Genomic DNA, 129,893 nt, shown 5'->3' with positions numbered 1-129,893 from the left:
TTAGCGAATCCAATGTCTACTTTTCGGTAAAACCCTGAAAAAAACGTGCAAGCCGTGTGTTGGTGTGTGCGCGAGTCTGTGTGTAACGAATGGAATATTACGAGCTTTTCCCCTTTGGAGCTGGTGCTAGCTGCCAACATCGCTGACCATGCGTCTCCATTTCCCGCAAAAGTGATGTAAAACGGATGTGTGTGCTACCTCCGACTGGGAATCGAAATTTCCACATTCCTTTGTCAATAAACTAAACTTTTGAGAAAATTCTTCATCATGAAGAACCCCAGAAATTACTGAACCTTCCATTCAGGTCGTTTTCATCAAATTACTTTTAATTACTAACATAGCCAAATTCGTTTTGGGAAATGGGTTTTCTTTACTTCCCTCGTTCAAACAATGCCTACGTTGAATTTCACCATCAGTAGAAAAGAAAAACTGTGTGGGAAACGCCTGTGGAATATTCCAAAGCTGCCCAAAAACGGGTGTGTGTGTTTGCTAGTTTGGTGCTGAGATAAAAGGAAGAAGAAAAAAAAAACATACCAAGTGGGCTGTGGCCACAGTTTTCAGGCGAAACTCCCGAATCTCAGCCAACCGTTTCTAGGTGGAAAAACAAATGGTTCACGTAAAGTTAGCGGAAATTCACCTCACTGCGAACTGAGTGTGCCACGGTGTTTGTGACAATTGTTTTTCTACCGTGCATGTCTATGTGTGTGCGTGTGTGTGTGTGGAAGGGGAGAGGGTAATGGAGAAGGAACAAGCCTACCCGTCATGTGTCGATCGTTGACGGAGAAAAACGGCAAGAAAGTTGCTTAACAGTGTAAATTTCTTTCAAGGATTTGATCGTCAGAATTCGAAAATCGGACTTTACTCCCTCCAAGTCGAATGACAACGCGGTCTGGCTGTGTGTGTGTATGTATGTGTTTGTGTGTGTGAGAGTCTGTGTGTGTGTGCGATGTAAGAGTAGCAAAAGAGTTACATCAAGTGGCCTACATGCTAAGCAGCCCACTTTTACTATCCTGTGTGCATCTCTCTTTCTTTCTCTCACGTTCCTCCACCCCATGGCCCTCGCGAATGATCCATCAGTTTTCGCTCTTTTGTGTGACATTTATGCTCCTCGCAAAACAACATCATCATCGCCATCATCAGGATCGTTTTAGCAACACCAACCAACATTCCATCCCCTCCTCGTCGTGAGTACGCGCTTTGTTGGTTCGTTTTGTTTTTTTTTTTTTTTTTTATTGTTGAGAGGTTTTCCCACGCGGGAGTGAAAAGTGAAGACTCTTAAGGGTTTTTGGGAGAAGCCACCGGAGCCGCGGAGCTGGGAGAGTCCTGGAAGTTCGGAAAAAGTGCCTCCACGTTCGGGATAAGATGTGGAACCGCATGCTGAGGGGCACACCGAACCGGGAAACCGAACTTTCTGGGAGAGGACACGGAAAGAAATAGGCTCCGGGAGTCCCTTAAAGGCTGCTGAGTTGTAATTTCCCGGATGGAAAAAGTTCTCCACCATGGTCCATGGCCTCAATTAAAGTCTTTTCCGATAAGAGACGGACCATTAAAAGTCCAGGCAGTTTTAACACGTGCTGTACCAAAAATAATACTATCAACGGGAAGAGTCATGGATCTTTTTAACAAACGAAAAAGAGCATTAGAGAGAAGGTAGACAAAACGAGCTAATAATTCAGCTATTGCAGGTCACATTTCCTATTCATCAGCCTTTTGAAAACTAACCGTACCTTACACAGAACAAAATTTATAGAACCTAAAAGCTTTTCAGAACAGCTGTGATTTAAGAGTCGGAAATTGGAGCTAGAACAAAAACAACTCCAATGTATCTGAATTAAAGTGGATCCCTTTAATGTATCCCATATTTAAATTGGAATATAAATATCTTATCGACAACGTGCAAGATTCAGCACAAGGGATTCCCGTTTTTAGCCACTTTATGTGCCGAACGTGTGTCGTTCTTGCTGGCCAACGTTCAAAGCACACAACGAATCGATTAACTTCCCTTCCTACCGAGCAACAGATGCTTCGACTCGGCAAAAAGCCCACTCGGCCAAACGGCAGCACCCTGCTCAAGATCAAGAAAACCAGCGCGTCGTTAACTGGCAAAATCGAGCCAAGGGCCGGCCATACTCGGATGCCGCTCCGTCGAGCCTGTCCTCCAAAATTGTGCCCAAACCCAAAAATAAAGCTAATTGAGCGGCCTGCTTTGGCTCCGTTACGCAAGGCGCAGTGAAAAATCAATACCACATCATCAAAAGCAAACAACTATTTGATCTGAAGGGTACGATTGTGCGAATGAACATGAGGTCATTAGTTGGGAAACGTTTGAGGGGTGAAAACCTACGACGAGGGGAGAGGAATTGGTGTAATCGAGCTGGATCGGAATTCGTTGGACTTACCTTTTTTTTCGGAAGACGTCGCCTCCGAGGGCCATGAGCACTCTGCCGAACAATTATGAAGCCGTTCGGAAGGTAATCGATCGGAAGGCGGGTCGCTTAAAGACGCCCTGGGATAATCTTTCGCCACATTTTCGTCTCGACTTTGTTGAGTTTTTTTAGTTTAGTTTTTTTTATGTATAAGGTAAGAAGTCTTATAAGAACCGGTGCAAGTGCGAAACTTGCGAACAAAACCGCACATTAATTAACCAGTCTTATATTATTCGTAACGCTACACTTAGTGTGAAGGATTAAACAATTGTCAACATATATTCTAACCATGAATTCGATCCTCAATGTAAAAACGGAATAGCCTTACATAACAGCCTTAAAACAGTTTGTGGGAAATAATTCAGAATACCATACTTCGCATCACAACAATTACAGAAAAAGTAATTTCAAAGAAAGAATTACAATCCTAAGTTTTGCGCACAAATGAAAAATGAGAAAAGCAAATGGAATTTAAACAAAATATACTCATTAGTAAGAAAGAATATGTTCCCCAAAAATAGCTGTACCACTGGGTAGTCCCTGAAGGGTACCAGCAGTGTAATAAATAAGTTAGTTGCTGCCTTAAACCTCATCTCCCGAAGCACGTAATCGAAATTCGTCAGTGCGTCTCGAACATCCTACCGGGTACCCTTTCGGAGATGTTGGTTCTATTTCCGAATGCCATCAAAGACGTTAACGGTTAATTTGCCCACACAAGAAAAAGGGCTTACCACCCTCAAAGAGGGGCTGGGGAATAATATTCTGTTTCGGCTGAATGGCTAACATTTGGCAAATGACGTCGGTTTTGCTTTGTTCTTCTTTTTTCGGAGCCCTTTTTTCGGGTAGGAGGTATGAGTGTTGTTATGTTTGACGTAAATAAGGATCGATGAAGATTATTGCAATTTACCTCCACTTCGAGTGCGGTAATGGTTGTAGGTTTGCCCGACAACTAATTACAACCGACCACTACATTCTAAACCGGGCGTCCGAGCTGGAAATCCGGTGGAAAATTGAAATGTAAACACTAAAGACGTGTCAAAAGCTTGCCCAAGTCGCACAAAAAAAGGTCGAATAACGACGCCCCCGGACAGTGCGGGAATAATTGCTCGGAAGCGGTGGTCACCGGAAAAGCAGTGAGTCGCACGGACAACCAGTTCTGGCACAAACGGGCGGGACTTTTCCGAGTTTTCGAGACGAATGGCGACAGCATCCCCTTTACTTCGCACGCTGCCTACGCACGCTGCCAACTGTCAATAATAATGATGGGGATAGTACACGGGTGGATGGGAAAAGGGAGGACCAGGGTAAGCTGCGTGGGTGTGTGGGTGCGGAAAAAAACCCACACCCACACCATAGCGATCGCAAAGCAAGAGCGAGAGAGAGAGAGAGAGAGAGAGAGAAAGTGGAATCCAAGTTCGCTCACAACTTTTCCATTTGGAACCTTTTTTTACTGTTTTGTTTTCCAATTTACTTTCCTTCCGACGCTTTGTTTCGCGGTCTCTGTCCCCGCCATGCCAATGTGTGGTTCCTTGTGTCGTTGCCGGGAGCTTTTTTCCAGCGAAGGGAAAGCTGGTTGGTTTGTGTGCGAACGGAGTACGCCATCGGAAGGATGCGGAGGAGACACTTGCTTTGACAGCGTATGCCCCAGGAGTCGGTCGGCCTTTCGCCCTTCCCCGCTTCCATTTCATTCAACATGGTCTACATTCCTTTTTTCTGGACTTTTCCCCTTTACCAGTTGGGTTTGGGGAGGGGGAGGGATGTATTGTTGGAGGGGTGGGAATTGGAAAAACAGCCTAAAAGCAGTACCACCACGCTGCCGAACCGTTGCTCGTGAAAAGGTCACGTTCTCTTTGATCACAATTTTAGGGTCTTGTGTTTTATGTGCGTGTGTGTGTGTGTGTGTGTGTGTGTTGTAAAAGTTTGTTACAAAAATAGAAAGCACAAGGGATACTGTTGGGTTGCAGTGCTGTAAGCGAATTACTTGGATAAAATAGTATAAACCACTATTTTTGCCCATAACAAGAAAAACGAACGTTCATAAAAACGCAAGAGATATCGTTAAGTTAAAAGATGTTTAAAGTCGTGTTTGGGCTTAAAAATGAACAAAAAGGTTACGTTCAATTTAAATTACCCCTATTTAAAAGATAAAATAAAAGTTGACTTCAATAAAAGCTACATTTAGCATGTAAAACAACACAACTCAAATGTTCGAACTCGTCCCATAATCGTTATCAGGTAATGGTAAGGCAATAGTTTGGTTTTATCACTAAGCTAATAAGAAGCTTTAATAAAGTTGATCACAGTCTGTATGGCAACTGGGTAGAAAATCATGTTGTCAATAGTATGCAGCTTACTTTCGTTCTTCTTATTCTTCTTGGCGTAACGACCTCTTGGTCATGCCTGCCCGTTAAGGGCTCACGAGACTTGTTTCCGTGTTGTACGTGGATAGTCAGTCCTCTCGTATAGAGGAGGGTCCGGTCTCGGTTGGGATTCGAACCCACGCCGTCGAGGTGGTGAGCCTCGGCGCTCATGGGCCGATTTTCTAACCGGCGCTACCGCTCGGCTGTCGCGGACCCCTTACTTACTTTCGTTACGAATAGTTATTTTGTATTTATATAAACTTTATTTTTTTTTTTTCAAATATTAAATAGAGAACTAAACGATTTAGCTTAAATCGAACAGACTTCTGGTGCTCAAAGTTGTTGATAAATATTCAGAAACATCTCTTTAATTGATATGTCGATGCAATGTTAATCAGAAATGTGTTGGAACTATGTAACGTTGATACTAGCGGCTTTGAAGTTGTTCTTACTGACTTTTATCAAAATATAAATACACTACATTTCTATTAGATAAGTTTTGTAACAGAGCTAAAACAACTTTCTATCTTAAGTCAAATTTTTGTTGCTTTATCAATTAGTTCGAAATGCCACATTTATTACATTATGTGTGTATGTTAAATATGCGACGAAATAAAATGGTTCCCAAATCGGTATCCTCAGTCATTCCATTCCAACCTTGGCTTGTTGGTTGTAACGTTTGACGACGTCCTCAAATCAGCCTTTCATCAACCAGCAGCCATCATTTACGTCACCGACACAGTTTTACGCTCGTCCACTTGAAGATTGCGAGATGAATAACTGCCCGAGTGAGATATGGGTTGCAAATTGCTTCCTCGTCCTGCTCCTCCCGCTAGCCCCCCACTCCGGTGGCCTGATTTCGTCCGCGTTTCGGCCGCTGATGATTATCCTGAGGGCCGCCATTTAAAAAGGACTGCACGATGCTGGGTCCACTGGTCGTCGCCGGTTGTCGCAACGCTCCACTCCCCTAGCGTTTGAGGGAGGGCTGCAGGATGCTGGATTGCTCCAGACACTGTGGAGCCTCCGAAAAAACATACACGGACACGGAAATGCGGAAGCCTAAGGACACTGTGCCACGCTGCGGCTCGTTTCAGCAGAGTGTGTGTGTATCTGTTTGATGAAGCAGAACGACGCCAGGCGTGACCGTTTTTCTTCTCTACATTCCCCCACCCAACCGATTGGGCGGTTTAGATAGTTTTCCTAGCTTTCGTACGGGAAATTCTTCCCACTTGTAAACAATGTCATTCGGGTAATGCACCTTGCGCCATCTTTAAGCCCCCCGTTGGTGCGCGTTTCGGACGGAACATTGCTACCGGAAGGCCACCGCCATATTGGGGGGCCAACGGTTACCCAATATCTCATCCCTATCGGGCAAGCCAATCCGATCAATTCCAATTCACATTCTTCTTCCCAGCTCCCCGTAGCATGAAGCCAATTTCTGTACCAACGTTTTCGCTCGGAGATACAGCTTCGACCCGTTCGACGTACCGCTACCGACATAATTCAAGGATTTCGAGAATCCATCCAAAAGGTTAGTTGCTGGCTCGGGTCAGATAGGGCGAGATAGTCGAAAAGATTATTGTAAATTCAGATTGAAGCTTTCACAAACACACACACACACACACACATACACTAGGTGAAATGGAGTAACTTGGTACATTGTAAAATTCCACATGCTAACCACACTCGAAGCGAAAACGGAACCCGTTCTTTGTGGCCGAGTTTTATACGACATGAAAAATAATAAACAAGTTTGTAAAATTGTGTTCCATTCAATAGAAATAAATAACCAGATTGCTTTTTTTAAACATATTAGGATTTCCTCTTGAATTCAATAATTTCTCTATCAAACACACGGAGCATCGATACCAAAAAAGTTTGCCAGGACAGTTATATTTTCTTAACAAGAGCTTGAATTTGATTTTACCAATATATTTTAATAGAACATTTTCTGCTTATTTTGGTTGTAAATTTCAAAATGATAAAGATCGGTAAATTGGTTTCTACTTTTTTGGGGTTATGAATTTAGTTTTTTTTAATATGTCCTCCGGGCAGGCAGAAACCGAGTAGACAAATCTTGAATTTTATTGTAGTAGCTTACCAGCCTGTCTTTTATTTTTTAATTGTAAATGGTTAAAAACCCCTTTTTTATATAATGTCACCTCGGTTGATAAGTAATATAACTACAATAATGCACCAATACTTCTATTCCAACAAAGCTTGATATATTTATCATTATAAAATTAGAAACTCAAACCAACCGTTTTGTGCAGTTCATGAAAAAGACAAACTTTTCTTAAACAAATCAGAAAAACTTGATGGGTTAGTATTGTACCATTGAACGAAAATTGATATTCAAAATTAATTGTGCAATTGCAAAAGGGATAAAAAGCATGATTAACAAATAAATTTATCTTGATCGTAGCTTGAAGAATATAGGAAATAACATGATTAACTAGTATTATTTGTAAGATGAATCAATGTTACATTCTTTATCATATAACTAAAACCAGTTCGCGCCTTTATTCCAGTTTTCAATGGTTTTTTTGATAGAGGTGTGATTCAGGATTAGGCACCACGTTACTTGTTTTAACTAATTCAGCACATTTGGAGAAACAAACTAGTGTTTAAATGTATGTTAAACAATTTTATCAATTGCATCTAAACCCAATTCGCGAATATTAATAGTCGTTTCTGTTTGCCAACGTAACTATTTAATCTCTGCTCGTTTGCTCTAAAGTAACAGACAATGTTAACAAGCACCCTTAATCGGTCCCAAAATCCCCTGGTGCAGCACACGTTTTGCCACATGTGGTCGTTTGATAATGTTCCAACATTACACTCACAGCCGACAGCGAGACGAAGGCTACTTTCGCGCCGACGTTTTCCTGCCTTCTGTTTGGATAAACCGCTTATCATATTTTTGCATTCATTATCGCACGATGCACTCCCTCCGGTGCACTAGGTGATGGGCAGTGCACCACTTATCTCCGTGGTGTAGTAAGCCTTTTTTCACTCAGTAAAGTAGTTGCCGTACGCTCAAAACGACACGCGGTTCCCCTGTTCTTTGCTACGAGTGAATCCGGCATCGAGCGTGCAGTGCAAGGAAGGGAAATACGTCCAGTGCTTCACCATTGAACCTATTTGCATATGCATACCTTTTTTTCCTTCTAATATCATCCTTCAAAAGTCTGTATAAAAACTCTTCTGGAGTCGTCCTTGCTTGCAGCCGGGAAGGGAAACTAGCTAAACACGGCGTGAAAAGAGTGATAGCTTTCCGCAAAGCGTTGACATTCGTGAGACACCACCATGTACGCTGCACCGGAACCAACAGCGGTAAGTTTGTCGGTGCCGTGAACGCGGAAACTCAAATCGATAAGGCGAGGGAGGGCCTCGGATGCATCGCAGATTGCAGTGCCGGTAATTGCGGAGCAAATTGACAACCCTCGCCAGCCGCCCACACCACGAGCGAGTCTTGATTTTCAAGGACAAAATCGTGTGCCTTTCGAACATCCGTGGGTGGGTGGAAAAATACTTCCAGCTGTATAGCATAAATGAGGATTCGAGTTGTTCACTAAGTGCCTGGTTTACATAAATTTACAATGTTACAGTTATCGCAATGTGTCTGTTCAGCAAATATGTTTCATCAAACTTAGCGATCAAATAAGAATGGCTCGCTATCAAACTTGATGAACAATATAAGACCCTGCATAACACTATCAAAACAATGCCTCCCTTTGCAGAAGCATCCAATGCTCCTTACCGTTTCCAGCCTCCACTGTAGCACTAGTAGTGGTAGTACTCCAAGTAACGCTGGGCCACTCCGGATTCCTTTGTTTTGCCACTCCTCTGGATTCTCCTCTTGTATCGGATTTGATCGGACTGATCATGATTGGGCTATCAGAAAATGGGCTACCGCAAGTTTTTCCCCGCAGTGAAGTCCCAAACGCCGGCTCCTTGAACCGTTGACGAGAAGCCTCTTCGCAAATGACCTACTTTACATCGAACTAATCTTGACTCGTCCCGCTTTCCTTCATCTGAGATGGAGGAATTGCGGGAATTTCTTGATTCGTCGGTCCGAAAAGCGATAGGATGAAGGATAAATGAGAAGTGTACCTTCAGCGCCGGTTTACCAACAAAGCATTGACAGGTTTTTACTGGATGGGAAAAGATGTAACGGTATCTTTTGCAGTAATTTTAGAATGGAGATTGTTACATGAGGTTTTATTTTTTACTTCTCAACAATTTTGTACAACACCGACATCGTATAGTCAGTATAGCATCAATAATCGATTAAATTGGCGTTACGTAATCGGTTAGCGGTAGCAACATGTTCTAGATAAAGAGGGAATACTATGGGTAACTGTTTAAAATACCCCGCTATTCAATAATTAGGGGTAGGTGTACAAGAAAGCTCATTTTAATCCGTAGGTAATCCGTGAAACAATCATAAAGAGGTTTAAAATAATAAACCAAAGTAAAAGGAATCGACCACTTAAGCATGATTTTTCAAAGGGTTTTTCCCAAGCGTGAAAATTCTATTCAAGTTCATTTCTCTTTGTAGAATTTTACTGTGTTTTGCTTGATAGTTTAGCTCAATACTAGAACAACATTTCACGCATACGTGAATACAAAAGAACGATCGACATTTTTCTCAAACTTCACTTCACAAGGACAAAATATACCTCCTTTTTACAATAGTTTCTACTTATAAGAGTTTAAGCTCTAAAAAGCTGCAACATACCACAGCTTTTCAGAATGTTGTCTCATGCGTTTTGTTAACGACATTTGCGACGAGTAATCGCAAAATCGCTTCGGGGGAAGATTCTTCCCATGGTGAACGTTGCAGAAAATGCTAAGCATTCATCAAAACTGTTAGATGTAGCAGCGTCTTTGTGTGGTCGGTATGCTGGTATTTGATGGGCTAAAATAGCTTTAATGGGCTACGGTTTAATTAGACGCTTGCAAAACCGCACATTCCAAGTACACGGTTTTCGTCGGACCGGGAAAGGAAACGCGATCGATCCCGGCCGTGTCCTTAGTACACGCACAACAGCAGTGGTTAATGTTCTGTGAGTGCCTTTTTCCAGCGATGCCTTCCGATTTAGTGCTTTCATTAGGCACGCGAGCAGAGCCAGATTTTGCACGACGACAAATCGCTGGATTCCTCGGCTCACGCTCTGGTCCCATATCCTTCGTTAGCTGCTCGGCTAGTCCAGCAAAGATGGCAATGAACAATTTTAATATTATTATTATCGACCAAACGGACGCTGCTTGCTGAGGTCAACGCAGAGGTTACCCCCGCCAGGTACTTGAAAGGTGCCCCGAAGATGCCGGGGCCTTGAAGAACGTTAGCACAGTGGATTTTTACAAGATTTTCGGTCTGGTCGGTTCGGTCACGATGGAGAGCCAAGCTGCTTCAAAGCTGAAGAAAGCTTGATCGATTTCTTAGCCAACGAACTTTTCGGGTCAATTTCTGAGCTGTAAACTGGGACGACGTTGGGTTTCTTCTATTCATGCTTTAACTTCGATGAGCAGGGCTTTGAGTACGATGACGAAAACAACCAACTACGCATGAGATATTTTCTTAAAAGTTTGTTAGCAATTTAGTTTCTTTTATGCATAAACCTTAGGCATTTGCAACCAATGGCGAAATCCACCAGTTGATGTGCGATTTTTAGTTGGGTCTGCGCTAATAAACTGATCTTTAATTTTAGAACCGACTCTCGAATCGACGCGGCTTGTGTGATTGCCGGTTGTTGCTCTTTCGTGCCTTCCTCCGCTTGGACAAGACGAAACGTGAGCCATCACTTTCAATCAGCGAGCAGAAGACTATGAGACTGAAGTATCACGTACCTTCTGGTCAGCGCAATATGGTACACCGTGACGTCGGATATCAGTGAGTAGCATCGCGTAGCGGAAGGGTCGTAGAGCCTTGTGTCGCCTTGCGGCTTCCTTCAGCCCATCGAACACATGGCAATTTAATGGCACCTCTAATTTTAATAGCTTAGGCACCCTTTTATCAAAACACCACACCACACACTTCCATTCCCCACTTGTGTACACTGCGTTTCATATGGCTCACTTTCATTCTACAAACAGGTTGGTTTAACACAAGGTTAGAATATTTTCATCGATACTTTGATCAACAACCATCGGTCTGTAATGGATTCCCTCAAAAAGAGGACCCATGATATGAAACTGACTGGGCGTCTCCATTTTGCACAGAATCATAATTAAGCAACTTAAAACGCTTTTAAACCAAAACGGAAGTAGCTTAGGGCGCATATGCGATCACAAAGGGTTATTTTCTTGGAATTCCGTTAGAAATTCATTTTTGAAATAAGTTGATTACGCACACCATGTCACATGTGAATAAATATTACTCACATCCAGATAATTCAAACACAGATGATTAGCAGACAGCTATGGGGAACAAATAATTATTTGAGCGTTAAAAATCCGGGTTAAACAAGTCAATATATGCAAGTCAATATAACAAATCAATACATATGACTATGTTCGGGATTGATTATAAAAAGCAGTATAATTTCATGCAGAATTCATTTGAAGATTAATCAAGCAAGTTCACGCATTGTCCAATTGTTAAAAATAAGTAAACATTACAAATGTTTCCGCTTTCTTACCTAATCGGTTGGTTGTTAAAGCACCTGTAAACGATCTCTACACGTGGAAGTGTACCCCTGCAGGGCTCTGCTTCGAAATTGTCGAATGGGATCATAATATTTCATTTTATTCAAAATTGCAGCGGCATTAACATGTGTTCCAACATACCGTGAATAGGTTATAATTTCGTGATAAGTAAATTAAATATCCCCTCAGTTCAAGCGTAAAACAGGAAACACGTGCGACACTTTTTATCGCATACAACACTGTTTGTTCGAGCAGAGGTCATCGAAACGGTAAGCTTATGCCTATGACAGGTGGGAAATTATCTCGGAAATTGAAAAAGATGCTGAAATCTTACTTTGCACAAGATTGCGTGTCTTGAATAGACCATTCATTTAAGGGGTAAAGTGTCTTAATCGCTTTAAGAACTAAAAAGTTATTCACAATTTGCCATTTTCTAACCTAAGTTGTAAATCGTGGTTAACCGGTAAATATTACCGGTCCCTTGGTGCATATGAGTTGACTACCAACACAAACAACGGAGTACTGTGATTGGCTTGACGAACCGGGAACAACCGATTCACGAATCGGTTCAGCACGCCGTACGTACCGATAGGCGTTTGAATGGATATGTGTAACAATGTGAGTGTATTCGTGACGTTGATATTTTTCTAAGAAAAATGATAAATTGAAACATGTTTTCTTAAAGAATGTTATTTATCTCCAAAAAACCTTTCTTTCAAGGGGTCAAGTATGAAAATCGGTCGTAGGACCAACAAGTTATAAACGAATTGCCAATTTCAGCCCGGTCTCGTCAACCGGTTTCAATCGGTTATAGTGGCAAATGCTTACAACACATCAACCGAACGGTTCCGCCAGCAGTCTTCGATTGACTTCAGCACCGTGAAGGTGTGTCGTGCTTGAAAAGTTTACTCGCCGTGCCGTGCGCGGTCAACAGCTGTGTTTTGTGTGTAGTAATTTCGCGTTTTACGGTCCATCGTCTCCGAGGTACCGCTAAGGTGGACCGTTTTAGCGATTGTGTCGTTATTGACGCGGGCGTAGCTCGAAAAACAGGGTGACGTGTTTTGTGCATCTATCGCTGGTGAAAACCGTGTCATCGTTGTGCTATTCTTTGTGACAAAACCAGTATTGACACCGGATCAGCGAAAAGAAACTGCCGACCCGTTGGTGCTGTTTACGGTACGCGTGAGTTTAGGGGTCTAGGGTATAGCTGTGACGAGGACAAAATGTGTACATAGGTATAAAAGAACGTGGGTTTTGCAAGAACCGTTATCGCATTGCCGTGTCAAGGGTACCGAATAGATTTCCTATGGCGCCATCACGCCAGTGGGGCTTGCTTGATGGAATATGCAACGCGCTGGCGCACCTACATTAGTGCTGTAATGGATTCGTCATGATGTGCAGACGGCTTAATGTTCAACCGACCGTGCTGTGGGTCTTTGTTCATGATCCGTGTGTTCGTAGAATTGACGCAGCATACCCGTGCACTGAAGATGTCGAACACCCGAGGGGGTACAGAGGCAAAACGAACGTACACAACCGGCGGGAGGGACAGAAGTGCGGGACGCGTTCGATCAAACAGTTTGTCATGACGCAGAACCTCGCTGATGACATCGTCCATCGGCACGAAAAACAACCGGATGCAACTACAATCTCACCCACACTGATTCTTTTACCGATCGTGAAGGAAGTTCTGATTGCGTTGAATACAAATGCAATTGTTCAAACTAGACGCCTAGTGTTTATCGTTAGAAATCTGTTTACCATATTTCAACTCATGGCGCATTACTATTTGGACTACATTCATTTTTGTTTGCTTGAAAATGATCATATTTTTAATTATTTCTGCGGCTATAAATATCTTCTTTGAATTGATGTTAATATTTATAGGGACCAAAAGCCTGGACTTGCAAGGCCATCCGGTTATTAACGCTAAACAAACCTAGTTTACTGGTTCCTCTGTCTTTTTTTTTAACAATGCGAATATTTGCAAATTAGCAACCCATGAGGTGTCACTGGAACATGATTTGCGTCATCGGAACTCCGCTGCTGATCACATTCATATTGACGCACCAACATGCACATACACACACACACACGTCGCTTCCTTCCACTTGTAACTTATTAGCATGGTTTGCTGTAATCAAATATGTAGACCCCAAAAAGATCCTTTGGCTTAAAGCTCATCATCGTGCAAGAATTGTGAGTCTGCCGGGATGAGTGAGGGAGCAACACGTTGAGGAGGAGACTTCGCTGCAGAAAATGGAAACCTGTTTGGCTGGCTACAGCCCCAGCGTCCGCTTCACGGCTACATATCCCCATAACACCGCCTACGACGCCGTGCAAGTTTAGCAAATCCCACGCGGAGACTTTCAAGATTCATGCCGGTGCCGGGATTTCTACGAAGATTGCTCAAAATTCACCCTCCACAAACCATACATGACACGCAGCAGCATGTTCAACAGTCACACGTACGACGCATTCACGTTCACCTGAAGAAGGAAGCCACACCGGGGCAAGACCTGCTCTTCGTGGCATGGCGGGTTCGTGCGGACGGTGTAGAAGTGGCGGGCAATATTTCTCGCTCGATAAATATTTAATAAGACAACTTGGCCCACATCCGCGCGTTATTGTGGAAAGGAGGAAGGCAGCGGGGATGGACGAGAATCGCACGACTCGCGCATTTGCATCCAAACTCCTCCACCTTACCCCCAACTACCGGAATGCCACCGCGAACTGTTGCCACTGCGGGCTGCACCTAGGGATCGTCAAATACGCCCACGAGCTATCGGGACCAGTGGTGGTTTTGGTTCCTGTCTGCCGGCAAGCCACAAGGGCTCGGGGTTTAGGTTATTATCTATGGATGGGGCCCACGACTCCGCTTCTTGACTCTCGCTTCGTTCGGTAATGGTTCCGGATCGCTTCGGCTTGCTCTGCTTGCTTTACATTAGTATATATGCCTCCGGGATGGGAGGAACCACGTGTAATGGGCGTTCGCTTTAAGGCACAGTATTATCGAATCACGAAAATCACACCCCAATCCCCATATTTCCTGCTACTTGCGCCGAATGTCCCGCTGTATGACCGTTTTCTATTTGCTCTTTCATTTTTTTCTCATTTCATAAACTCGCCCTCTCATACGTGCCCCCCTCATCCGGTGGTGGTGGTATTCGAACACAACACAAAACAATCATTTGGGGACCATCCTTCCGCCGAACTTCGTTCTGACCTCCGCGGACCACACACGCGATGCGCAGAGCGATGAGACTAGTGTCCGATATCTACAATGAAAGCATTGAAACGTCACTAGGAGGAATCGCGAAGCATCTAACGCAAGTAAATATCATTCCCCATGTCCCTGTTGTTAACCTCTGGTACTGTTCATTCCCGCCCATCAGGGCCGTTGACTGGCGTGGCGTCATAAAGAGGGGCAAAGGGTAATGACCAAAAAGACGAGGCAGTCGAAGGCAGAGGGCTATGGTTGCTGTAGCCCTCCGCTGCCTATGAACAGTGCCCGGCAACGGCAAGCGTGACCCACGTTCCAAGCTTAAAGATATACCACCTGTATTCTACTGAGTAGGACTTCCTGCATTTCGCAGGTTTCTTCGTCCTCGTCCTTTGTTAATATTTTTGGCTTGTATTCTACTCTTTTGCTCACTCTTCCGTTTTCTTCTTCTTCTTCTTCTTCTTCTTCCACGGAATGCATTTGCTTCCCGTAGCCGCCACAACAGCAGCAGCACCGACGACTTCCGAACCATCCGCACTCACAGCAGCAGCAATTTGTCGCCTTAAGCACCCTGAAACGTTGGGGCGAACAGCCAGAAGACAGCCGCGACCACCAGTCACGTCCTCGGCCGACCGATTACAGCCAATTTGCGGCGAACTTTGAGGGAGGCCCGAAGCACCCGGTCAGCCCGTTCCCGTGCGATGCGCAGATCAACAATCGTTTCGTAATCTGGTGAGTAGTCGTAGGGTCGGAGGTCAGGACCGTACCGTATCGATTGCAACGGAACGAGAAGCATATACGGGGGAAGGAATAGGCAGGGATAGGTGCATTCGCTAGTTGCACCGGAATGGTGTCAGAGGTATAGGTTCGGTCGGTAATTCAGAAACGATTTTGACTACTCAACATCTAAACCTATGAGGAGGAGTAGGAGTGACTGAGAGACGGTGTCAATGTTACCGGTGCACGGTTGGTTTTGACAGTGGCCGTGAATTCAAAATAGACTAGGTTTTTTTCCAACAACAACAACTAAAAGACTAGTGGTTGTTCATGTTTTCGTGCTGAGCCCATATCGGGTAAATTGGAAGAACTATCCAACAAGATTGGCAGGTATCGATTTTTACCGCCCAAACCTTAGTATCTGTTGTAGTAGGCTATAACAAGTCAGCCCAATGAAATGTATGTCATAGTAGGCTAGTGCCATGTGCAAGAGGGTGCTTCCGTTTCACGCCGTTGGTCTATTTGGATACACAATAAAGAAACTCTGTACAAAAGCATCGCATCGTGTGTCCGGGGGCCAATTCTGCACTTGCTTCATCAATTGACTGGGGATAAACATTCCTAGAGACGACAAATATGGCAGAATCTATAATCATTGAGGGTAGCAACCACTTCTCTTTCCCATCTCTACCATACCAGCATCGGTACTCAACCATTAATTAATACGACATTCAATTTTCGTTCCGATTGCAGGGAGGGTGATATATCGCAGCTTAAAGTTGATGCGATTACCAACAGCACCGATGAAACGTTGACGGAAAAGAATCGTGTGTCGAAGAAAATTTTTGGTCGCGCCGGTGCCGCGCTTACCTCTGCTATTATTCACGACGTCAAAAGTAAGTATGGCTTCCCCCGGTGCCCTAGATAAAAGCCATTGGTTCAATTTAAATCCGCTTCCATTTCACGCCTGGCTCGAGTAATATAACCTTATTGCGTTTCATGTGTGACTCCCTACCGTTGTCTCCGCAGGATGTAAAACCGGTGAAGTTCGTGTTACGCCAGGGTTCTTCCTACCAGCAAAGTACATCATTCATACCGTTGGTCCGATTTACAGTGAAAAATATCGGACCGCGTCGGAAGCGACACTGCATGCTTGTTATCGGTAAGCTGTGTTTTCAAGAAATGTTGTGGCGACCGACGTTTTCCAAATGACTTGAATTTCTAACCGCAATCTTGGTTTCGCGTTTTAATTTCAGAAACGTATTGTACAAAGCAAGGGAGCTAGGATTAAGAACCGTTGCTCTATGTGATATTAGTTCGGTGCAGCGTAACTTCCCAGCCGACACCGCTGCTCATATAGCGCTGAGTAAGTATGGAAAAACGAGTGGCAAAGAAACTGTAAGACTCAACTACCTTTCCTTCTGTTTCGCCGTAGGGACAATTCGTCGTTTTTTGGAGCAATATCGTGCCGAGATTGTGATAGTTTGCCTTGAATCCAATGCACTCAGTATCTACGAGGTACTAGCGCCACTCTACTTTCCGCGCGATCAGCCCGAGGAGAGAAGTGCCCTGTGGCAGCTGCCGAAGGATATCGGAGGGCTGTATGGTGAACCGCAGCTAGCCGACCGCCAGATTAGAATCATTCACAACCCACAGCATTCCGTCATGATAGAAGGTGAGTATTTTAGGATAGGATCTTCTCCATCTTTGATCATCGAGTGTGTGTTTCTATTGCTGTGTGTTATTTACAATGTAAAAGTTTTCGAATGGATTCCATGGCGTGCAATGAATGAATAGTCACCAAGTTGCCACTACTTTAACTTAGCAACTAAAAATAGATCACCGTATAGCCAGAACTGAAGTGATGTGTCGCACACAACAAAACCAAGAAGATAGGGATGGAGGTCCCCCGTACGACTGCATCTACGTACGTTCAAGTAGTACACAAGTACAAAATACCAGCCCCGTAGTTGATCACTGGGTTGAGTAGAAAAACTGTCCCATTATTACCACCATTAGTTGAACATTCTTATCAGCTTCAATCGCACCAACACCGTTTGCCGTGAATGCTCATTTTCCTCACTGATAGCGCAAACAGGCGTTCGGCCGATAGACAGGACAGTGCACAGTGCCTCTACGCTACCGATACTTCGATATTGGATCGATGCAATACTTTGTTGTAGTCACAGCAGCGAGGAGGTTGAATCATTTACGTTCCGTTCAGCGCGCGTCCAGTGTATTTCTTGTGTGTGGTCAGTGCGGTGATAATCTGTGGAAACGATGAATCCGGAGGGCGAAGCGAAATCCAAACAAAGTAAATAACATGCACAAGTTGTCTTCCTTCTTATGGTTTAGTTCGTAAATTTGTTTCAATTTAATTTTTTTATTTTGCTGTGCAAAATTGTATGAGTTGATGGAATATTTTGTGAACAAGATCACGCTATTGCCATCATTAACATGGATGTGCTAATTCATGTCTGTTTTAGATCAACAAAGACTATGATTACCATCCGAATGATGTGCAAACAAACGTGCCTGAATGATCCGGTTCAGATAGCAGTGAACGGTCTTGTTGTCTGCCTGCCTGCCTGCCTAAGATTACCTTATTTGTTGAACCTTCTACGTGGGTGAATCAAGTTTCTCGTGGCTTCAGGTACATGCAATGTAGTTTCGATACGCCATTGGTATGGTCAAATGTGTCCCATTGTGCCTTACGACACATAATTATCATCGTAGTATGGAAGAAATAGGTCAGTCGAAGCATTGCTTTGAGTATCATTTGAATTTGTTTTATTATTTATGTGCTAAACAGAGTTAAATGTAATAATGCATTATTGAGTGCAAAATAATTACGTTCCATTTCCTACTGCTTCGGCATTCTATCCTTTACCGCAATGTGCTCTAAACAATGTTTTGGGCGGCAAACATTGAACTCAACGAATGGTGTAGGTAATCTCATTCATTACTTTAAAGTTCTAAACAATAGTTCAACCGCTGTTTTGGAATTTCTGTCTCAACTTTTTAAAGTTTTTAGTAATTTGTCTATTCTCATTAAATAACACTCGAGGTGTAAGAGTTTGTCATTAAAATGATGGGTTTAATTGATGAATATGGACCTCAGAATGGAAGACATCCGGGATGAAAACGAAACAAAATAACTTCGCGGAAGCCATTGTCCAAACCACCTGATAGAACGCCTTTTGTTATGCAATCGGCGCGACAAGCCATTCAAAAAAACTGAACGAGATTTGAGTCAATCCGTCAAATGAGAAAAAATTTCAACGAAATACAACTTATTTAACGTTTTACAATTCTATGTTTTCCGATGCTTTTTTAACTATTCTCAAAAAACGTATACAGATAACTTTGAATCGTGAAACGAATTTCTACCTCAGCTGCAAACTGCCAATCGTTTCCTACTGACAGTGACCGACCGGTTAGTTTCCTGATTGTCTCTTTTTTCATCCCCACACTTTAGATCTCATTCATTCGAGATCACTCTCTTGGATCGCGATGCTGCTCTCGGTTTCACACTTTTCGCGTGATGCTTTCAGTCATCTTCGCCGACATCCGCGGACCGTGCTCAGTTCAGTGTTTGCTCTCGCGCAGGGGCGTAAATCAGACGCATCAGAGCCTGTAGCTGGTCGGCCAACCCTGGCAGTAAGGAAGCCCCTTCCGGTGCTGGGCCGTGGTGACTGTGTATGATCGTACCGAGGTCGATTCCGTTGTTATCGTCGTAGCCTCGCCCTTGTTTCACGTTTATATAGTGCATGGGTCTACACTCCTTTGCCATCTGATGGTGGGAAAAGCAGCCTTATCTAGTTATACGACAGTGGCTTGAGAACAGTGGCAAACCAGCAGCTCCGCCGTGCTTTCACTGCAAGTTGAGAGAACGATCGTGTCGCAACATCAAGTGCCATCAAGATGATAAATAATTCATTTGAATTTTCTTGTAAATCCTTCTCCTCACTAAAGCACAACCATAAGCGTAATAAAAAATTATGTCCTTTTAATTTTAGCTGACGACGATTCCGACACCAGCCCACACGATTTGGAAATGGGATCCGACGTCGAGTACAGCAATATCAACCTGAGCCTAGCAGCTCAACTTTCCGGTGCCGCGCATTCATTCACGCAAATGCAGGTAAGAATTAATTGGTTCCATGATAAACTGCAGTCAGATGTTTAAAATTCTAAGTTTCGTTGCGCTGTCCCAAATTGCTGTAAAAATGAAATGTTTTTAATTTGATAAAAAAAAAATCTTATTCACAATAATCATTTAGTAATCTTGAGCAAATTTACATCTTCTTTGTTGCAAAGAGGGCATTTGAAAGTGCATCACGATGATTGTGTGACGTTAAAGTGCATAGGTATCGTGGCATATGTGTTTTTGCATTTTACTTGAGCTTGAGGTTCAAAAGATAAGAGGTTCTTGTTTGAAAGAAGGACAGTTAAACATTTGCTTTGCGAGTTCCTCCCGTAACGATGAAGACGTTGATCTTGCTGATGAAGCTGCGTAAAAACGGATTGTTTCATTATAGTGTACTAGAAGATGGTATTTTATTGTTGTCATATCATAATTTTTTAATTAAAAGTTCGTAACAGCTTTTTTCTTTTAAATCTAGTTTAAATTATTATTTAATGATCGTTTTGTGGTGGATATATTTATTGAATTGTGGCATTTATAGAAAATGTAAAACAGGATTTTAACCGCTATACAAAGATCTCAAACAACCAATAAGTGAATTCTAGATCAAAATTCGGCAAAGTTCTTCTTGTTCTTCTAGGGCTTACTAGACATTTTTGCTATGCGGCTTTCGTAGACCCCAATTTAAATTCTTTGAAGCAGGTCTGAAGGCTTTTTTACTAACGATTTACATGATCTTTTAAGTCTGCGCACTTCTGGTTTGCCCAAATGCTTGCATAAAACCAGTCAAAAATAACCAACGATAAATGTAAATTAATTATATGGCTTATTTAGACTTTTGTATAAGATAGAAAAAGCAATATTAATTCTGCTAATAAATTATGTAGTTCTAGAAAGTAACGTACATAATAGAAGCAAACGAAACGATACTTCGTTTCCCTTGTCAAATCCTTCCTTTGTAATACCGTTATTAACCAGGGGCAAATTGGATTTGCAGATATTTCAAAATTTTCATGTTTGAATTTAGCGTATTGTTCAACTTAGAGTAACGAACAAAACGTGGTGCAATTTACAGAACAAAAAGTAAACAAATCACCACTTTGTCACAAAACTTCTAGACCACACCAAAAAAACATGAAAGGTTCCGTTTTTGAGGAAGGATTTTTTCTGTCAATCGCAATTTGACAGTAAAATTCAATGCCAAAAAGGGTATAAGAGTGTTATTAGTGTGGTTATATTCGCACAATCTTACATGGGCTTCTTTGTTGATTCCAGGGCGACTTAGATCGACAGCGTCTTCTGGGTGATCGGCCCCGTATGGTCTACGAAAGTGTGCTAGATGACGGGCTGGAAGGATTAGAACACCAGGAAAGGTAAGTTGAAACTTAATTTCCCGTAGATCGCTCTTATGCCAAAAAGCTTTGTATACGCAGATGTATCTCCCACGCCGCTGTTTGATTGCTTTTGGTAGAAAGATGTTTAACATTTTCCAGCGTCTTGTTAAATGCCATCCAAAGTTTGCCGATCGTGGTATTTTCTGCTTCACTAGCAAAAACATTATATCGTACCACCCCCTTGTATTATCGTATGCTTGGTTGCTCGTATTGCAAAAAGTAAATCTAAATAGACTGTTATCTTGCTGGTACTCTAGCTGTGTTATCAAAAGAAGCAATCCAGTGCAAGTGATTAGCTTGCGTGCTACCATCACGACTTACCTATCCCTTAAAAGCTTTCCTCCGTATTCTCAAAGCTCTCGAAGCGTGGTAAAAGCTTTATTCTTTAGTTTTTCCATCCATATTGGCAATTTTTCTTTTGTGGAAAGCTTCACGTGCTGTGCTTCATCGTGTTGATCCTTGCGGAAGCTTCCATACTACATTTTTAATGAACCTCTTGTATTTTGATTATGCCACAAAATCTACGAGTTAATTGAGACGCGGTACTATCCACTCAGCAAGGTCATAGGGTGAATCTGTTCTTGCTCCATTAATAATAAATTGTAAGCATTGGAGCCATGTAACAGTTGAAAGTCGTACGGTGACATTTTTTCACGTGTAAAATCAGATAATTTTGGGCCAACAACCCCTTTTCATATTGAATTTCTCGCGCGAAGGATTGCTGTCTCAAGTAGTGATACGTTTGAAATCGTAACATAATTAACTTGCGAGAAAATAGTTTCTGTTGATGGTTTATGCTAATGAACTTCAATCGATGGTGACTATTTCAAACCTAATGAAGTTTTAATAAACCATACGCCTTAAAAAGTTTTCATAAAGGCAAGGCACCAACTCCTTTCGCAATGTGGTTTCTTGAAGTTTCGTGTTGTGTGAGAATCGAAAATAGAAGGTTTCTATCCACCGATGTCCTTGTTTACTAACTAGTGATTCTTACACTGGTTATGCTGTGTAAGTGCAGTCACAAACGAATCCTACCCTCGATCCTTGAGGAAAACCATTCGAAAGGATTTCCCTTTGTCTGGGTTAGTTGGACTTCAATTATGACTTGGATTTTTCCTTGCCCCCACTAGTTCATGCGTCACTGATTCCTAAAATACATCGACCAATGTTGATTTTTGTTGCACACGTCATCGAAGGTTCCATTAACACTTGTGCTATTCGGAAGTACTCCGTTATTTATAGAACCATTCAGGTGGCAGACTGTACGGTTGAATAAAGTTCCTACATGTAAGGTAGTCCTCGGTTTCTTTGTACGTGTGTAAGGCCAGCACGCTGACCAGAAAACACATTTGAAGACACAGGCTCTCGGCTGCCACCGGTTCTTTGTCCGTGAGGCTGACTAGGGACGCCTCATTGGCCACCAACGTACGCAGAACGGCTACGGCGTAGTTATTTGACCTTTTTTGTGACGGTTCATTTGAAATATTGCTCCACAGCGCAAGCAAGATAACAAATTTGCGTACCCGAAAAATGAGTGGTGTTTCATGAAGAGCGGTGATATTTCATCTCAACTGGCACCACCTCTTTATGTAAAGACAAATGGTGCAATGAAAAGAAAAGAAAAAAAAAGACACAAACAAACAATCATCTCTCCCACACTCCATTTTGCAAACAAACCCAACCTGCTACCATCCAGTCCAATCTCATTTTGATAAAATCACTGGCCCAAAGTCCCTGCAGCCCATGGTGTAATGTTCAATCCATGTTTAATCATAACACCACCGTATCATTTACACCCATCCGCAGTACCGGTGGGATATCATTCTGCAGTAGTTGCCTGATTGTCCCCGTCATAACCATAAAAGCTGCGTCACATTGCTCGCGTCGGATGTTAAAATACGCTGTTTTTTTAACTTAACGGTGACTTACTTTAAGAAAACATAGCGATAGCTGAAAGAGCTAAAACCAACGTCGTTTTATTATATACAAAGCACCTCACATTTGCAGCTTTGGTAACTTTTGTGTCTGTGCTACACCAGTTGAGTTGTTTTGTTCGATAATTTAGAGTAAAATTTAGTACTTTTCAAAGTCGAAAGCGTTTGTCTCTTCCACGTTCGTTTGCGGTAGCTTTTCTTATACTTTATAAAGATTCGTACTGGTACCCTAGAGAAACATATTTTTTTTAAAGGAACGCTCTGAAAATACTAACGCAAAATATGTTTGCTTCTATTCTATCCATTTCTCTCGACTCTGCCATACGTTCGAAACCATAAGTTCACCGTTACTGGTGGATTGCGAGTGAGTATTTGTCAACCAAAATTGTCCGCAACACAGTTTGATCAATTGAGTTGAGTGGTACAAGTTTACTTTAGAACAGTTGTTAAACATTGAATTTTCCGCTCTGACGAGTAGTTTGTCGACTTGTTAGCTCCATTCATAGCTCCATTCTTTCGATTACCTTCTTCGTAGTGATAGTCCTTTCGATTTGCGTATTTTGACATGTTTGGGAACTCGTATGTTTTTTACAGTAATAACAGCTGAATGCGCCGACTTGTGTGCGGTTTACTACACACGGTTTAGTTTATGTTTACGTTTTACATACAATTTATCCATCCATGGTTAACTCATCGGAGCATGTGCTGCTGCTTGCAACAATCAGGCGGAAAATAACACACGTTTCCTGCCCCCGTTTTCAAATGCTTTTATCTTCCTCTGAGTGCCTCACCACATAATTGAACGATTTTAAACCCCATTTTGCTTATGCTTTGTTTGTCGTGTCTTCTTCTCTCGATCTATTTGTTGTTTGTACTGTTTGTTTGTTTTTCTCTTTATACTAATTTAGCATTGAGTTGTTTCATTGAGGTTAATTTTTAACAAATCATGCCCCACCGAATACGCTTACATATAAACTTATTGGCTTACACAACATTTGCACATACTTTTTCGATCGCTTTTAATGACTTTTTATTTTAACGGCTACAGCAAAAATATGGCTTCTAAGCTAGAATGAAAAGACTACGATGAATGTTTTCCCCAACCGACTATAAGGAATCCGGCGGGGAGCCGTGATGGGGAGCGGGAAATTCATTAAATGTACAATTTTTCACCCGCTACGCAATCAATGGAACTATCTTGCTGACGTCATAGTTTCACATGACATCGTTTAATCGTGACCATGCTTCTTTGCGTCGCCCGGTGGATGAGGGAAGCGGTCTGACGATGGGGAATGAAGAGTGATTCAGGAAAGTGCGCCTAATCACTGGCCTGTACCGCACGCGCCTGGTTTTTCTTTCTGTTTGTTTTCCTGCTTTGACCATTGTGAGAAACCCTTTTCCTCCACGGCCGGTCACAGGTGAATGCACCTGAACGGAGCCCTGAGCAAGGCGAGAGGTGAATTTTCATTCAATTCCGTTCGAGACATCATACTCTCATGCTTCAATGATCTTTTCAGCTTGCGAGCTGAACGGTGGTCTCGTTATCCTCCGATGATATCATGTTTTGTGTGTGTGTATTTTCTTCATCTTGTTTCAGCTCCTTCTCTCCTTCAGGTGGCTTGACAAGATGATGCTCTCTCTCCCTGCTTACAGACCGGGATCGCTCATTTTATTTTCCTTCCGAGAAACCGCCAAGACAACACCGAACGTGAAAAAGAGAACCGCGTGTCTCGCGCGCGCGTGAAATCATCTGTTCGATGCGGGAGGAGGAGGTGGGAGAAGTAGTGACCACATGCTCGCGGCTCACACACTTACACGCGGTTCCGAGGTTGTCCGAGGCTCGGTTTGGCGCACCGTAGTCAGTCATCGAACGACACTCGGCGGGGTTCAACGGTTTTGGAAACCTTTTTTAACGAACGCGCTTTGGCTGTTTGTAGTCCGCGACTTTCAGTTTCATCATTATCATCATCCAACACCTCTCGGTCGGTGCGTTTGGTTCGGTTTTGTTGCCTTCCGTTGGTCAGAGTGCTTTAAACCACACTTGCACACACCACGAACCAGCCGAAAATAGCCAGATTAGTGCATCCGTGTTTTGCTGCATAGTTTGGGTTCGGTTTTGCGTGTGTTTTGCGACCGTAGCGTGGTGGTGTGTCGGTATCGTTGAAGGATTGCGTTATCATCCAGTCGCCGCAACCTGCTGGAACCGTGTCTGTGTCGCAAGGATACGAGTGAACTATTATATCACGGTGCGTGGAAAGTTCGCCCGTTCGATTTAGGCTGGCATCGCGTGCCTAGAACGATTACGTCGTACTTACGTCTTCCTTGCGGCGTACGGAACGCAAAAGGAGACCCCACCGTTTCCCCCGTGCTGATGTTGGGAAGAAAATTCTATTTTTAAACAAAACATTTTTCCTCCAAATCAGACTCTCTCCCTTCTCCTGTGGTGAGAAAAGCGTTGCCGAGAATCGATCAGCTTTCCCTTCCGGTGGCTCTCTTTCTCTCACAGACACTCTCTCTCTCTCTCTCTCTCACTTACCGTGTGAAGTTTTCCGCCAGAGAGCCTAACGGTTATTTTTCCGTACGACGCTTTTCCGGTGTTTGCATCGCGAACGGTGGCAGACACGGGCAACACGGCGGACCGTAACCGTAGGCCACACGGTTGCCCCATTCACGTTCGGTAATCGGTTTGGAAGAGAAGTGGATCGGTGAAATTAATTGGCATAGTTAGAAAGTGAAAAACAGTTTTCGCACAATCATCAGGCATCGGCAGAGCAGCGCCATTTCATTTGGGTTCGCTTCGGCCTCGAAATTAACGCCCCGAAGCAGCGACGCACAACCGCACATCGATCCGGATCTCCGCACTGTTTCGGTGTGCGTCTCGGTGGAGAAATTTGCCGTTGCCGTCTAACTCTTCTTCGGGTATTGATTTTAACGGAGTTGCCGGTCTTGCCCCAGTGTGCTAGTGGCTCGCGAAACGAATTTCTCAATCGCAAGGTGGAAATTGGTGTGAACGAAAGGGGCCCAAACAGACCGCCCTTGCCCCGTACAGAAGCATCGCTCGAATTACCAGTGTCAACTTCGCCTCGTTGTGTCGGCGGCAAATATAGTATCCTGCCGGTGGATGAGCGGTTAGGGTAGTGTCACGAGACAGCATAATCAACAGAGGGACCACTTTACACGGTTTTTTTTATTTCGTGTTTGCCATCACACTCATCGAAGCAGAACCGCCAGCAGCAGCCATGGCCCAAATGGTGACAATGGAATCGATCGATCTGAGCGATGCGACCATCAGCATACCGCCGGAAATCCAGGTGGACCAAATACACATCGAAACGCCGGAGGAGAGGTGAGGAATGGGCCGAAGGTGTGATGGCCGACAGAAATCAGATGGTGCTTGGTTCAATAATAAGCACAACCATCGTCCTATTCTTCGGCCATGGAAATGGAGAAAGCCGTCTGCCAAGAAGAGCGCAATACCCGGGTAGAAGAACTGACCGCGGATGTACTATGTACTCCAGTCTGGATATTTCCCGCACATGAGCGCTCTAAATATAGCCAAGGAGATACACCGATGCCGGTTTCACACATATCGGAAATGGTTCTGTTTTTAGCCCCACCAGGCCATGATGATTACAATGATGAGGAGGATGATGGTGATGGCATTGGTCCAAGTGTTTCGAACGACAATCGCTATGGGATTATTCCATTCCAATACAAGCCCCCCCCCCCCGAATGCATCCTTCCCGAGTGGATCAGATTCATTCAATCTCGGGCACACTTGGGCTTAAATGTTGAATGCCAGAATAATGAGAAATATTTTAATTTTAACGACATTTTATGAAAACCAACTTCGTTAGGCGAGCATATATAATGTTTTTTCGGTTTTATCTCAAGTGTTTCATTGATTAAACTTTGAAGATAAACCATTTGCTATGTTAAATATCTTCAAACTTGGTAAACAAGTATTGTATCTAGTACTAATCAAATTCAAGAGAGTACTTGAAAGTTGAGAATTTGCGTATATTTTTAAAATGATTGACGAATGTCGTAGCTCTTGTTGCTATAGACTAGCAATACTATACCCTCTAAAAGTCTACAGAAATTTTTGTCGCTTTTTTAAGTACATAGCTGCTGCCCTGTTCTTCAACACAGAAAGCTTTCGGTGGAAAAGAAAAATACCGCCAGTTGGTTCCTCAGCTTAACGGATGAGTCTGCGTCAGCGTCATAAAAATCAATATTTGCCCGTTCCGTTCGTTACAATTGTACTCGATTGTCTGTCCATCCCCCGCGCCCCCCCCCCCTCTCCCTACCTCCCCATCCCAAACGTCACTATTTTGTAGCCACCACCGGGCGCGGTGCAAGTAGGGGGGTGGCCAACACTTATTTACGCCTCGGCGCAATATTGCAGGAAGCAGCTATAAGTTAGTTCCTACATGCACGAGCTTTTAGCACGGCGAACGCGGACAAACATCCATTATGATATTGAATATCATCTGGCCACACAACGGTTGATGCCGCGAAGGGACGGTTTTGAAAAATACATGGGCCCTTTGCATGGGAAATCGACCAATCGGGTCGAAAAGGGAGCGAAACCACCCGGCCGCTCGCGGGACGCGGGTTGGAACCACTTTGGAAATGAAAACGGCGCGTTTACGTTGTCGTGAAAAGGAAAGTAATAAAAAACGGAACCATGGAATCGGACCGAACCGACCGCGCGGGGGTCCCGGTTGCAGTTGGAAAAAGAAAACGGGATGTTTGGGGTTTATTCAAAACGCGGGTGTAAAGTAATAAATAAACGCTCAAAGTCACCAAATGGCCATTGCATAGTCAGTGGAGAGGGAGGAATATCGGGCATTTTCTCGCACCGAGCCATTCGCTTACACGTGAAACTCGGACGCTGACGAAGCTACCATGAGGTAATTCGGTTAAAAGTTCCAATAGAGGTGGGAACAAAATTACATTAAATTTTCAAACCTCTCTCTCTTGCGCTGCATGAGTAAATTTTGTATGTACTTAACAACAAACAAACAAACAAACAAACAAACAAACAAACAAACGAACAGGTGCATCTTACATGTCTGTGTTTGGTTTGCAAAAGGAAGAGAAGATGCTTAAAAAATAATGCGATTCACAGTTTGCGAAAACAAAACGCACATCCCTGTGAGGGAAACGAGTGTTTCTAATTAGTTTACTTTTTGCTGCTGACGGTGTAAACAAGTGTACCATTTAAATGGTAATAAAAACCGATACATTTTACCCTTACGCTGTCGGGTAGGATGCGTATAAACAGATGCGCCTGCTCCGGACTGGACACTCTCGAGCAAGTTCAAACGCAACGCAACCACAGTGGCGTGGCAAACTAATGCTTTCCTAATTAGGCGACTAATGTTAAGTGCCTTGACGCGATGACAACAAATCAAGCGTGGTGCGGTGTCTTCTCAGCGCGCGAACCACCGCTTCCGTTCACCGTTCGCCTTTGCCATGTGGTGGGAGGGTTGCGCCGATAATGCTTATGTGAGCGCGTGGCCTCTGACCACGAGTCACGAGGTGTGGTTGAGTAAAAAACAAAAACAACTAACAGCCAGCTCACTGTTAATGCACGGCTGGCATATCCGACGGAACGAGGCAGATGTGGCTTGAGAGCAAATTTCTGGAACAGATTAACACTTCTCTCCGTTTTCCTATCATTTTAGTGAGCAAAAGCGACCATCATAAAACGTGCGAATTACCGGACGACAAAAGTCACCTTTCGAAATAATGTATTTTTCGTATGCTATTGCACAGTTTCATTGTTCAAAGCAGACAAACACAGCACACATAAGCAGTCGTCCAGCTGTTCGTGTTGTGTTGCGCACTGGCCACAGCAACAAGGATCGCGTCGTTTGTGTATGTTTGTAAAAGTCTGCCAAAAATGGGCACACACCAAATTGTGATCACGAGGCTGCGCGCTGGTGAGGCTCGTTAGATTGCCCATTAGGTGCTGTTCGCGCCAAGGTAGACGGTGCTAACCGTGCATCAGGAGATGGTGAGGGAAGGGAGAGGAGGGGTAGCGTCACTAGTGGCGTATCAACGCCACTTCGTTCCGCATGGAGGCCCACGGGACATAATACTGCAACGTGAGCAGAAACGTGATAGGCTTTGGCGAAATCTGCCGAATTAGAACGGGCGCTTGAGTCGCCCCACCGGACCGTGTCCCCATATGGTGGAAGAGGAGCGAAGGCTTTTACGTACGCTGCAAAGAGCAAAGTATTTTAAAGCTCCAAATCGAAAGCTATAGTTAAAAGCAACCGCGGGGGGTCCGCGACAGCCGAGCGGTAGCGCCGGTTAGAAAATCGGCCCATGAGCGCCGGGGCTCACCACCTCGACGGCGTGGGTTCGAATCCCAACCGAGACCGGACCTTCCCCTGTACGAGAGGACTGACTATCCACGTACAACAGGGAAACAAGTCTCGTAAGCCCTTAACGGACAGGCATGACCAACAAGGTCGTTACGCCAAGAAGAACAGTTAAAAGCAACGAACTTAACGCGGAACGTTCTAAATCCCGATTACTCAGTAGAATGTTGGTTAAGTATCATATAGATCGGGGCTATACAATATACACCGTTTTCGAGCCCAGGTAACCATCGTTCAACTGCTTCTGTATCACTGTTCAACAGTAAGTAAACATTTGATGTCCAACTGAAATACTGTTGCCGATCTGTGCATGATCCAAACGTAAATGAATAAAGTTCAATCGCAACGAAACATTTGATGCCTCCGATTTCAATGCACGTTTATATTGCCCGGATTCGTTTTTTGTCCTATTATCACTTTTTACAATCGTTGGAGTGGGAAATCTTATGGTAAATAATTAGCTGCGGAGTATAAAGAGCTTTTTTAATCGTTCAAGTGAGTTATTGACGAACATGGCAGACGAAAATAATGAAAAAATGCCATCCAGAAATCCACGAAAACTTACAACAACTGTAAAACGACTTCTTACGAAGATCAAGAATTTTTTACGCCGAATGCAGATTATCATAAAATTTTAATGTGCCTGAATTATAAATTATATTTATTTTTATTCTAATGGTCTTTGCAAATTAAATCAACAACACGAAGTTAAACCTTTATCATGTAAACGTATCAGCTTTATTACATCAAATGTTTCGTTGCATTTGTACTTTATTCATTTACGTTCGGATCATGCACAGATAGGCAACAGTATTTTACTTGGACGTCAAATGTTTACTTACGGTTGAACAGTGAAGCAGTTGAACGATGCTTACCTGGTCTCGAAAACGGTGTATCTAAAAATTGTTTTTATTCTATCACTAATTAAAACCGCAAGCGTACGCAATGTAATTAAAAAAAAACCCCAGGTGTTGATATATACTATGTTGTTGCTCTTTTGAGTATTTTGCTTATTATCCGAGACTACCACCGTACTGCGAGTAATCAAGAGTCCACTGTACCTGGTTTGAACACCCCTTTTCTATCCAAGGTGATTGTAACAATGTACGTGAACCATCTGCTGCAGATTTACGACTTATTTTAGCTTTAAATAACAGATAGTAATTATGTCGGAGACATACGGATATTGATCGATGGAACAACTTCGTAGGAGATTTATTCAACTCTCCTCGGACACTTTCGCCAGTCACGAGACGTTCCTTACCCGAACAACGCATGCACAAATCGATCGATGCTATCGTTCGACGTTGGCGAGCCGACCTTCCACGACCGACCAGCAGCAGCACCAGTCTCAAAGGCATCACAGCAACTCGGGTCGTGTGTAAATCAAAATGCGACGAGTGTATCGTTATTGGCCTTTCTCGCCCGAAGTGTTCCGTCACCCCGGAACCACCTCCCCGGTGGGGAGGTCGCGACTTCCGAGATGTGGAGCCCGCCATGTCCTTCGAGGGCTGGGACGAAGGACAACCGGTTGAAATTGGTTGCACAAAATCCTTCAAGGGAATGTAATGTGGCGTCCACTCTGGCGCTCGCAAAATAAAAGACACTTTTTTCAAAACGGGCTACCTGGAAATATGCAGCACTGGTGCAAGTGCAAGCGATCTGCAGTCATCGTAGAGAGTAGAGACCATCCTTATTGAATCTGCCCGCAGCATTAAGCAATACTTCATTAAACCAACCACGTTCCTCTCCCCTTCGGGAGGGGTGTATGCGGCCTAAGATGGCCTTCGCCTATCACCACCAGTTGCTGAACTCCTTATGAGTTCGCTTCTTCGCTTCAACGAAACCGTTTTTCATGGTCATTTAAGGAATGCATATGACAAGGGAGAGGGAGGAGGTGTGTCTTCAGTAAACCTTTCTGACCATGAGACCGTTTTTTCGTTTGTTTTCCTTTAATATTTTATAAGGCAGCATTTGTAGCTATATATAAATCGAGCAACAACTCCTCATCCGTGTTTAGCGTCTCCAAGTGGTTGTTTTTTTCCATTTTGGCAATATTTTTCTAGCATGCCTTTTCTAACTTTATTTGCTTTCCTTCGCTTCGAAAATAGGCACCGTTAACAAACCAGATGCCCACCTGTAATGCATAGTAGAGCGCGATTTCAGCAATGGGAACGCAAATTGCTCATTTTAGTAACTCCGTGTCTGTGTTTTTCTTATTTATTTTTGTTATTATATTCGTTAACCATTCTTTACTGAACTGACCACCATAGTTCTCCGCCTTCTAGCTACAACACTAGAAAGTAGTGGACGCATGCGAATTTTCAAAAAAAAAAAACAATCGAAGAAAACGAATGGAGAGTAGCTCCAGCATCGAACAGAAATGTTCCGCCCCACCCAACCCCACTCACCCACCCTCCGGCTCGTGATAAAACCCGGTCGCTGTAGTTCCGATGCACCAGCACTGAGACGATTTCTTCTCTCTTCTAGTACGACCACAGAAAACTATTGTCCGGAGATGATTGGCCACGTCCTAGCGACGCACGTCGGCAAACGGACCCGCATTCTGGACGGGTCCTTTACGTACGTGGAGCTGATGAAGCACTACCACTCGTCGCTGGATGAGAGCGAATGGCAGAAGGAAAATCTGTTAGTACCGAGTACTTCCCGATTGTTGCATTGCCTTAGCTTGAACATTCTGTTTGGTTCAGTTCCATTGGGGGCGTCTTAGCTCCAATGTGTTTTTGGTTTTTTTTTATTTTACATCATTATTGTGTTTTGAACACGATTTTATAGCTTCGTTTCGGAAATGTTTGATTTACTTAGTATGATTTGATTTTCTCTTAATTTATACCTTCATATACGGTGTTAATTTTTTTATTTAATTCTGAACTTCTTACCAAATAGGCTTCTCATAAAAGAAAATGTTTCCAACAAGCATAAAGAAAAAACATTAGTATTTCTCTATCCCAAAAGTGTTACAATGTTCATGTTATCAGTCCACAACATCCGTTATTTTTTCATGATCACGGGAATTCTTTTTATTTATCTGTTTTTTAACACCTCCATAATAATTGCCGCGGTAGCTTTAGCATGTTTACGTTTATTGATACGACGAAATGTCAAGCTGCCAAACTATCGGCCACACCGTGCTTAGTCATCGATACATTACGCATCACGTTTGGGGTAGGAAGAGAGGAACATGTTCTCTGATGGTAAATGATATTGTCGCACGTATTTAATTTGGATGATTCAGCTGGACTTTTAAAAGTTGAAGATTCTTTATCTTGGTGCTCAGTAATGATGCCAACGCGTAATGAAATCAAACACATTTATTGATCAAACATATTCATTCATTATACAAACAAGATTTTCTAAGCAAAACCAGCTAGCAGCAATTATCACAGATTTGCTGGAATGGAGAGAGCAAAGAAAAGATCGTTAAATGAAATGTTATGTTTTTTGCATTGATCGCAAATCTTTATCACCTTTATTTTGAATATTGTTTTTTTTTTTTATTATTTAGTCTCTTACTACTGTTAGATTATTATTATTTACGTAATTTGAAGCTTAATATCAATCAAATTTTAAATCAATGAAAACTATGTGCCACTGGTTGGCATAAATAGTTTATTTGTCGGTTCTTGTAAGATGTTTTCAATTGAATGTGCGTCATCATCGTTATTAGAAAATAATAAACTAGGTTAGACCAACAAGTAACACTTTTAAACATTTCATAGGGAAATCTCTATCTTTACCTTAGAAAACCATATTGCCTTTTGAGGGAACCTGTTTTTTATTTTTAAGCTTATGGCGTTTACTTTAAAAATATCATAAAACATGTTTTTGACTTTTTTTAAATACATATAATGCCTTCCTTTTGGGAAAAGAGGATAGCTGGATTTAGCGTGTTCAATTTTAGACCGTATGCATAAATGGAGAGATGGACGAAACCCAATCCTTTTCGTAGATTTGACTGGTACAAATTTCAGTCCTAAGTAAAGAAAAACAAGGAAAATCAGCAACAATGTTAATAAGTTTTGCTATATCGCATTTTGCATTCGACCCGGTGAATCTCCGGCCGTTCGTTCCGTTGTCCGAAACTCGGGTAATGATTTTAACCGTGCTCGTGTAGAAGGGCGCTGGGATCAAATAATCGAGTTAAACCAAACGAACCGGGCGAGAACTTCAGGGAAAAGGAGGGGGTTGTAAAAAGTACTAAACTAAATTTTCCCCCCATTTCCAACACTCAATCGGTGGGCAGAAATGAATCAGAGTCAACCTGTAAGGCTGGAGGGAACAAGGAACGTTTGGACCGGGCTTGGAGGGAAAAGGAAAACACATTCCCCAGCACATACTCACAACGCGCACACATCCGGGGGTCACTAGAAAACATGACGGGCGGCCGGATGTAGCCGGGACCCGGTAAATTATGGCCCACCGGAACGTCCGAAAGGTCGAATCGACTCTCCGCCGGATGTTCCACAATTTAGCGACCCTAGCAAGTTTCGCCATCGATCGGTTTTTCAAAGGATGGATCCTGCTCGAGCGGACGGTGCTTAAGTTCTGCTCCTCCTCCTCCTCCTCCTCCCCCCGCTACCATCCCGAGGCCATCCCGCTAGCCGGGAAAGCTCTGGCAAGAAGAGGCGGGGCGAACGAGGGCTAGCCTTTTTTCCGGTTCGTAACCTTCACCTTTGCGTATCAACAATGCACGGGAGCAGCGCCCGCCCGCGTCGTCACGTTCCTTCCTAATTATTTCACTACGTCGCCGCCACGCGCCAGTAAGTGGAGCGGCATTGGAATGTCGCCATCGTTCTCCAGCTTCTGCTATTTCGGTTCGACTCGGATTCCACATCCTTCGGTTTCACTCTATATCAACCTTTTTTTTGTTCTTGTTTTTTTTTTGTAAGTGATCTTGACAACTGCCCGGCGGGATGTGTAATCGTTTGAAAGGAAGCGAAGAATAAAACACGAACGTGGCGCCGCACACATACGCTCCAGGCGGGGCGACGCGAGAGAGTGCCTTATGAAGAATGAAAATTGCTGTGCCGCTACCCTTGGGAAGCACACAGCACTGTTTATGGAGAATTTTCATGCAATCGGCGACTGCTCAGGCGCTGCCGGCGTACAAATATGGTGATTAAATTGCACCACAACAAGGTTCCGGTTTTTTCTTTTCTTTTTTTTTGTGTCGGAGACATTTATTTTGCGGGCTTTCTTCTAGTGATTTTCCACCACCGTTCTCGTTCTCGTCGTCGGAATCATCATCGTCATCTCGGTGCGCTTTCAAGTAGGGCACAGCGCAGTTGATTAAATTAATCACAGACCAAACCCCGGTTTGGTTGGTTGGTTTTGCTTGGTCGACAACAAGAATAAATTTTTCTTCCCGAGAAATATTGTGGAACCCGATTGTGTCGGGTTGGCGCACTCGTCGCTAATTGGAATGATTCATCCCATGTTCTCCTCCTTCTCGGATTTGTTTTTGCCCTTATGATATCGTTTTGGATAATGCACCGACGCTTTAACGGTGTGGCGTAACACGACTTGTTGCCGGGGTTGTTGGTGATAATTTGATAGAACAATTGCTCTATTTACCTGTACTAATGCTTCAATAGTGTTTTTGCTCGTCCTTCTTGGCAAACTTAGTGTCGTGTATTTCGGCCGTCGTTTTTTCAGTTTTTTGGAAGGATATTTTATTTCTAGTACGAAAAAGGACAGTAATTCACTTTCAACATCGTGCACTTTTCCTTGTTACAACACTACAGCATATCGTTGAAAACAATATATCAAACTTCTGAATCGCGATATACTGATAAAATCCTTAAACAATTTTTAACATTCAAAACTACTTCTTATGTACATGAACTGGTTAGTTATTTCCTTTTAACTGGAAAAAGGAAAGTACTACGTTTTTTTAAATCAAAAATTTATTAAGTGCGTACGTCGATGAAGTTTGAGAATTTCTCTTTCTCACTCTGTTTGATGTAATAGGTGAATGGGCTTAAACAAAAAAGTTGTGAAAAAATATTAAAAAGGGAAGAACCTTCCCATGACAGTGTCATGGTGTATTCAGTCGCGGATTTTGATCTTAAATAAAAGAAACAAAATCCCTTGCTTACACTACACTACTCCTTTCTGTTAGGGTTCGGGCATGTGTCTTGTATTCTTTTTTAACCTAAGCTTAAACGTACCCCTGTTTTGTTTATTCATCCCATTCTCCCGACAGATATGAGCGGCTGCTTCGAAGGGCAAAGACGGAAGACCTGACGGAAGTGTCCGGCATCGGGTGCCTGTATCAGAGTGGCGTCGATAGGCTCGGCCGGCCGGTGGTGGTGTTCTGTGGCAAATGGTTCCCCGCACACAACATCGACCTGGAGAAGGTAGGGCGGGCTTGTTGATGGGCGTCGTCACGCAGGGAAATGGATTTTTCTTTTGCGTCCGACTTTGTGTGTGTGTGTGTGTGTGTTGTGCAATGACGTGAAAGAGGTCACCCATTAACAACGACTCACCTTTTTCACACTCTCTTTCTCTCCGTCAGGCCCTGCTTTACCTGATATACCTGCTGGATCCTATCGTCAAGGGCGACTATGTGATCGCCTATTTCCACACTCTCACCAGTTCGAACAACTACCCATCGCTACAGTGGCTGAAGGACGTTTACAGTATACTGCCCTACAAGTAAGTGAGCCTTCCAGCTGTGGTGAATTTCTACTCCACAATGAGTTGCCTTTTTCATCTCCCCCGCCCACGGGAGTGAGCCTTCCATCCAACGGGTTACGTAACGTATCGCCACCCCTTCGCAGGTACAAGAAGAACTTGAAAGCCTTCTACATCGTTCACCCCACGTTCTGGACCAAGATGATGACCTGGTGGTTCACAACGTTCATGGCGCCGGCAATCAAGACGAAGGTGCACTCGCTGCCCGGAGTGGAGCATCTGTATTCGGCGATTGCGAAGGACCAACTGGAAATTCCAGCCTACATCACCGAGTACGATATGGCGGTACGTCGTAGTGCGTCGAGTATATCTATTGCAGCGAATCCCTCTAACGTTTCCTTATTTTTTGTTTCTGCAGACGAACGGGATACATTACTTCCAACCCATCACCAACACGTCCTCACCGGCGTCCTAAGTATCGAGTGATGCATCCATCCTACCGACGAGCACTAAAACCCCCCGATTCTACTGTGGTTCCATTCTTCGCTGCAAACATCGCAAACACCCCTCCACTCCCCCGAACCAAAACACCGAGAGAGAGAGCTCTTTACGGTACCACCGCTTTTCCACCAGTGGCCACCAGATAGACTTTTCACCCGATCGAAACTCCTTAAACGATCGTCTCCAACGTCCAGATGAATTTGGCGTGTAGCAGAAAATGTACTCCTTCTGTCCTATTGCGTTACGGTTGGAAACCCTAAAAACAAAATAACTAGCGCTGTTACCAGCGGAACTGAATTGGAAATCTTTGCTTCCCCTTCTCCGTGGTTTGATGATGTGTGTGTCTCTGTGTGTGTGTGTGTTTTGTGTTTGAAGGAATTATAATGTAGTTATCGTTGAACAAATTCCTGAATGGTTGCGAATGCAACACTAGATTACACTGCGTTAAGTCTTGTTAAGTTACCGGAACCAAACTTCGTACACACAGAATGCACCGTCATGTTTAAATTATAATAATGATAAATAACGGTGGAAATGGTGAGGTGATGGTGGAATAATAAAAATCGCTGGTTTGCCGTTGGACAAGTTGTACACCAGTGGGAGGTAAATAGGTATTGGCAAGCCCCGAAGCATCGCACTGCTTTCTCCCATTCCTGAAATGCCCAAATGCATAGTATAGAGAAGCAAAAGTATCGATTAAAAAAGGGCGGCCCCGTAGCGATTGATTGCTAGCTCCCGAACCTCCCGGTTGAGAAGCCATTTTGCGAGTGAATATGGCCACAAAGAGTAGACAAGCGTAACTACAACCTTCAGTTTACGTTCGTAGGTGCCGTTGAATTGTTGTTATTGACGTCAAGCTGTGGCGTGAAGAGAAGGGCAGAGCAGCTTGTCGAGTGTTGATCGAATTTATTATCCTCATGTGTTTATCCTATCCATTTGTATCGGTAGCTTTCATTTTAATATGTTGAGGCGGAGAAGCGATTGAATACTAGCATTTTGAAGAAACAATCTGATTGGTTTACTCTCAAATTTTCTTACATTTTATTAGTAGTTGTTTTTTCTCTAACGGCCATCGGTTGTTGATGAACGTTTTTCGTTATCATACCCGCCAGTGTCTTTCGAAGAAAGTGTGCACACGCTCCTGCGAGAAGCTACTGTTTCGTTTTTTTTGCCACGTTTTTTCGTTCACCCTTTTAGTAGAGGCGTAGGGCAAGAACCACTAGTCCCACCTCCCCTCCCCCGTCCTTCATGTACACACATGCAGTGTTATACCGTTTTGCTTTGCTTACTTGCCAACGAGCGGTGCCAGCTACTAACTACTAATCTATTGTTACATAGATTTTGTCCTGGAGGCCATGTTATTTGGAACAAAAAGATTATTATATAATATTTGAGTAGAACTGTTAAAAATACGGGATTATCGTTCGCAAAAAAAGGGAAACGATTAGAGCTTTGGAATATAGATGATAAAAAGATAGATAAACAGAAAAAATGAAGAAGCGTGTGCTACACAGAAACATTAAAAGAAGCATTGCGCAAGAAATGGATGGAAAGTATTAAAAAACGAAAAGAAAAGAAAAAGATAAGTAATTTAGCAATAGATCAGTTGATACATATATATATATACATACATATATATAATCTTATGTATTGATTAGCATATATACAGATGTATGATTAACAAAAGTGAAAATATATAAAGTGCGCAAAACTTGCGAAAAGATTCAATAAATGAAGCTGTTATATCTGGATGACGAAACATGCGTTTGCAACTGGATGAGCAAACGCTTCGCAGAGAATCATAACCATGGTCGAGCTCCTCGAGCAGCGGCAAGGTCGAGGACAATTCTGTATCTAATCGTATGTGCAAGCGCAATTACATTTCGAAACAAGATGAACAAAGAAAGTGGTGAACACATATTGTTATACAGTGGAAGCAATATTAGACACATTCATTTTGTATAGCGCTGTGTTCTGTGAATTCGTCACACCGTAGATAAACTTTACTTATGCAAACGCACTTGTATAGGATATTGCCGTTTGTTTGACTGTTGAGTACTTCTTCAATCTGTAGCTGGAACGACCGTTCGAAGCGTTCGGTTGCGTACACGAAATAGTTTAAATAATTGTGATCCTCTAGCAGAGACGGTCTGCCATAAATGCCTTAACCAAATGAGTAGGACATTGATTTGCTTCTGTTTTTTTCGCCCCCCAAACATGCATTACATGGTTCTCACATGGGTCAACTGTAGAAAGGTAATATAAACAGATTTAAAACAAAACCAAAAAAAAACTGTAAGGCTTGAAAAGTTGCCTCTTGTTGAATGCAATACAACTTAAAAAACTGAATGGAAAAATCGCAAAAAAGCAATCTCCGTTTTTGAACATGGCACCATGCCCTTAATTAAGACTTGCGCACCATTCGATCATCATGAATGAAATTTCTTCGCAGCGTTGGCTTCGTCGTGTGTTCCTTTTATCATATATAGTCTCTCATAATGTATGTGCCAATGTTTCTTCTTCTTCTTCTTCTTGGTCATGATCTTCTAGGACGTTAGTAAAGGGAAGCCCGATTTGAACTGTGCATGGCAAAAAGTAATAATTTCAAAATCAACAAGCTCATACCTAGTCCCCGCTCGACGCCACCCCCTTTTCCATCATTATCAAGTGTGACACAGCGTCAGCACGATCATAACACCTTCTTCAGGGCTTGTAGAGAGAATAGTGTGTAAATGCTAGTCGGAAGAATAGTGACATAAAATGAAACGAAAAACTTTAAACAATTCAATCTGTTCTGATGGCAGAATGGCGAGATTTGGCTTACTATTAATTAGGTACAGGAAGGGTGTGGATCAAAACAAATGTTGCGAATAGTTACGAGCGAACAAAAAAAAAAAGAGAGAAAAAAGCAAAACCCTAAAGACAAATCAAACGCCAACATTATTACCAGTTAGAAAACCCGTTGGCGCTAGCAGGATGAAACATACTGAGCAAAGTGAACGAGAGAAAAGAAAAAAAAAAAGATACATTTCAACACAAATTTTAACCGCAAAGTTAAACCAAACAAACACCAATTAATTGTTTTGTAAGAAATGCAAATGCTCGAACGGGAACCGAACCGAATACAACAGAACAAGCACAGAAATTTACCGATTTCGTTTCGAACTTGTAATGCTTAATAATGTAAGCCAAGACATGAGCAGACCCGAGTCGTGGAACAAACATGTTGAACCAAAGCAGTTCTCCCTGTAGGGAGAGATGTAGATCGCAGCAACGTTTGTAAAGCAGAGCAAATGTAAGTGTAGCACACAGCCGTAGAAGCAGCCGCAGCATAGAATAGATAGTCCATGCGTTACAGGAGTTGTAAGGATTGGATTTGCCACAGAGTCTTAGAGGTTTGCCTCCCTCCAACTTGGCCACCGACGAACAAAAAAGTCTATATAAACACGTGGATGTGTAAGGTAACTTTGGAAGGACCCGCGAAGGCCCCCGTACAGGGGGCCAGTTGTACATAGGGCAAGTGTTGGTTTGCTGTTAAATGCGCGAACCACGGAAACACTAATCATGAGCGAAAAACTCCCACAACTGTTTGCAAACGTGTGCGCGGGGTTTGGTAGTGATTTTTGGTTTTTCTCCAGGGTCAGAAAGCTTTTCCTTCCGCTGCATGGCATGGCCGATTGCAAAACGATATTACAGAGAAGCATGAAAACGAAGCTCAAGTACGAAAAACGATAAACATTTAACATTAAAACCCTAGGGCAAGCAAGCAAGCAGAGCGCCGGATCGTTTAAATAGTTTAGCCGTTTGGGAAATGATTCAGATAAATTAAAATATTGGGTTGATCGGAATCGTTTGTGTCTCGTTTGAAGTACCGGAAGAAAATGTCCGAAAGTTTTTGCGCCCCTGCTGGGTAGCCAGATCTCGTTCGAGCTCGAATTCCTTAAACTGAATGAATGAGTCTGATTCTTTCCGCAAGGGATTCATGACTGAATTACAAGTCGTAACTGTAAAGGTAAGTGTAGTACATTGGTTGTATGAATCACGTTTTCGAGCACAGCGAAATTATTTATAACATACATTTTTATATCTCTAGCTATCGGAGATAATTTTGCAATAGGGGAACGAAACCGCTGATTAAATTTTCACCTTCTTTCAGATCGTGAAGAAGATGTACGAGTTCCGGGAGACGACCTACATTAACTTAAAGGTCGCATGTGACACCGTAGCACTAGTAAAATATGTAAGTAGTCATACTCTAAAGTAATTAATTTACACATTTCTTCTCACCAAAAAAGGTACAGTGATATTGAACGTCAAATATCGTCAAAAAAACGGTCCTAAACGTACTGTTTCACCCCAAGACACACGCTTATTGTACTAATAAAGACCGGCTGATAATTCCCCAATCCCTACCCTTCGAGGAGCACAACAGGAACAAGATATCGACCAAACGCATTCGCATCGTCACATCCTCTTCGCTGGTCGAGTAATGGCGATATGGCCGGGGACTACCGATCAAACGACGATTGCAGATTGTATTGCCCGTCCATCTGTTCGGTCTTTTTTCTAATACTTATTGCTATCTGATTTCAATTTATCTGATAACAAAATCAATTGACGAGATACCCTCTCGATATAGGCTATCGCACACCTAGTGTGTGGGGTGTCCATGAAGTTCCGCCTCGCTTTCGTCGGTTAGTCGCGAGTGAGCTGCTTCGCCGGATGGTCTTTGGCCCGGTAGTAACTGTGGAACGCCGGATAAAAGGCTCACCTTACGCCCACGAGCGACAGGAATACAGTGCAGGGAACGGTGGACGTGCCTGGTGTGGATTCGGTGGACAGTGCACGTGCAATGCGATCATGCAGTGAAATGATACAAAACAAATACAGTGTCCTCCAGTGGTGGCTCATCGTAGCCAGTACTGCGTGTTTAGTGTGTCCGGGGGCAAATGCTCAAGGTGAGAAACCATTTGTGGAACACAAAACATAGTTCTGTGCGGTAGTTCGGTGTGCGCTTGTTAGAAGTGACTCAAGAGTTGTAGTAAAGTGCCTCTGACACGGTCGAAATCGCGATTTCGACCGCACGATATCAAAGACTCCTCGAACTGGCCACCAGACACCGTCAGCTGGACAACAAAGGAGCGAAAGCGCCCCCCGGCCTGACGAACGTGCGAGATGTTATCGGAGCGGAAGATACAGTCATCGTCCATTTGTCGATTGGTTGTTAAAACAACCCATTAGGGCAGCGGACGCGGCGCAGTAGAAAGCGAATGCCGATTTTTTGATGGATTGAATTGCACAGCATCGACAGTCCGTCATCATCGGCATGCGCAAGAGGGCATCCAAAGCGCCAATGTCACATTCCCAAAAAAAAGGGGGAGCACCGTTTGAATCGCTCGCCCGTCAACTGTGTCAAACTCTATCTACCGGCGTTTATTATTTTCCTCCTCCGTTAGCGAATCTTGTTAAACTAATTGGAAAATTCTTTAATGTTGTTGTTTTTGGTGTGCGTTTTTAATCAGTTGTGCAATAGCCGTTTTGTCGATCTGTCTAGCACGTTTTGGAGAAGGAGAGGGGGGGGGAGACTAAGATGGACAGGAGTTCATTATCAGATTAACAGTAAACAAAAGATTGGGGTTTTTTGATTGCGTTATCTGGAGCAATATTGTTTTTGGAGATCTGGACCGCGCAATTGCGATAACTGTTAATGGCTTTCATGGAAATTCAATACTTTTTCTAATGCTTCCTTTTCTCCAACTCAACGCCAATTTGGGTATCGGTTACATTAGACAAATTAGTGTTTTTTACCATTTTGCAACCGCCTCGGAAAAGAAGAAATGTACATATGAAACAATGGCACCATATGATGCTAAAAGCTTTTCGTACCCCTTATCGCGAACAAAAACAGTTGCCATAAACCATGGTAAATGGACTGTACAAACGATATTTTGAGACAATATCTTCAACCATCACATGCTGACGCACGCCCCCGCATGAAACTGGTACAATATAAAGTTTACAGTTTAAAAGATACACCTCAAATTGTTGGTGATGTTTCATAAAAATTGATTGCAGACGTTTTAAATTTCCGTTTAAAGTTAATTTTTGTTCTAATTATCTTCTTTTTTAAATCTTCTGTCAATAAATAATGAACGAAACATGTGCACGCCTTATGATAGAAGTATTGGTTCAAATATTTCTCACGTGACAATATGAAAAACCACCAACAAAATCTGTTTTAAACTATGGTTTGGGAGTTTTTAAGGCATAGTTGATTTGTTCTAGAATTGCGCTATTCTTGAACAAGAATGTAAGATTTTGGAGATGCATGTAGAGACTTTGAGCCATTTAAATTGTTTCGCCTACTCTGAATATAATGAATTCTGAATCAACATCCCTGATCTTTCCTTTGTATATTTTTACAACAATGTTTACTTTGATTAACCGAGATATGTGAAACTCACATCCATCCTGCTTGACAACACACCAATTCAAATACAGACTGTAGTTCGCCAACGCTATCCTTCGCCGGTCAATTCGACATCGGACCGGAGATATCGACCACCGTCGGGGCCAACTACAAGCTTGCCGAGCATGACGTGACCAACGTGCGGTCCGTGAGCGTCCGCCCAACCGACACCGGCCTGCCGGTGTACATCGTGGCAAGGCTGGAGAACAACAAGCTGACGCTGACGACCAGCGACCAGTTCGCCAACTTCGAGAAGCTGGACGAAAAGCTGGTGTTTTTCAACGTGGTCGTCTTCAACTGCCAGTCCGGCACGGTGCGCGAAATGACCTACCGGCAGAATATCTTGGAGGAGAACAACTACGACCCACTGTTCAGCCGGGAGGTGTACGATATTAAAGTGCCGCTGCCGTTACCGAGAGACTTCAATCTAATCCAGTTTGTGGACGATGTAAAGCAGTCGAAATATCTTTCGTTGATAGTGAAATACATTTAAGAATATCTTGTTTTTTTCTCCTAGGGCAAAGGAATAGTAGCGAACGATTACGATATTACGAAGAACACGGTAACATTTTCCATCGATGAAAACGACTACTTTACCGTGAGTTCGTCCCGTGGATCTTCCCGCACGGAGTTCATTGGGAACCTTATAACGAAACAGACGTTAACCAAAATTCAGCCAATTTCCCTGCAAATCTATGCTGAGGTGAGTAGGAAAGGAATGGATCGACCATGTTTTCCAGTTTATTTATCGCAATATCACACACACACATACACACAGGATGAATGGAACCCACCAAGAAAATCCCAGGCGAGACTCACCATAAGCGGCGACCCAGTGATCGTATACATAACTCCCCCGGAGTTCGAACAAAGTCTGTACAAAATAAGCTACAAACTCGGGAACACATTCGAACCGATTCGCGTGAACCTAGTGGCGGGGTCGTACGACACCACGGTACAGTATCTGCTGTCCGGCGACGATAGCACATATTTCACCGTCACCCCGACGGCTGATCGTGGCAGCGCCACCCTAACCCTCCGATCTGGGACACAAGTCGATAAAACGAAAACGATTCTTAGTGTCACGGTTTCGGCGACACGCACCGGTACGGATAGTATCGGTCGGACGGCTCTGGTGGTGGATGTAGCAAGCGATCTGGCATTTGAACAGACGTTATACACAGGTAGCATCTCTACCGAGCGTGTCATTTCCCTCGATGCCGCCATCAGACTAATACCTTCCGCTGGCGTCGGTACTGTAACCGTCCAGTTGACCGGGGACGATGCAAAGTATTTTGCGGCAACGCTGACCAACAACCAGGTGTCCATCACCCGATCCGCACTGCTCACCGATGCGGTAGTGAAAGAGAAATATTTCTTCCTAGTCGGCATACAGGCGGAGAAAGCCTCCGTCGATGTTGGGGAGACACTTTTGGTGCTATCGGTTGCGAAAACGAACCTGCAGGTTCCACAGTTTGAGCAACCGGTGTACGAGGGTACCGTAACGGAAGCGGGAGTTGTGAGTGTGCCGACGGTAAAGATTTCCTCCGACAGCCTGGTTAGCGGCCTAACCTTCAGCTACACAGGTGACGTGGACCTATTCAGCATTACCGCGAGCCCCACTACCGGTACGATCAGTATCGTTCCAAATGGGATCACACCTGAAAAGCTGGCGGATAAAAGCTACCTACTGGTGACCGTTACCGGGAAGCTGGGAGACGTCGACGCAGCACACGCCGTAATCGTTATGAGGGTGGTTCGGGCAGCGATCGTGCTGCCAAAGTTCTCCAAACCCTATCTCGAGGGTCAGCTGTTGGAGAAAACGCTCGAACTGCGCGTACCGAACGTGGAGCTCGCGGTGACTTCATTTTCCACCAGCACCGAAATCAAGCTAACCGACGCACTAGGGTTTTTCGCCATCCAGGAGTTCTTTCCGCCCAATGTGTTCCAGGTGTTTCTGCGTGGAAATGTGACGAGCGAATCGTTGCGTGGAATTGATCGCATTCCGCTGACGGTGGAGGCTAAAAATCCCAACTCCGAAGCAGTCTACTGTGTCATCACCGTCGATGTTGTGCGGGTTACACCACCCGCCTTCGAACGGCTGATCTACGAAGGAGTGATCGACGATTCGAAACTACTTGTCGAGTCGATAACTGCGAAGCTCACGTCCGAAACGCTGGACGAAACGGTGCAGTACTCGTTGGACGGAACCGATGCTGCGTACTTCTTGCTCGATTCCACCACCACGGACGGTGTATCGGTAAAGCTGCGAGCTGCCTTAACGGACAGTGAGTTCGAGAGTCGTGATATGTTTCAGTTTAGCCTGAAGGCAACAAAACAACTCGCCGCCAGCGATGCGATCGTACCCGTTGTCGTCTACATTAAGCGACCACTGGTAAAAATTCCAAAGTTTGAAAAACCTCTCTACAAATCGCGGGTTAACAGCGAGCTGCAGCTGGTTCCATTCGAAACGATCGTGCTTGAGCCGGGTACGTACCTGAACACGGCAACCATTTCGATCCAAAATAGCAACTCGGACCTATTTGGGGTCACACTCCAGCAGCAGGGAGTAGTCACGATCCGACTGCTCAAGGAACTGGACCAAGCAACGGTAAATGGGCTCGATCGTTTCGAGTTTATACTGGAGTGTACTAATCCAGCCATGGCATCCGGGTTCGCCACCATCGTCATCGACATTGATCGCGCCGTAGATCCGGAGTTCACGCAGTTCTTCTACACCGGCGAGGTTCAACAGGGTGCCAAAGAGATCGTATTCGATCGCAATATAATGCTCAGGTCGGAAACGATCAGCACCGGCACTACGTATAACATACAAGGGGTGGACAGTGCACTGGTTCGCTATGTAGTATCATCGACCGATCAAACCCTTGGGTTCTTCCTTCGAGACGAAGTGACCGTCGAGCAGCTAAAGACCCGATCGGACCTTAGCTTCGCCGTGGTAGCCACCAACCCCAGGAGTAACAAGCCGGCCGTAACCTCATGCTCGGTTAAAATAAACCGCGAACCACAACCTTCCTTCACGCAATCATCGTTTCAGGGAAAAATTGTCGAAGGGCAAACACTGGTGAACTTTGGTGATGCACCGATCGCTTGGGAACCGGACACGGTAACAGCTGCGACGATCTTCACGATCGTATCCAGCTCACCGGCCGATTTTTTCGAGGTTGCAGTGACGGAAGACCTCAGAACGGCCACAGTCCGGTTGCGATCGGAAGTTCGATGGGATCAGGTTCGGTCACACCTGTACTTCAAACTCGTCCTACAGGCGGTCACACCCGGTGCACAAGCGGCTGAGTGTACGCTGTTGGTGGAGGTAGAAAACCAACCCACCATTACGCCGGCCTTTACGAAATCGATCTACCGCGGATCGCTTCAGCAGGGCACCAAGGAGGTGATCTTTTCGGCCGCGGAAACGATTACCGTCAAAGCGGACACTATGATGGAGACGTTTCAGTACGTGACCTCCTCCGAGGATGACGCAGCGCTGTTTGATGTGGCGCTGGTCGATGGAAACAAGCTGAAGGTATCGCTGAAAGAAGCCGTAGATGCGTCGAGCATCGAGGGGCGCGATCTTCTAAGCTTCAACATCAACATCAACAACCAGTACAGTGCCGTCGACACGGCGACGGTAGTGATCACCATAAAGCTGGATGATATCATCAGTCCGACCTTCGGTAAGCTGCTGTACTCGGGCGCTATCACCGAGGGCACCCAGGAGCTTCGGCTCGAAGAGACAATCCAGCTGAGTGTGGGTACATACACTGACAATACCGAAGTGGGTATCGGCGGCGCTGATGCTAAGTATTTCACCCTTACGCGCACGGGAGCCCGGATCGAGATGACGCTTGTCGGTTCCCTGGACTGGTCCGAATTGACTTCCACCGGACCCGGAGGATACCTTAGTGTGTACATCCAGGCAACCAATCCCGGTAGTGACACTGCAACCGCGTTTGTTCTGATCGACATCGAGCAAATCCAGCAGCCACAATTTGCACAGGCCGCGGTCCATGGCCACCTCGAGGGTGGATCGCTCGAGGTAATCTTCATCGATGGATCCGAGCTGAAGATTGTGTCCGGAAGTACAGAGCCAGGTTTGCAGTGGAATCTAGCAGGCGACGACTATTTACTGTTCGATGGATCGTTAAACGATGATCTGTTCAAGTTCAGATTGAAAGATACCGTCACAGCAGCACAATTAGGTTCAAGAACTTTGTTCCAGTTTAGTGTTACCCTGAAGAACCCCAACAGTGGCACCGTGGAAGCTAGTGTTATCGTAAACCGGAAGCTACCGACGCCCTTATTCACAAAGCCCGTTTACTATGGAGCGTTCGATGGAGATCTCCGCTTAAGCCTCGTCGATGTAGTAGAATTAACGGAGGGCAGCTTTACGTTCGGTACCTTAATCACTGCAGTTGAAACAAACGTGGACTTTTTAGCCGTCGAGCAAAGCGAACGACGTGTGGAGATGGCACTGACTCGCGCTCTAACGTTGGATGATTTCCGAGGGCTTCAGGTGGTGCATGTTGCACTAGAAGCCCGTATCAATGACGATGTAAAAGGCACCTGTTCGGTACTACTAACCGTTCCGGAGGGAAGTAAGTTCAAGTGGAATAGAATCAGAAACCTTTAGAGTGTCAATATTAGAGCCTGATTGTAATATTCTCCTACAGCACCGTGCGTTCCTCTGCCACCGATAGTGGATTGCACCAGTTGCTACAACTGTACAACAGGCGGTGTTGAGGACGATGTCCCCGTATTTCCATACGGAAACTTCCGGTACCAGCTTCGGCGAGATACCCGTGGCCCCATCGGGTCAGTGACGGCTACAGCAAAGGACCCATCGGCTATCGTAGAGCACCAATTGGAGATTACGGACGGTAGGTGTAACTTTCTGAGCTTGCCCGTAACTTTCTGAGGCCCTCACAAACTACACTTTTCTTGTGGGAAAGATGGCCTTTTAAATAGAATTACCTATTTTTAAATGTTAGGTATTGTGAGGCATTATGATCTCCTTAAGTGGAACACTTTTGTTTCCGGAAATCCATTCGAGAAAAATAATCAAAATCTTTACAGATCGGTCTTCTACTCTCTCTTCTACTGCCAAAAAATAATAAAACTTTTTGTCGCGTGAATGTTTAAAATTGTGGAGCAAAATGGCCAAAATAGTGGGGTCCTTCTTGTTTGGCGTATCGACCATCGTTGGTCATTTCTACCCTAAATGGGCTTACCAGACTTTTTCTCTTCGCGTACGTGGATAATCAGTCCTCTCGTACAAGGGGGGTTCCGGTCTCGGTTGGGTTTCGAACCTACGCCATCAAGAGAGCGCCTCTGAACTCGGAGGTATATTTTTTAACCGGTGCAACCACTAGGCTATCGTGAGCCTCTAGAAAATTATAGAGGAAAAATTGTATTTACTAAAATGTTCTAGCTATGTTTTCACTTTAAACTGACTCTTGAATACTCAGTTTTTATAATATGCATGTTTGAACAAGTTCTTTAAACTATTTACGGATTATTCATGGTAACCGTGGCACACATTGCTGTGGATAATCGGGGGTCTACTGTATTTCAGATGGTAAAGTAAATTCATCTACTACACGTTCAAGGCTTGGGTATTTAATAATTGTCCATACCTTTTTCAAATACATGCCTTATCTTTGTGTTGCTTGTTTTTCAGAATATCTCAAAACTTTTATTTCGATAACTCCCGAGGGAACACTGTCCTTGCTGCAGCCAATCGTACCAAACGTGTACAGCTTTCTCGTGCATGCGACGAACACCGTTGCTAGGAAACAGTCCTCAGCAAGCGTGCTCTTAAACGTTCTCAATGCGTACGAATGCACGGAGGGCGACAAACAGGTAACGGTGGATCAGTCCCTTTATGTGCAGCATCTCGACGAGGAGCGAGCACACACGACCATCTTCCCGACCCAGCTAGACACGGCCTGTACCTACGAGCTGCTGAGCGAGCATCCAACCGGCGTACTACAACCCTATTTCTACATCGACACCGAGACGAATTGGCTCGCTTCGCGAAGTTTCGATCGGGAGAATCGCGAACTATTTGGCGATATGATGGTGCCTCAATTCCGTCTCCAGTTGCAACTTCGGTGTGACACCGAGCGGCAACAAACGGCGACACGATCACTCGTTAAGCGGTCCCTCGTTGAGACGGAGTCGATCAACTATGCGCCAGACCTAACGGTCATCAGCATCATCGTGGACGATATTAACGATAACGATCCGGTGTTCGTGCAGCCACCGGATGCATCAGGTGGCACGATACATCTCGGCTACCCGGAGCCCTCGTTGGCCACCAGGTTGATGCTGGCACAGTTAACCCGAATACAGGCGACGGACGTTGACGAAGGGCTGAATGCCAAAATCCGGTACAGTTTGGTCGATTCGGCTGGACACTTTGTAGTCGATCCGGAGGAGGGCCTAGTTTACCCAACTAGCGACGCTTTGCGCGAAACAAACGAGGTGGAGATCGTGGCGATCGCGACAGATCGTGATGGTGCCAGCGATGGGCGTAGCACGAGACTTCCGATGGTCGTCCATCGGTTAGCGAGTGATCAAATTGCCATCGTCTCATACACGTTGATCGGAGGAACCACGTGGCAGGACTTGGTTGATCAAATCAACCGGCAGGATAACTTTAAGGTTCAACTATTGCACCAGGCGTACGTTCCTTCGAGTGAGCCTAGTCAAACCGAGAGGAGAAGTGCTCGACAAGCCCTGGAGTCCAGGAGGCCTTTGCGATTGGTGGTATACGCCTTTGACAATAACAACCAACCGATGGATACAGACTCTATTCGAAGGTATGGATCATCAAATCTTGAACATCTGCTATTGTTAACCTTTTTGAAATAACCACCTTTTCATTGTTTCCGATTGCAGCGGCATTCGGCGGGCAGTCCCAAGTATTGACGACACGGCAATAGTTTCTTTCGGTGAGGCCGTATGCTCCACGGATCCAAACTATTGTGCGGACGGTTTATCGGGTAGCAACGTCGGTCTGATTGCGTCCACCTCCGTACTAGGAGCGCTATTCGCAATCAGTCTGGCTATCGGCAGTGTGCTATACGTGCGCTACGTGCGTCCACTGTCGAAGAACGCAAACAGTGATCCATCCGACGTCGAACAGCTGGAAAATGATTTCGATCCCAGCCCCCCTTCGACGCCACCGGCGAAAAGGGAACAGGAACCAACCATCCTGGAGGAGGTTCAGGGACAAGATCGGAAAATATCGATCAACATTGCCGGTATAACCATGCAAGGTAACGAGCCTCGGCGCTACCAATAGGACTTCTTTTACGGGTCACTCATTACACGTTTTCCCATCCACCCATGCAGAATCCGTGGACGACCATGGCGAGCCACATCGGCTAGCGCGTACCTTGACCGACCGGCTAGAGGAAGAGGATGAGTACGGCGCATCGTCTAGTGACACTTTCGGATCAGCGATTCCTAGTTCGGAGCCGAAAAATGTGAAATTTAACGAGGTTGTCGAAAGGATAGAGGTTCAGGAACACCACAGCGACAACGAAGACAACGATGACGACGATGGTGGTGGCGATGATGCGATATATGAGGAACGATTATGAAAGGGGTTTCGGGAATGTTTCTTAAAACTTATGCAAAAATGTTTAAGTTGAAAAAGAAAACAAAAACCGGTCTTCTCAGTGAACGATAGATTTTAACAAATTGTCCTGTAACAAACTTTATTCATAAAATTATTTTTAATAAACTACTCTTGCTGGTTACTCTACTTATGGGTTCAACATGGGTAGAAAAAGACTGTAACATGACTCATTAAGAATTAACATCATAACTTGTGGAGATCGTGTACAAATCGTGCAGATAGTCATAAAGTGTCAGTACATTTGACCTCAGCCCATCAAGTAGCTGAACGCTACCTAGACTTTCGTTTCGGCATGCCCATCAAAGTAACCAAGCTCGTTGAAAAAATGCATTCATTTCAATCCCTCACATTATTTTTCCTCACAAAGCAATTTGAATAATCCCCAAAATTCAAAATCAAAATCGGATCGTAGGTAAGGTGGTAAAATAATTTGATTCCTAACGATGGATTTGAAATCATCTGAATACTCGGTTGAGGCTTGTGTTGTTGAAATGCCGGTAAATCCTACGCCAGATACAGCCGGGCAGAAATCTACGTTGGAATCTCAGGCAGAAAGCTTCACCAATTTCAACCAAACTCGACAAAACAGCGATTCGTTCATTTGTCGCATTTGCCAGGCCTCCACGGACGAGTTGAGGTGAGTATCGTTGGATACTACAGTTAGTTCAACACATTGAATTCATGCCATACTTTTCTCGCACCAAATCGACTAAAGCCTGATATCTCCCTGTCTGTGCAAGGGCTCGATGAAGTACGTACATTTGGGCTGCCTCGAACTGTGGTTAAATCGCTCGGGACTAACGCGGTGTGAACTCTGTCTTCACACGTTTCAAACGCATGAAACACTTCGGTTAGTATCTAATTCTTAGTACAGTTACGTTCACATCTACAGGCTTCGAAGTAAGGCTGGACTTAGCTTTCTCTGTAATCCTTTGTTTTATGTTCTTTCGTGTAGCTCTGGTCTTTTCAATCAGTACACATAAATTACATAATTATCCATAAGAACTATATTTACTATGACGATCACGTACACTTTAAAACACAGGTCCTTGCCTAAAACTTAACGGTAATTGACGATACATAAAACGGACGCCTCGCGCGGCTCGTCCGTGCCCGATGCTCTAGCGATCCCCAGCCGAAGGCAACTGGTCGACGGACGCTGCGCATTGACCCCGATGGATAGCAGGAACCCACATCAGCTGATAACGGCGAGTTATCAGTGAGTGGCCCAAAGCTTATCCATCGGGTCAGGTCCTATCACAACACTTTGTGCACGAAACATGAAGGATCATTGAAATCTGCAAGGTTTTTAGGTTCTGTGAGAAAATAAATTTACTCTACTACTTTTTTCGTTACGCAGATATGGATGCTGTGAGTCGTTGCTTGTGTGGTACCGAAACCAGGAGCACCGAAATTTGCTTATGGTAAATCAATGGAATGAAACATAATATGTTCCCAAACTATATATATATATGATTGTGTTCTTATCTTTGCCTTACAGTCCGATCTGGTGATTTATTCCATCTTATCGTTCGTCTGCTTGATGCTAACGCTGGTATGCTTGTTAGTACTTCGATTGCAAGAATCCGGGCATGAGCCATTTGGAGAGGAGCTTGCCAAAGCCGCTGTTATCTGTTTTCTTTCGTTGGTGGTAGGACGTCCTGTTAATCGACTGTTATTTTTTGGCCTTTTTACTATTTTTGGAACAAATTAATACTTCAACTGTTGTTTTTAGATAATCGCCTACTCGGCCAACGTCATTATTATTGCCAGAGATCATGTGCTACCCTGGTATCGGTATAGTAAAAATATTACTCCACGTGTCGCTACGCATCGATGAATGATTTTAATTTGTGCTCCTTTCTCCCAAAAGATGGTGGAAGTCGGCTAGAAATGTTCGGTTGTCGCGTTTTGAAATTGTTGACCATGGGATGGAGCTAGTATGAAAGGTTAAGTTTTTGGAGGTTCCCGAGTGAAGTCACTATTTATTTAGGGAAACCGCCGTTTTGTATGTCGCCACAAGTTCAAGTTTGATTGCTGTTTGAGGACCAAAATAAAATGAAGTTAGATCGAAGTAAAATCATTTTAGGTACTGGAGCTTAAACTTTTCACAATTTGCTCATCGTTCTCATACTTCTTTCCGAACCGGAGTTACCGGATTCATCCGGATTCGTCCGAACCGGATTCACCGGTGCACTGGATTTATCCAAACCGGATTCACCGGATTCATACAAGTGTAAATTTTAAAGTTGTTTAAATCTGATTCAGATTCATGAATCCGAATGAATCTCTGTCTTATAAGGGATTCATGAATCTTTCATCGAGAGATTGATGAATCCTGAAGACACAGCAACTGATGAAAAGTCACCAGCCAAAAATGGGTTGAGGGACCCGTTTTTTTGTTTTTTTTTGTCGCATTATCCACACCTATGAAAGAATCGGGGAGATTCGTGACAGATCCTTGAAAAATTCATGAAGATTCATTAACGTTTCGAAAGATTCATTAATCTTTGAAGATTTGAATCCGCAAAGATTCATGAATCCATCTGAATGAATCTTAGATGAAAGATTCACATGAATGAATCTCGCGAAAAGATTAATTAAGCACAACACTAGTAAATTTGTATCCTTGCAAAAATTATAGCATGACCGGGCCGCTACACGAACCGAAAACTCCAACCGAGAACTCAAAAACCGTATAAGTTTACGTCAAAATCTTCTCGGTTCGTGTAGCCGCGTTTTGTGGTACCAATTCTGTGAGCCACGCTACACGAGCCGCAAACTCAAAACTTTGCGGCGCAACGAGGTTTTTGTTTTTGATTTTTCAGTTAACTCAAAAATCTTCCTTCAAAGCAAACAAGATCTTATTTCAATTCACACAAAAAGTAAAAGATGGATAATCTGTTGAAGTGTGGCTAACTACCCTATCGCGGGTCATCGAGTTGAGTACCCAAAACTTGCAACAACGCAACAGGCGTATTGTGCGGAGGCAAGAAGATGGCAACCGTTTGCTGGACAATACTGTAGCAGAGCAAGCAAATGAAACTATAATTAACTTTCTTCGCATGAAGAAGGAAGATTTTGATGTTCTCAAGTTACATAAAAAGTGGTAGAATAAAATATTTTAATCTTTATCATTAAACTTTTTGAAACTTTTAGATTTTGGAATCAGTTGGTGGGCCGGACTTTGCGAACCCCTGATCTATAGTGAATTTATAATTGATATTCTAGCTATAAAATAACAAAATATTAACTAACCGTAACTACAAAAGAAACACGTAAATTTATCACCATATGTTCGTTTATTTTGTTTTTGAGATTTGTTATGTTTACATTTATTTCTTTTTCGTCTTCTTCTTCTGACGCATTTGAGTTTTCGGTTAGCTGCCAAAAACTTCTCGGGTGCAGTTTTCAGCTCACGGAGCTGAAAAGTTTTTGACGTAAACTTCTCGGTTGTTCCCCTCTTCTCGCCGAGAAGTTTTTGAGTTTTCGGGTCGTGTAGCGGGGCTCTGATACTGAATGGGTTGAAAAATGCTGTAGATTCGTTGAAACATGCCTGAAACCTTGTGCCAAATGTAGCTTGAACTCCACTTGATGTTATAAACGAGCAACGAACATTCTTCATAGGTTTGTCATTTTAAATGAAGTAAACAAAACATTTTGCCGGATTCAGTAGTGACTTGAAGTTGTAATTCAACATGGGTTTTCTGACCATTCTTAAGAAAATGAAACAGAAAGAAAAGGAAATGCGGATACTCTTGCTGTAAGGTCAAAGTGAAAAATTTATGAAAAACTATTTTAATCCCCCATTCTCTTACAGAGGACTCGATAATGCAGGCAAAACAACCATCCTGAAGCGATTCAACGGGGAGCCAATCGATCAGATATCTCCCACCCTCGGGTTTAATATCAAAACGCTGTACTATAACGATTACGTCCTCAATATGTGGGATGTAGGAGGCCAGAAATCACTACGATCCTACTGGCGTAACTACTTTGAGTGCACCGATGGGCTCATTTGGGTTGTCGATAGCACCGATCGGATGCGTATGGAATCATGCCGGGAGGAGCTCATGGTATTGCTGCAGGAAGAGCGACTAGCTGGTGCCACGCTTCTGGTAATGGCCAACAAGCAGGATCTACCGGGAGCGTTGACAGGAAATGAAATCAAGGACATTCTGGAGTTAGATAAGATCGAAACCCACCACTGGTCGATACAGAGCGTCAGTGCCGTAACCGGTGGTAAACTAGTGGAAGCCATCGACTGGCTGGTAGACGATATTTCCAAAAGAATTTTCACGCTAGACTAAAATGTAGCTAACCATATTTTAATCTCTATCTATAAGTTAACAATAACTTTATTGATATTCTGATTTCATAATACTACTCCGGCCTTGTTGCATTATTCCATATACGGTGCTTCGTTTTTGCGTTCTTTTTATCACTCGCGCTTAGCGGTGTCAGATGTGCCGAATCGACGATGTTCCTGCAAGAGACAATTGTTGTGCAAACAAATGTGCATTACACTCAAACTATCTTGAGACGTTGGGCTACGGCGATTCTTGTTGAACGAACGGAAAAGGTGAAAAAGCTTACTTGAAGTCTTCATAAGTTTTAGATGATAGCGCTGCTCGTAGCTTGGCATCGTTTCTCACGGTGTACAGGACATCCTCACGGATTTGTTCCAAACACCGTCTTTCGAGCTCCAATATATCATTACGGGTAATCATAGTCCACACACCACTAATGTTAGCCATGACAGAAAGTGTTAAACAGCAAAACTACATTATCGTTGCCAGTAGCAACCAACTGGGTTACTTTTGGCTATCATGGATATACATAATACTGCAGCCCATAACAATTTGTTCTTATACGACGTAAGTTGATTTATTCAAGATATATATTCACTCAATTACAATTATTTATACATCGACATGACGTGGAACATAGAAATTTAAAATAGTTGTTTTTTATTATATATGTTTGCTATATACAGATTAGATTTTTCAAATGTTAGTTCACTACTGAACTGTATTTGCCACACATCACTGCAGTGAGTTATTTGCGCAAAACACCCATACGAAATACTCTTCGACGTTTACCTCTGTCTTTCATGAAATGTTACACTTTTGCATGATCAGGTCTTAAGGTAGTGTACTTGCTACAGCTTAAATACTAACTCATTTACGATTTCAGCGTTTCTACGTTGGCATTTTCATGATCTTCAGAAGAAAACGTATTATGCGCCCCTACAACTTGTTCAACATCATTGGACGTGTACGTTTTCCCTTCCGTGGTTTGCTTTGTTGAGGTAACCATTTCAATGTCTTGCATTTCCTGTTCTGGCGCCGGTTTACCCAACTCTTCTACGGACAAAGTTGAAGTGCTTAATAGTCCCTCATTAGAGCACCCTGGTCGATCCGTATCTTTACAAACACGTTTATCCTTATTTGTGCCATCCTCTTCCTCATCCATCAAGCACCTACGGGATTCGGTTGAAGGTGTAGTATTCAACTTTCCCTCATAGGAGCAACCTTGTTGATCGATCTGATTGCAGAGTGCTTCATTCTTGTTTGTACAATCTTCTTGTTCCATCGAGCACCTAGAGGGTTCCGAGGGACTTAGAGTAGCTAACTTGCCTGCATCAGAACACGTAGTCTGTTGATACATGTCTTTAGAAAGAGTTGCTTGATGGGCTTCTTTTTCAGTGAAGAGATTAGAGGAGTCAGCGGAATTAGAAGTATTCAATTTTGGTTCATCGGAATCTACTGGCTTTTGTTCGGCTTTTTTATAAAGTGGTATTTTCGTATTCACCCCATCCTGTTTTTCCGACGACCTTTCAGAGGGTTCGATGACGGGTTCAACTGGTTCCATTACTACATCCTCTAAGCTGCATGCAGTATGTTCATCCACAACACCAGGTAGCGTTGAGTCGTGAACCTTTGAAGTTATACAATTTTCCGTTGAGTCTGGGAGCGTTGGTTCCATTGTGGTTACCTTGAGTGTTGGGTTGAGTCCTGTAGTAGAACCTACTTCAGCAGACACATCGCCACTCGTTTCCCCAGCCAAGGCTACCTGTTCTTGAACCGTTGTCACAGAGGCGATTCTCAGTTCAGTAAACACCCGCTGAGCAACGACGTTTTCCACCGTTGTGGACTTCGTACCGGATAAGGAAGATTCTAGCAGTGCAGTATCAGAGGCGGCCGAAGTGGCCTGAATTTCTTTATTCGGTTCGTTTTCTTCTGAAGCTTGCGTGGGAGTATACGCTGCCTTGTTGCCAGCAACTGGTCCATCGAAAGAATTTGAATCCGATGATTCCATTAAACGATCGTCTGGATCGATTGACGCAACCTGCGCTATAACTGGCAACGATAGCTTGTCCACATTTGGATCGGATTGTTCGCTGGGTAGTAATTCGGGTGCGTTCGCCATAGCTAAAGATTTCTGTTTCAGCAACGCAAATGGGTTTATCCTTTTACTCGACTTACGATTTGCTGAACCGGCTGAACCACTTGCGCTGCTGGAACCCACCGGCCGTTTATGGATGCCAGATCGAGCATGCTCTGCTTCGTTCACCACATTACCTGGTGTGGGCATTTGTTCATCACCGATACCATTGCTAGCTGCAGCGGGCCACATTGTCATGGCTCTCTCTTCATTGCGCTCACGTTTGATACGTATTCCGTCAAAAGCTATTTCTGGCTCATCATTGTCCTCGTCGGCATTTAGTTCATGCGAAGACCGATTCGGAATCGAGTGGTCAAGGTTGGAATGTACAGACAAGGAGTCGAGTGGCTCCTGCTTAACACAAACACCACCAAATGGTTCCTCCTGGGCTTGTGGTGCATCGTCCTTCTCGTGCTCCTGGTTGTGGTCGGGATACCCATCCGAATCAAGTCGTTCTTGTTTGATGATAACTTCTTCCGTCTCTTCGATAGGCGCAGGCCTCATGCGCATAGGGCGAATTTTGAAATGATTGGGTGCGTTTGCTTTTTTCGTAGGTTTCTTTTGCTGCTTCGATACGACTGTGCAACGCTCCGGCGGCTCGGTAGCATCTGGCGCTGGAGGTGTTTCGATAGGATCCGGTTCTTGTCCAACAACCGTTGCATTGAGTAAGCCTTTCTCTTTTTTTATCTTTATACGAAGTGCTTGATAGGAGGAGGAGCCATTCTGAGGGTTCTTTCGCACGCTCTGGCGAGGGGCGTCTACCGCTGCGTTCCGTACCGTGGCGCTATCCTCTTCGATATTTTCCTGTTTGATTGCAAGGCATGACATAGCCATTTCGTAGTCACCAGCATCTGCCTCCGATTCAGAATGATAAGCTATAGGCTCTTGTTTGACTTGCACTCTAGGCGACAAAGTTTCCGTGGCATCGCCGGTTGTTTCTTCCACCTGGGAATTACTGGGTACAGCCTCCCCTTGGTTGTCATTGGCGGAGCACGTTGTTTCGTCAATTTCTGGTCCACTATCATCCCTGTCCATATTTTCGTTAGTCTCGTTGTCATCGTATCCAGCAAAATCATCTTCTTCATTGGTGCCTTCTGCGTTGTCAACGTTACTTTCCACATCCTCATTGCCATCCATGTTCGTTGTTATGGTATTTGAGTCGTTTTGTTCGTTTACTTCCATTGGTGCGGCGAGTGCCTCCTGGGGGAGACTACTATTTTCACATACTTCGGGTTTGATATTTGCCATTGAAAGCATTACCATAGGCGGTTCAGCCCCCACAGTGGGGGTCGCGGATTTTTTCTCTGCCACAGAGGATGTTGCCAGATGCTTATTCTTTTTCTTTTTCCTCACATTCGAAATCGTAGCGATGGCCTCGTTCACCGACGTTAGCATTGAACTAATTTCGGCTAAATCTGAATTTTCATTCACCTCGGCTCCGGTGCGTAGAAGCGAGTTTATTCTATCGGCTTCCTGTTCAAAGGTTACTTTTGACCGTTTTCGACTCTCGCCTTCAGCATTCCCAGCATCCGGTGTCTGGCCAGATTGATTTCCATCGACGGAAGTATTTTCCAACTTCAACTCTGGAAGATCCAGTAATGGTGGAAACGGTAGCTCGGTGGATTCTTCTTTCATTTCCTCCAACATCCGGTTCTGCGCCACAGGACCCGGTGGACGGCCCCTTCTTCTCACTTCCTTACCCATCGCCGCTGTCGGAGAAACTAACGCACCTAGACCATCCGAAATAGGTGGTATTGGTTCTTCTTTAACCAGCAACGACGGATCCAGCGCAGGAAGACTTGCGATGCAGTAAGCCATGTAGTGACGGGTAAGCAGATTTTTTTTCAAGAAATATTTCCCACACTTGGGACAGTTGGAACGGGCTCGCAAGAAACAACCGTGCCATTCATAGAGATTCTGAGTTTTGAATACCTTGTTGCACAGCTTGCAGCGCAGGTCGGGAACAAGGGTGATTTTAGATTTTCTTCCCACCCGTGAACAAGCGTTCAGAAGTAAGTGCCTGCAAGGTGTAAATGAAGTAACATAATTTACTAGAACAATTTTAATACAGTGCTCCAAGATACTCACTTGTTTAAGGTGCCAGATTTCACAAACTTTCGCTTGCATCGGAAACAATAATATGGAGTCCGCGTCAGCTTGTGCCAAAGGTTATGGTCCTTGTACTCTGTAGCGGTATCGAATAATTCGCAGCACGTACCGCATCCATATTTCCGTATCAATGGAGTATGTTTCAGCACGAGATGTCGTTCCAAATCCGAACTAGTGTCGAACACATTGTTACAATACTGGCAAGCATGTTCTGTCTTGATCCGTTTTTCAGTGGACACACCAAGAAAGTCCTTCGTATCTACATCATCATTCTTACGGGCCCGCGTTTTTGCTCCTCTTTTCACATTTGTTTTGCTATCAGAAGACGTTACGGGTGGCTCAGATACGGTTGCCGGTACTTCTGTGGGTTCTGCTTTAATCTGCAACTAAAACAAAATGCCGTGAGCCGCATATGTATTCGAGCTGGCCCATGGTTATACTTACCAAAACACTAGTAGGCTCAACGATGGGTAAATTCAGAATGGTACGCGTTTGGATGTTGGTCGCGGCGCACATCGAGCGATATTCATAGAAATCGTTCACCTTATCGATACATAGTGTACAGATTTGCTGCGGCATTTGATCATTTTTGTAAACCTAAAAGCAGGGCAACATAAATTATACACTAGAGGAACCAGTACCAAACTGTAGTCGGATTTCGCATACCTTTAATCCTACACACTCTTCTATCTTTTTCACCAACGAAGTTTCATCGTCGTCTAAACAAATCACTTCATCTTCATCAATAATGGGTAGCTTGTCTGGATTGTCCACACCGCACAGTCGACAAATGTTCTGTATTTTTTGGTGGAGAATATTGATCGCAAACCGCTCCATTTTAGAAGACAACACAGATCCTTTGAGAATCGGAAATGAACTGCAAACGTGCCACTAAACACTGGTGATCATCTGAGTATTTTCATTGAAATTCACCTGCGAGTTAAAGGGAAATTGTATGTTTTTCAACCACTCGACGGTTCACCAAAGCTAGCTTTTCCAATCTAGTGTCGAGAATTCTTTTTAGCACCCAGTAGGTTCATGTCATTCCTCGTAGCGGAACGAGGCTTGCAATCTCTGGAAATGGTATGTGAATTTTCTTAACTTTTTCTGTGCACACTTGACCAGCCTCGTTTGTAATGCACCAACAATGCTTTCTAGTGATATAAATTCCTTTTCAAAAACCACGTTCGCGCTTCAAACGTAACACATCGTAAAGAATGATAATTATTGCATGTTGTCTTTTCTATGGCGTTTTTCACGATGGTAATGCAAGCAGACTACCAGCTTCACCATTTGGTCACGAAATACAGCACATTCGCTTTAAACTGGGTTCGGATCACAGTAGTTCCTCGTAATGACGTAAGTGGGAAAGCAAAATCCCAGCATACGTTGCAGGCATTGAACTCATTATACTGATTTTTTTGAGGGCTGGCATAAAAAAATGTATGGCAGTTTTGCGCTCTAACTGTATTGTTTTAACTCTAATGCATTTTGTCATTGTTGAGCCATACACAATCAATGATATTGCAGAGTTTGAACAGCAAGTTACACGATTGTAGCTGTCAATTTCAAAGGCCGTTTGACAGTAAGCGTCGAGTGAAAGCTGCGATCGTTTGAGACTCGACTTTGTTGTCTGGCAACACCGCACGGTGTCGAAAAATCGTATCGATTTCCAGCCGACCACATCATTTTGGAGTAATGTCAACACTTTCATTTGACAGCGGTCACATAATATTGGATGTAAACAACCGTCAAATGGATGGTAAACAAACTCCACAGGGCGCGTTATACCCTTATTAGACAAGGAATGTATCTGTCATATTTTTCCAGAAGTTATCTGCCAAACGCTATTGACAGATACATTCCTTCCTCAAAATCGGAATCAGGCATGACCGGTTCCGATTTTATTTCGACTGGCATTTATATGTCAAAGTGGCGATTTGTTTACTTTTTGCTTTGTTGTTTGCAACGGATTTTGTTCGTTACTCTAGGATGAACAATACGCTAAATTCAAACATGAAAATGATCAAATAACTGCAAAACCCATTTTGTGGAACTTTGCGTTATTACACGAGCGGTCATCATTTATATGTCAAACGCCCTGCCAGAGCCTACTTTGACAGTAAAAGGATGGAAAAATATGACAGATACATTCCTTGTCTAATAAGGGTATTACTGTACGTACGAATGTTCAAATCAGTTCCAGTTCGGCAGTGCATCAGAGCGGATGTTAGCAGTGCACAAGTTTCCTGAAAGGGTTAGCGGAAAAGTAAGGTTACGGCACGACCGCGTGGTCACCCCGAGCTGGAGCTCAGGTCAGAAAAATCCTAGCTGCCGCACATCTCGTTCTGTTTGAGTCAATCAAGCGGACCACGAGTTCTTGTGTCCTGACAACGGAAGGAATTATCCCTTCCGTGGCCGGCGGGTGGACATATGGCTATTATTAGCCGGTCCTAAAGGACGAGCCCCTTCATAGGAGTTCGGACAGAGTCGGTACGCCTCTGATTACGAGTAAGGGAACAAACGTTCGACTTAGCGTAGGAGGATATACCCCGACTCGCATAGCGAAAGAAGAAGAAGAAGAATGTTCAAATGCAGAACGAAAGAGAGGGCATAAACAGGCCAGTCACACGCGAAGGGACTGGTACAAACGCGCATGTCGTAAAGCGTTGTAAGCACCATGAATCGTACGGACGTCAAAGTGTTAATGGTCAATGAAAAACATCATTGCTAGATATGCTTAAGTTATTGTTATGAGATAACGATGCTATCTGTCATCTTTCTCGGCACATTTTGTCCCATGCAAAAAGTAAACAAGATCACAGTCCGCGTCGTTTTGTATCCGCGTTTCTCGCCGCGGTTAGTAATTTTTTTTACGATTTTTCATGTGTTGTTTTCTTTTTGCTTGGAGTTTTGACAGGTCGTGCCGAGAAAGTCGACGGTGCACGTTTTATCTCTTGGTTAACTCAAACATTATACGATATGCACATCACTATCAACATCTAAATAATGGAAGGAAAATGATCTTGGTTAGCAACAAACACTTTTCTTCGTTTAATCAATTTTGCTAATCTAACTAAATGTGTTACAACAGGAATTTTTTTTTTCAATAATCTTACTGTTGGAATCCATCACTAGTTTTGGAAGAGGACGCTTTCAAACAAGTACTTTTTTAGCATCTCAGGAGACAAAGCAGTAGAACATGATATTTCTCATGCACCCTAGAACTATTATTGTGAAATATTTGCCTGTCTTTTTGCTTATACTTGGTACAATGCGTTTACCAGCAAACGAGTGTAGGATGAACGAGTTAATGTTGTACCAGCAATGTTTGACGTCATTGACCTTTATTTATATCTCTGATGTACGATTTAATCATATGCATTCGAAGAATCGAGCCTTTGGTGGTGTAAATTTATGAACCATTCTCATGTATAGTCGTTGGTATTATTGGTTGGTAGGTCGAAATGCTTTAAAATAATATGTACTGTAGAGCAAAGTAGAGTGCAGAGAATAATTCTGAACAAGCTGGGCCGCCTCTTTTACTTATTTTTCTTTCCCGTTCCTTTTCTCCATGAACCAAGATCCGTATATTTCCTATCATTCCCCATCACTATTCCGTACGTAAACAAAAAAACTTATGTCATTTATGTGACGTTTAATTTTCGAAAAATTGTACTACTTCCGAAAATATCTATTTTTAAATATTTTAAGTAACTGTCGCATGTAATGAAAATGATATAAAAGAATATCGAGTCTCTGGAGTAATGATTCAGAGTAAACGATAAGTATCTAAAGAATAGTAATATTATGCATGCACTTACTATCTCCATTCAAACCGTTAAATAGGGTCATTTTGATTCAATTACAAGTGGAAGTTTGCATTTATTAGATCGCTATGAACCAACGCCTTTTCGGCTTGCTTATAGATTCTTATAGACTGGTAATATAACTACTATCTTGTTCATATTTTAATCAGCACTCTTCTTGGACAAATACTCTTCCCACTTTTTGTGATTCAGAGTATCAAAATCATCACAGTGTTCGGCAATGGCTCTTAGATATTTAGCCAGCTTTGGAAGCTCCTTATCCTTGTGCCGATTTACATGCGCCTCGGAGAACGGTTTAATGCGCAAGCCTGACTTCGGATTCATGAGAAAGTTTCGACGCAAATCGTCAAACATTATAGTGTTTTTCGACGAGTATTGGCTATACTTGCCCCAAATTACGCCCAATGGTTTCACCTCAATGACACCTCGCAGCGGACATAATACTGTTATCATGGCAGCATCGTCCAACATAAACACCAGCTTGTAGTCGCGGGATTCGTCGGTTACACCGAGTAGTTTCATTTTTTCCACTATCCATCTCATTGAGGTTGCAGACCATATTGCAATGTCGTAGTGCTCATAAGCGGCCGTTAAAAATTCGTGCAAATAAGGTCTCATCAGCTCAGCTCCTGTAACGTTCAGAAGTACAGGTAAGTTTATCATCGAGTTCTTCACACTTTAGTAGCTTACCATTTTCCGCAACGGAACGATGATCAAATATCGTGTAATCGATATCCAGCACGAGCAATCTTTTGCCTTCACGAGGTGGATTAAGCTCCTTGATGGTATAATCTTTAATTCGCTTATTTATCTTGGCCAGATAGACTTCCTTGTTTTCCAACGGCACATTATCTTCGTCTTCATTGTCCAGATCGTTCACGACACGGCCAATGTCCGTTGGTCTTGAAGAAGCCTCTATGATATCTGCCTCAAGGGATCCAACCTATTAAAATAAACATTTTACAAATTTCACAATGTTTTGCTCCATGTTGGCACTGAAAAACTTCCGGCGGGTCTTACCATCATTACTTTGAAGTTTGCTTTCAGCTCCAAAGCTCCAAGCCTGATATCGTCGGTGACCGGCTTTCCTGTAAGAATTGCCATTCATGCGAATATAATGTTACAGCCCATCATAACATTCACCACGAGTCAATTGCAGGTTTTTGGCATTGTGTTGCTTCCTACGTACCTTTGTGCTTCAGATTTAGCAGCTTTTGTCGCTCGGGGCGAACCTGTGTTTTTTTGCAAATCTCATGCTTGAGCACCGCAACCGTATCATGCTCGGTAAGATCTTCAATCGGATACTCTTTTCCACTCCATTTTATGATAAATGTGACTTCCTTCGTATCCATTTTTGAGCGTAGAACGTTCCAGTGAGGTGGTTGTTTCTTTTCTGTAGTTTCCTCGAACTTACTGACAGCAATGCAGCCGGTTTTGTGTGTGAATGTGTGTGTAGCTGACGGTCTTTCATGCTCGGCTTTAAAAACACGTCTTTCGAAAAGTCAAAATAAACAACAAAAAATGTTTTAAATTTAGGCCATAAACACAGTTTAGTTTATTTTTATGTACGTCCCGAAGCTATACTGTATGTTCACGCATTTTAACGAAAAAGTATGGAGCTGTTTTTGTCGAAGAATCCGCTCTTGGTACAAGTAAAGCCATTCCGTTTTGTAGGATTCTATAAACAGGTAAACTGAGATCTGATGCTTGAACTATTTACATGCGCATGTTTAGATAAAGTAGCTACCAATGTTCTTTATTTGCAGATTTTCAAGTTGGAACTCCACTTTCCACAATTTCCAAACACCGAGAACCATCGTACCAGGATATTTCGCGGAAGCTCCGAGATAAACGCTTGTTCAAATCTTTCATCGATCGTCGAAGTAGATGCTTTTGTCGTAGCACTTTTCGAATCATTGGATCAACTTTTATCCAAACATAACTCCATTGCTAACTCTCCCACGCAACAAGAATCAGTCTGTTTGTCGAACGTGGCATTGCAAATATTATCGATACAACAAGATTACGGTTTGAATGTTTCATTTGATAAGAACCTTACGCGAATAGAAATTACTGGGTTCGATGCTGCTAACACGCACTCTCTCGCCCTTCAACGCACAGTAGAGGAGCAGTTTAAAGTGATAAACTATACGCTTCCTGAACTGGCCGTTACGGAAATTTTTAAACGACAAACTACCATCCACCGCCATGTGCAAGTGTTTATGGATATGCTTGATCAACTGGAGGAATTTTACAACAACCTTAACACGATCGATGAGCTTTGCTACGTCGTACTCCCTATGCGCATCGATACAAAGACAACGTATAGGGTGTTCAAGTACAATCAGAAGGTATTTTTAAAAATATCCCTTCATCCTCTACAGCCAGAAGCTGTGGACTTAGTATTTATTGGTCCCACGAAGCAAGTTGCAGATCTTCGGGAAATATATAACGAAAAGCAAGACGAGTGGGACCCGGAGTGCAATGTCTATACAAACCTGCTGCGCATCTTCGACATTATTGCTTTTCCTATGCGACCTACCGATCAAGTAGACGATGGCACGAATAACGAAGAAAACTGTGGCATCTGCATGGGCTATCGGGATGACCAAAATCGCATTCCCATCATATCGTGTGACAATGATAAATGTTCATCTATATTTCATATAGACTGTTTGAAAGAGGTAAGAAGCTGAATGTTAGGTTTTGTTAAGGTCATAGCTTTTGTGTATAATTCTAGTTTAAATTAATTCGTTTCAGTGGTTTTCGACGCAGCGAGAAAGTAAACAGTTTTTTACCATTTCCATTGGTCACTGCCCGTACTGCAAGCATAAGATTTCATCTAGTTTTGAAGGCATGATTACTCTGTCCGCTTGAAAATAAAAAATAATAAGTTAACACAGGTTTGGCATGAATTTTATTCTCAAATACCTTTCGTTCGTTTAGTGTTGCTTTTATAACGTCTTCTCAGACTTTACTATGCGATAAACCGTGGTTGGGGTAACCTTCACTCCAAACACTTCGCTTATTTTGCTGGCCAGCTTTGTAGGTTAAGGTGCGATCCGCTACATGCCACTGTTTCACACTCTCTGCTAGCTCTGGAGTTAGTTTTTTCATACATGGTACATGTCGTTTTGTTGCATGTGAGAACCCAGTTTGCTTGTATTTTTGAATGATGCCAGACACCGTCGTGCGTTTTAAATTGAAAATTTCAGCAATTTCCTTTATCATGTATCCACTTTCGTATGCCCGCACAATTTAGGTTTTTCTTCCACGTTTTCTGCAGTAGGAAGTCGATCGCCAAGAAAAGGCTTTGTAGCTGCATCGTCACCCTCCGTGGTACACGCTTGTGCTCCTCCGTTCACACAAGCCTCACTCCTAGACAACATTGGGACTTCTGTAGGCTCTGTTTTCTTCTGAAATCAAAAACGATTTTTCATAACAGTCGAATTGCTATTGAATGCTCAAACCTTTCGTACCGCTCGCTTAGGTTTACTTTTACGATGCCATCGAGGCTTCATTACCCGGCAAATTGTGATTGGGGCAACCTTTACACCAAACACTTCGTTTACTTTGCTGGCCAGCTTCTTGTAGGTTAAGGTGCGATCCGCTGTATGCCACTGTTTAACACTCTCCGCTTGCTCTGGAGTTAGTTTTTTCGTACATGGTATACGTCTTTCTGTTGCATGAGAGATCCCTGTTCGCTTGTATTTTTGAACGATACCACCAACGGTCGAGCGCTTAAAATTGAAAATTTCAGCAATTTCCTTTATCATATAACCACTTTCGAATGCCCGCACAATTAGCTCTCTATCACCATTTGAGGTTACGAGATGAGTTCGAGCTTTAGGTTTTTCTTTCACGTTTTCTGCAGTAGAAAGTCGATCGCCAAGAAAATGCTTTGTAGCAGCATCATCATCCTCCTTGGTACACGCTTGTGCTCCTCCATTCACACAAGTTTCACTCCCAGACAACATCGGGACTTCTGTGGGCTCTGTTTTCTTCTAAAACCAAAGACGGTTTATCATGATAGTGGAATTAAAATTTAAAAATAACACGTTTCGTACCTTTCGCTCAGTCTTTTTTTTATAATGCTTTCGAGGCTCGATTATCCTGCGAACTGTTGTTGAGGTAACCTTTACACCAAACACTTCGCTTATTTTGCTGGCCAGCTTCCTTTCGGATAAAGTGCGATCCGCTATACGCCACTGTTTGACAGTCTCCGCTTGCTCTGGAGTTAGTTTTCTCAAAGATCGTGGTACTGTTGCATGGGTGATCCCAGTTTTTATGTATTTTTGAATAATACCACCAACGGTCGTGCGCTTAAAATTGAACATTTCGGCAATTTTCTTTATCATGTGCCCATTTTCATATGCACGCACAATTCGCTCTCTATCGTCATTTGAGGTGGCGCGACGAGATCGAGTATCAGGGTTTTCTTCCATGTTGTTTGCAGTGGAGAGTCGATCGCAAAAATAATCATGCGTATCTGTATCTGTATCATCCTCCGTGGTACACGCTTGTGCTCCTTCGTTCACACATTCTTCACTCCCAGACAATACCGTGACTTCGGTGGGTTCATTTTTCATCTGAAATTAAAAACGAGTTAACATGGAGCATGCTTCTGAATCGTCAAATGGTTTTTACCAAAATTCTGGCAGCGTCTTCGGGTGCTGAGTTCAGAATAGCACGCATTTGGATGTTGGTAGCTGCACACACTGCGCGATATTCGTAGAAATCATTCAGCTTGTCGATGCATTGCAAGCAGATTTCCTTTGGCATTTGATCATTTTTGCAAACCTAAAACAGTGGAGTAAAATGATTTAAAGAAATATACTACCAGAACCGGTCGTAAATAAACTGTCGAAAGATTATCCTTACCAGTATCCCTACACATTCTTCTATTTTTTTCCACAAGGGGGCAACATCTCCATACAATTCTTCGTCTTCTTCCAAGATGGGTATCTTATCTGGAGTTTCTGCACCACATAAACGGCAACTATTCAGTAATTTTTGTAGTTGATTGCTCATTGCAAGCCGTTCCACCGTAGGTAAATCGCATTTGACCCCTTGAATAACTCTGAACTATTTACTGATGTATTGAAGTTGTAAAGTAAACAAAACAATTCTGTCGTGACCTTACCTAGTTGTACTCCATATTCCTTGACGAATTGTTTACCACGCTTGAACGTTAACTGTCAACTTTACATACGCCATTCAAGCGCATTGAACAACAGAAAACATTGCAACAGCAAGTACGAACACGAAAGAACAAATTAAGCAAAAGAATGTCCGGCGGAAACGATATTTTTGGGAATCTTGATGATTTCTTAGAAAGTGAGAGTTCAGTTGATCAATGTGTAAACCTTTTTAAGTCCTATGTTTGAACATCTCCTTCCAGATTTCGATGACAACTGTCTTGAAACGAGTAAACTATCGGATGTCGAAAACGATTTTGATCGTTCCGCCAGAGAAGGGGAATCTTCTAGGGGCAAAGCAACCATGGGAGAAGCAAAAGGAAATGGTCAAAAGAAAAAGAAGGACAAGACTAAAAAAGTTCCCAAACAACGCGCAACTGTTAACAGAATGTCTGCATCTGTCCGTCCGAGTGCTGCATCTGTTCCGCCCGTTACTGTGGCTGACTCTCGAAGTGCGGCGTCTGTTCCGGCGAGTGATGCCCTAATATCATCGGCTGTGCCTGCCACATCGAATGCCATATCTACACCTTTCGTTGCTCCAAGCATACCAATTACGACAGCTCCTCCCTCTGCTCCAGCTCCTATAAATGGAACCAATGGAATAAGTTTACTAGGTATGTATTGTAATCAAGGATCGTTTATTATGTGTTTGAACGACTATGATGCTTCTACTTCTAGCTGAAATGCAAGAATTGGCGGGAATGTATGCTTATTGCTATTTAAATCCCGATCCTATGGTGGCAATGCATTTAAAAAATGACCGTAAGTATATTCTATCACAATACTGAGGTTAATTTATTATATTCATATATTTTCTTGTTTATGTGAAGGTCTTTACGCTCCAACGAAACGCAGTTACACGTCCTTGGCCAATAATTTCCATCAAAAATTACCCGTAACCTATACTGAAATAGCGAAGTTTAGGAAACGATTGGAACAAGTCCATGCAAAGCTTGCACAAATATGTAGCTTAATTCAAGTATTCATATCGATACGTGCACAAACCTCAAGACGAAGTACTCCTGCGGCCCGTCGTCGTTCCAGACGATTAGTAAATACGGTACAGAACTCGACCGTTGATTCATCGGTTGTGGTACGTATAGACTTTGTTAGATATTTAAATATTGATATTTATCTTTACGTTGTCATATTATTTTGTAGATAACACTAGATGACGATGGCCCGTTCAATGCACCAGTACCAACGTCGACAACGAGCGGACAGGACATTCCTGTTATTGATGTGGATGCGCTTCCAAATGTGGTACGTATATAATCCAATTTCCGCTTTTTCCAATCACTTCAATTTTGTGTGAGTGTTTTTTTTTCTTTTGCTTAATCCCAGATAACATTAGATTCTGAAGACGAAACCCCACCCCTAGAGTCGTTACGTGACGAGGCCGACAACTCTTTTGAGTCAGAAAACTATGAAATGAGGATAAAAATCAAGTGGGTAAATCGCATTGAGATGTTCACTCTTCGCAAGCATCAGAAATTTGGCGATTTAATCGAAAAACTAGCTACGAAAGAAAAAGCGGATACTAAATCCATTTTGCTGAACTTGAATGACCGCATCATATACGCCGACGATACACCAGACTCTATCGGCTACAAGACATTCCAATTTATTTGTAAGTCCTCGTCAAAAACACGTACACTTGTTTTGAGTACTGATATATTTTGTACTCTTTACCTCCAACCCAGCTGGACGCGTTCTACGTGATAATGCTCCCATAATGACGAAGACAGCAGCGTCTTCCAACGTGAACAGTATTTCACTGAAGGTGCAACTCGCCAACCGGAAAGCGCCGCTTCGTCTGCAAATGGATAAAAATCAAACCATGATCGTGCTGGTAATCAAATGTGCCGAAGAATTGAAATGTAAGCCCGAGGATATAAAGCTTTATTTTGACGGCGATCTGGTGGATAACGGCAGCAAACCCGAAGATCTAGAGCTGGAAGGAGATGAACTTCTAGATATACGTTTGGTGCGCTAAAGGCGGGGTTTTTGTTTTATTATATAAGGTTTGTTTACTAAACTATAATACTATTATTTTAAATCTTTTTTATTATCTCAAACTCGATGACATGTTCCACAAGTTCACAAATATCAGTTTCAGCTTCGACTGACTCAAAATAGATGTATGTAATGTTGGATGTACAGGTCCTTCATGCAATTTTGACCGAACATTTTAGGGGTTAAAGGTGAGCTACGGGCAAATTGTTTGGGTGGTTTGGGATGATTAATAACTTTCAATATTATGAAATAATAATTGATCTACATGCCTATGACTATCCATGTACGCAAAGGGAATAGTCTAGTAAGCCCTCAATGGGCTGGGAAATTACCTAAGCCGATGGTTAAGCCAAAGAAGAAGGCGATATTGTTCGTAATAATTTTAACTTGCTATTAATTAGTTGAAAATATAAATTCCAAAAAAGGGTTTTGAAGATGTTTATCACATGCGAATTCGTTGATAAAAAGCTACGTGGAATACATCCCATTGGGATATAAGCCATAATCCATCACCAATGTATTCTCACTCACTGACGTCTTTTTTTATTTAATCTTGTACAAATGATTTTTTGCTAAAATCTACCAAAAAAGCCGTTTAGACATTAAACTAGATTCTCTTGTGAGTGAAATGGTCAAACAAGGCAGCGAACATGCCTTTCCGATGTTAATTCCGCACTGATCTTACAATACTATCCAACATAGCTGACCGTGTTTCCAGCATCGTTACTCATACCTTCCTTGGTGTGCGTCTTGAGAGCGCCGGAGAGCTGTTTCGCGATCACAGCTTGATGACGGGTTCGAAGATGATCATGGCATACATCTTAAGAGAGCTTTTCCTTCGCGCTGAGCGCAACACGGTTTGACCACGATCGGCGCTTGTGCGAAGGCGTCTCGCGCGTGTGGACTCTCCGGCTGCAGCCCTAGCATCGTCGACTTCAGTTCGCTTCTTGCCGTAAATGTAACTGGCACGCAGGGAAGGATCGTTCGCGAGTGTACAGTGCGTGTTCCGTGTCCGTATGTTGTGCTGTAGATTCGGTCTAACGGCCACCATCATCTTACGGTAATTGTGATCTTCGTGTGCGCCAAGCGCGCTGTGTGTCCAGTGCGCCCACATCGGTACCACTTTTCGCGCGGACCGCCGTCATCTAACGGGTTCTGGTAGAAGGAATTCTGGGTGCCCTAGTAAAAAAGCCCTGGTGCCAGCTCCTCACCAACCTCCGGGAGGTGTACCAGTAGTTCGGTGTGCCGCGAGTTGAGCTGTTTTGTGTCCGACATTCTTCATTAATCGTGTGTTCAAATGTAAGCAAGTACAGTGATCATGAGCTTATATGGGATATTGGGGATCGAAAGAGGTGTAGAAATAGTGCAACGAAGTCAAAATACGTCCTAATTCTGAAAGTGAAATTTCAAAAATAGTTTATTAGAGTGGAGATGTCTCTCTAAAAAAGCTGCCAGCAAAAGCAAAAATCCCTTAAATTATTAGGCACGTTACAAATCAAGACGCGTACATGAAAAGAAAGCAGAGTCTTAAAGGAAGACACATTGGAATTGAGGGACGATTTGATGTTTCGTATGGTTGTGGAGGCTTCTTCGCAGACACCCTACCGAACACATCATCATCATCAACTCCGTACGCGCTTACCATTGATCTCGCATTCCAATCGAAATCCATGCCAAGATACGGCATCTCATCAGCATCATCACCATCATCATGATCATCATCGTCGTCATCGTCCGTTCGGTCCGTCGAAGCCCCTTTCGTTATCGAATTCTTCGTATAACCAGTTTACCACTTTCGAATTTTTCATGCATAGCATGCACACACCATCTCCCGGCACACAAGGGATCCGGAGACTACGCCATGGGGCGCGGATCATGTGTGTCTGTTTTTTCTTTCTTCTGCTTCATCTTATGCTTCTCTGCAGTTTTTTTTTCTTTCTCCCGTAACTTTATTTTCATTTTACTTTTGAGGTCAACACTAACACCAGGCCAGCGGTCGTAAAGGGATTTTCGAAGCCTCCGTTGGCTCTGGTTCCCGCACAGTTTTCCCCGTTTCCCGTCTCTATCGTTCGCGCGTGTGTGTGTGTGTGCGTTTTTAGGGGCCTGTGTTGCTCGCGAGAGAAGCTGCAAGGGTGATGCTGGTGCACAGGGCCCGGTTTGTTAGCTCGTTTTGTGCGGTGTCGCGGGTTTTGATCGACGCATTTCTCCCCGAAACAGGTGGTACGAGTACGAGCGAGCGCTCGCCTAATCCGCGGCCCGCGCCCTGTCGTACCGCAGCGGTGCGACGGACCGCTTCGACGAATCTCGCGAGAGAAAACGAAAGACTTCAACGGGCAGGTAGGCGACGAACCTGTCCGTGGGCTTGTGTAACGCGTCTCAAGTTTATTAGCTTTGTTGCCTTTCTTTGGCATTTTTTTTTTTATTACTGCCCTTACACCACGTCGAGCTGTTTGCGGCATGAACCGGTATGGCAGATAAAATTTACGCCCCGACGAATTTTGTGCGGGCCCCTCGGTGCCTATATGGTCACGCACAAACCCATTGGAATAATCTGTCAAAATGTTTGTTTAACCGAGAAATGGCAGGATGGTGCGACAATGGCGCAATTTTCATCGGCTGCTATGTTTGATTTGTATAATCCTTCAGTGAGCGTGCGGTTTACGTTAGCATAATTAGAGGCACCGAATACCCCCGAAAGTCGACACTCTTCACGTCTAACGCATTCCAAGGATTGTCGGGTGAGAGGGGATCTTTAAAGGAAAATTCAAACCCGCCGTCCAATTATTATAAGCGTGCAGTCGCGCGGGCGCGAGCATGAAAACGACCGCCCCGGCACGCCCATTGAATTATCAGAGCGCGTGATCATCGGAAATCTGCATCTCGATCCGCGCCGGAGCCGCGTCGGTGAAAATCGGTTTTACTTCATTTGATTTCTCTTCGCTTTACTTCGCGCTTTTGTTTTCTCCACGTTGAAGTTGAACGTTTTCTTTGCCATTGTCGATCGCGAAACCCATTCACCGCCCGCGCACTCTCGCACACAAGGCCGGCCGTCGATCGACATCTCTTAGCGTTCTGCAAAACCTCAACGGCGAATGAATTGGTGTCGGGCCGCTCTGGTCGACCTTGAATCCGATTGAATGTTGCCACATTTGTTTGCACTCTATCGGCTTTGCAAACACACGCTAATGAAACCTGCTTGCCACAGGAAACCAATCGATTTCTGCTGTTTGAGTAGGTCCCAGCAGGGTGGTTTCAAGCATCCTGGTGGCATGGCTCGAGAAATTTTTGTCGGCTCTGTTATGCGGCATTCTCAAATGTGGTGGGTTTTGTTTTGTCCGACCCTGCTCACAGCATTTAATGGAATGTGAAGTAACAAAATGATGTTCTTTATCCAAATTTGTCAAAGAATGAGCAAGTGAGATAATGATACGTTACACAATCGCCTTGTATGTTGCCTATAATACCGCTTCTTTAAGATTCAAATAAACAGACGTTTATTTACCCGAAACTCACACATAGTTTGAACTAGTTGATTTTCAATCTCTTCCTATTTTTGAAAGATTATAATTGCACTAGGACAAAACCAAAGTGGCATTATGTTTTAAAACATGAAGAGTTGTTTCATAAAACCAAGCAATATGTTTTTTTATAAATGTTTAATGCGGAAATGATGTTCTTCCTTGAATTACTCGTTTTTCCACCACGAAGATGAAATCTTGCATGCCTATCACTGAGCGATTAACCCTGTTTGTTTTATTGCACAACAACCTTTGAGTTGCTTTCACACCTACTCAAGAGGGTCGTAAATCAAAAACAAATTACTTTTAGCATTTTTTTATATACACTCCAAGGGATAAATAAAACTAATCAGATACGATCTGATGGATATACTTTTTTTCGCTCGTTTTCTGTACCTCTTCCATCGAATACACGTGAAACTTTCCACCTCAATCCGACCTGCAGTAAACCAATCGATGCCTTTCTCCCACTATTAGGTGTCTTTGACAAGGCCAGGAGCAGCAGCACCCAACCCAGCGCCTAAATATGACACCAATTACAATTGCCAATAATCCGTTCAAGACGCTGCTCCTACTCGCGTGTGCACTAAGCACCGTTTCGTGTGCGTGGCGCGCGTGCACCGACCTGGACGCGCTGCTCAAGATACCATGCCGGTAAGTGTTCCAAATTTAAGACCATCAAGCCCGGGCGACCAAAGCAAGCGAACCCCCGGCCATTCCGTCATGCCCTGGCGTGGCCCTTCCGTCCTTCATCCGACCATCGATCGATCCACCCTAGTTTGTTGGCCTAAAATTTCACACCATTTCGTTTCGTCTCGAGACGAGGGCCACCGAAGGCTGGGCATGGCGGAAAGTCATTTTTAAACTATTGGGATCAATACGGGGGTTTTCACGGCCAAATCCGTTGGAACGTTTCGTGCGCCGTTTCCTCACTTGTTTTGTTTCTTTCTTCCTTTACCACCCGGTTTTCCTCACCTCTCTCCAATAGATGCAACATCGAAACCGCCGGTAATAACAGCCAGCATGTGTACGTGAACGTAAACTGCGACCGGACGACGCTAACGGCCCCGTTTCCGAATGGCATCCCGATCATTTCGTTTTCCCAGCGCAGCAGTGGCCACCAAACGTTACCGGTAGGTGTTCGGGAGAGACTGCGGAGATGTTTTTTTTTGTTGAGGATTTCTATTTAAAAAGGGTGGTTTCACTAAATCGATCAAGAATCAAGAATGCGGCAATAATTCTTCAAGCGTGGCTGTTATTTTATACGGGATATTTTATGTGAGACGTTCTCCTAAGTTTTCCCGATCGAACAAACAGAGAAAGTCTCATAAAAAAAAGAATAATGTAGAAATACGTGTTAAACATTTTTTTGGTATTGGCACTAGAAATGCCGGATCAGTTAATGTGTTATATTATTTTTACTGGTGCGGTTCCTTTCAACTGCAATCAATTGGTACAAACTTGGTGAATGCATTAAAGTAATTTTTTTAAATTAAAGCTACAAATAGATACAATAAAATATCCTCTGCTACTGATAGTTGTGTGGCGATCTAACCAGCGTTGTCGAAACGCGACTTAAGGAAACCACACGCGCCATCTGTGGGAAAACGTGATAACCACAGCGAACACTATAAAAGCGCAATGCACATTGCCCACTCTCTCTCTCTCGTGTCCGTTCTTCGCGTTCGAAACGTTCCTCGTAACCTGTACAAATTAACAAATAAAAAAGGAGGTTTTATTCAAATCGCCAAACGTTTAACCACTAAACCTCCACACTGGTGACCCCGACGTGATCGGCGAGATCACGCACCACAGGTTAAAAAGTAGTGTTGTAAAAGTGAAGTGCAAGAACTCCGGAACGTTCTCAGTGCACAGAAGCCGCGATATCGACCACGTGAAGTTCCAGGAATCGCTCGCTACCGGCTAACACTTCGCAGAACGAACGGTTGCTACCAGCAGACTTCCACGAAGCAACGCTCGCCAACGGCTGAGGTTTCCGTAAAAAAACGACTCTACTGGCTCACCATTCTACGAACGAACCAGCGTGCTCCTCCACGAATTATCCGCTAGCTGACCAACGGAAACCACCAACGGAAACTGATTACGGATAACGGTTCTAGTTTTACACGTAAGCCAGTAAAATGTTGACACGCAGCACTATTAAGCCCAATCCGAACGCCTCGCCGCCTGCTGACCTAGACCACACTAGCGATCCCGACACAAGAGCAGAGTCGCCAACAGGAATAGGGGAACCATCATCCGTGCCACCTGCCAACCCAGAAAACGCCCACCTCGATAATTACCATGTACGCCTACCGCCCCCGGAGATGGATACTCGCGATCTACAGTCCTTCTTTTGGGTGCTCGAGCATTGGTTTGCGGCGACCGGCATTACATCACGCATGGACCAACGCCGATTCCATATTGTAATGGCCCAACTACCAGCGAAGATCCTTCCGGAAGTGCGACCGCTGTTAGAACACCCGCCAAACCAGGAGCGCTACGACTTCGTCAAAAGAACACTGATTGCTCACTTCGAAGAATCGCAACGGAGTCGTATGCATCGGCTTCTATCCAGTATGGAGCTGGGGGATAGGAAGCCCTCACAGCTGCTGACGGAGATGCAAAGGACCGCCACGAACGCCATGTCCGAAGCAATGCTCCTCGACCTCTGGATTGGTAGGTTGCCTCCAAACGTTCAAGCCGCCGTAATTGCCGCCCGTGGAGATGCAAGAGACCAGGCACGCGTGGCCGACGCGGTCATGGACTGTTTGGTTAGCTCAGCAAACCACGGAAGTCGCTACCCCGTATCTGCGGTTCACCAACACGACGATCGGCACATTGAACGTGAACTTGCGGATCTTCGTCATCAGGTCCAAAAACTTACGGCAGCCCTACAACGAGAACCTCCCCGTAAAAAGGATTCCCAATCACGCGCACGAACTCCATCGCGCGGATCGCCATCACCTGTGTCAAAGGAGTGCTACTACCATCGCCGTTTTGGAGCTGGGGCCCGGCGTTGCCAGCCGCCTTGTAGTTTCAAAAGCCCGGTGAACACCAACTCTGACACAGCAAACAGGTAGACTCCGTGGCTAACGAGAGAAACCGACTCATCGTCGTGGATCGTCGTACTCATCGACCCTACCTGATCGACACGGGCGCTGACGTTTCCGTCCTACCCCGAACATGCATACCACAAGAAACCAAGCCTTCTCTGATGCGCCTCTACGCCGCCAACGGTACCCCAATCACCGTCTATGGACAGACGCTGCACGAACTGGACCTCAGCCTGCGGCGTCCCTTCCTGTGGAACTTCGTCATTGCAGACGTTGGTTCTGCCATCCTGGGAGCGGACTTCTTGCGCCACCACGACCTCATGGTGGATCTGCGAGGGGGGTGTTTGATTGACAACAAAACGAAACTACGTGCTCCAGGAAATACAGATCAGACTAGCGTGGAAACCATCCGCACGTTTGACGTCACGTCCAGCATTTCTGACCTACTTCGTAAGTACCCGCAACTAACCTCTCCAGACCCTCTTGGTACCACACAACACACGGGAGTATCGCATCGGATTGAGACCACCGGCAAACCTGTTTCCGCTAGAGCCCGCCGACTTGCTCCGGACAAGTATGAGGCTGCTAGAGGAGAGTTTGAGGCCCTTATGCGACTCGGCATCTGTCGCCCGTCTAATAGCTGTTGGGCCAGCCCTCTCCACATGGTCCGGAAGGCGGACGGTACCTGGCGTCCCTGCGGTGATTATCGCGCACTAAACGCACAGACCGTCCCCGATCGCTATCCACTTCCGTACCTGCAAGATTTCACGATTCACCCACGAGGTAAGTCTATATTTTCAAAAATAGACTTACACAAAGCATACCATCAGATCCCGTTACACCCGGAAGATGTCCCAAAAACGGCCTTAATCACACCATTCGGCCTGTTCGAGTTTATCACAATGCCGTTTGGATTACGAAACGCTGCCCAAACATTCCAACGATTGATCCATGGTGTGATGAGAGGCCTAGACTTTTCATTCCCTTACGTGGATGATATTATAGTCGCTTCTTCATCAACCGAGGAACACGAACATCATTTGCAGCAGGTTTTTGATCGACTCCAGGAGCATCAACTAAAAATCAACCTGGCCAAGTGTGAATTTACCAAACCCGAAATAAACTTCTTGGGACATCGTGTAACAACTAAGGGGATCCTACCACTGCCTGAAAAGGTAGACGCCATCCGCGCATTTCCACGCCCGGAAACGGTCATGGGCTTGAAACGTTTTCTAGCCATGATAAATTTCTACAGACGTTTCATCCCTCACGCGTTGGAAAAACAAGGGCCACTGATAGCAATGACACCTGGAAATAAAAAGCGCGATAAGACGCCACCAGCTGGACCCCCGAAACTATCGTAGCTTTCGAAGAATGCAAGTCTCAACTGGCTGAAGCAACTCTCTTGGCGCATCCAGACCGCGACGCTGAACTTTCTCTGTGGACGGACGCCTCCGATTTTGCAGCGGGAGCAGCTTTACATCAAATGATCGACGGAGAGATGCAGCCCTTGGGCTTCTTCTCCAAGAAATTCAAGGCTGCGCAGCAAAAATATTCAACTTACGATCGTGAGTTGACCGCCATGTTCCTCGCTGTCCGCCACTTCCGTCATCTCCTAGAAGGGCGAAGTTTCCACATCGTTACCGACCACAAGCCACTAGTGTACGCGTTCCAGCAGGCGTTGGACAAGGCCTCGCCTAGGCAGGCGCGCCAACTGGATTTTCTCGCGCAGTTTACGTCCGACATACGGCATGTGAAGGGACAGGACAACGTGACGGCCGACCTCCTGTCTCGGATAGAAGGCATTCAGTCTGCGACCAGCATAGACTTTGAGGAGTTGGCCGAGGACCAGACACAAGATCCGGAGCTGGCAGACATTATCAGCGGGAAGACTCGAACGGACCTAGTCTTACAAGAAATCGCAATACCCGGCAGCACACGCAAGCTGTTCTGCGATTGTCCGACTGGTATTGTTCGACCATACGTCACCAAACGGTTCCGGCAACCTTTGCTACACTCCATACACGGTATGAGCCACCCCGGCGTAAAGGCGACAACAAGGTTGACCACGGAACGATTTGTTTGGTTAAACATCCGTCAGGACTGTGCAAAGTTCGTTCGAAACTGCCTCCAGTGCCAAGCCAGCAAGGTGCAGCGGCACACGAAGAGCCCACTACAGCGTTACACCCCACCGGAGAACCGTTTCGCCCACATCAACATGGACATCGTTGGCCCGTTCCCGGTGAGCAACGGCAACCGTTATTGCCTTACGGTCATTGACCGATTCACGCGCTGGCCAGAGGCGTTCCCGATTCCGGACATCACCGCGTCGACAGTAGCCTCAGCATTACTGAGCGGTTGGATAGCCCGTTTCGGAGTGCCAGCCTACATCACGACGGACCAAGGGAGGCAGTTCGAGTCAACATTGTTTGCTGAACTGACCAAGGCACTGGGAATCAAACATCTCAGGACCACGGCATACCATCCACAGGCGAACGGCCTCATCGAGCGGTGGCACCGGACACTGAAGGCAGCCATCTGCGCCAAAGGCAGCATACATTGGGCCGAGCACCTGCCTATCATCCTTCTGGGCCTACGGACAACGGCGAAAGAGGACCTACAGGCATCCCCGGCGGAACTAGTGTACGGGACGACGCTAAAAATCCCAGCACAGTTTTTTAATTGTCCACCACAGACGACACCCCCGGAGACATCAGACTTCGCTCGATCCTTCACAGAAGCCATGGCCCATCTACAAGCACCATCCACAGCATGGCACTCCGGTACAAACACGTTCGTGCATTCTGACCTGAAGACATGTACCCATGTTTTTATACGGAACGACACCATACGACCGGCTTTGACACCGCCATATCAAGGTCCCTATTTGGTCATCAAGCGCGGCGAAAAAACTTTCCTCGTGTCGATCAATGGTAAAACCTCCACCGTTTCCATTGACCGCCTCAAACCGTGTTACCGCCCCGCAACAACCTCAGAGGAACTGCCAGCAACAGGTACTGGAACACCAGCTACTTCATCCAGAGCCCCAGCCAACTTGGCCAACGGAACATCTCCGACGACAACCACCGGTTGCGCGAAACCAGCGGCGACGACGGACCAGTCGCAGCGCAACTTATCGCCACCTTCTACAGATTTCTCGACCGGAGTTACACGATCCCAACGTAGAGTTTTCATCCCAACGCGTTATCGGTAACTCCCATCTAGAGGGGGAGTACTGTGGCGATCTAACCAGCGTTGTCGAAACGCGACTTAACCTTCAGATCTACAACCGCCTACCCGGGTAAGTTTTGCCCTTTTATTTTGCAATCACTTCGAATTGAACAGTTATATCGACTCGAAATTCCTGGAATGCCTCAAGCAACATGTTCTCTATCATTCTGCCGAAAACCGACCTTTTATTTTTATTCTAAGTATTTTTTTACACCATTTTTCTATTTATACCCCTTAAATCTACAACCGCCTACCCGGGTAAGTCATACGTTTTGTACGAGAGTTTATATTTTTCTGTACCAAGACAAACCACCAGTAGGTGAAAGGAGGTGCCTCTCGGGTTTTTCTTTTTATATTTATATTGAAAACAATCCAAATTTATCTAAGACACACTATGAAAGACTGTTTTACTCCTCGAACTCCTCGAACAATTAGTAATCAGATAAACTCGAAGACGATGTACAAATATGCAAATTATGCTACATTTTGGACCACACAGCGGCAACGAAAGCATTCTAGGTGAACTTTTATAATTTTCTACACAAAATAATAATTTATTAATTGCAAGAAAATCATGATGCAACGGGTTGAATTAAATACAAAAGAAACTGTTATCGTTTGAAACAAAACGATCGAATTTATGTATATGAGCTAAGTTTTAAAATGTTAAGGCTTAAATATTAGTTGTAACAATGTATAATGAAGAATTTTCTCCAGATATGCCACTGAATTTACTGAGGAACATGAACATTTCCAAAACGTAAAATTTAATAGAAAAATATTTCTACATCTTTGAAATTTCAATTTATAAGCAAAAATGTTGAAGGCACCAAGAAGTTACTTCACCAGAAACTTAATAAGTATAAACAAACACAATAACTTATTGAAAATGTATGGTTTACAGAGTTGGCGATTGTAGATCCATGGGATAAAATATATTTGAATGAAAAAATTACTTACTTATCGAATTTTTAATATTATTATTTGAATGGGATGTGTTAGAAAACATTCTTAAGTATCATTACTGAAAATTTCAACTCACTACGGCATCTAGAACAAAAGATATTAGCTTTGAAGCACAGCAAAATGCAAACCCCCATACAAAACGTATGGCCTACCCGGGTAGGCGGTCGTATGTTAACGTAGGTATTTTTGGTCGTAGACCTGAAGGTTAAGGAAACCACACGCGCCATCTGTGGGAAAACGTGATAACCACAGCGAACACTATAAAAGCGCAATGCGCATTGCCCACTCTCTCTCTCTCGTGTCCGTTCTTCGCGTTCGAAACGTTCCTCGTAACCTGTACAAATTAACAAATAAAAAAGGAGGTTTTATTCAAATCGCCAAACGTTTAACCACTAAACCTCCACAGTTGTAATGTTTCATGTTATAATACTGAAGATATTTTTCAGTTTCTTTAGAAAATGTTCAAAATGATTAAAAGTTTATTTTCATCATGCATTTTTGGATTTGTTTTTTCAATGAGGAATATTTGTTTGTACATTAGAGGCATGAATGTTTTTTTCTAAGTCAATTTGTTTAAATTCCTTCACTAATGTTACATGTAATATTTACCAATAAATTGTTCATCTGGCAGGATCTGTCCATTCTGAATACGTCGGTGCGAAAGCTTGACTTTTCCAACAATGCCCTCCGGTCGTTCGGCACCAAAGCCCTATTTGCCAGCGTGGCCCAAGACTTGACGGAGCTACGGCTGGCCAACAATCTGCTCGGCGACAGCCTGAATCCCATCCTGTCCACCGATGTTCTGCAAGCGCTCGGTTCGCTCAAACTGCTCGATCTGTCCGGCAACCACATCATCGCCCTGGAGGAGAGCATCTTCGATGGTAACCGGCGGCTGGTGGAGCTGTACCTTGACCAGAACAAGATTGCCACCGTACCGGTGGCCGCCCTTAAGGAGCTGCCCGGCCTGAAGCTGCTGTCGCTACGTAGCAATCGCATCGACGCGCTTGAACCGGACGCGTTTAACTTCACCAATAAACTGGAGAGGCTGGATCTGCGCAACAACCGTATCCGGAGCATCAAATCGAAGGCGTTTGCCAGCCTGGCCAACATGAAGGAGGTCCTGCTGGCGGGCAATCAGCTCAGCCACCTAGACGAGCGGGCCCTGGTTGGCATGGACATGCTGCAAAAGCTCGATCTGTCCGACAATCTGTTGCCCGAGTTTCCGTCGGAGGCGCTCGGATCGGTCGTGTCGCTGAAGGTGCTTAACATTTCGCTCAACAACATCGCCAAGCTGGAGTTCAACCATCTGGCGCAGCTGAGAAATCTGCAAATTCTAGATATCAGCCGCAACACGATCGCCACCATTTTGCCAGGAACGTTCCGGGAGCAGTTGCTACTGAAGTATTTGGACCTGAGTTTAAATTCCTTGCGAACGGTAAGTTTCCAGCAATCCTTAACATCTTGTGAACTCGATTCGACATGCTAAACTAATATCCTAGTATTTATTTTTGATTTTTCTGTTTGAAATTTTGCTCTATACCTACGCCTTTTTATATCATCGGAACGGATTTCAGATACGAATTGGATAAATATCCAATGCTTCTGTCTCAAAGTTTTTATTTAACAGAGCATATCCGCGCTCTTACGTTGGTTAGAAATATGTAGTATGTTGGTTTTCTAATTTGGATGTTGTTGAACGAAAAATATTCAAACATAATTCGAAAAACAATCTTCTACAATAGCATTTTCTCTATTTCTATTCAAAGATTGAAGATGACGCATTCGAGGGATTGGATAACTTACAGACGCTCATTCTTCGCGACAACAACATTCTACTCATTCCAGGCAGTGCGCTCGGTCGCCTGCCGAAGTTGTCGAACTTGTACTTGGACTTCAACCGGGTGGCGGCACTCTCGTCGAGCATTCTGAAATCGATCAAGCCGGAGAACATCCGTTATCTTTCGCTTTCACGCAACGTGATCCGCGAGCTGCCAGGGGACAGCTTTGCCGCGTTCCGCAAGCTCATCTATCTCGACATCTCCGGGAACAGTCTGGGTGTGATCAGTGAGGACACGTTCAAGGGTCTCGAGGGAACACTGCTGGAGATCAAGCTGTCGTACAATCGGATCGCCTCACTGCGCAAGATAGCGCTGCCCAAGCTGCGCCGGTTGGATCTGAGCTCGAACAATATCGACGATCTAGCGATCGACTCGTTCCACAGCCTGACCAGTCTGCTGTATCTGAACGTGAGCGGAAATGAGCACATCGGACAGGTTACGCGCACTATGATCTACCCGCTGACCAAGCTGCAGGTGATCGACGTGAGCCACTGCGGACTGAAGACGCTACAGGCCGATCTGTTCCACAACAATTCCGACCTGCGCATCGCGATGCTGAACCATAACCAGCTGAAAGTGATCGAGGAGGGTACCTTCCTGAATCTGAACAACCTGTTCGAGCTGTCACTTGCAGGGAATGGACTGGAGCACCTGAAGCCCCGATCATTCGTCAATACGGTCAACCTGCGCACGCTTAACCTCCGCCAGAACGCGCTGCATGAGATGCGGGCCGATATGTTTACTACCGAAACGGCTCTAGAGGTGCTGGACGTTTCGCACAACGCCTTGAAGAGCTTCACCGTGAACACACTAAAGATTCATCCACGATTGCGCAAGATTCTCCTGGCGCACAATCGACTGGAAGTGTTCCCGCCTGAGCTGATCGCCGGCCTCGACCATCTGGAGGTTATCGATCTGTCCGGTAACCGCCTGTCCACCATCCAGCAGCTCGACTTTGGTCGGCTGGTGAACCTACGCGAACTGTATCTGCGAGAGAATGTGATCGATTCCGTGGCGGACATGGCGTTCCATAACTCCTCGCAGCTGCAAGTCCTCGATCTAGCGGCCAACAAGCTCGAGCGGCTCTCGGAACGTTCGTTCGAGGGTACGCTTCGATTGGACACGCTCGATCTCAGCGATAACAAGCTAACGTCACTCCCGGACCACGTGCTGGCAAAGAGTCGCGTACATCGTCTCGAACGGATCACGCTGGCGGGCAATAAACTTATGGGAGTACCAGTGGCCGCCTTTGGCGATCAGCACGAATCTCTGCAAACACTGGACCTGAGTCGCAACGCAATTCGCGAGGTCCCGCGAGCAAGTCACATGCTGATGATCAATGCGAAGAATGTCGACTTCTCGTACAATCCACTGTCGCCGGAAGCGATCGCGACGGTGTTGGGGCAGCCCAAAACGGTGCGCGCTCTCAATCTGGCCGGTACGGGCGTTCGTGAGCTTCCAATCCTGGAAACACCGTACCTACGGAGCCTTAACCTATCCCATAACAACATCTCCGCCGTTAGCTCGAAAGCGTTCGAGAAGGTGACGCTCCTGGAACAGCTTGATCTCTCGCACAACGCGATCGCCGATGCTGATGGACTGCGGGATATTTGGCCAAAACTGGGTCTGCTCGGGTATCTGGACCTTTCGAGCAACCCGATCCGGACGATCACCGCCACAACCTTCGAAAGACTGGATGGCCTAACGGAGCTGTACATTCGCGACTTACCCGAGATTACGCGTCTTGAGAAGAACGCCTTCAAGCCGCTGAAGGACCTTGGCGTCCTCGAGGCTTATCAGTTCGCCAAGTTGGGTTACATCGATGTGCAGGGAATAGTGAAGGAGCTTCCGGTGTTGGCTGCAGTTGACATCGAAACAAAGGACGCCAACCTCGAGTCGGACCAGCTGCAGGTGATTCACCATCCGAAACTGCACACCCTCGGTCTTCACGGGTACGCTCTGCAAAGCATCTCATCGGGGGCATTTGCCGGGTTGCGTAACAAGTATCTGACGGTGAGGCTGCACAACACCTCACTGACGGCGCTTCCTCCGGCTCTACTGCTTCCACTGCCACGTTCGGCTCACATCGACTTTAGTGTCGCCGGGTCGAAGGTAAATACGTTGACCCAACCATTCCTGGGTTCACTGGATGACCGAAAAAACACCATCAAGATCGATGGGCTAGCGACGAACCCGGTAAGGTGCGACTGCCAGGCACGTGCCTTCCGGCGCTGGATTCTAGCGGCGAAGGTAAACGATGTGCGGTGCGCCAGTCCACCAGCGGTGGCGGGCAAGCTGCTAACCGAAGTCGGCGATATTGAACTCGTGTGCGAGGGTAAGGGTTCGACGACGCGAACGACGATGGCATCATCGTCCACAGCGACCACCGGTAGCCGGACAACACCCACGATTAGCTTCTACAACTACACCTCGGAGGTGCAGATGACAAAGACGGCCGCCACCACCGAGCATGACATCATCTGGAGCATGCCGCCACTGTCCTCTTCGTCGTCGTCCTCGACGACAACGCGAACGAAAGGTTCGAAATCGAAGATCGCGTCCGCCGCGTTGCCCCCACTGAAGAAGATGCCATCGGCGAATGACGACACACTGATCATTGGCATTGTCGGTGGTGTCGTGGTGTTCATCTTCTTGCTCATCATCTGCATCTGCATCTGCCGGCTGAAGATGAACAACGATAGCTACCAGCATCATCACCATCAGCACCACCGTGGGCCACCGATGGCAATGGGTGTCCCCGGTACGCTCCAGGTGAACTATACCGGCGGCAAGAAGGGACAGCAGGCGGCGGCCGCGGCAGCAGCAGCGGCAGCCATGTACCCCACGCTCGGACCCCAGTACGCCCAGAGCTACGCCACGCTCCCGTACAAACCGAACGGGTCGCCGACGCAAGCCCGACCCAGCTACTCGACCATCGGGCGAATACCGTACCAGTACCAGAACCACTCGCTCATGTCCAGCCAGTCGGCACACCACCATCACCAGCAGTCGTCCGGTCCGGGAACGCTCACACATTCTTCTCACAATCCGTACATTGTGTACCAGGACGATAAGGTTTACCGATAGGGAGCACTAAGCTTCAAAGTGCTTGGAAACTGGCCATCAGGGAGACGAGCTGCTTCCTCGGGCTGTGTATGCCGGGGAAGTGGTCCTCCTCCTGGGTGCGTTGTCCGTTTCACTTGTAAAAGTGTGTTTGCCTGTGTTGAATGAGTGGGTTTTTTGCATGATCGTTAAGTGTGAGTGGTTTTAATTGTAACTCTACAAAACTATTATAATTGTTCATGTTTTTGCCTTGCCGCTTCTGGTGGCGTGTGAGGGCGAGTAAAGCGAAACGGTTTGAAAAGGGAAGTAGTACCTAAGGGTCGAACGTGAAACGGAATTGAAAGACTATCCTTTCTTCTCCATGCACTGTTTCAAGAGAGATATGGAACCTAAGTTTACAATATCTTTGAACAGCGTTTTGGATAAACCATACCTTCCCTGACAAATTCTTATAATGATTAGTTTTAACATGTTACTTGCCTCAGTTTCCTTTAATTCGGCGTTTGTCAATTCAGCCCGCCCCATGGCATAACTCTGCCGTAAGAAAATGCTCAAAATAATGTAATGAAGAGAAAATGACGATTCATAGTTGGTGCTACACTTAATGCATCGTGCATGGTTAGTATGTTGATCACAGACGTGTGGCATGGATGAAGGTGTCCGATTATGTAGAGAAACATTTTGGAAGAAAAGTACTTTTGTAAGTAAACCATAAATCTGCGAAATAAATAAAAATATATAGAAAGTATGCCAATCCAACGTAGTTTGAAATACAAATCCGGCCTCTAAATAGATGACAATAGACTTCCAAAGGATATGGATTAAGAAAATAACACGGTTTTGGTAAAAAAATTCATTTTTTCGAATTTCGTATTTTATTTCATTGTATTTATTTTTTAATACCCCGAATGATCCACATTTTTGCACCGAATAATCTATTTGTCCATTTAAATGATATATCCTGAAACGTGGCCTATCTTCGGTTTTTCGCGAACAATAATGCGAACAATTTGTTGGAACTGTATTTTAAAATGTGAGCCTGTTTCGCAAGTGATCTATTATAAATAGTATCAACGCAGATTTTCTGCATTATGCTAATGGACGCAAGTTTTCTGAAATTCAAAGACAGTCGGAACTCTGCTTTCAATTATTCAAAATTAAAGATTGCTTTATATTAAGCTTTTCTAATTCTCTTTTCAACCAAATTTAAAACATCAAACAAATTGTCAAATTTATATTAAACCATGTAGGGCTTAGTATTCGATTAGTTTAAAAAATAGTGTTATTGTTTTCTCGTATTTCTGTCATGCTTTTTACACCTTGGTTTATTAGTTTTGTGTATGGTTTCATTAAGATAGCACTATTGTAGCTATTAAGTAAACTTCTGCTCAGAACTTGTTGGCTCGTGGACGTCATGCACCATTTCTAAGACATTAAAAATTGCTTTCTATGGCCAAAGGCGGTTCTAAATGCTAGAATATCTCTTGTATACCAACTATGGCAGTCCTCTTTAATTTCGTCGATTGTCGAGAGCACTTTATGTTTTTGTTTTAGGATTTTTTCATTAAATTCTTCACCTTCGCCATAAAAGTTTTTCCTTTGCGTTCGATTAGTTTGGAGTTCGCGATAATCTCGTCGAAGCTAGCCGTATGCCAGTACTTGTTTTGCGATTTTTCGGTAATCTTTGAATTAAAGAGACTATAGTCAAAGCTGCCCGCTGAATGGGAAGTATTCTTTAGAAGTTTTGAGGCATGCCAGTTTTCCAGAAAATCGGCAAACATTACCGTTTCCAGGAAGCAGTTGAGAAAAAGTTTTGTTTCTTGGTTGTCGAAACCATTCAAGAATTGGGATTTCTGTAACAGAATAAATATGAATAGAAAACGTTATTAAAATTAATTTCTTATATGTAATCACAAAGAGCCAAAACTTACCTCATAAGAATAAGTGTCCAGATTGGAAAATAACTCAACAAAAAAGCGAATAAATGCGCCACCGATCAGCACACTCGCGAGCCCTTTAGAATCCTCAAACGCTTTGACGAGCCCCAGGGACACCCGGAGCGGTTTTTTCAGTTCACTCGGAAGTATGGAAAATTGCTCCTTTTTCGTAGTGCGAACCGTTCGCTTATCGAGATTCACGTAGCAGGCTTCGCCACTTTTCCACACCTGTTCCGGGACGGGCTGTAAGGTACCGGCTAACATTGGCACTGGTGCTTCTAACATCTGTTGCAGATGGTCCGGAATGATCGTTATCAGAATATGCTGCCATTGGAATGGATAGAGTATTAACAGTAGTCCCTGCACGCACGACGCCAGCAGAGATAGATGTTCGCTAAATAATATCACCATTTTCTCGAGGAGTAAGCTTTCGAACACCTCGATCAAACCATCTGGTCCGAGGCACTTGAAAATATCATACAGTTCGGTTTTCTCTAACCGCAAATCTTTGGGACGGCTTATAGTCAGCGTGAAGGGCAGGAAGGCTTTTTGTCGGAGTAGCGAGTGAGTATCGATGCAGGTTGGCAGGGTGAGCGATATTTTTTCTCCGGCCAGCGGTAGTTTTTGGTTATAGAACTGTTCCATAAGCTGTTCCGGTACCCTACCGTTCCCGTGCTGACTTTCGATGCATTGCAACAGCTTGTAAAACACTGTCGGCTCGTTGTACTTCGTCACAAAGCAGTAGGTCAATGGGATGCAAAACTCGGACGATTCCGGAAGAACGCGCCGGCAGAAACCGTACAACCGCTGGGGGTAGTCGGTGATGATTATACAGTATTCCTGATCACTCCCTCTAATTAGCGCGCCATTGTCGGGATACACAAACACTTCGATCAGTTTGTGCAGGGACTTCTGTGGCGGATATTTACTTTTTACATACGGTTTGTTCTGCATAATGTCGTACCCAACAACGATACAGTAGTTGTATAAACTTTGCGCGGCAGGAATCACAGCATTTTCGACAGTACAGAGCTTATTGTAACGCTCGATCAATCCTTTGGTATCGGGTGTCTTGTCTTGCACATCATCCGTCGCATCCCGTTTTTCTACCACTTCATAGGCACGGATCGTGCCGTACTGCTGGGTGTAGCAGTTTAGTTCCGCACACCGTGACAATCTACGAATTCGTTTGCGATGCTCTTCACTAACGGGTTGCTTCAGGGAAATCTGTTCCCGCGTAGATGACTCACGTACTAGCCCATTCTCTGGTTCTTGGAAGGCAACTTCGATGAACATATTCACGTCTTCATAATGCTCGGAATCATGCTCTCCATACAATGTGTCACGCGTTCTTTTCTCCTGGATTACGATTCTCGGTGGCTTCTCTGGCGGTGGACCCTCCGGAAGCGGTTTGTTCAGGGCTTCACGGATGCTTTCGGAATGGATAAGCTGCAGGTTGGAAGCGTTCGTCAGTGGAACATTATCGCCATTCATCGTCCCAGTCTGTGAGGTGCTTCGGCGGAAGGCTTGCGAACGTTTTATTCCTCTTCGGACGTCCAGTTCACGTGGTGGTGGAACACTGAACCGTTGATCTCCTCGTTCAAAACCCGTCCGCTTGGCAGGAGATTTATGCATGGAGTGGAGCTGCGGTGAAGTAATAACCTGTTGCTTTTGCGATGTTATGAGTGTTTCGAATTTTTCCGTAATCTTTTGCACCCTGCTATTTCCTCCATCCTGCGCGCCGATCGATTCAGCTGATTGATTAGACATACTGCGTAATACATAGCACACTTTAGTTTAGTAATGTTAGTTTCCGAATAGTTATCACGAACTTCATGATAAAATTATGCGCATTCTGAAGGAACGCTGAAAAATTGTACCGTTTTCATGACAGCATCTTCATGGAAGACTGCAGAGAAATAAAAACAACTGGGTGAAAGTGAGATGACCAGCGTCTGGTGGCTCTGCTTTTCTCACTCGCACTTTGCTTATCAGGTGCTCTCTATTTTGATTTAAATTAAAACGTATTCGAAATATCTGAATGGTGTGAAAAGCTTTTATTTTCATTTTGTCATTTTATTTTGCGTAATTATCTGGTTGAATGTTGCGCAATACACAATGAAACAATAGAAGGTTGAAACAGGTGATTTATTTGAGGGTATAGTTACCTTGTTTTATTTCATTTCTGGAATGTACAAATCTTGATACAAATGTCACAAGTTGACGTTGACAAGTTACCAAAGAATTAGAGAAATAAACACACGCGGCATACGAGCCAAGAGAAAATCAGTATCCATTAGAATAATCTCCAAAATTTATCTAATACTAGCCAAATCGTAATGGACGAAGGGTGCGAGGATTTTTTGGGAGATATCGAAGATCTTATTTCGGCCGACGATCCATCACCGAAGGAGCGTTATGCCAACAAAAAGGACATCACCATTCGAGCGAAACGCGCCAAAGTGATTCGTGCAACTCCAAAAGATGTTACCGTAGAAAAGCCGCTACTAGACAGCGTTATCCCGGAGACACAGCATATCTACATGAAAACGTGGGGATGCGCGCACAATACATCCGATACCGAGTATATGGCCGGCCAGCTGGCCCAGTATGGGTATAATCTAACGAAGGATAAGGATGCCGCAGATTTGTGGGTGCTTAACAGCTGTACCGTAAAGAATCCTTCGGAGGACACGTTTCGCAATGAAATCGAAGCGGCGCACCAGGCGGGCAAGCATGTGGTCGTGGCAGGATGCGTACCGCAAGCAGCACCGAAATCGGACTATTTGAAAGGCCTGAGCGTAGTCGGTGTCCAGCAAATCGATCGTGTAGCGGAGGTTGTGGAGGAAACGTTGAAAGGACATTCAGTACGTTTGCTACAGGCAAAGAAGGTGAATGGACGAAAGGTTGCTGGACCGAAACTGTCGCTGCCAAAGGTTCGCAAAAATCCCCTCATTGAGGTGATCCCCATCAATTCGGGATGTCTAAATGCCTGCACATATTGCAAGACAAAGTTTGCCCGTGCCGATTTGGTAAGCTATCCCGTGGAAGAGATAGTCGATCGCGCGGTTCAGGTGTTTAAAGAAGGCGTATGTGAAGTATGGCTCACTTCCGAAGACACAGGTATTTCTTGCAATCTAAAACCCTTAATACCCTATCGGTTAACCGTTCATTCAATCCTATAGGAACCTATGGACGAGACATTGGTTCGTCATTGCCAGAGTTGCTGTGGAAGCTGGTAGATGTGATTCCAGAAGGATGCATGATGCGCCTTGGTATGACCAACCCACCGTACATCCTGGAGCATCTGGAAGAGATGGCAAAGGTTCTCTCCCATCCACGAGTGTACAGTTTTTTGCACATTCCTGTGCAAAGTGGGTCCGATACGATCCTCGGTGAAATGAAGCGCGAGTACTGCGTGAAGGATTTCGAACGTGTGGTTGATTTTTTGCGCCAGAAGGTCCCCGGTATAACCATCGCGACCGATATCATATGCGGATTTCCTGGTGAAACGGAAACTGATTTTGAAGATACCGTAACACTGTGCAGAAAATACGAGTTTCCGAGTCTTTTCATTAACCAGTTTTTCCCGCGCCCCGGAACACCGGCGGCGAAAATGGAACGTGTACCGGCAAATATTGTAAAGACTCGCACCAAAAGGTTGACGGAGTTGTTCCACTCGTATGAACCGTATCAAAAGTACACACCGGACTCGAAACAAACGGTACTGGTCACCGAAGTTTCCCACGACCAAAAGCACTACGTAGGGCACAATAAGTTCTACGAGCAAGTTCTTTTACCGATGCATAAGAATTTGCTGGGAAAGCAGGTTGAGGTAGGTGGATAATTAATCTTGTTTTCTTCGTGTTTCTTAATTAACACAAAGTCCTTTTCTTGTAGGTTGCCATAACAGGATGTACCAAATTCAGTATGTTCGGTAAAATCGTGCAAGCAGAACAGGAATGGGTGAATTGTAGCAAACCGATCGCTAATAGTATCTCGACCAACCAACTATCCGTAGCTGAGGATTCGAAGTATCGCTCGATATTTGCCTTCTTCGTTTTTTCGTGCAGCTTGGCGATAATTTCCAAATACATGTTCATGTATTTCGATATCTAGTTACACGGAACACGTGAGAAGATTAAATTTTATGGTTTGTAAATAAGAAAAGAACTTATAAAAAAAGGATTTTTAACCTTTTACTTTACGGTCGTTAAACGTGTTTATAATCTAAAGTCTAATCAATTGTCATAAAACCATCGGCATTAGATAGATACACATTTTCCTTCTTTGTGTTGGCACCGACGATAAAGTGTGGACCGACCAGACAATTCTTCAGAACCGATCCACTCTTCACTACCGCCTTTTCTCCGATGATGCAATTGTCGATGATTACACTGCGGAGAAAATCAATGAAATCATATGAAACCATATGCACAGAAATAGAAAACATGAGTTGTGTTACCTCTCTTCCACCGTGACGCCATCCATTAGAACGCTATTATTGATACGAGTTTTCGGTTGGATCGAACAACCGTTCGCAACTACGTTCGTGTTGAGTGAGGTTTTTTCACTGATTGTAGTCATGTCGCCAACCGCACATTTCGAAATCTGTGTCGATTTAATCGAACTCGTTTGCGAGACCAGTTCTCGCTCGGTCAAACCAGTCAAGGCAGGAAAGCGTTCGAAGATCTGTTAACAATATTGAAGAATACATTCAAATAAAGGAACCATATTTCGATGAAGAATACCGTGTATACCTTCAAATTACAGGAAAGAAATGAACGAACGTTATTAACTCTCAGTCCAAAGGTGTTTGCGTCAGCAAAATGTGCATAGCACCGGATGGGATGGGATAATTTTTGCTTGTTGTAATTTGAAGCCTTATGGATTTTCGTATCAAGCTCAGTGTGTACCGCAAACTGTAAAGGAGAAATAGTATGCTTTGTAATGTATACTGACATTTTAGGTAGAAACAAATAAAAAAATACCTTAAAAATTTCATCCGTTTTTCCATTCACATTGAACTCGGATACTCCTTCTCCTTCCGGAATGGCGGGCGGCTGCAGCATCTGCTTCTTTATAATATGCGGTAACAGCTCTCCTTTTACCGCAGATAGTGAATCACTCACGGTGAGGTATTCTACAACCCATTTTTTCATTATGTAAATGTGGGCATCAAGAAGACTGGAGGAAATGGTCATTTCTGGATTTTCTCGAAGCAAATGACCGGGTAATTTCACCGTTTCCTCAAAATCACTTGCGGAAGCCATGAACAGCACTTTGCTGGTTGCCTGGTCATACCCGATCAGATCTTTCTCGGCTTTGTACTTCGATTTCGGTCCTGGAATAGTTACATCTTGATCCTGACCACCTTCTACAAACAAAAGCTGTATTGAAGCATCCCGTTCGCGGAACTTGGATAACAAGTGATACAGATTAGCTTCCACCACGGTGTCACAGGACAATACCACCACATCAGCCTTGAGTCTGAAAGGATATCGTGGAAAAGGGTATCAATAAGCTGGTTCAGTGGAAACGAAAAACAGGCGAACTTACTTATCAGAAACAAGCCTCAAAGAATCAGCTGTTCCGCACTCCGAGTCCGTTGGGATGCAGTAGTAATCAAGCTTAAGTTTTAACTGCAACCGATCCATTCGTTGCTGTATTTCGGACTTTTCCGACTCTTGCACTATCACTAGCACCTCTATTGAAAAGGAAATGGATATATTAAGTAACAGTCGTTAGAATTTTTCTCATCGAAACCAAACTTTTCCTTACCGTTGAAGCCATGTCGTTGAAGAAGCTGCAATGGGTACCAAATCATTGGATATGGCCCGATCGGCAGCAGACATTTGGGTCGACCTTCCAAGATTTCCGGCAGCCTGGTTCCCTTTCCTGCTGCCAGTACAACCGCTTGAAATTCCTGTTGTCCCATTGTTTGAGGAGCACACGAAAGAAATTCTAAAAGATAGAAAGTGATGATCCGCGTGTATTTTTATCCTAGGGATAGTCGCGTTTTGCAGTCGTGTTATGACAAGCCGATAATTGCAAAATGCCACAAGGTTGATAGACGCTGGTATCACACGATTGTTGTGTTCTCTAAAATACGTTAAAATACGGTTATTTGGGATAGCATTCAAGCATAAAATGATAGAAACATTGCAATAGAATAACACCCTTGTAGCTGTTTTTATGGAGAAAGGAAAAGGTGAGGTACAAACGGTTTTGAAACGAACTTCCCCTTTTATCTACAGTGTAGTAATCTTTGTCGAAAGAGCCGGTTGCACAGCTGACGAGAGCAGATTTAGAACGACCATTATAAACATACGCCACACGGCAGGTATTTTTCCTGATGTCAAATCGTGCCGTACACAGAATTGAATCTGCACGCTAGTTTGTGAAAAGAGAAATATGTCGGTCAATCAGCTTAATGCACCACCAAGTTCTGCATCATCCGACAGGTAATTTATCGATAACAAAGTGGGTCAACGATTCGCACTGGTGGCGTTATCTTGCCGGTGCTTTGTTTGTACCGAAACGGAGAAACCCGAAACAAGCGAAATACGCATTACCGTGCGTGCCGTACGTGTGTGCTTGTGCTTGATGCTGTGCTAATTGAGGATACGGTGTTAAAAACCTTCCGCGTTGCCACATTATTGTCTCTTTTCACAGTGACGCAAGTGAACCGAAGGAGTGCGAAGTCCTCGATTTCAACACTGGTGTACATTCGAGCGACAGTGGATATGATGCAGAGATCCCCCCGGACTGCTGCCCGGCCTCGCCGGCCACGGTGCCATCGAAAACGACACGTTCGAATTCGTTCGCCTCGCAGCTTCGCTCTCCGAAACCACGTCGTCAACGGACCACTTCCGTTAATCAGAATACCATCAATTCGAACGAAGCTATCATTCGCTCGAACAATCGTACGATCTATACGGCGGGTCGGCCACCCTGGTACAACTGCGCTGGTCAGCAGGTGGAACCGTTCGTAATAGGTAGCCCACGAGCAAAACCGGTTCAAAACAATTAACTAATGATAGTTGTTTTTTTTCTTCTTTCCACATTACTACCACCTGCAAAGGAATTTGTGGCGGAAGTGCATCGGGTAAAACTACCGTTGCACAGAAGATCATAGAAAGCTTGGACGTACCATGGGTTACTCTGTTGTCGATGGATTGCTTCTACAAGATACTTAACGATAAACAGCATGAACAGGCAAATCGCAATGAGTACAACTTTGATCATCCGGATGCCTTTGATTTGGAGTTGATGAAAGATGTCTTGCAAAGGCTCAAGGAAGGTCGAAAGGTTGAGGTGCCTGTGTACAATTTTGTCTCGCACTCCAGAGAACAGCATACGGTAAGCAAAAAAAAAACGCATTGTTAGGGGTTTGCAATAGTTAAAACTACACACTATTTTAATATCGAAGTACGGGAGATGCATGGGTGTTTCAGTTTATTTTATTAAATAACTAAATTTGTAATTTTGCAGAAAACCATGTACGGCGCAAATGTTATCATTTTCGAGGGCATTCTAACGTTCCATAGCAAGGAAATTCTCAAGATGCTCGATATGAAAGTTTTTGTCGATACTGACGCAGACATCCGACTGGCGCGACGCCTTAAGCGAGACATCCAGCAGCGTGGACGTGATTTGGAAGGTGTACTTAAACAATATTCGACCATGGTGAAGCCGGCATACAGTTGCTATATTGCCCCCACAATGGCACATGCTGACATTATAGTGCCACGCGGTTCTAGCAACATTGTTGCAATTCAGCTTATCGTACAGCACGTACACACACAGCTGCAGTTGGTAAGTGTGTCTTTTACTGGCAATGCCGGGACGTGCTCGTTGCAATTAAATACCCTCTATTTCATCTTTTTTTTAAAGCGTGGGTTTAAACTAAGAGAGGCGTTGGCTCATTCGTACATTGGGCAACCGATGCCGGATTCGCTGAAACTGCTCCCAACCACCCCGCAGGTCAAAGGACTTCACACGTTTATTCGCAATGCAAACACAGCACGTGATGAGTTCATATTCTATTCGAAGCGCTTGATTCGGTTGGTACTAGAGTATGCACTCAGCTTACTGCCGTTCCGAGCGGTCGAAGTCGAGACACCGCAGAACGTACCGTACAAGGGTAAACGTTTGGCTTGTCAAAAGATTTGCGGCGTATCGATCCTGCGTGCCGGAGAAACCATGGAGCAGGCTGTAAGTGATGTCTGCAAGCACATCCGCATCGGAAAGATTTTAATTCAAACGAATCAACTTACTGGAGAGCCAGAGGTAAGACCGCAACTAAAAGTAAAAGGCAACGACCAATCAATGGCCTTCATTCTTACTGTTCTTTTCAGCTGTACTACTTAAGGCTTCCAAAGGACATAAAAGATTACCGTGTTGTACTTATGGACGCCACCGTTGCTACGGGAGCGGCAGGTAGGTTTTTTGCTGTTTCCGTTATTTTCTAATAACGTTAATTCAAATCTAAATTAATCTTTGCAGCAATCATGGCCATTCGGGTGCTATTGGATCACGATGTTCCCGAGGAGAACATACTTCTGGTGTCGTTGCTAATGGCGGAAATTGGTGTCCACTCGATAGCGTACGCTTTTCCAAAAGTTCAGATCGTTACGTCCGCCCTTGATCCGGAGATCAATGAAAAGTTTTACGTCATCCCCGGCATAGGCAACTTTGGCGATCGTTACTTTGGTACTGAACCGACCGACCCGAACTTGCTGTATGAGTAACCCGGAACAGAGGGTGGTGCAGTCAGAAAGTGAGTGTTGCGAAATAGGCAATAAACTTTTCTCTTCTGCGCAATTTCTGTTATGCTTAAAACTAAATTTGACATGTTCCGATACATAGGACAACTAATATCTCTTTGAATACTTAATTTTACTTGCCTTTATTTTATCTTACTGGTTTATTAGAACAATGTAGCATTAGGTTATGTGAATTAAAATAATTAGGTTTCCATCATTATTGCTGTTTCGCAATCTTTGTTTCCAACACTATCACTGTTAAAATTCTCTACAAAGATGTTGGAGCGACGTCTTGTATAATAAAGACTTCCAGTTCCGACGGTTTGCCGAATATTGTATTGTATTTGATAATGTTGTGCACGAGCGGCAAGCGCCTCGTAAAGAAAATCATGGCGGAAGTAAGATGTATTGCTGCACGAGAAAATTTTGATTGATTGAATAAAATACCATTGAAGATAAAGATAAATAGATAATTCTCCAAATGAGAAGAAGCTGGTGGAAGGGAAAGTAAAAACTACTTTTTTAAATTTATCGTTTTCCTCGCTTCCGTTCGTGTGGAGGCTAAAACGTGTATTTAACTAGTGCATCCTTTTGACAGGATAGCGACACGAACAAACCGACAGTCTGTACAGCGATAGTGGTGGCCATATATGTAAAGATTATGAATTGATTGATTTAACGTACTAGGTTCGGATCCCTTGGATTGGAATAGAGTCCTTTCAAAAATGATTGTATTCCCGCTAGGCAATTTCGAGCAAATCGTCCTCAAAAACGTCCTCCATGACACAAACATCGAGCAGTTTTGTATGGTGAGGAGGACAAGGAGGACGATTGCTCGAAAAACGTCCTCCTTTTGTTTCGTCCCCATACAAAAATGGAGGACGTTTGTTCGCGCGGAGGACGTTTTGAGGACGATATTTCGAGCTGCCTAGCGGGTTTTACAATGCAAATGAGGCATGGTATATTATAAAAGTGTTTCTTATAAACTCTTTGACGTCCGTACAATTCACGGTGTCGCAACGCTTTACGACCAGCGCGTTTGCACTAGTTCCTCCGTATCTGACCGCCCTGTTTGATCAGTTTTTTTCAATTTTTATTAGAATTTACATACGAACAGCAACGCGCCCTGTGAAATTTGTTTACTTTCCATTTGATATTTATTTACATCCAGTAGTCTGTGGAGCGTGTTAGGAGACAGCGTTGGCAGCTCACCAAAATGATGTGATCGGATGCAAACTAATACGAAGCTATTACATTTATGCGTGTATCCGGACGTCAGAGTGTTGAAATTCGGCCTTCCTTTGTATGTTTCCAGAAACTCTTTTCGCAGTGTCACTTAGTTTGATTCTCCATGTTCATGTTCTTTCTACCAAATTAGGAAGCAACCCAACGAGCCGTTGACAACTTATTCAGCTAGGTCCGGCTTTATGTTTATTGTTCGATTAACCTCCGTATGTTGTTCTGTCTGTTGTTAATAAGTTATACTGTTTTAAGTTAGTTTTAAGTTAACATTTTCAATAGTTTTCGGTAGTTTTCGTGCGTTATCAGTTTCATAACCGGCTATAATCTCAATGGTCTTTCAATTGGTACGTGCATAACTCCTTGATAGAGTCTTATTGGATGGGTCATTGAGCTACTCAGTCACTGGGTGCTTCACAGTTCCTTTGCTCGCTAGAACGCCCCGTTTAAGCTGGGTGCAGATCGATACGCTCTACACTATGCGTTGACATTGTGCGCTGTGTGGAAGTGCTTCGACTCAAAACATTTCCGTCGCTAGTTGATAACAGGCTTCACGTTTGTCACGCTGTGATCTTCTGTCCGCGACGATTCTCGTTCTCGCCCGTTCCCCGTGCCCGTGTGGCGACGACGCTGGCTGTGTAGTCTGTGCAGCAGTGAGAAAGGAATTCCTACCCAATTTCTTCTGCCTCCCACCTCAGTGACTGCAAGGCGAAGTGCTGCGCGCTATCCAAATGAAAGTTGTCTAGCTGCTTAGTCCTACTCGGGTACCCGTTCCTTGAGCAGACATTCGTTTATTTCTTTCATTTTTTTTAACTTCGTGGAAAGCATGCAAAAGATTGTTTCGTTCCGTGTGTCCCAGATTTGCTGCTAAAGTGTCGCAGCATTATCAGATTCTCCCGCACGGTGAGCTAGCAACTTTTCACTCCTCCGCAAACCAGTAAAAGATCATAGCTGGACGAAGCAAGGCAACAAAAAAAACAACAAACAAGAATTCGCAAAATAGTGGACCCGTGTGTGCGTGTGTGCGTGTGTGTATATTTTTTTGTCGTACCCGTTCTGTCCTCCGTTCACTTGGTCCAGCGCTGTGGTGTGGTGGAAAGTGGGCAGCATAGAATATGCGAAACAAGATTACCGTGTGAGCCCAGCCAAAGAGGAGGTGCGTTTCGGTGCGGGTTGTTTTCGCCCGCCCGCGAAGGAACCGAGTCGGTTCCCAATCGTGTACGCGAGTACGTGGAAACATTCGACGGGCACTACTAGGTACGTCCGCAGTCGTATTTCCTTTTGGGGGAAGAGAAGAGAAAAGAAGTCCGGGGGATCAGTGCAACAGTGTCGTTGGTGCGATGGAGGGTGATAAAATTAATGAATTTTTATTGGACAATGTTCCAACACGGGCGGAAGATTTCAAGATATATCGGCAATGGGTTGATACAACATATTTATGCTCACATACACATCTATGCTCCACGTACTGCCAGAGGAGTGTTTATTTGGTGTGGGCACACGTGCATATGTCCGTCCGTCCGTCCGTCCGTCCGTCCGTCCGTTCGTCCATCGGTCTCGGATTGCCGTCTGCGCGCACATATTAAAACCCCGGAGCTGTTGAAGCTGTGAAAGTAGAGAATGCGGAATTTTTTAAAAACAAATTATCGATTATCGTCTACGACCTGCAAAGCCGTTCCGCCCTACCTTCCTTCCTTTCTTGCTTGGGGAGTAGATTGTAGAACGCACGAAACACGAATAAGAAAAAGAAACACAAAACAGCCACACAGGTATTCTTCGATGCTGGAAAGGTCTTGGATTGTCTCGCGTGAAAGTACGGTTTGTAGGGGTTGGGAGTGGAAGACGGGAAAATTTGACCTTATGGCAAATTGAAAGTTATAGTACGGATTGTTTCTGTTGGAGGTAGCTTTTTCTTTCGCGAAACTTTGGCTTGCCAACCGACGAGACGACGGAAGCAATACACTGTGACATTGCGTACCGAATCGGGACCAGCTGCTGGTTCCATTGGAAGGGGGGAGCCACCAGAGGGGTGGGGAGATCTAAACGCCAGGGGATTCCGCTGAACATTCATACACGCGCTTGACCCTTTGAAGTCCATTTCAGCGTCGATAGCGTTCGCGTTTCCAACATGACGTCCTCTCTCCCCCCACCACTCTGTTGTGCCCCGCGAATGACGTCAGAGCACATTCGGTTCATCAAGCGAGCAGCAAACTAATTCCCCACGCGAAGTAGCCTCCAAACCCCAAAATTAATTGTTTTTATTTTTTATTTTCTTACCCCCCTATGCCTTGACACAGGGATGCTGCTTGTGAAACCTTCCAATTGCACTGATCACGTACCGTGTAGCGCAAACGGCGTGAGCCTGTGTGTGCGTTAGTAGTGTACGCGCCGGCCTCGACCACCAACCGTGACAATATGGTTGCGAAATGGATGGAGTAGTACGGGGGAGGGAGCAGTGGAGAAGGGAGAGCGTAGTAGCAACCGTTGTCATCCGTCTAGTAGTCAGTCTGTTGGTCATGGCACACTTTGAACTCGTCTTCCATGAGACGGCTCCACCGAGAGACACGACAAGAAACTTCCAACAGCCAGATACGGAACAGTAGGCACGTGCTTTTACTTGCCGTAACATCCAAACCCAGTCGGGTGGCGCCATCTGAATGTCTGAAACATGGCAAGAAAAATACAAATAAACGCACACACACACACATTGCTTCCTAGGGAACAACTTTTCCGGGAAAGTAAAAGTCACGCTTATCACGCGGAAACATGTGTTCGGCGCCGGGAAAACATTACCACACGCTTCCATCACCAACACGGGATGGGCGCAGTCCCCGGGTGATTAAGTGGTACCCTTTTGGGTATATTTATAAAACGAAACGAAGAAGCCCACAGTAATGCCCTTCAACCTGTTGAATTTATTGTTTCATTCGATTTATTTGCGGCGCTCACCCCGCGTGACGTGAAATCGATCCCGGATTTGACGAGGCAGGCTGAGGGGTTTCGTTTCATTTCATGTCGGTTTTCGCTTCAGAACTGTTCTCTTCCTTCACCAGCGTAATCAGGTCATTTTTCTGATACGGATTTTTCATTTTTTTTCTTCTCTATTACAGAATCCTGCTGGACGGACGGGGCATAATCAGCAGTAGTGACATGTCGTTGTTATTGTTGTGCCTGTTGCGTTAGAGTTTCCCTTTCTCGCTTTCTCACTCTCTGTCTGTGCAGTGTGTCTCGCCCAGTGTCCCACTCTTCCTGTTGTGTGTGCTTTGGTGCGCGCGTGTTTATTGCTGTCCTGTAGCTCCGGCGCACACGTAAAACGGTAGTATACGTTCCAGCTACCCGAGATAAGACCACTAAGCAAGGCTCATATTTTCATAAACAATATATATGCTGACCGTGTAAGACATCATAGCAGGCTAAGGGGAGGAGGAAGGCTACATGATTGCCAGTGAAGAGTAAAAGAGTTCCAATTCTTTTGATTCGTTTCTTTGGTTTGTCCTTTATCGTTGCTGAAACCGAGCTGTGTGGCAACGGCTCTGCGTTCTGTGAAGCCTGGACACGGTGTATCGCTACCTCGATGCGGCCATCATAAACCGTGTGTACTGCCTGCAAAACCGGTCGGAGTTAGTAGAGTAGCGATAGTAGTGTTGTAGTACTGGTAGGAACAATCGGACCACGGTACAACGCCCAACCGAGCGGTCCCAGTGGCGTTTTGAAGGACAGTTTGTGGCATAAAATATCCCTAGGAGCGGTGAAAAGCGTACGGACGATAGGGCGGGCGAGAGGATTGCAAAGAAACGGTGCCAAAGCATCAAAGGATAGGCATAATTTAGTTGCCTTGAGAGAAGAAGGGTGTAGTACTCGTAAGGACACGAATTGGGCGCCAGTATGCCTCTGTTCGGCAAAAAGGATTCCGGCAAAAAGGTGCGCAAGGACGTGAAGGATGGGTGTGAAAAGCTGCCGAGCATCGACGACAAGTACGTCATCAAGGAGCTGCTCGGGACGGGCGCATTCTCGGAGGTGCGGCTGTGCGAGCACAAGGAGTCCGGTCAACAGTACGCGGTGAAGATCATCGACAAGAAGGCGCTCAAGGGCAAAGAAGATTCGCTCGAGAACGAGATACGCGTGCTGAAGCGCTTCAGTGCCGTACGGAGCGATGGGAGCGGTGTGCACAGCACCGGGCCGCCCCTCGTTGGTGGGCCCCGCTTCGCCCATCCGAACATCGTGCAGCTGCTCGAAACATTCGAGGACAAATCGAAGGTCTACCTTATCATGGAGCTGGTGACTGGCGGTGAGCTGTTCGATCGGATCGTCGAGAAGGGCTCGTACACGGAGCGGGATGCATCGAACCTGATCCGGCAGGTGCTGGAGGCGGTCGACTATATGCACGAGCAGGGCGTCGTGCACCGGGACCTCAAGCCGGAGAATCTGCTCTACTACAGCCCGGCGGAGGACAGCAAGATCATGATCAGCGACTTCGGCCTATCGAAGATGGAGGACTCGGGCTTCATGGCGACGGCGTGCGGTACACCCGGGTACGTCGCACCGGAGGTGCTCGCCCAGAAGCCGTACGGCAAGGCGGTGGACGTGTGGAGTATAGGTGTCATCTCGTACATCCTGCTGTGCGGCTACCCGCCGTTCTACGACGAGAACGACGCCAACCTGTTCGCCCAGATACTGAAGGGCGAGTTCGAGTTTGACTCGCCGTACTGGGACGAGATCAGCGACTCGGCCAAGGATTTCATCCGGCAGCTGATGTGCGTGAACGTGGAGCGACGGTTTAGCTGCAAGCAGGCACTGGCGCATCCGTGGATTTCGGGCAACGCGGCCAGCAGCAAGAACATTCATGGTACCGTTTCCGAGCAGCTTAAGAAGAATTTCGCCAAATCGCGCTGGAAACAGGCCTACCATGCGGCCACCGTCATACGTCAGATGCAACGAATGGCCCTCAGCAGCGGGGGCAGCGGCACTGGGGGTAGTGCATATGGGCGTAGTGCGTCGCGGATAAGCAACGCACCCTCCGCCGACGGTGGAACGGGCACCAACGCCGAGCACGAACATCAGCAACCAGGGCAAACAGATACTACTGCCTCTAGCAGTAAATAAAAACAGAAAAAGACGCATGCAACTAGCCCCCATATCCCATTGGCCCACAACAAAAGTTCAACGTGGGGAGAGGAATGGGAGTGTATGAGCGTACCGAGCGAGCGCCGGTCGGTTCCGTTTATGCTAATTTTATGGCACATTCTGACGAAGCAGCAGTTCCTCCTACTGTATTGGTTTGTAACTAACTTTATATTTTGTTAGATGTTTGCAGTACTCCTAACTTTATTTTTACCTCTCGGAATGTTTTACAGTGCCCCTATGCACTGACTGGTACGTAACCACTGACACATTGTAGCCTACGGTGGTACTTCAATCGTCAACCTATGCTTTGCTTGGAAAAGGAAATAATGTCGGATAATACGCCCTCGAAATGCACTATTGTGTTCGACACAACTTGAGCAGTCCGTGTTCTTCTGTTTGTGAGAGTGGAAAACAAAAACGCTTCCGCTCAAACGACTCTTGGAGTCTTTGCAGACCACCGACCCCTCCCGGGACTGTAGCAGTTCCGTTCTGCGATGGCAAGGGCAAAGTTTTGTACCACCGGTTGAAAACACACTGAATGAGCGATAAATCCATCTGTTTTAACTTTTAACCCCGAGGCGTGTTGAACTTAAAACAACTAAACCAAACGCACTCCGAGCGTCTGATTTTGTGCCGAAAACAAAAACAAAAAGCAAACACAACACACATTAATCAATCGTGCATTTAGGTGTTAATTTTTAAGGGCGCCTTATACTCTCTCGGCAGCTCAAGGTTTGCTGCAGCAGCTAGTTTTGCTTGCCAATTTGAGCGGTTTTGATGTTAATCGGTTAGGTTTCGTTACCATGACAACAACAACAACCACACAAACATGCTCCTGATCAACACCAGATTTACATGCTTCATTATCGTTAGGTTTACAGCAGGCGGGTCTAATTGTTACGATGGTGCGTTCAGCCGGCATTGTGGCCAGACCCTGAAGCACATGACTTGGATGGAACATTTAGCAACAAAACGGGGCAGCTACTATTCGTTCCTTTGTCCATATCAGTGGCATTCGGGAAGAGTTTTGAGCTAAGTCTTCTAGAGCTCCCTCGGTATAGTTTACGTTTGTGAGTCCGTGACTGGACATTTATGAATCATTGATATTTGCGGGAACAGACGGAAATTTCACATTCACTACTCTAACTAGAGTTAATTTAGATTGTACTTTTATCATTTATTTGTTCCGATGTTTCTCGACTTTTTCTCACTCTCTCTCTCTCTCGTATATAGATTGTTAATCTCAAAAGAGTTATTACGATTACTTAACGATTGTTGACAGGTCAGGAAAGTTATGTTTAATGCTAGCGTAATTCCATCGGGTTGGTCGGGTGGTTGAAGATTAATCTTAAATATTTGAAGGCTGCGTAGTGCATCTGAAAAGCTTTTAAAACGATGTTTTATTGCGTGTGTAAAAGCTCGTCGATTTTACTAGTACATCGTGTTGTGCGCGCAACGCACAATTTACGTACGAGAAACAAGAAGAACATGAATTCCCTCCGGCACGTGGCGCAACTTACCATTTTTGAGGTGTTGGACAAACTGAACACTTAATAATAACGCATCCATATCACTGACATGACGTAACGTTTAAATCTCTCTGTACTCTGTTACTTTTGCGTAATTTACTTAACTACCTGTGTTATTTAACCTGGTTAACGTTTTTTTTTAAACTTTATTTCTCTTTTTACAAGAAAACAAACATCCTTTCTCCCTTATCCAACGTTATGCTTATCAGGCGACGTCACATCAAACGAGTTTGTTAGAAACAAGTTAGAAAGACTCATTTGTGAAGCGATGAGTCCACGTTGTGAATCAACGGCTAGAATAAATATTGTTAATGTAGCTTTTGGTGATTCCTACGTGATAAACAAACACAAACCAATATGAAGGCGCAACACAACAAAACAAACTAATGTAGACAAACTCCCAAGCAAAAGGCGTATCCTTTCGCGGCCGCAGAAAAAAAGAACCCCCGAAGGAGCAATATTTTAAACAAAATAAAAATTTAAACCAGAAAACCCGACAAGCATCACCCGCGCCCGTCATCTTGATGTACGTTAACTAATATTTTTAAAGACAGCCAGAGTCAGCAAGCTATACTGCTTATCCGCGCCCAGCTAATAGTTATGCGGTGGTGTAAGGGACGAAGCAAGTACGAGAAACAATCGTTCATCGTCTGAGGCAAAACTGTACAACAACATCATTAGAATATGGAGGTAAATTTCTTATGGTAGAAAAATAAACCTGTTCAATAGACAGCGCTATGCATATAGGAACGTAAAATAAACTAAAACTACTGTCATTTGATATTGAAAAGATGCGGTGATTGATTGTGTAAGCTCGAAGAACAGCAGCACGGCTTAGGCAAAGCATAAAACGCTGATCCGCATTTAAGTGGGAAAACAGAGAGCTGCGTTAAAAAATGGAAAACTAAAGCAAATAATACAACCTTATCATAACCAAGCGATAGAAAGGAGTGCCCGGACGGAAAATGTACAGTGAAAGGGCCAATGCGGTACGGGAAAAGTATGGGCCACCGAGTGTAGTAAAGCGGTGTCGATTGTGCGAAAGGATGCAAAGAAGTAAAGGAAGCTTTTCGTGTATAGTTTTTACTTTCCTCACGCGGCCCACGTTGGCGTGCCACAGGGCGTAGAGTAGTAAAGCACAGAAGACAACAGCACTTGAAACGAAAGGTGGTACTGGGCATCCAGCGGTTACTAACATTCCAGTTGCGATACGTTTGCCAATACTAATACGTAACGCCATCCAGCATAATTCTGTTCGTTTTGTTTGCATTCCCTGTCTTATTCTTCCTTTTCGATATCCTTTCACATCACTCAACTAGACCATAGCTAGGGAAAAGCGGAAAAGGGTTCCGCTCTAGCAGCGTTCATCCTTTAGTAGCTAAGCAATGCGAACGATAGAGCAAAATGGTATAGCAGATGAAAAAACAAGTAACAAAACGTTTTGTGTTGCTGCACGCATTCAGTTCCTACAGCATAAGCACTATGCTTTCCGTTTTCCATGGCCACACACACGGTGTCATGATGTTGTTGTTGGTAATATTATCTATGCTGTTGCAGTCGATGTTGTTTCATCCGTGGGTTCGTCCACCAAACATCTAATATTAAACAAAACAAAAACGTAACAACACGATCACACATATGCACACACAGACAAAATATCAGACATTGGTTTAAAATGCGGAAATGGGAAGAGAAACACGTGAGGCTGCGGTACTAGAAAAAGTAGAAACAATGAACGAGAGCTAGGAAAAGGAGAGAACAAAAACAAAACAAGAAAACGTAAGAAAATTACGCGGTACAAAAAAAACGAAGTAGCAAAAAAACACGGTAATAGACGTGTAAAGAGAAGTAAAACAAACATAAGCAAATTTGAATCTCTACTACAAAATCTCGATGGTGTTCTCGGTCGATATCAACGGTGGGTTTTTTTTGCAGCATTGTGTCATATTTTAGAGCCGTTTCTCTTGCCAGATTCGGTATTTGTTATGTGTTGTACATGCACAGAAGGTATGTCCATGTTTGTGCGCGTGTGTGTGTGTGTGTGTGTGTGTATGTGTGCATGCAAGTGTGTGCGTGTGTGTGTGTGTGTGAACGTGACAAAGTTGTACTATTAAACGATCCGTCACTTTACGTCATCCATCGTCCAAACGCGAGTAATTGTTGATTTGTTTGAAGTTGAAAAAAAAACAATAAAGGAACATAGCAAAAACACAACAAAAATAACAAACAAAAAATAATCATTTAAACAAAAAGATACACATTGTAAAGATCGAAAGTTGGAAAGAAAATCGCAACGGCGCAAGCTGTATATTTAAAGATGAAAAAGGCGAAAGACGATAGCGAAACTTACCAGCGTGTCCGTAACAAAGTTGGATAAAAAAGGGCGACAGAAATAGTGGATCTAAGCATTTTTAATACCATAAACCAACCACCGTCGAAATAAACAGGAACGTCGATCAGAAAGTGGTCGCAAGTAAAGCGGAAGAATTTGTTTTTCACTTGTACGTTTTAACAAGCAGATATATTGGTAAAGTCTGGCCAGTCCGCCGAATGAATGCTGGGAATGGTGGTTAATTTTGTGTATTGGAAAAATATTAAAAAAAAAACCAGGAAATATCTCTTTTGCACACATGAACGGAAAGGCAATTTGAAGCGAAATGCATAGCAGACGAACAAGAAGGAAGCACACAAACAAAGCGGTGTAATAGGGAAACAAGAGTAAATAAGTTCATTGGAAAAAAAAACAAAAACAAGAAATAGCTGTTTGAAAACATGAAATTGCATGATATATGACATGTAAGCGGAGCGATCAAGCGATAGAACGTTCAACTAATACAATAATTTTATTATGTGGTCTATGAATGTGATCTATATTATAAAAAAGTAAGAAAAAAGAAAAAGTAACAGCAACTTAGTGCTAGATAAGTAGGTGTTAATATTAAGAGCGATAATTAAAAGAAGGGTAAAACAGATATGCGGTATGCAACAAGTACTTGTAAACACAACACAGCGGATACTTAAATGTTGTTCCTCTGCTTCTAATGGAGGGCTGCTATTACTTGGAGATAAAAAAAAAATGCTAGGAAAAATAGAATACGAGAATGGGAGAGCCTGACAGTGGTTGGCAAAACTATCTAACGCGTGCAGAAGGCAGAGAAGGTTTACAGTTTGTGGAAGCATTATACAAAAGGGCGAACTTATCGTTTAGGCCACTCTATCATTCATCATTTGACTGGGTTTACAATTTTCAGACGCTCAGCAACATGTCATGGTTAAAACAAACGGCGAAAACGGGGTAACCTATAGTAAAAGCTACAAAACATATACATATATATATACATATTAACGAAAAATTTAAGCTGACTACAAGCAACAAAAAAAAAATCAACAACAAAACATATTAAAATAATCTGGTTATACGAGATGCTGCTTGCTGAATGGCATTTAATAATCTCAATAAATTCGTTCATTGTGTAACTGAAACCAAGAAATTTGAGTTTTCTTTCTTCGACGTTGTATGCTGCATTTCAATTTCTGATTGTACGTGTTATATATTTCTTGTTTCATTTAATTTGTTCGTTCTCGAAACAAAAATATGTTTTAGCTGATATGTTTTGGCTCTTTCTACATTGCGGAGCGGATTTTTCTCCATTTGTGGATTGAAATATTTGTGTATGAATCAATTTCCCATACTATCTACTAACCCATCTCTAACGATCGCATTATCCTTCTCGCCACGATAAACCAACCCGTTTGGAAATGGAAAATGTCGCTATGTGGGGAAATTTTACAGCACATCAAGAATCATTTCAAAATCCTGCAACACATCATTGATATACAATATGTATTACATACATCAGATTCCATCAGTAAAAACGCGCAAGTATGGCTGAACTTTATAACTCGTACCAACATAGTTCCCGTAGGTGCTGAAAAAGTTTTCACAAAATATTGTCCACCGTCAGTGTTAAAGCATTGACTGGCTTTGTCCGTAAAGCAAACGGAAAGACCGGTTTATTTCGAACTCCGGCCAAAATATTCCCGCCAATGTTTAGATATGTGGCATCGTTTGTATTTGGTGGGAGAAGGTGTTAACAAACATTATATGTGAAAATTGGCAACTTTTAGTTAGCGAATTAAGCATGTACAGGTAGGTACAAAACGCCCATCCGAAAAGAGGGCATCCGACTACCGCCGAGGAAACGGTTAACGCCGAAAACGTTAAATAAAAGCCATCATAATTCGTTTTGCATGGTGAACGGCCAGCGCGTGAAAGATTCGTTATTCTATTTTCGTCCAACGACCTACACATATGTGGCTTATGATAACATTTACTTGGAGGTCACTGGGAGGTGTTACTTTGGGGCTCTTTAATAAGAGAAGAAGATTTTATTGGGTTAGGTTTAGAAACATATGGTAAAGGCAAGAAGGTTAGGGAACAGATAACCGACTGATGAAAATAACCTGATAAATGAATTGTGCATATGATCTGGTCATAGTGTCTGCAAGGGTAGATGGCACGGTTTGGAAAGACTTCGCCGAAAACCGGATTGAAGAACAAAAAAAAAAAAATACTATGATTTAGTGAAAATTTATTGCGAAGAATATGCTATTCAGGATAAAATTTTAATTTGAAAAAAAAAAATTTTGTAGATATGACACAATTAACACACAAAATCAGACACTACTCCAAACTTAATCAAAGGTATAAAATAACTTCATTTTATTTATTGTATGAAATGAACATCCCAAAACTAAAGATGTGAATTAGAAAAATAATTAAACGATCGACAAATCGCGAGATCGATAAAATAATAAATGCGGTGTGATAGATGTAGCATGAGGTTATTGGGAGCTATTTTTAATGCCGGTACTTTAAAATAAACATTGGGTGCTCTTACTTACACTTGCACGGGATGTTAAAGTACACGGTGTTCAAAATAAACTACTCTGTAACATACACGCGGATGATTTCACCAGCGAAAATCTGGTAGATTGTATTTTGATAGTATGATGCACGCCAAAAGTCACGATCACCGTCGATCGTTATGGTGGGAAAGTTTGGAATATTGTTTGCACGAATATGGACCATAAAATTATTACCATAACGTCAGGGGCACCTAGAATGCAAACGTGCATCTCATCTGCAGCACAAACCACGATCAGTTAGCATCAATTTAGTCCTGAAATCACCGAAATTGAGTATTTCGTCCGTCGGACACTGCTGAGCAACTACACGAAGGTAGGTATGGACAGGTTCGTTTATTTGTACCTTAAGTTTATTTACGAATTAGCGACATTTTTGTGTACCTATGTTAAACCTGCAAAATCAATCTACTATCTCTCTACTTGCTCGCAACCGTTACACGCCGTTCACCGTCCGGTCAATCTATACGGTTATTACTTATACGCATTGTTACTTAATATTTGTTTGTCATTTTTCCTTTGAATTATGGTTACGTTACGAAAGAAATTTTTCCCTGGTAGTATTTTACACGTGCTGTGTGTTTTCGTTTTAGATTCTCCATTTAATTGTCGGCATTTTTTTTACCACGAGAGTGCTGCTTAATGTAGAGTCCTAATTTGTTCTCTTTTGGGACCAAGGTATTCTTTAGGGGATCAAAAGCTAACATACGGCTATCATTTGCTAAGAGACTATTGAAATGAATGAACATAAAAAAACCCAGAATACCTTTCACTACACAGCAGGAAACTAAAACAGGAGTGATCAAGTAGAGCGGAGCCATTTTTCAGCCACATCCATACATTAACACAACCGCTTGATACAGCACATTCGACTGGTTTTGATTTTCATAAATAGAGAAATTGATGGTCTAAAATCTGTCTCCTCAGCCAATTTTGCCCATTTAAAGTCGTTGCAATAATAAGTACGAAGATCTTGGCAAACAATAAAATCCTTCTAACCTCTAAAGGAGGTAAATGTAAAGAGTGGGAATGGAATTCATGAGTGTGAACGAGAAGTTTAAAATGAACGATGGTACGAGGAATCTTTATGCCTGCTCCAGCAGTGCTGCCCATTATCCTTGATTGTACGGACACGTGGGTCCATGCGCAAACCCTGTTCGATCCTAACGGAACTAGCATTCAGTCAGCAATAGTACGCCATTATCATTGGTTTGTATTGTGGTTCGAACCGAAATTTAGTTTTAATTTAACTCATAACACTAATACCACGTTGTCATTTTGGTGTCTAATACTTGTTCCAGATGGCTTCGCGGCGCACCGGGTCAAACAGAAAAAATAAACCCACCGATTGTTGCAGGATGATTCTTGTTCTGAGCTCGCTTCATTCCTTAACAGCTAGCAGAAAAACTATACAGTCGGTTTTGTACGTTTTATTATGAAAAAGAGAAAAGCGAAACATTCTTATTTACTAGAAACGATTCGCTCCAATACAGTGGTGGCGAAAACTGCGTAAGAAAATGTCGAACCAGCTGAAGGTGCTGATGGAATTCGAAAAGTGCTCGAAGCACGAGCGTTAGCAACTTAAGTTCAGCATACGTTTATTCCATTTACAATCGCTCTATTAACCTCAATTACAAGCTAACTAGGGATGAACAGATGTCAAATAAAGATGAAACTTAAAGAAAGATGCTACACTACACTAACCGGATCCTACAATACCCTTTCCAACGGATGCTGTGGGTAGTAGGGTGGCTGAAGTATTGTATACTTATGTTCGCTTCGCCCTGTATCATGCTTTCGGGCACAGCTTTTACTATGACGATTTGAAATAACGCACACCATGTACTTAATCAAAGAATAATCCTACCTCCAACAGAACAAGCTCAGTAGTGCTCTGCTTTTCGTGCTCTATTCAGGCTTCTTTTCCTCAGGATTGATTTGTTTTTGTTTTGTTCGTTGGTATTTTGATGGTTTGATTTCACACCAGCTTCATTCGTAGGTATATTGTATACTTTCATATATTTTATCGTGTGCTTGTGTAGAGCGAAGTGTATATGAAACGCAAAAACGCAAATGCGAAAACCAGAAACGTTGTATCCTTGGTTTACAAAAGGCGCAAAGTAACCTTTGAAAAAGACAGAATGCTGTCAAACTTCCAGTTTTGCAAAAATGTTTCGCACCTGGAATTGAGTGCGAACGTTAGTTGTTTGCGATTGTTTATAATATTTGTAAAAGATTTCGGCGAACACATTACTTCTCTGATGTTTGTTTACAGTTAAACGCGCATCCAACAACACTGATTGTGATTTCATTAGCATCGGTTCACAAATATTAAAGAGTACATGAAACGAACAAAAAAAAAATGACAACAAACTTAACATTTGCGCGTTTATTTGAACAGCTTAGCTTCCATAAAGCGCAAAGCAACCATTGCAAACGGTAAAATGCTGTCAGTTGGTCAGCCAACTGCCAAAATGTGCGCAAATTTGTTTTTCAGTCGGCGAGCGGATGGAAAATAGTTGTTTGTGGTGATGTAAAATGGTTGTTGATGAGATTTCGGTAAACAGATTACCTCTCTGCTGTGTTTTTTTTATAGTTAAACACTCAAATCAACATTGAATGCGCTTTCATTTAGATCGGCTCACGAATAGTAACGCCCACACGAAACGAAAAAAAATGACAGCAAAACTGTCATTTTCGCGTGTATTTTAAGTCTTTTGCACCTCGTGTAAACTAAGCATTTACGCTTCATGTAAACCTGGCTTTACATAACGCTTATTTTGGGGGTCGGCAAGCTTAAATCACGCATGAAGCTGTGGGTTCAAATATCGAGTCTGGCACCACCGGTGGACCACGGATCTTCGAATAGGTCACAGGAACTCCCCACTGATAGAGGTCAAATTCCACAAGGGATAAACGAAGAAGTAGAAATCGTTTTTGCGAAAACCATCTCAAACGCAGCAGCTATTTGATTATTTGTTTGTTTTCGATTGAAAGAAGATATTAATCAATGGTTGCTGGTAATTGATTTAAAATGATGTTAGGCTGTGCGATTCTTCATGCGCCATATAGAACTGTGGTATCTTCGATTGACATTAATGTGAATCTCACGCATTTACACTATTCTCCAAACAAAGAAGCACTGATTGCTGAGTCGTTTTTAACTTTTTTGACGAGTTTGCGTTTCGTGTAAACATCGCTTTTGTATTTTTACGGTGTTTTTCAAAAATTGTTTGCTTAAATGGAAAACTTACTTACAGCTACATTGATTTACACGGATTTAAATATTAATTCAGGTTCAGTTGTCATTAAAAAAAAACGCATGCAGACGATCTCTGCAAGAAAAACTCCCACACTTAAGACTTCCTAAATCAGACATTGCCGCCACCAGCGCCCGAACCCTTTGAATGATAATTGCCACCGTACGAAGACGACGACTGGTTGCCATACTGATTCCACGAGGACGCGGCAGCGGATGCATCGGCGCTGCCTCCGTTCGGGCCAAGTAAGTTATTCAGATTGGACTATCGGAGAAAAAGAGAAACGAGAAAGAGGGCGAAAATAGGAAAAAGATGAAAGAATGATTGAATGAGCGACGGAATGAGACGCGCATTTGCTGGTTATAAAATGCTATCGCGCAATCCAGAAAGTAATCGTTAAAAAATAGATTAATACGTTCGTACGTAGCTCTCTATAATTTACGTTGAAGTGAACAACACATGCCACAAGCGCACAATTTGTCAAGCCTAGACTCCCTTACGCGACGCGAAAAAGAAAATACCGTTAGTATGCAAGAATCAGGACGCTCCAAGGGAAAAAAAGGAAAGATTATTAATGATTGAATGATATTAATCGAACGTAAAACCACACTACTGCATTACCATTTAGTTTAGATAGAAAAAATAATCTAAATTATGAATTGGACAGGATTGATTTAAATGAAGAAGCACAACGTGATCCTTACCTTCCACTGTCACGGTGGACAAGAAGAAAGTTGGAGTCATGTTGGTCGGGAAGAAGTAACGAACTGTCCGTCTATGCCTATGTGCGAATGCTGACTCTCTTCATGAACAAACGGATCGAACGGAAGTAAGATGACGTTGAAGAGATGAGTAACTGACAATAATGATGGTGATGATGAAGATGACGATCATGGTGAGGTTCCAGATGTTGTTTGGATACTTTTTTTTAACGGGAATCTTTATGGTAGTGGGTGATCCGTCCCGTAGCGTGTTCTTAACTTTTTCTATATTCGCTAGTTTGCATTTGGTTCTATCTCTCGTTTTATGACTGTGTTGCCTTAATCCCTTCGATTGCACATTTGTAGTTAAATTTATGTTTCCTTTCTCTTTCAAATATTTAAGAAAAATAGAATTAGAAAGATTATGTGCTGCACTGTTCTGTGCATCGTCTAAAATCGAACTTGCAGATGCTGTAGTATTTATGATCGTAACACACTCGCTAGTAACATAAGTAACACTTTGTCATTTATCCTTTTACATCCATTCGCGCGAGGAAGAGGAAAAGAGGATTGCGCTCGGGTGATGCGTTCTTCTGCTCAGTCTGTCATTCAGAGTGCGGCCCGTGTGTTACACTATAGCTAGTGGGTCCCCGGAAAGGTAGGGGGACATGCACTTGGCATGCTAACGACTTCCTTCGGTGTCCTCTTTAATGATCCTAAATGTAACAGCGACATAGAATATGGACATTGTATTACACGCGCGGTTAGGCGACTAGCAAGAGGCGACATTTGCGGTGCGTTGATCGTGCTCGTGAGCGGTTTGGGCACACATTTTCGCAGTGTTTATCGAATTGGGGCTTAGATCCGTGAGCAAATATATCAATAAATTACGTTGCGGAATGATAGGCGAAATGTGTAACCAAACGTCAATCGATTCTCAATCGTGCAGAGGGTTTTATGCATATTTTGCGCGTCTTTGCGTCGTTCGATCACTTACCTGCCACCACATGTACCACGAGTCGTCGTTGCCGGACTTTGGATAGTTATTCCACTGTTGTGACTGGCCGCCCTGTGCATTCCACCCCGATCCGTTGTTGTATCCTGCAGGGAAAGGAATGAAAACAATATCGTATAATGGAGGCAACTGTGCTCGCTAAGCTTTATGTCGTTATTGTTTGATAATTATTTATATTGAAAACATAAAAAAAACATTTCAAATAACAATAATTTTACGTGGGAACTAAGTGACAGTACCCAACAAGAAAAACACATCAATGAACAGATAGCTTTGGAGGGATTATTGGAAAATACCGTATTTTATCGAGTATAGTGCGCACTTTTTTTCAAATAAAAGGTTTATGAAATACTATCTGCGCACTATATTCGGAAGTTACCCAAGCAGCAAGTAACCAAAACGAACTCCTCAATACTTTTGTTTTGGCTTAGGTGCGCACTATACTCGTATGCGCACTATACTCGATAAAATACGGTAGATGAAATTCTAATCAAACTTGCGCCATCTATGTGTGAGATACGGAACTTTAAAACGCGTGCGATAGAACGTATCACATACACAACAAATAAAAACACTTATCTGAGTGTTAAAACTAGTTAGCATTGTAACTATTTTTCAGCATATAATCCTAAGCCAATTTTACGTATATAATCAATAAATTTTAAAAATTATGTTATATTATGGAACTCACCTCGACGATCACGTCGACGCGGATCGTAGCGATTGTTAGCATGATCTTGCTGATGATATCCCCGATTGCCGTATCCACGATCGTTATAATATCTGCAAGCGTAGAAAGAAAGGAGAGCAATAAAATGATAAACATAAAACAATAAATCAACCAGTAAATCGTTCTCGATTCCTACCCTCCACTGTTGCGGTTCCACGAGTCGTAACGGTTGACCCCACTTCCTCCACCGTAATTACCGCCACGGTGGTGATGATCGTCCCGCCGCCCGTATCCATTACCACCTCCGCTGCGGTAGTCTCCGCCACGGTGGTGTCCATACTGCTGGTGGGAGCCGTCGTTCGACTTGTGTCCTCCGTAGCGATTATACCCGCCGGGTCCACCACCGTATCGATTCTTTCCATACTGCTGTTGCTGCTGCTGTGCTCCGCCCTGGCCGGGACGATTGTGGTTCCAACGCGACGTGTAGTTGTTGTTCGCGTTGGCGTTGTTGTTATGCTTCTGCCGATTCGACTGATTTGCACGGTTTCGTCGCGGCGGCAACAGCTTACGACCTTCTTCGTTCAGCTTTTTCAACGCCTCCTGCGCCTCTGCCTCCGGCAGCTCGGGGAACAGCAGCTCGGTGTACCAGTTTTGTACGCTTGATGGCACGAAAATGTTAGCTACAAAGATTGTTTGCGCAAGAAACGACAAAGTTATAACTAGTAATACTTTCCGATTGTATTTGCAGACTTACCCTTCATTGTGTTGAGGGTCGTGTCAGGTACTTCCTTCCCATACTTGGCTACCTTCTGCTCATACCGACGTTTGTACTCTTCGACGCTCGGAACTACTGCCACCGCACGGCGCGTCTTGAACCCACCAAATCCTTTCAATCGTCGCTTCTGCTCCGACGCAAAAACGTTCGTCTAAAATGGGATAAAAAAAATGCAATTTTATAACACCATCATAAGACTCATCTGTTCGAACATCTTACCTGATCGATGATAAAATTTCGCCGACGTTTGCAAGCAAGTTCTATCAACCTGGTCATGTTACGGGACAACTGATTGACGATCTTTTCCCACTGGGGCGTATTGGATGGTTCTCTAGGTTTGGCATCAACCTGAAACACAAACCATGCGTTTACGCGTGTTATATTGGTGAGACGTTTCGCTCAACACATACCTTCATGTTTTCCAGTAAACCATCCACACTCAGCAAGGTAAATGCATTAGCTGCATTTTCTTTGAGGTACTGAGTGACCCAATGTGTTTTGCCACTTCCCGGTAGTCCAATCATCATGATAAGCTAAAGTTGAGAATATAGAGTAAGAAACAAAAAAGGCTAAAATGGGTAGGAAACATCTACGCACCTCACAATCCTCCCTAGTCAGCGGGCTTTTCAGCCCTTCCAGGACTAGTTCGCTGTTTGCTTCAACTAAACAGTTTAGGAATTTGTATTCCGAGTCGAAGGGAACACCTTCGGTCACTGCTGGTTCTGTCATGGTGGTGTCTGCTTCCTGGCTCTCTTCTTCCGGCTTGGTTTCTTCGACCTTTTCATCTTCCTTTTTCTCCGTCGCATCTTCCACCTTATCTTCAACCTTGGTCTCTTCTTCTTTGGGGGCAGTCGTGCTGGGCTTTTCTTCTGTTTTCTTTTGTTCTGTGGACACCGGGAAACCTTCCGGAACTGTGCCAAAGTTTACTTTGAATGCAAGGTTCTTTGCATAAATGTGTGGAAACAGAGGCTTGCTGTCCAGGCTTTCCTTTGCGAACTGAAAAGCCTCTCCCTGGCGGACGCGGTTCACCGTAAACTCCATTCGGCACGGAGTTGAATCAAGGTCCAAGTACACGCCCACTACGTCGTTCTTGCCGTAAGCCACACCGTACTGCTCAAAGTTGCCACCGACCACTTTCTTCCCGGAGCTTGCGTAAGCGTATGAAAGATCAGACTCGCCGAGCTGCAATGCCCGCTCGACCGACGTCGACCATCCTATTCGGATCTCTGGGGTCGGAGTTTCGCCTTCCGGAATCAGCGGAGATCGAGTAGACGGTTGCAGTTCATCCCCTACCGATACTTCGTATAGCACTTTTCCACCGAGCACACCACGGGTTGCGCGAACTCCCGCCCATACCAATCCGAATATACCATCCGAAAGCGGTTTTGCGGACAGCAAATCCTTTTCGTCAATGGCAAGGTTCAGATCCGAATCATCTGTAAAGAAAATAAGCAGAATAGAATTCTCGTAACAGGTCTCGTAACATGTTGCTCACACGTAACCATGCCTACTTACACCAGCTCAAGGTAAATAGATTGCCGGCTTCCGGTGCCAACTGTGGTTCACTTTCTTCCGAAACAAACTCAACCATCGTATTTTGTGCCTGCTGTCCCGAAGGCTGCTTCTTTTCAGTCGTGTTGGACGATTCAACCTTCGCCTTTTCCTCCACAGTGGTTGGTGGGGTAGCTTTATTGTCAGCTTCACTTTCTACCTCCGGTTTGGGTTCTTCTTCGGTCTTGGCCGTACCTGCGTCATTGTTCGTTTCCAAATCCTGGCTAGCTGAAGCAGCTTCCTCCACGGGTGCAGCACTTTCGGCCAAATCTGTTTGTTGTGTATCTGGTTTTTCCTCAAAACTCGCATTATTTGGCTCGCTTCCCAATAGTTCCGATTCGGCGAGTGAATCGTTATCGTCAATATCCATAACCGGTCCATCGAGAAGATCAGACTGCTCTTCTTCCAACAGCGGGTCAAGTTCGGTTAAGGTTTTGGGTGGATGAGCGTCTTCCACAGGAGCAGCAACAGATGCATTCTCCTCGACGGGAACAGTCGGAGTAACCTCGGGTGTTACCTCAGCGGCCGTCAGCCGTTCCTCCGTCAAGACTGCTGCAGGCGGCTCCGGTTCCTCCTGTACCGATGCTAGGCACGGAACCTCACTCGTTAGCCGTTGCGGGGACGGGGATTTCGTCATTGAACGCGATCGACCCCGTTTACGCGCGCTACCCATTAACGATGCGTGTGGATTTTCCCCAGAATTGTTCGTGGGAGACGGCGACCGTGTCATCGATCGTCTAGTACTGCGACGTCGAACTGGAGTGTCCACTCTCTTGGCTAAAAAAGAAGTGATAAGATAAAACCAACATTAACTATTGGCAAACTTTCTATTGGATAAGGAAAATGAGAGTTTTCGAAAAGAAAATTTCGCTTAACCTTCATGCAACAATGAGTGTAGGTTCGTGCATAACATACTACAAAACAATCATTGAGTTCATTGCTCCAGCAAAAGCGTTGTTTACAACTTGTCCAACTTCGCTTCTTGGCGCGACGAAATTCGTACACGCTTGTTATCGTTGGTTGCCAACAAACATGCACACACTTTCATATCAACCGGTTCGATGACCGTCCGCGGGTCCTCAAATCGGTTAAAACCGTTTTGGTCTTCGAGGCACGCACACACGCACGAAGCATGGGACGCGCAAGCGGGAATCGTACCTACTTTTCAGGCGCTTTCTCTCTCTCTTTCTACCCTTCTTTCTACCAACTTTTTCCCTTCACAAACAAAATGGCGCGCTCTTCGCGGAACTCGTCGATTACACACCATAAAAACTACAAATTGCACCGCAATACTTGGTTTTATCGATGCACAAACGAATAAACTGATATGAATTCCACTCACTTGGCATTGAAAGATCCTCAATAGCCTGGTCTTGAGGTTGTGCCTGTAACTCAGTAGCCATTGCATTTTGCTGTTGCTGCTGCTGCTGCTGCTGCTGTTGCTGTTGGAGTAGTAAAAGCTGTTCCTGCTGCTGTTGGAAAAGCAGCTGCTGCTGCTGTTGTTGCAATTGTAGTTGCTGTTGAGCTTGCAACTGCTGTTGCTGTTGAAGCAAATATTGCTGTTGCACCTGAAGATGATGTTGATCACCCACTAGGGCGAGGTTGGAGGCGGCGTTGCTTTCGCGTTCTATTGCCTCCTTCAACCGATCGACTAGAACAGCCTTGACACCTTTCGTGTCGAGGTTTCTCGCCGCCAGCTCCGCCTTAAGCTCAGCCACCTTAAGTTTGGATATATCCATTGTTTTTTAGCAACGCACAATTGCTGGCTTGCTATTTTGAAGACACTGCCGAAAACCACCGCGCTGAAAACTGCCTGTAACTGTGTCACCAACACGCGACGCACTGAAAACTGACAACTAATCTCGATATTTCATCGAAAGCTAGCTGCACTTAAGGTATCTACAATGTAAGGTGTATTTTATTCACCTTGAGGTGGACAGAAATCAAAGATCGTCGAATCGTGCGAAACAAGTTTGAAAAAAACCATCTACCATGCGATATAAACGGAGTTGGACAGACTGTCAAAAGCATTGTCACACAAACCGACCAATCTTCGCGTGTTTCTCAACGTTCGCTGCGGAATTGTGTTACGTGCTACCGAGGAAGGCCGACGTAAATAATAGTGAATAATGGCTGATGCAATTCCGTGCGAAGAAAAGTTATCGAAAAAGTAAGGCTTTTACCAATCCGCCCAAGCGGCCTGCTCTACGAATTGCCCATCTTGGGGACGGTGTTGTGACTTCTGACACGGCGACCGGCGAATGGTGTATTTTGGTTGCGTGTCATGTGCTTTTCATGTGGACTGTGGCAGATTTGTATAAATAATAGTTCTATGCCAAAGTAATGATGTTGGCGCTCCGTACGATACAAAGAATTTCATGTATACACGCCCTAGTGCCATTTTCACCCCGGTCGCCAGTGTTTCGAACCGTATTCGCCACGTCTGACTCTGTAAGATGGAAATCGAAGCGGCAAAAAATGTATTGGTCATCTTCTCGATTGCTAGTTCTTAGAAACTACCCTTTGAATTGCGTAGTAAAGATGATACAATCGACACGTGTTTGCTTGTCTGTTTCAGTGAATTGAAGAGGCGTTTGAAGGCGGAGGCGAAGGAAAAGGAAAAACAGGAGAAGAAGGCACAACAGCCACCGCAGCCGGCCGATGCTTCCCGTAAGAAGGTTCCTGCCAAGGAAGATGAGGAGGAAATTTCTCCAAACGAGTACTTCAAGCTGCGGAGCGGTGCCGTGGCAGAGTTGAAGAAAGTGCCTGGATCGCATCCGTATCCGCACAAGTTCAACGTGACGATGTCGATTGGAGATTTCATTGAAAAGTACAACAACCTAAAGGAAGGCGAAACGTTGGCCGATGTGAACGTGAGCGTGGCGGGACGTGTACATGCGATTCGCGAATCCGGCGTCAAGCTTATATTCTTTGATCTGCGCGGCGAAGGCTTGAAGCTGCAGGTGATGGCAAATGCCAAGATGTACGAAAGCGAGCAGCTGTTTTTCGAAGATATGGCCAAGCTACGACGAGGCGATATTATCGGTGTTGCTGGTGTGCCCGGAAAGACGCAGAAAGGTGAACTGTCGGTAATGCCGAAACGGATTACCCTGCTGGCGCCTTGCTTGCATATGTTGCCGCACTTGCATTACGGGTTGAAGGACAAGGAGACCCGGTTCCGCCAGCGGTACCTCGATCTGATGTTAAACAACAATGTGAGAAGCATCTTCATAACTCGCGCAAAGATTATTAGCTACGTGCGACGGTTTTTCGATCAGCTCGGGTTCCTCGAGGTAGAAACGCCTATGATGAACATGATAGCGGGTGGTGCTACCGCTAAACCGTTTGTGACGCATCACAACGATTTGAATATGGATTTGTTTTTGCGCATTGCGCCGGAGCTGTATCTTAAGATGCTAACGGTAGGTGGGCTCGATCGCGTCTACGAGATTGGTCGTCAGTTCCGCAACGAGGGAATTGATCTGACGCACAACCCGGAGTTTACAACGTGCGAGTTCTATATGGCGTACGCGGATTACAATGACATTATTGACATCACTCAAAAGCTGCTCTCGGGCATGGTGTACGCGATCCACGGTTCGTACAAGATCAAGTACCATCCGGATGGTCCCGAGGGCAAGGAGTTTGAAATCGACTTTACGCCACCGTTCAAACGTGTCTCTATGATCAGCTCTCTGGAGGAAATTTTGAAGGTAAAATTCCCGGCGGCAGATAAGTTGCATACCCCTGAAGCTGCCAAGTTCTTGGATGCCCTGTGTGTGAAGCACGAGGTTGATTGCTCGCCACCGCGCACAGCGGCCCGTTTGCTCGATAAACTGGTCGGAGAGTTCCTGGAGGAAAACTGCATTAACCCGACATTCATTTGCGATCATCCGCAAATCATGAGCCCGCTGGCAAAGTATCATCGCAGCCTGACGGGACTTACCGAGCGTTTCGAGTTATTCGTCATGAAAAAGGAGGTTTGCAATGCGTACACCGAGTTGAACGATCCGGCCGTGCAGCGTGAGCGGTTCGAGCAGCAGGCGGCCGACAAAGCAGCCGGAGATGACGAGGCGCAGCTAGTGGATGAAAATTTCTGTACCGCGCTTGAGTACGGGCTTCCACCTACCGGCGGCTGGGGTATGGGCATCGATCGCTTAACGATGTTCCTTACGGATTCGAACAACATCAAGGAAGTACTGTTGTTCCCGGCCATGAAGCCGGACGATCCCAACCGAAATCGTCAAAATCCAGAGCAGGCTGCTGCTGCAGGCGATGAAGGAAATGCAAATTAAAAGAACGTGCTGTTGTCGCTTTTTTCACTCATTTCAATATATTCAGCCGATTTGCTTCAATAGCCGTACCATCCAAACAGTGCAGTTGTGTCTGATTTTCGACAGGACGATCGCATTTATATTTTCGCGTGTTTATGAAATCGAATACTTACTTATTTGGTAATTAAATTATTCAAACAATAGTTTTGCGTTACCATTGTATCATTCAATTGAAGTTGAATAAACACAATGATGGGCTACAATTTTTGACTACAATATGTTAATGAATGCATCGCTGTATAATAATCATTTAACGTTTGTGAACCGTTCAGATTTTTATTCTATATGGATACAAATGATTCGAATACATCAGATACATATTCTTCATGTTATGTTAGATACGGTCCTCGTTACCCAAAGTAACGTGGCGTAAATATTTCTTTTTCAGTGTTTGCAAAATGGATCAAATATTACAGAAATTCATTATCATTCTCGAGCATTATTGCTAATCAGAAATAAATTCAAATTTGAAGCGTTTGAATCAAGATTACTTAAGTGAAGCTAACCTGGTGTAAGCACAGCTTCATTGAACAACCTTATGCAACCTGAATCGACTGATGTCACTTTGACACTTAGAGACATTTTAAAATCGTGTAGAAAAAGAAGCGTGTAATTACGTAGTTGTGTGTGCATAGCTTTTATTTTTGGGTTGTACAGCTTTTAAGATAAATTTTTATTATCTGTGATAGTGTAATAGTATATTACAAGAAGAAGGCTCGATGCAGCAGCCAAATAACGTACAATCCATACCCACCGCAAAGGAAGCATCAGCAGCTACTCCAGCAACAATGGGACAGCCATCGAAAATATTTATCAATCCCAAGTTTGCAAAAGCGCATATTAATCCCATGTTTCTGGCCTCACATGGGACGCTTATGCGTGTGGATGCTGATCATCAAGTACAAAATCCGCCACAACAGGCGGCGATACATGTTAATCCTGCCTTTCTGCAGAAGCTACGGACTCAACAGGTAACAACAGCTGCTACAGTCACATCTGCGGCACCTCCGGCAATGGTTACATCAGCCAACTCATACCGAATTGCGGACCAAACTTCCGAGCCCGTGAGGAAACCTCCGCCGTTCTCTGGGTCGGTAAATCCCATCATCAAAAATACTCGAAGAAAACTTATTCGAGCAACAACTGCCAGCGGTGTGAAGGTTACTGCGATGCACAATCCAAACGATGCCAAACGAACCGTGATTGGCACGGCAAATAGCCAGCTTGCGCCGTTAGTAAAAATTGGGAAGAATAAACTCATTCGTAGCAGTGTCCCTTCAACCATCGGAATGGAGAATGTGAAGCCGAAGGTGCTACCGGAAAGGAAAAGTCTTCGTATCGATCGGAGGATCCCGTCAAGGTCACCCATGGAGAAACCTTCTTTCGTGAAGCGCTACGCCCTGTCGAGAATAAATGGCATCAATCCGATGAAGGTGGTTATTGCTGATCGAAAGTTGTTGAAATTGTATGTATTATCATCTACCGTTTTTCGCAAACCGTTATGTATGTGGTAACAAATGTTGATTTCCAATCTTACAGAAAGCGCAACAGCATGCCAGTAAAAAAAGTAGAAAAAGCTATTGCTAACAAAAGCACCGTCGCTTATGCGTCCAAAAACAAGCGACTAGTATTGGTCAATATCAACGGGGTGTTGTATCGGTCTTCTAACAACAAGCTACAGAAATCTCTCCCAGCCGTGAGCCAACCGGCGACTGCTTCTTCGTACAATCATCCGGCCAAAACCAAAGAACACTTCCTCATCATCCGTGGTACACGCTTCGCACTGGATCGGACGGGAATGAAATTACGGACCATTCGCGATGCCGCAGCGGCCCTGCATGCCCCGGAACCGCGCATGAATCGTATCGACATCGGCGGGCTAACGTACAAAGCACGCAAGGATGGAACGTTCATTCGGACTGACAATCATAAAACACGAACCCATCTCAGTACAGCCAAACAGCGAAGCATTCAGGTGCTGGCGAGCAAGTTAAAGAAGTGCAACGAACCGTGCCATATTTATCGTCGCCTGGGGAAATGCTTAGCGCACAATCGTGGCAAGTGTCCCAAGTTGCACGATCCCAAACACGTGAGCATCTGCCAGAAGTTTTTGCGCGGAGAATGCATCCTGGATGGGTGCCTTTTGTCGCACAATGTTTCCCTGGAAAAGATGCCCGTTTGTACGTTTTTCCTCGAGGGTCGCTGCATGCGTGATGTATGTCCGTACCTGCACAAAAAAGTGAGCGAGAAGGAGCGTATATGCGATGCTTTTTTGAATGGGTTTTGTGCATTGGCGGACAAGGTAATGGGTTTCATTGAAAATCTTCATAAAGTACATCTATTTCAGGCAGTTAACTAATTTTTTCTCTTATCCCGTTCGCTATTTCAACGAACGATTTTTTCGTTGTCAGTGTCCGAATCGACACATATTCCAATGTCCCGAGTTTGAGCGTAATGGAAAATGCGATCGCATAAAATGTCCCTACCCACACGGTCGGAAAGAGATGAAAAAGAAACCCGTAGCTGGGTCCAGCTCACCAGTAGCTGTGGAAACAACGGCGCATCCGGAGACCGTCACACTACCCGCATTGCCTGTGCGGTATTACCAGGACGATGGGACTTCGAGAACGTCGTCAAAGGTAAACCAGCCAGAAAAATCGGGTGAGTTGAGTGCTAGTGAAAGAATGCAGTTGAAGCGAATGCTTGGTGAAGTGGAAAAAATGAAACAACGACACGCTCACGAAGAAGTGGACCAGGTGCAGCTTGGAAGCGGAATCCAGGACGATGAGAAAAGCGTAAGTATAGAAGGTGAGCCAGATGATGATGGTGGCGATCGGAAAACAGGATGCGGTTGGCAAGCGGATGATGCAGTACCGGAGGATGAAAATGCCGGAGGCAGCGATGAGGAAGAAGATACACGGCCTCCAGTGTTGCGCCGCAAAGCACTCGGTACTCTGCCGTCGTTTATTCCTATCTGATCGCTGCCTCTGTATGTCGGGTCGTCGCATCGTTTGAAGATCGTTTGAAATTGAATGAAAAAATAATGAAAAGAGAAAAATAGCATATTGACGATGTTTAAAGAGTTTTTAGATAATAAAATAAACTGAGTTATACACTACTTGTGGCGAATTACATTTTCCTTGAAATTGTCTGCATCTGAAACATAAAAAGCTTAGCTACATCAACACCATCTTGAAACTTTAATTTGCCTCATCTTGGGTTGGTTAATATTAGAATCAACTAATTAAATGTATTAATTCACCTTTTAACCTAATAGAAAACTTATTGCACAGAATAGCTACACCGGAATGAAAAAATATTCATGCAGGATTGTATTTTTTTAAACGGTTTGTTTACAAAACTACTACACGTTGACGTTTGTCTCTTGACATTAGCCAATATGATGTAAACATTGGACGGCCTGTCGTGGTTCTTCCGTATCATCAGTCGATCAGATGCGTGTGGTCCAATAAGTGGAAAGAATATGATGTAATATAGACAAATCGCGAGTGTTTCAGTTCTTTTCCTTTCCGTGTAACCATGTCGCTGACATTGTTACGAACGCTGTGTCGTCACCAACCGCTGCTACAGCAGCGTCAGCCCGTGTCCTTCGTGAGCAGTTGCGCCGGGTTTGCGATACGATTCCAAAGTACCGGCTCCGGTGGGGGCACCTCGAAAGACGGAAGGTAAAGGTGTTAATTTTGAAAAGCCCGATTCGCTGCTGCTGCTAATGTTATCTATTTTTTTCGGCCTAGCAACGACAAACAGTCCACGAAGGAACGACTGGCGGTGAAATACAGTCGGGAAAATGTCAAGCGTAACGTACAGGGCTACGTCTTTTCACGGTTCTTCGACTACGTTAAGAACTATGATAAAGTGCTGGAGAAAAAGTTTCCCTCGGCGATGCACGTGTACCGCGTGTTTCTGGTCGGGGTGCGAGATTTCTTCAACGACATGAAAAAGCTAGTCAAGATCACCAAAATCGTCTACTCGCACGACAACGATCTTCGGTGCCTGACCCGGAAGGAAATCGAGCTGTACTACCAGATGCCACGGGACATGAAGAAAGTGGCACCGGTATTGCTCATATCGGCACTTCCTTTCGCAAACTATGTGATATTTCCTCTAGCGTAAGTATAATGATGCCCTGCCTATGTTGGCGAATTGGGAAAGTAATTTATCGATTTTGCTGTTGTAGCTATATGTATCCTCGCGTACTACTGACGTCACACTTCTGGTCGATTCAGCAGAAGGTCGAATTCGTTCAAATCGATTTACGAAACCGATTGGTATACAATAGACGCGTGTTTCGTTGCATGCAGTCGAAACTGGACGCACTGAAGAAAAATGATGATCCGTCGTACAAAAAGTTTAGGTACATCCTGGGTTTGCTCGGAAGCGGTCTTCACCCGACGGCCGAAGAAATACTGGACATTAAAGAAGTCTTCCAGCGACCACCATTTCATCTGAACAGTTTGGCCTCATCGCATCTGGTGGGTGAACACTTTGTTGATTACACTTGTTCGGTTTATCGCTAATATACCGGTTTTTCATCCCAATAGAAATATCTATGTCGGTTGCACGATGTTCGAGCGGGCATTTTACGACGGTTCCGTTTGAGCGAGCGTGCTTACATCGTGCATCACATGGACATGGCCATCAAGCGGGAGGGAGGAGTGCACAATATGCCGATAGAATCGCTTAAGCACGCCTGCTTCCTGAGGGGCCTGAATGCGACCAATCTGAGTGCTGAAAGTATGATAGAATGGTTACAGGAGTGGGTGAAAGTGTCGCTGGTCGTGAACGAGGACTCCATCAGTTTGCTGCTACATTTACCGATTTTGCTAACTTATAATCACCCCAACAATTGGATCTTGATCCACTGAGCGTTTCGAAGTATTCGATGAAATGTTTTGATGGCTTACTCGAAAGTTTAAAATCAGGCTCGAAAGCGAAAGCAGCTGTTCTAAGTTCTAATAACAAGAGCCAAATGATGTACCAAACCTTGATATCCTTGATACCTTGATAAAATATCAAAGATTTATAAAATTTACAGTGTGTTCACTATTTCCGTAGATAGGTACAGCTAGTGAGAAGGGTTTAAAACACATTTTACCACTTTTATTCGCCCGATGATTAAACGTCAATGAATACGACACACTGAACATGTAACAATTATCATATTTATCTACGGAAATATTTCACTCGCTGTGGGTGTATAAATCGTTTCTGATGGAACTGCCTCAAAAACCATACCTGTTAACATCTCCTTTGCTTCAAATAAGACTATTGTTAACGTGTTTTCATGACCTCTAGAAATGGTGTTTCGTTACACAAGGCAGCGGATATTTCCAATATATTAATGATCCAACTTATAATACTTTTCCAAATACACATATCCATGGTATGGATAGATTGCCGATATGCGCTAGGAACCTTTTTAATGCGATAAGCAGAATCCGAAAGAAAATTTAACGATGTCCAGATTTTTTTATAGATAGATAGATGATCCCACTGTGCAGATTGTAGGTAGATGTTGAGAGATGATGATGGGATACGCGGGAAAAATCTTGCCATCTCAAAAGAGGGGGCTGGGAAAGGAAGTGCCCATAACTTAGTACGAAAAGCGTTTACTATGAGAAAGAGAAAACTTTGCATGCGTGTGCGTTAGCGTGGTATGAAGAGTCCTTTCCAAATGCCATATGCGTGTGTAGTGGGAATCGTAGTAAATCTCCTAGACAATTAATCTCTAAAACAAAAACAGTTCGCTGGGATGCAGTAGTTTATTTGAACCCAGTAGTGAACCAAAGTTAAGTTTAAAGTATATTAGAATCCTTATAGGATAGAATTATAATGAAACACAACTTATTTAATTTTTAACTTATAAATGGACAAATTTCGAAGCATATCGCTTATCCTATTGGCGCTAAGAACCGTGACCAAGCTGTCATTTCTCCGCAGCAGGCATCGCTTTCTCGATGCTCTTGCGCTATCTCTCACCAGGATGAACTTTTCATTCGAGATTTTCCCAGAGCGGCAAACGAAAGGATGCGCCCCTTGCAATCCACTAGATACCCGTGATAGTACAACCAGCTTTCTGCACGCAACGAGTGGCCGTTCGGGCTCTGTTGTTTGCGAGATTAAACTCCACACCAAACGTTTCCCGTGGAGAACGAAAGGCGCGCGCGAGCGGAGGAGACTGAGAGAGAGCGAGCGAAACCCAATCGCGCCAACATCCCGTGACACATCCCGTTTGGGATATCTATTGCTCGCACGTTGCGGGTTTTTCGTGGAAAACTCGCGAGTCTCGCGGCCCTAGGTCTCGGGGCTCAGTCGCAATCGAGTGTTTGTGTCGCACGGAGTTCGTTGCGGTGAATCGTGGTGCGCGCACGTGGAACGTTTCGGGTACGCGGTTTGGTTTTTGCCAGGAGCTGCAGGCAAAAAAGTGTCAGTGGAAAAGCGGAGTTGACTGGGGAACGGGTTTGACCAGCCGTTGGTGATTGTTGCATCTACCTCCAGCTCCTATCCTTCCAGCTAGACGATACTAAGAGATGTTGTAGCGGAAAAGGACCGAATCAGCTCCAAATGTGACTTGGAAGAGGAAAAGCTTACCCATCCCTGGTCAATGTCTTTACCCTCCGCTGCGCCCGTGAGTGAGTGCAGATGTACGCGATGTGGAATCAAGTGTGAGGTGGAGCATCTCCGTACGGTAGGCTTTTTCTTCCTTCTCCCTCGCTGAAGGTACAACTAGAAATAGGCACGCGCCCGTTCTTTTCCCGCCCGAAATAGGCCCGCCATTATCATGTACCCCTGTCGCGCGCCTACAAACACGTCCTGGCTTGTGAATAACACCTGGGAAACACCGCGAGAAGGACCATTCAGTCTGCGGTATGGGGGGGGATTGTTTCTAACACTGAAAAGGCACACCTGGGAAGTGGATACCGCAATTGGCACGCATCGATGGAGAGCACCGTGTTGTTGGTGACCAACAAAAGTGATTTTAATCCCACCACGAAAGCGATTCCAAATCGGCGCTCAATGAACTAGGAAATTGCCCACTCCGACGGCATCCAGGGGACGCTGAAACACTCACACACACACACACACACACATAAACACACGAAACACTTTCATGCGCCCAGCTGATGGGATGTAGATCCTCCGCCGGATTGCCTACTGGCTACAAGGGAAATGGTTCTATTTTCATGGAAAACCGGAAGGGGCCACCGTTGCCACAACACCAACGCCCTTCTTCTAACTCCCTCTCGGGGTTTGTTTTGTTGATAGGTCACGCGATGTAGGTAATTTCTGGGTGTCGTTCCTGGCTCGGAGCGGGGGGTAAAAATAGTTTCATTCACTTTCGACCAACTGGTGGTGGTTTGGAACGTTTGGCACGGTGATGGAGTGTTGATGGCCGCTAGTACCCGAAGCGGGTGCCCGAAAAATGGTCGAATAATAGAATTACAGAGCGGAAACTAATTTAAATTGACCGGTCAGGCTGGCTTCCTGGGTGATAAAAGTGCAAACGAAGGAAAAACGGGCGCTCGCTGCAAGGATAAACAAGGATTGGGGGAAACAGGTTGAACGTCCCCTGATGGGACATTAATTCGATCAACGTATCGTCGTTTCCTGCCACGGGTGTCGGTTTCGTTGGGTTTGTTGAGTGGACGAAAATTTAATTTGGTATCGCTCACAACGCGCCTTCGTCGATGAGTGTCCCTACACCCTCAGACCCATATGTTTGCTCCCAAATCCAGATAGGAGCTAGCATTGTAAGTAATCCCGACGGCAAGGGCAAATAAAACCCCTGCGAAAGGAACGAATCAAAAGTGCATTCATTGGCAACGCTCCATGCGCGTTCCGATTGAACGATTTTGAGCCCAAATGGACACCTGCACACACACCTGGTCTCTCTCGCGCACACACACACGCGTCCAGAAGCCTCCCTCACCCCTCCTCCCCAACTCTTTCCGGGAAGCTGATGGGAAATGGTTCAATTTAGACTTTAATTAGACTCGATCGATCGGTGATGCCATGGAGAGTTCTTCATTGGTTTGGCTTTTTCTCAGGGAATCGCTTTTTATTTGAAGGCCAACCCCTGGGTGGAAAACGGAAGCAAACACAAAAACCTGCCGCCGTCATAAGGTCTGATGCCTTCGATGTCGTGGGGAGCAATTGCGAGCTCCCACCGAGTGGTACGACGATGTACATTCGATCGTAAAGTTGATCACAACCTGTACTAACCCTCC

General features: G+C 44.3%; 20 protein-coding genes across 26 annotated transcripts; 13 read left to right on the top strand and 7 right to left on the bottom strand.

Moving 5' to 3' along the window:
- The first annotated feature begins 12,315 nt into the window (after positions 1-12,315).
- LOC131266458 (protein GDAP2 homolog) lies at positions 12,316-39,352 on the top strand. The gene is made up of 13 exons (XM_058268994.1): positions 12,316-12,616; positions 14,695-14,773; positions 15,157-15,395; positions 16,134-16,276; positions 16,410-16,542; positions 16,637-16,746; positions 16,816-17,055; positions 19,400-19,524; positions 20,803-20,900; positions 35,477-35,630; positions 35,789-35,928; positions 36,054-36,252; positions 36,326-39,352. The coding sequence occupies exons 2-13, from the start codon at positions 14,699-14,701 to the stop codon at positions 36,380-36,382; spliced, it is 1,713 nt and encodes a 570-aa protein (XP_058124977.1). The 5' UTR covers positions 12,316-12,616; positions 14,695-14,698; the 3' UTR covers positions 36,383-39,352.
- A 1,005-nt stretch (positions 39,353-40,357) lies between these two features.
- LOC131264941 (uncharacterized) lies at positions 40,358-50,659 on the top strand. The gene is made up of 10 exons (XM_058267203.1): positions 40,358-40,420; positions 40,565-40,648; positions 41,504-41,576; positions 42,910-43,325; positions 43,395-43,580; positions 43,656-47,493; positions 47,569-47,775; positions 48,576-49,719; positions 49,799-50,178; positions 50,255-50,659. The coding sequence occupies exons 1-10, from the start codon at positions 40,358-40,360 to the stop codon at positions 50,503-50,505; spliced, it is 6,642 nt and encodes a 2,213-aa protein (XP_058123186.1). The 3' UTR covers positions 50,506-50,659.
- Positions 50,660-50,986: 327 nt separating this feature from the next.
- On the top strand, positions 50,987-52,489 carry LOC131264940 (E3 ubiquitin-protein ligase MARCHF3-like). Its single transcript, XM_058267202.1, has 6 exons — positions 50,987-51,180; positions 51,259-51,393; positions 51,904-51,967; positions 52,045-52,194; positions 52,279-52,340; positions 52,417-52,489. The coding sequence occupies exons 1-6, from the start codon at positions 50,987-50,989 to the stop codon at positions 52,487-52,489; spliced, it is 678 nt and encodes a 225-aa protein (XP_058123185.1).
- A 1,700-nt stretch (positions 52,490-54,189) lies between these two features.
- On the top strand, positions 54,190-54,957 carry LOC131262444 (ADP-ribosylation factor-like protein 2). Its single transcript, XM_058264446.1, has 2 exons — positions 54,190-54,306; positions 54,364-54,957. Exons 1-2 carry the CDS (start codon positions 54,242-54,244, stop codon positions 54,851-54,853), a joined length of 555 nt encoding a protein of 184 aa, XP_058120429.1. The 5' UTR covers positions 54,190-54,241; the 3' UTR covers positions 54,854-54,957.
- LOC131264938 (uncharacterized) lies at positions 54,927-55,377 on the bottom strand. The gene is made up of 2 exons (XM_058267201.1): positions 55,140-55,377; positions 54,927-55,029 (listed from the first exon to the last, which is right to left on the bottom strand). Exons 1-2 carry the CDS (start codon positions 55,298-55,300, stop codon positions 54,927-54,929), a joined length of 264 nt encoding a protein of 87 aa, XP_058123184.1. The 5' UTR covers positions 55,301-55,377.
- Positions 55,378-55,410: 33 nt separating this feature from the next.
- Positions 55,411-60,085, bottom strand: LOC131262443 (uncharacterized). Its single transcript, XM_058264445.1, has 4 exons — positions 59,766-60,085; positions 59,544-59,696; positions 59,079-59,485; positions 55,411-59,010 (listed from the first exon to the last, which is right to left on the bottom strand). The coding sequence occupies exons 1-4, from the start codon at positions 59,934-59,936 to the stop codon at positions 55,728-55,730; spliced, it is 4,014 nt and encodes a 1,337-aa protein (XP_058120428.1). The 5' UTR covers positions 59,937-60,085; the 3' UTR covers positions 55,411-55,727.
- A 2,847-nt stretch (positions 60,086-62,932) lies between these two features.
- On the bottom strand, positions 62,933-64,365 carry LOC131263268 (ubiquitin-like domain-containing CTD phosphatase 1). The gene is made up of 4 exons (XM_058265437.1): positions 64,119-64,365; positions 63,950-64,017; positions 63,620-63,872; positions 62,933-63,558 (listed from the first exon to the last, which is right to left on the bottom strand). The coding sequence occupies exons 1-4, from the start codon at positions 64,279-64,281 to the stop codon at positions 63,071-63,073; spliced, it is 972 nt and encodes a 323-aa protein (XP_058121420.1). The 5' UTR covers positions 64,282-64,365; the 3' UTR covers positions 62,933-63,070.
- A 66-nt stretch (positions 64,366-64,431) lies between these two features.
- Positions 64,432-65,849, top strand: LOC131263267 (uncharacterized). Its single transcript, XM_058265436.1, has 3 exons — positions 64,432-64,617; positions 64,696-65,613; positions 65,690-65,849. Exons 1-3 carry the CDS (start codon positions 64,543-64,545, stop codon positions 65,804-65,806), a joined length of 1,110 nt encoding a protein of 369 aa, XP_058121419.1. The 5' UTR covers positions 64,432-64,542; the 3' UTR covers positions 65,807-65,849.
- Positions 65,829-68,004, bottom strand: LOC131263266 (uncharacterized). The gene is made up of 5 exons (XM_058265435.1): positions 67,811-68,004; positions 67,577-67,729; positions 66,997-67,518; positions 66,400-66,933; positions 65,829-66,345 (listed from the first exon to the last, which is right to left on the bottom strand). The coding sequence occupies exons 1-5, from the start codon at positions 67,958-67,960 to the stop codon at positions 66,157-66,159; spliced, it is 1,548 nt and encodes a 515-aa protein (XP_058121418.1). The 5' UTR covers positions 67,961-68,004; the 3' UTR covers positions 65,829-66,156.
- A 134-nt stretch (positions 68,005-68,138) lies between these two features.
- LOC131263511 (uncharacterized) lies at positions 68,139-70,179 on the top strand. The gene is made up of 7 exons (XM_058265716.1): positions 68,139-68,266; positions 68,331-68,741; positions 68,806-68,889; positions 68,958-69,220; positions 69,289-69,390; positions 69,472-69,757; positions 69,831-70,179. The coding sequence occupies exons 1-7, from the start codon at positions 68,218-68,220 to the stop codon at positions 70,121-70,123; spliced, it is 1,488 nt and encodes a 495-aa protein (XP_058121699.1). The 5' UTR covers positions 68,139-68,217; the 3' UTR covers positions 70,124-70,179.
- A 4,008-nt stretch (positions 70,180-74,187) lies between these two features.
- Positions 74,188-85,839, top strand: LOC131265449 (chaoptin). The gene is made up of 4 exons (XM_058267714.1): positions 74,188-74,315; positions 74,650-74,794; positions 81,546-82,349; positions 82,681-85,839. The coding sequence occupies exons 1-4, from the start codon at positions 74,188-74,190 to the stop codon at positions 85,837-85,839; spliced, it is 4,236 nt and encodes a 1,411-aa protein (XP_058123697.1).
- Positions 85,840-86,682: 843 nt separating this feature from the next.
- On the bottom strand, positions 86,683-89,627 carry LOC131262733 (DENN domain-containing protein 2D-like). The gene is made up of 2 exons (XM_058264798.1): positions 87,747-89,627; positions 86,683-87,668 (listed from the first exon to the last, which is right to left on the bottom strand). The coding sequence occupies exons 1-2, from the start codon at positions 89,520-89,522 to the stop codon at positions 87,366-87,368; spliced, it is 2,079 nt and encodes a 692-aa protein (XP_058120781.1). The 5' UTR covers positions 89,523-89,627; the 3' UTR covers positions 86,683-87,365.
- Positions 89,628-90,014: 387 nt separating this feature from the next.
- LOC131267045 (threonylcarbamoyladenosine tRNA methylthiotransferase) lies at positions 90,015-92,432 on the top strand. The gene is made up of 3 exons (XM_058269796.1): positions 90,015-90,875; positions 90,938-91,587; positions 91,653-92,432. Exons 1-3 carry the CDS (start codon positions 90,092-90,094, stop codon positions 91,869-91,871), a joined length of 1,653 nt encoding a protein of 550 aa, XP_058125779.1. The 5' UTR covers positions 90,015-90,091; the 3' UTR covers positions 91,872-92,432.
- Positions 91,990-93,767, bottom strand: LOC131267046 (translation initiation factor eIF-2B subunit gamma). Of its 2 annotated transcripts, XM_058269798.1 has the most exons (6): positions 93,534-93,767; positions 93,312-93,459; positions 92,744-93,242; positions 92,513-92,674; positions 92,218-92,444; positions 91,990-92,149 (listed from the first exon to the last, which is right to left on the bottom strand). In XM_058269798.1, the coding sequence occupies exons 1-6, from the start codon at positions 93,688-93,690 to the stop codon at positions 91,990-91,992; spliced, it is 1,353 nt and encodes a 450-aa protein (XP_058125781.1). In that variant the 5' UTR covers positions 93,691-93,767. The 2 variants fall into 2 exon arrangements, with proteins under 2 accessions (XP_058125781.1, XP_058125780.1); XM_058269797.1 differs by having other exon boundaries at positions 92,513-93,242.
- Positions 93,768-94,094: 327 nt separating this feature from the next.
- Positions 94,095-96,630, top strand: LOC131262191 (uridine-cytidine kinase-like 1). The gene is made up of 7 exons (XM_058264139.1): positions 94,095-94,216; positions 94,428-94,750; positions 94,837-95,114; positions 95,247-95,570; positions 95,649-96,044; positions 96,113-96,194; positions 96,261-96,630. The coding sequence occupies exons 1-7, from the start codon at positions 94,167-94,169 to the stop codon at positions 96,503-96,505; spliced, it is 1,698 nt and encodes a 565-aa protein (XP_058120122.1). The 5' UTR covers positions 94,095-94,166; the 3' UTR covers positions 96,506-96,630.
- A 1,761-nt stretch (positions 96,631-98,391) lies between these two features.
- On the top strand, positions 98,392-103,422 carry LOC131267783 (calcium/calmodulin-dependent protein kinase type 1). Of its 3 annotated transcripts, XR_009178391.1 has the most exons (3): positions 98,839-99,016; positions 100,870-103,035; positions 103,114-103,422. XR_009178391.1 is itself a non-coding variant. In XM_058270738.1 (2 exons), the coding sequence occupies exon 2, from the start codon at positions 101,645-101,647 to the stop codon at positions 102,860-102,862; it is 1,218 nt and encodes a 405-aa protein (XP_058126721.1). In that variant the 5' UTR covers positions 98,392-98,662; positions 100,870-101,644; the 3' UTR covers positions 102,863-103,422. The 3 variants fall into 3 exon arrangements, 2 of the variants coding, with proteins under 2 accessions (XP_058126721.1, XP_058126720.1); XM_058270738.1 differs by lacking the exon at positions 98,839-99,016 and adding an exon at positions 98,392-98,662 and having other exon boundaries at positions 100,870-103,422; XM_058270737.1 differs by having other exon boundaries at positions 100,870-103,422.
- Positions 103,423-111,978: 8,556 nt separating this feature from the next.
- Positions 111,979-119,134, bottom strand: LOC131263338 (heterogeneous nuclear ribonucleoprotein U-like protein 1). Of its 2 annotated transcripts, none has more exons than XM_058265523.1 (10): positions 118,653-119,132; positions 117,275-118,087; positions 116,357-117,195; positions 116,170-116,292; positions 115,979-116,107; positions 115,739-115,910; positions 115,181-115,664; positions 115,006-115,097; positions 114,297-114,400; positions 111,979-112,862 (listed from the first exon to the last, which is right to left on the bottom strand). In XM_058265523.1, exons 1-10 carry the CDS (start codon positions 119,047-119,049, stop codon positions 112,710-112,712), a joined length of 3,306 nt encoding a protein of 1,101 aa, XP_058121506.1. In that variant the 5' UTR covers positions 119,050-119,132; the 3' UTR covers positions 111,979-112,709. The 2 variants fall into 2 exon arrangements, with proteins under 2 accessions (XP_058121506.1, XP_058121507.1); XM_058265524.1 differs by lacking the exon at positions 111,979-112,862 and adding an exon at positions 113,340-114,015 and having other exon boundaries at positions 118,653-119,134.
- Positions 119,135-119,392: 258 nt separating this feature from the next.
- LOC131262075 (lysine--tRNA ligase-like) lies at positions 119,393-121,847 on the top strand. Of its 3 annotated transcripts, none has more exons than XM_058263995.1 (2): positions 119,393-119,480; positions 119,889-121,847. In XM_058263995.1, exons 1-2 carry the CDS (start codon positions 119,440-119,442, stop codon positions 121,603-121,605), a joined length of 1,758 nt encoding a protein of 585 aa, XP_058119978.1. In that variant the 5' UTR covers positions 119,393-119,439; the 3' UTR covers positions 121,606-121,847. The 3 variants fall into 3 exon arrangements, with proteins under 3 accessions (XP_058119978.1, XP_058119977.1, XP_058119975.1); XM_058263994.1 differs by lacking the exon at positions 119,393-119,480 and adding an exon at positions 119,563-119,781; XM_058263992.1 differs by lacking the exon at positions 119,393-119,480 and adding an exon at positions 119,563-119,790.
- A 399-nt stretch (positions 121,848-122,246) lies between these two features.
- Positions 122,247-124,760, top strand: LOC131262369 (zinc finger CCCH domain-containing protein 3). The gene is made up of 3 exons (XM_058264360.1): positions 122,247-123,109; positions 123,184-123,946; positions 124,056-124,760. The coding sequence occupies exons 1-3, from the start codon at positions 122,364-122,366 to the stop codon at positions 124,620-124,622; spliced, it is 2,076 nt and encodes a 691-aa protein (XP_058120343.1). The 5' UTR covers positions 122,247-122,363; the 3' UTR covers positions 124,623-124,760.
- A 316-nt stretch (positions 124,761-125,076) lies between these two features.
- Positions 125,077-127,068, top strand: LOC131262960 (LETM1 domain-containing protein 1). Its single transcript, XM_058265066.1, has 4 exons — positions 125,077-125,330; positions 125,400-125,774; positions 125,843-126,137; positions 126,207-127,068. The coding sequence occupies exons 1-4, from the start codon at positions 125,185-125,187 to the stop codon at positions 126,528-126,530; spliced, it is 1,140 nt and encodes a 379-aa protein (XP_058121049.1). The 5' UTR covers positions 125,077-125,184; the 3' UTR covers positions 126,531-127,068.
- The last annotated feature ends 2,825 nt before the right edge of the window (positions 127,069-129,893 follow it).

The sequence above is a fragment of the Anopheles coustani genome, chromosome 2 (genome assembly GCF_943734705.1).
Source record: "Anopheles coustani chromosome 2, idAnoCousDA_361_x.2, whole genome shotgun sequence".
In the NCBI taxonomy this organism is placed as follows: domain Eukaryota; kingdom Metazoa; phylum Arthropoda; class Insecta; order Diptera; family Culicidae; genus Anopheles; species Anopheles coustani.
This window is presented reverse-complemented; position numbering and strand designations above follow the sequence as displayed.

Coding starts and splice junctions, on each gene's coding strand:
- LOC131266458 (XM_058268994.1), top strand. CDS start 14,699: ATGAGACTAGTGTCCGATATCTACAATGAAAGCATTGAAACGTCACTA. Junction 15,396..16,133: donor AACAATCGTTTCGTAATCTG/GTGAGTAGTCGT, acceptor TTCCGATTGCAG/GGAGGGTGATATATCGCAGC. Junction 36,253..36,325: donor TCACCGAGTACGATATGGCG/GTACGTCGTAGT, acceptor TTGTTTCTGCAG/ACGAACGGGATACATTACTT.
- LOC131264941 (XM_058267203.1), top strand. CDS start 40,358: ATGAATGAGTCTGATTCTTTCCGCAAGGGATTCATGACTGAATTACAA. Junction 40,649..41,503: donor CCGTAGCACTAGTAAAATAT/GTAAGTAGTCAT, acceptor ACGATATCAAAG/ACTCCTCGAACTGGCCACCA. Junction 47,494..47,568: donor ACTAACCGTTCCGGAGGGAA/GTAAGTTCAAGT, acceptor ATTCTCCTACAG/CACCGTGCGTTCCTCTGCCA.
- LOC131264940 (XM_058267202.1), top strand. CDS start 50,987: ATGGATTTGAAATCATCTGAATACTCGGTTGAGGCTTGTGTTGTTGAA. Junction 51,968..52,044: donor AGCACCGAAATTTGCTTATG/GTAAATCAATGG, acceptor TTTGCCTTACAG/TCCGATCTGGTGATTTATTC. Junction 52,341..52,416: donor CATGTGCTACCCTGGTATCG/GTATAGTAAAAA, acceptor TTCTCCCAAAAG/ATGGTGGAAGTCGGCTAGAA.
- LOC131262444 (XM_058264446.1), top strand. CDS start 54,242: ATGGGTTTTCTGACCATTCTTAAGAAAATGAAACAGAAAGAAAAGGAA. Junction 54,307..54,363: donor GAAATGCGGATACTCTTGCT/GTAAGGTCAAAG, acceptor ATTCTCTTACAG/AGGACTCGATAATGCAGGCA.
- LOC131264938 (XM_058267201.1), bottom strand. CDS start 55,300: ATGGCTAACATTAGTGGTGTGTGGACTATGATTACCCGTAATGATATA. Junction 55,030..55,139: donor AAAACTTATGAAGACTTCAA/GTAAGCTTTTTC, acceptor TGTCTCTTGCAG/GAACATCGTCGATTCGGCAC.
- LOC131262443 (XM_058264445.1), bottom strand. CDS start 59,936: ATGGAGCGGTTTGCGATCAATATTCTCCACCAAAAAATACAGAACATT. Junction 59,486..59,543: donor TTGAGCCTACTAGTGTTTTG/GTAAGTATAACC, acceptor ATTTTGTTTTAG/TTGCAGATTAAAGCAGAACC. Junction 59,011..59,078: donor AAATCTGGCACCTTAAACAA/GTGAGTATCTTG, acceptor TACACCTTGCAG/GCACTTACTTCTGAACGCTT.
- LOC131263268 (XM_058265437.1), bottom strand. CDS start 64,281: ATGGATACGAAGGAAGTCACATTTATCATAAAATGGAGTGGAAAAGAG. Junction 63,873..63,949: donor CAAACTTCAAAGTAATGATG/GTAAGACCCGCC, acceptor TTATTTTAATAG/GTTGGATCCCTTGAGGCAGA. Junction 63,559..63,619: donor TCGTTCCGTTGCGGAAAATG/GTAAGCTACTAA, acceptor TGAACGTTACAG/GAGCTGAGCTGATGAGACCT.
- LOC131263267 (XM_058265436.1), top strand. CDS start 64,543: ATGGAGCTGTTTTTGTCGAAGAATCCGCTCTTGGTACAAGTAAAGCCA. Junction 64,618..64,695: donor TTGTAGGATTCTATAAACAG/GTAAACTGAGAT, acceptor CTTTATTTGCAG/ATTTTCAAGTTGGAACTCCA. Junction 65,614..65,689: donor ATATAGACTGTTTGAAAGAG/GTAAGAAGCTGA, acceptor AATTCGTTTCAG/TGGTTTTCGACGCAGCGAGA.
- LOC131263266 (XM_058265435.1), bottom strand. CDS start 67,960: ATGAGCAATCAACTACAAAAATTACTGAATAGTTGCCGTTTATGTGGT. Junction 67,519..67,576: donor AAGACGCTGCCAGAATTTTG/GTAAAAACCATT, acceptor TTTTAATTTCAG/ATGAAAAATGAACCCACCGA. Junction 66,934..66,996: donor AAAAAAAGACTGAGCGAAAG/GTACGAAACGTG, acceptor CTTTGGTTTTAG/AAGAAAACAGAGCCCACAGA.
- LOC131263511 (XM_058265716.1), top strand. CDS start 68,218: ATGTCCGGCGGAAACGATATTTTTGGGAATCTTGATGATTTCTTAGAA. Junction 68,267..68,330: donor TCTTGATGATTTCTTAGAAA/GTGAGAGTTCAG, acceptor ATCTCCTTCCAG/ATTTCGATGACAACTGTCTT. Junction 69,758..69,830: donor CAAGACATTCCAATTTATTT/GTAAGTCCTCGT, acceptor CCTCCAACCCAG/CTGGACGCGTTCTACGTGAT.
- LOC131265449 (XM_058267714.1), top strand. CDS start 74,188: ATGACACCAATTACAATTGCCAATAATCCGTTCAAGACGCTGCTCCTA. Junction 74,316..74,649: donor CTGCTCAAGATACCATGCCG/GTAAGTGTTCCA, acceptor TCTCTCCAATAG/ATGCAACATCGAAACCGCCG. Junction 82,350..82,680: donor GTTTAAATTCCTTGCGAACG/GTAAGTTTCCAG, acceptor TTCTATTCAAAG/ATTGAAGATGACGCATTCGA.
- LOC131262733 (XM_058264798.1), bottom strand. CDS start 89,522: ATGTCTAATCAATCAGCTGAATCGATCGGCGCGCAGGATGGAGGAAAT. Junction 87,669..87,746: donor TGGACACTTATTCTTATGAG/GTAAGTTTTGGC, acceptor ATTCTGTTACAG/AAATCCCAATTCTTGAATGG.
- LOC131267045 (XM_058269796.1), top strand. CDS start 90,092: ATGGACGAAGGGTGCGAGGATTTTTTGGGAGATATCGAAGATCTTATT. Junction 90,876..90,937: donor GCTCACTTCCGAAGACACAG/GTATTTCTTGCA, acceptor TCAATCCTATAG/GAACCTATGGACGAGACATT. Junction 91,588..91,652: donor TGCTGGGAAAGCAGGTTGAG/GTAGGTGGATAA, acceptor CTTTTCTTGTAG/GTTGCCATAACAGGATGTAC.
- LOC131267046 (XM_058269797.1), bottom strand. CDS start 93,690: ATGGGACAACAGGAATTTCAAGCGGTTGTACTGGCAGCAGGAAAGGGA. Junction 93,243..93,311: donor TTGAGGCTTGTTTCTGATAA/GTAAGTTCGCCT, acceptor ATATCCTTTCAG/ACTCAAGGCTGATGTGGTGG. Junction 92,445..92,512: donor TTCTTTCCTGTAATTTGAAG/GTATACACGGTA, acceptor TATTGTTAACAG/ATCTTCGAACGCTTTCCTGC.
- LOC131262191 (XM_058264139.1), top strand. CDS start 94,167: ATGTCGGTCAATCAGCTTAATGCACCACCAAGTTCTGCATCATCCGAC. Junction 96,045..96,112: donor AACTTACTGGAGAGCCAGAG/GTAAGACCGCAA, acceptor TGTTCTTTTCAG/CTGTACTACTTAAGGCTTCC. Junction 96,195..96,260: donor CGTTGCTACGGGAGCGGCAG/GTAGGTTTTTTG, acceptor TAATCTTTGCAG/CAATCATGGCCATTCGGGTG.
- LOC131267783 (XM_058270738.1), top strand. CDS start 101,645: ATGCCTCTGTTCGGCAAAAAGGATTCCGGCAAAAAGGTGCGCAAGGAC.
- LOC131263338 (XM_058265523.1), bottom strand. CDS start 119,049: ATGGATATATCCAAACTTAAGGTGGCTGAGCTTAAGGCGGAGCTGGCG. Junction 117,196..117,274: donor TCTATTTACCTTGAGCTGGT/GTAAGTAGGCAT, acceptor TTTTCTTTACAG/ATGATTCGGATCTGAACCTT. Junction 116,108..116,169: donor GTTTACTGGAAAACATGAAG/GTATGTGTTGAG, acceptor TTTGTGTTTCAG/GTTGATGCCAAACCTAGAGA.
- LOC131262075 (XM_058263992.1), top strand. CDS start 119,654: ATGATGTTGGCGCTCCGTACGATACAAAGAATTTCATGTATACACGCC. Junction 119,791..119,888: donor AAATCGAAGCGGCAAAAAAT/GTATTGGTCATC, acceptor TGTCTGTTTCAG/TGAATTGAAGAGGCGTTTGA.
- LOC131262369 (XM_058264360.1), top strand. CDS start 122,364: ATGCAGCAGCCAAATAACGTACAATCCATACCCACCGCAAAGGAAGCA. Junction 123,110..123,183: donor GATCGAAAGTTGTTGAAATT/GTATGTATTATC, acceptor CCAATCTTACAG/AAAGCGCAACAGCATGCCAG. Junction 123,947..124,055: donor TTTGTGCATTGGCGGACAAG/GTAATGGGTTTC, acceptor TTTCGTTGTCAG/TGTCCGAATCGACACATATT.
- LOC131262960 (XM_058265066.1), top strand. CDS start 125,185: ATGTCGCTGACATTGTTACGAACGCTGTGTCGTCACCAACCGCTGCTA. Junction 125,331..125,399: donor GGCACCTCGAAAGACGGAAG/GTAAAGGTGTTA, acceptor TTTTCGGCCTAG/CAACGACAAACAGTCCACGA. Junction 126,138..126,206: donor GTTTGGCCTCATCGCATCTG/GTGGGTGAACAC, acceptor TCATCCCAATAG/AAATATCTATGTCGGTTGCA.